Source organism: Lagenorhynchus albirostris, chromosome 17, assembly GCF_949774975.1.
Source record: "Lagenorhynchus albirostris chromosome 17, mLagAlb1.1, whole genome shotgun sequence".
Classification (NCBI taxonomy): Eukaryota; Metazoa; Chordata; class Mammalia; order Artiodactyla; family Delphinidae; genus Lagenorhynchus; species Lagenorhynchus albirostris.
In genome coordinates, this window is record NC_083111.1 from 53,975,833 (window position 1) to 54,097,728 (window position 121,896).

General features: G+C 36.6%; 2 protein-coding genes across 4 annotated transcripts; one reads left to right on the forward strand and one right to left on the reverse strand.

Annotated features, from left to right (window-relative positions):
- Positions 1 to 17,701: 17,701 nt before the first annotated feature.
- NUDCD1 (NudC domain containing 1) lies at positions 17,702 to 105,381 on the reverse strand. 2 transcript variants are annotated; one of them, XM_060128136.1, is made up of 10 exons: positions 105,174 to 105,381; positions 93,467 to 93,621; positions 77,174 to 77,359; positions 72,893 to 73,073; positions 69,284 to 69,466; positions 65,379 to 65,583; positions 62,121 to 62,265; positions 57,413 to 57,538; positions 21,035 to 21,194; positions 17,702 to 19,025 (listed from the first exon to the last, which is right to left on the reverse strand). In XM_060128136.1, the coding sequence occupies exons 1-10, from the start codon at positions 105,289 to 105,291 to the stop codon at positions 18,733 to 18,735; spliced, it is 1,752 nt and encodes a 583-aa protein (XP_059984119.1). In that variant the 5' UTR covers positions 105,292 to 105,381; the 3' UTR covers positions 17,702 to 18,732. The 2 variants fall into 2 exon arrangements, with proteins under 2 accessions (XP_059984119.1, XP_059984120.1); XM_060128137.1 differs by lacking the exon at positions 57,413 to 57,538.
- Positions 105,382 to 105,597: 216 nt separating this feature from the next.
- ENY2 (ENY2 transcription and export complex 2 subunit) lies at positions 105,598 to 116,390 on the forward strand. 2 transcript variants are annotated; one of them, XM_060127953.1, is made up of 5 exons: positions 105,598 to 105,683; positions 107,173 to 107,249; positions 111,012 to 111,082; positions 112,393 to 112,467; positions 115,246 to 116,390. In XM_060127953.1, the coding sequence occupies exons 2-5, from the start codon at positions 107,182 to 107,184 to the stop codon at positions 115,320 to 115,322; spliced, it is 291 nt and encodes a 96-aa protein (XP_059983936.1). In that variant the 5' UTR covers positions 105,598 to 105,683; positions 107,173 to 107,181; the 3' UTR covers positions 115,323 to 116,390. The 2 variants fall into 2 exon arrangements, with proteins under 2 accessions (XP_059983936.1, XP_059983935.1); XM_060127952.1 differs by having other exon boundaries at positions 105,610 to 105,755.
- Positions 116,391 to 121,896: the final 5,506 nt, after the last annotated feature.

Below are 121,896 nucleotides of genomic sequence, written 5' to 3' on the forward strand. Positions count from 1 at the left end.
CCCTGCACTTCTGGCCTGTCCAGCTTGCAGGCCAATCCCATCCCAGCAGAGAGAAAGAGACATAGGCGGCCACCAGGTCAGTGTGTGCAGGACCTGGCTGTGGTGGCCTCCAGGGTAGGCTACAGGGATTTGGGTAGGACACCACAGCATCCGTTACATTCTTCCTCCTAAAGTATGCTATTCATGCTTCAATTATTTTTTGATTGTTCTGTTGGTTACCTTGATAATTTAAAATAGACACTCCAGATACTTTTGACATTATCTCTTATGGACTCCCTGCTTTGTGAGATAAGGAGATTAGCACCATGCCCAGCTCAGCCATTTCTCAACTTTTTCTTCCCTCTTTCTCTATCCCACCCTCTTTCAGCTACACATTTTTTTTTTTTTTTTTTTTTTTGCGGTACGCGGGCCTCTCACTGTTGTGGCCTCTCCCGTCACGGAGCACAGGCTCCGGACGCGCAGGCTCAGCGGCCATGGTTCACGGGCCCAGCCGCTCCGCGGCATGTGGGATCTTCCCGGACCAGGGCACGAACCCGTGTCCCCTGCATCGGCAGGCGGACTCTCAACCACTGCGCCACCAGGGAAGCCCTTTCAGCTACACTTCAACAAGGTTGTTAATATTTACGTGTATCTGGCAACCACAGTCAAGCCTTCTTAGTCTTTAGATTGACTCTAAAAATTGAGACCCAATAAACAACATTTCTATACAAACATTGTCATTAAAAACTCAAGTAATGTGTTTGGATTGTGTTTCCTCCATCATGAGTACAATAGCTTGACCTAAGCCACTTGAAGAGGAAATTAAAGTTAACATGCTTAACTTCCTACCACGTATCACTTACCATCACATATGAGCCCTGACTTTCTTCTCCAAATTTTTATTTTGCTCAGGAATTCTATTCATAAGTTTTTCTCTTGCATTATTTGTATTTAGCATACTGTGACTCTGAGCCTTTTCTAAGTTCAAACTGATTTTATTTTAGGAAGCTCTTTCTCTCAGTGCCCTCTGTCTTTTTTTCCCTAAATGGACTATTTGCTCTTACTCTGCGGGACACTGACCTCATGAGACCCTTCTTATTGCTTTATTTGTTGGGCCCCCTGTTTTCAGTGTTTCATATGCTTCCCTCTCTTGGGTTATTCTCTCATCTTGTGGGACTACATTTGTACTAAGCAAATATTCAACTCTCTGAGAACTTACATGCAAGAAAGTATGTGTATATTCAGCCCTCACACTGAATGGATAATTTGTTGGATACAAATTTCTAGATTGAAAATAACTTTATGACAGAATTTTTGATGTTTTGCCATTGTTTTCTATTCTCTAGTATAGTTGGCGGCGGGGAGGAAGTATCTGTATGACTTTTAATTCCTTGTAAGTGATGTGGGTTTTTGTCGTTGAAGTTTTTAGGATCATCATCTAATCTTGGTATTCTGAAAGTTCATGGTACGCTCTAGGTGTGGGTCTGTCTTCACTTATTTTCCTGGATACAGGTGGGTCCTTTCGCCTGAAGACTCTTTTTCGGTTCTGGAAAATTTTTTCCTATAATTGTTCCACGGAGCTTCACCACAGCTTTTGCCACTGCAAGTTGTCCATTTTTCTTTAAAACAGATAGGCAGGTTGCTACTGTGGATGTTCTATATTGGGTGTCTTTGTTCCCTTTTCTGACGAGGTCTTCACTCCTGCAGAAAAGTTTTGACTGGAACTCTAGTGAGGAAATTCAGGGTATGTCAGTTAGTATGATACACCTCATTGTGAGCCATCAGAAAACCAGTTGTTAGGCTACAAATCTGCCCAATTTCTAGAATGAGAAATATTTTTCTTGCAAGGTCCAGAATCTTCACTAGAAGTCTTAGTTGTCTCTAGATAATCAGTTTTTTTTTTCTTCCTTCTTAAAAAAAGGCAACAAATGGTTTGCCTTGGAAAATACCATCTGCTTCTGCTCCATGAGCAGGATAGAGAATAGGGACACCTACAGGTACGGTTGACCCATATAGGGACATGTAATTAATCCCTCAGATTTGTCTCGTTCACTGTCCCACCTGCCCAATCTGATCCCACAGCCTCAGTGCGGTTCTCTTTTGGTAAACTGGCTCCTGTATCTTCAGCAGGATTCTCATGGTGTATTACAATTGTCATCTTCTCTAGCTGTTTCATCATCAACCCACTTCCAATTTCTGTTTTCCAGAAATTGTTTCAAAATGTGCTTAATCCGCTATCTTCCTGTTTATTTGAGGGTGATCTTTAGGTTTTTATTATCCATGTGTATGAGCATTTTATATATGAATTTTTGTTATAATTATAGGAAATATTTTTACCAGTTTTACATTTTTATTTTTTTGTTTATACATTGCCTCATTCAAACAGGATTTTAGAGATTGCTTTATATATGTGTGTGTGTGTGTGTGTGTGTGTGTGTGTGTGTGTGTGTGTGTGTAGATAACAAAAATAAATAATAAAATAAAAATATTGATGTAAAAATCTGTATCTCTAGGTAGGAGACTGTAGACAGCTGTAGGCAGTAGATTAGCGCCCCTCCCACCTCCAAAGATGTCCACATCTTAATCTCCAGAACGTGTGAGTATGTGAGTACAAGGCAAAGACATTATGGCTGCAGATGGAAATAAGGTTATTTAATCAGCTGACTTTAAGATAGGGAGATTATCCTGGATTATCTGGGTAGACCCAGTGTAATCCAAAGGGTACCAAAAAGTGGAAGAGAGAGGCAGAAGAAGGCTCAGTGTCAGAGTAAGGCAGCATGAGAAAATCTGCACCACCATTGCTGGCTCTAAAGATGAGACAGGGTCTGAGTCAAGGAAAGCAGGCAGACTCAACAGGCTGGAAGGGTCAAGGAAACAAATCTTGATTTTAGCCCAGTGAGACCCATTTGGGACTTCTGACCTCCAGAGCTGTTAATGTAAGTTTGTATTGTTTTAAGCTACCAAGTTTGTGATAATTAGTAATTAGTATCCTAATACAACAATAAATATACCAAGTTAAAGAATCTTTTTAGGATTCCTATTGCAATTAAGATTCTGGAGTTCAGAATGGGTAAAACCAGCTTGGCAGTACTAGTCAGAGAATGCTGTCATTTAGCATATTACTTCCTGCTGGGTGAAAAAAGAATAATAGTGTCAATACATAATAGGTTTTTTTTTAAATGTGATTTTCAATACAATTCTTAGAGGAAATTAGGGAATACAATTGCCAAAAGCTTCTCTTCAAACAACTTAAAGTGCTTATGGCAATGTTGAATTCTCCTGTTTATTAAAAGCAACATTTCCTACTCATCCCATTATATTTGGTGTTTGATGATTGCGAACTGACTTTGGTTTCTAATTTCACATCAGTTTGAAAAGTTGGCATACTTGCCTTCATACTGCTGTCAGACCTGGAATCAGTATTTGTTATCACCAAAGTGAGAACATTTGCTGAGGGACAGATGGCCTGTACCACTCCTTTCTTTAATTTTCTATAATGATTCAATTCTTATGAATCATCATTCCAGAGTCTTACTAGGAATGCAGTGGAAACCACTAGTTAAATCCCTACCAGAGGAGTTCTTGCATCTCAAAAATCTGTCACTGCAACTGGCTCCAGAGCAGACACTTGGCAAATAGGTCAACAGGCTTTCCTGCTTTGTTAGAATGACTCATGGACACCGGGTGGATCGGGGAGCTTAGCTGGCTGCTATCTTTGTAAAACAAAGTCTTTGGGTAAGTAAACAAGTACTTTTAGCCCAGGATTCAACACAGGTTGAAGTGATACCTTGAGAGCTAAAACACATCAAGTGACATTAAAAAAAAAAACAAAAAAAAAACCAGGAGCCAAAACTTGGAGAAAAGAAAGTCAAAAAACTATGAAAAACAGCATTGCCTGAAGGAAGGTTGTTCAAATGGATAGCAGTTTTTCTTCTCATTGTACCAAACTGTAATAATCCTTTTAGGCCTAATTTGGAATTATCATACAGCTGGGGTCAGTCACTCATCATCACTGGGGAAGCCATTAAAAAGCATGCATTTGGAAGGAGTTCAAAAGCACTGCTATGGAAACCACAGTGGAAATTCTCTAGACCCACCCCACCAAGCATGGGGTGAAATCACAAGTTTCTAAATGTTCCCATTGATTTGAATATTTTTAATTACTTTCCCAAAGCCTCTGTCTCTGAAGATATTGAATACTGACAACAGCAAGAAAAAAAGCAAAAGAAAAACAATGAGAAATAAATTGTGTCCCAACTCCATCTGCTTAAAATCTGAGAAACTTAAGACATATATGACTTAAGACATCACCAAGAAGTATGCGGACAAGTCACCACCTGTGTGTGCAAAGCAGATTTAACAAGTGGCTGCTAAAAGCTCACTAGAGTTTATACTTCCTTGTTTCAGATCCAGACTCTGCCACTTACTGGCTGAAGAACTAATGTGTAACTAAGGCAGGCTACTTAACTTCTGTCCCCAGTATCCTCTTCTGTGAAATAATAATAGGGTTGTTGTGAGAAAAGAGTTAATATGTAAAGTGCTAGAACAGTGGCTGGTACATAGTAGGTGCTATTTATGTACTAGTTGTAATTGTTAATGCCTTTAAGAAGTAGGATTTTGAAATGCCTGTGGCTCCTATGAACATTAAGGCAAAGATGTCAACCTGTCATTTAGATAAATGTGTAAGTTTAAGACAGTACTATTAATCTATCTTCTATTTCAAGATTCCACAGTTTTGTTTTTTGTTTTTGAAGGGAGAATTCTGTCTTAACTTGTGAAAAAATTCAAAGAAATTTAAAAGGTTGGACTTAAAAAAGTTTTTTTAAGTGTTTTATTGAAGTACAGTTGATTGACAGTGTTGTGTTAATTTCTACTGTACAGCAAAGTGATTGTTATACACATATATACATTCTTTTTCATATTCTTTTCCATTATGGTTTATCACAGGATATTGAATACAGTTCCTTGTGCTGTAGAGTAGGACCTTGTTGTTTATCTATTCTCTATATAATAGTTTGCATCTGCTAATCCCACACTCCCAATCTGTCCCTCCCCTGCCCCCCCCACCTCCTTGGCAACCACAAGTCTGTTCTCTATGTCTGTGAGTCTGTTTCTGTTTTGTAGATATGTTCATTTGTGTTGTATTTTAGAGTCCACATATAAGTGATATCATATGGTATTTGTCTCTTTCTGACTTATTTCACTTAGTATGATAATCTCTAGGTCCATCCATGTTGCTCTGCAGATGGCATTATTTCATTCTTTTTTATGGCTGAGTAGTATTCCATTGTATATATATATGTAACACATCTTCTTTATCCATTCTTCTGTCATTCGACATTTAAATTGTTTCCATGTCTTGGCTATTGTGAATAGTGCTGCAATGAACACTAGGGTGCACGTATCTTTTCAAATTAGAGTTTTCTCTGGATATATGCCCAGGAGTGAGATTGCAGGATCATGTGGCAACTCTATTTTTAGTTTTTTGAGGAACCTCCATACTGTTTTCCATAGTGGCTGCACCAATTTACATTCCCACCAACAGTGTAGGAGAGTTCCAAAAGGTTGGACTTTTAACATGTCCCAAATTAAAGATGGTGTATTCCTTCTACAACTTACTCCTAATCCTGAATGTGTGATAAAAGGAAAATGTGTACTGTTCTTCCTACTTTTTCTTGTCCTCTAATATGGTCTCTCTGTCCTCTCTTCTTGATTGCCACTGTCATTACTCCAGATCAGTTTCTCATGAGCTCTTGCAGTTTAATGGCCCTCATGCTGGTCTCAGGCCTCCAGTTTCTCCGTTGTCTACATACTTTTACAGATGAAGTATGTTAGACATACTTGTAAGCACTGCTTGAATCTCACTACTCTCCAGCCCCAAACTTCCTATAGTTCCCTCTACAATTTCCAGAAGACAGTAGAAGTGCATGGTGGTAACAGAGGTTCTGCTGAACACTGACTCCTCAGCAAGCCCTCCTACTCTCATAGAAGGTGCTCCCCCAGGCCTATCAGGTAGGGTGCTTAGCAAAGCAACCTTTGTTTTCTTTCTGGGAGCTCCTCCATTAGTCAATGACAGGAAAAAAAAATCTCATTAAACATCAGATATCAAGCTGTCAAAGTCATTTCTTATCTCTTGTATATTCTTTAAGATATAAAACCTTTTGAGGAAACTAGCACACATTGAAAACTAGACACTCTGCATAACATATAACCCTCACCACAACTCTCTGGGGAATGTATTGTCTCCATTTTGCATAGTAGGTATTGGGGAAAATCTGATTCTCTAAATCATGTTCGTTTTACCAAACAAAACTCCTTGAAGATCTCTGTTTACATTTTGATCATCCTCAGCACGTAGCAAAATTACCCGAAAACATATAATTGCGACACAAGAAATATTTGAACAATGAACTAATGTACCTGAAGCTTGCTCACACTTGGGAAATGGCTCTCTCTTTGGAGAATATTTAATTATCTCCCACATAGAATAGCTATGATACTGAACACAGCCAGGTTCTAGCCGTTACCACTAACAGATGGATTATAGATATAGATATCTTCATAATTATGCACAACAAAAATCATCTGAAAGCAGTTTCCTCCCATACATAGTGTAAAATAAAGCTGACTAGGTGATTATGAGATCAGGCCCTTTTGTCACCAACCTCTTCTTTCAAACAGTTTTCCAGGTACTCTGCTCAGATGTCAAGCACCTCTCATTATCTAAGACCTTCACCCTCTGCTATAGGAGTGTTAGTTTTTTACAGTGGTTTTGACATAGGATGTTTTAATAAAAAAGAAGTGTCTTTGTTAACAGAGGTATAAACTGGTAAGTCTTTATGTATTAAGGAGATCAACTTAATACACCAGCAGTCAAATGCATTCTCTTAATTTTTTTGTGTTAGTGCTGATAGATTTTGCTATTAGATATTGGGTCTCTCCTGGTAGGTGTACAGCAGATGAGTACGTGAGTGAAGAAGGGAGGAAACTTTGCTGAGGCTGTGGCTGCCATTGGCGGGTGAAGGTTGGGGAGAGACAGAGAGACAGGGACAGAAATGAGAAGGAAGAGGAGAAGCAAAGGAAGGAGGAAGATAGGTAGAGAAAGAGGGGGAGGAAGAAAAGAGAAAGAAAGCCAGAAGTTCTAGATCATGAGAAACTCCAGTGCATGGATGTTTTCACTAATGCTTTTCCCTTATCCAAAGGGCCTTCATAGGTCTCATACCCTTGCATATAATTTGTGATATTTCTTCTAGGCCCCCTGCAATGACTTTCAACTAGACTCTGGACATGTAAGCAATGATTGTTTTCATTATTGGTCTAAGTCATTCATTACCAAAAATATATAAATGATAAACTCAAAGTAAATGGAAATATTATTTTTAAACTATAACATGTTAAGGAAAACTTTACATATCAAAGTTTGCTCTAAGGACAAAACCACTTAGATGGTCCATGGATTTTTGCGGTCTTGAAGTCAGGAGATAGGTTCTGTTTCTAGGATAAAGGGTTAAATACTTGTAATTTTGGAGACTCTGATCCTAAACCAGAAATGTAGTATTCTTTGTGGGTTTTCATAGACTCTATACGTTATCAAGAACAAAAATGCTAATAGGTTTAAATTATTTCTTATAGATCCACTAGTTTTAGATAAAATGTAAATATCAGTAGAATATAACAAAAACACTAAAATAAAGAGGGTGCTTTCATCCAAATAACTCCTCATAATTTTACAGGAAAAGTATTCCAGCTGAGAGCTTTTGGCAAGAGGGGATCACCACTGTATCTAACCAGTTTCCCCCCATAAAATTACATGAACAATTTGATTCTAACAATTTCCCTACCAAAAATCTTTTCAAATTTCTTTAAAAATAAGATACTTCAAGAAGCCAAAGGCAAAAATACCAAAACTGTTTTAAAAATCCATCCATATTTAGCATGGAAGATGACTACAGACTTTCTTTTAGTTCATTTCTCTCATGTTGTTGTTTCTATAATAGCTTTTTATTGAGATGTACTACACAATCCATTTATTTAAAGTATATAAGTCAGTGATTTTTAGTGTACTCACAGAGTTGTGCAGTCACCCCAATCAATTTTAGAACAGTTTCATCATCCCCCGCCCCTGCCCAAAATGTATACCCACTAGTAGCCACTCCCTGTTTCCCCCCAGTCCTTGGCAACCACTAATCTCCTTTATCTCTCTAGATCTGCCTATTCATAGAAATGGAATTATACAATGTATAGCCCATTGTGACTGTTTTTTTTCACTTAGCATAAGGTTCATACATGTTGTAGCATGTATCAGTATTTCATTCTTTTTATGGCTGAATAATATTCTGTTGTTTGGATATATTGCGTATTATTTATCCATCCATCCATCTGGGTTGTTTATGCTTTTTGGATATTATGAATGTTGCTACCATGAACATAAGTGTACAAGTTTTTATTTCTTTTGGGTATATACCTAGGCATGGGATTGCTGGGTCGTATGGTAACTCTATGTTTAACCTTTTGAGGAACTGTCAGACTGTTTTCCAAAGCAGCTTGCGTTGTTCATAGCTCTTGATTTCTCAATTATTTTTTCTCACACCTGATTCTAACTGGTTTCCTGAAGCACCAGTAATTAACCTCCCAGCAGAACATACTATTACCAACATTGTAGAATAATATGCTTCATACTTTTATTACCCTGTTCCTCCACTAAGATAGCCTCACCGTTCTCATTTTTCCTCTTGTAAGGTATATATTTGCAGGCAGAGAGAAACACTGAATACATATTTTCTATTTAGTAAAGGACCTGAGAATGTAGTTTCCTTGAAAGTTCTTCATTTTGTGACTCCAGTGACTCAATTAATGTTGCATGCTGAACTACATTTTTCCTGGAAAAAAATAAACATGGCAGATGAGGGAGCAATATGGGTAAGTGGAAAGTCTGGGTCATATGGTAGATGTAAGTTTAACATTTTAGAAAATGCTATTTGCCGTTTTCCAAAGTGGTTCTACCATTTTACACTCCCACTAGCAGTGTATGAGATTTCAGATGCTCCACATCCTTGCCAAAGCTTGGTATGGTCAGTCTTAAATTTGAGGCATTTCAATAGAAGCGTAGTGACATCTCGTGCCTTCATTTTGCAATTTCCTAATAACTAATAATGATGAGCATATTTCCATGGGCTTACTTACAGTTCATATATCTTCTTTAATGTGATGTCGGGTTTAATACCCGACATAAACTTTAAAAAAGTTTATTCATTTGATTATTTTCTTATGAGTTTTGAGGGTTCTTTATTCTGGATACTAGTCCTTTATTAGATATACGCGTGCAGAAGTTTCTCCCAGCCTGTGGCTTGTTTCTCATTTCCTTAAGACTGTCTTTCCAAGAACATAATTTCTTAATTTTGACAAAGTTCAATTTATCAGCTTTCTCTTCAATGGATCTCACATTTTTTGTTACATGCAAGAAATCTTTGCAAGGAGATCTTTGCAAAGATTTCCTTTTATGTTATCTTCTAGAAGTGTCACAGTTTCAGGCTTTACATTTAGATCTGTGATCCATTTTGAGTTCCTTTGGGTATAAGGCTATTAGTTTCATATGGCTACTCTAATAAATTACCATGATATCTGTGACTTAAAACAACAGAAATATATTATCTCATAGTTCTGAGGACAAAAATCTAAAATCAAGGTGTCAGTGGGGCCATCCTCTCTCTCCATGTTCTGGGAGAGATCCATTCCTTGCTTCTTCTCACTTCCGGTGGCTGTCAGCATATTGGGTTGTGGACCCATCACTCCAGTCTCTGCCTGTGTCTTCACATGGCTTCTTCTGTGTGTTTATAATCTCTTTCTCACTTATAAAGATACTGTAATTGGATTTAGGGTCTACCTAGATAGTCCAGAATAATCTCTCAATGTAGCTAAAGATCCTTAACGTAATCACTTCTGCAAAGACCCTTTTTCTTTATAAGTTAACATTTACAGGTTATAGGGATTAGAACTTAGTATCTTTGGGTAACCATTATTCAGTCTACCCCAGAGGCAAAAATGGATACCCTTTCTCCACTGCATTGTCTTCACATTTTTGTCTAAATTAATTGACCGTGTATGTCCGTATATGCATCTGTATCTCGACTCTATTCTGTTCTGTGGATCATCAATTGGTCTATCTTGATGCCAGTACCACATTGTCCATTGACTTGATTACTGTAGCTTTACAATAAGCCTTAAAGTCAGGTGGTGTAAGACCTGTTCGTTGTTTTTGGTCCCTGCTAGGATTGACTGATCACATTGAATCTATAGATTCTGTTGTTATTGGGTAATGTTTTCTGTAAATGTCAATCAGGTCAACTTTGTTGATAGTGTTATTTGAATTTTCTATATCCTTGCTGACTTTCTGTCTACTTATTTTATCAATAATTGAAAGAAGGGTATTCAAATCTCCAGCTGTAATTGTTGATTTGCCTGTTTATTGCTGCAGTTTTATGTCTTTTTGTATTTGAAACTTTATTTTAGGTGTATAAACAATTAGAATTATGTCCTCTTAAATGACTAATCCCTGTATTATCATGACATAATCTTCTTTATCCCTGGTAGTATTCTTTGGTCTGAAATTGACTTTGTGTGATATTAATATGGCCACTCCAACTAATTTTATACTGGTGGTTTCATATATATGAATATACATACAATGTACATATTATTACAGATGAATACTTTTAAATCAAAATATATATTAAATATATTAAAACTGATCCAATTGTACATGTTAAATGGGCAGTTTATTGTGTGCAAATTATACCTCAATAAAATTTATTTTAAACGTTGATACAGTGATAATATGTACATTTGAAATATTAATAATTATAGATTTTAGATCTAAATGGCCCAGTATATTTTTCTAAATTAAATTTTTTTCAATAATTTTGATTTTTTTTTTTTGAGAATTGAGTACAGCACTTAACTATAATTGGCAGTCTTTTCAATGTATGCACACACCTCTTTATAGACTTTACATCATTGTGCTGCAAATAGGGTACCAGCTGCCTAGATATTTAGGCCCTTGGATAGCCAAGGTCACTTCTGGCCAAGAGCAGCTTCATTTTTTTGCCCCACTCTGCCATATAATTTTCTGTGTGCCATGAAGTCGGGGTGGGGAAAGGTTAGAAATCTATGATATTGCTGGGAAATAGTATGGATATGTGTGGTAGATTTCAAAGATGGTTCCAATTTTTCACCTCGTCCATTTTCATGTCTTTACCACATAACTTTGCAGAGTACTCCACTCTGACTCTGGGATAAACTCTGATTTGCTTTGGCCAATATGATATCAAAAAATGTGACACAAGCAGAAGCTTGAAAAATGCTTGTGCAATTGCTCTTGCCTTCTCGCATTCTGATACATAGCCATAATACATGTTTGGGCTAGTCTGCTGGAGAAAGAGACAGGTGGAACAGAATCTCAGGATGGATGTGGCTAGCATCCATCATAAGTTGCTTCTCTTGAAACATGACTTGCCTGCTTTTAAACCCAAAATACTTGCTGAAAGCAAAGTGAAAGGGTGGCTCCTTTGATTTCCTTCCCACAGCAGAAACTTTGGAACCCAGGTGATATTCAATCTCAATTTTCTTATTTCCTTTGAGACACTAAGGGGTGTTTCCCTCTTATTTTCTAATAGATGCATTAAAGAGCAGAAAAACATGTTTTTATGAACCAAGACTTTTCGCAGGAGTATCTATTTTCTTAGAAAACAGCACACAAATCTTGTTGTAAATTGCCAATATGTTACAATTTAACTCCATCTTTCTTCAGTGAGAAAAGGAAAAAAAATATGACTTACATATGAGTGTCAGGAAGTTTTCAGGCCCATTAAGAGGGATTTAACCTATTCTCCTAAAAAACACTAATACATAGAATTCTAATATAAAAACATACTGCCGGGCTTCCCTGGTGGCGCAGTGGTTGAGAGTCCGCCTGCCGATGCAGGGGACACAGGTTCGTGCCCCGGTCCGGGAAGATCCCACATGCTGCGGAGCGGCTGGGTCCGTGAGCCATGGCCGCTGAGCCTGCGCGTCCGGAGCCTGTGCTTCGCAACGGGAGAGGCCACAACAGTGAGAGGCCCGCGTACAGCAAAACAAAAACAAAAACAAAAACAAAAACATACTGCCAAGTGTCCTTCACATATACCTATTTATACCCGCCCCCCCCTGCAAGAGGGTAGGAGAGTTCCCATTTTCCTATATCCTGGCCAATATTTACTATTATAAAACTTAAGATTTTTTACCTATTTCTCTGATTACCTGGAAGACCAGGCATTTAAAAAAAAACTGTATTGGCCATCTTTATTTCTTTTCCTATTGACTTTTCTTTCTTTTGCATGCTTTTCTATCGTGTGATTTGTTTCCTTTTTTATTATTAATAGTTCTCTTTGATAGTAGTTCCCTCATATACTATGCACTGGCAAAGATCTCGCAGTCTGTTGCTTATCTTTTACCACTGTTAGTAGAAGAGGGCATAAAGAAATTTTACATTTTGTAATGATCAAATTCATTAATCTTTTCCTTAATTTATTTTTGCTTTCTGGGTCTTAAAGAAGCCTTCTCAACCTTGAGATTATAAACATTTCCTTCTAGTAAGTAAATAGAAATTAAATGTGTATTTGTTTACTCATTCAATGATACCACCTCATGTAATTACTGCTTCATAATATATCTTGGTATCTAGTTGGCTTGGCCGTTTTTGCCTATTTTTCTTTCATACTAATTTTAGAAGGGCTTACTTCTCACTCGTTTATTACTCCAACATCCCAACATTAGGCCTAATTTTTACTAGCTCAACTACTATCACTTGTTCAGTAAGACACAGTACTAAGCAATTAAAATATTCTTCATTATCATCAATGACTAGTACAATACCAATTTTATTTATTATTTGCCACACATAAACTTACCATTGTTCTTATCTCTAGATAATCACAAATGTTAGAAATACCTGTGCAATGATAATTTAACCTGTAATTTCCATTCTTTGTAGAAATGTGAGTTGTATATTATTTCAAAGCATTATTTAATATTGTTAACCATTCTTAATATTTTTTTTTAAAAATCAGTTATTTAACACATATATTAAATACTTATTACACATTAAGACCTGTATCAGGCCCTGGATATAAAATGGTGAAAAGGGATCCCTTAATCAACACTTGAAATTTTGGGGGTTATCCGGAAGAACAAGGCAGAACTAGATAGCAGCCTGTGAAGAAAGGCGGGAATATGACCATGAGGAGGTGGGCAGGCGGGAACTAGACCCAAATGCTGCCAGTCCACAGGTAGCTCCCTAAGCACTTTAACTTCCTTTACTTCACACCACCAAGTGCAGTTCTTACGTGTGCTACAGTGCATTGCTGACCTGTCTTCCTAGTGGGCTGGGGCCAGAAAGAAATGGGATCTCTGGATCCCATTTGGAAAAGACCCCTTGGAGAGCCCTGCCCCAGCAGCCATTATCCCTGCCTGCCCTAGGATCATCCCTCAGGCCCTTTTTGTTTTTTTTTTCTTAATGTGGCAACTGAATTGTGACTCAATTAAATATTCTGCAGATTGTTTTCATAATTATTTTTCACGCTCATTTTTTAAATTGACATACACTATATTAGTTTCAGGTGTACAACATAATGATTTGATATTTATATATATTGCAAAATGATCACCATAGTAAGGATAGTTAACATGTTACTATAGTTACAATTTTTTTTTCTTATAATGAGAACTTTTAAGTTCTACTCTTAGCAGATTTCAAATAAGCAGTGTGGTATTAACTATAGTTGCCATGCTGTACATTACATCCCCATGACTTATGTATTTTATAAATGGAATTTTGTACATTTTGACTCCCTTCACCCATTCAAATCCCCCATCCCACCCCATCCCACCCCCACCGCTGGTAACCACCATTCTGTTCTCTTTATCTATGAGTTTGGTTTTGGTTTGTGTGTGTTTTTAAGATTCCACATAAAAGTGAGATCATTTGTCTTTCTCTGTCTGACTTATATTGCTTAGCATGATGCCCTCAAAATCCATACATGTTTTCATAAATGGCAAGATTTCCTTTTTATTGCTGAATTATATATATATGCCATTATTCACCCATCAATGAGCACTTAGGTTGTTTTTATATCTTGGCTGTTGTTAACATGGGGGCACATATACCTTTTTGAGTTAGTGTTTTTGTTTCCTTCAGATAAATACCCACAAGTAGAACTGATGGATCATATGGTAGTTCTGCTTTTAATTGAGGAGCCTCCATACTGTTTTTCATAGTGGCTGCACCAATTTACATTTCCACCAACAGTGCACAAGGGTTCCCTTTTCTCTGCTTCCTTACCAACACTTGTTATTTCCTGTCTTTTTGATAATAGCCATTCTGATAGGTGCGAGGTGATATCTCATTGTGGTCTTGATTTGCATTTCCCTGTTGATTAGTGATGTTGCACTACTTTTCATGTATCTGTTGACCATCTCTGTGTCTTCTTTTGAAAAATATTCAGATCTTCTCATTTTTTAATTGGATTTTTTTTTTTACTTTTGAGTTGTGTAAGTTATTTATTTGGGATATTAACCCTTTATCAGATATGATTTGCAGATATTCTCTCCCATTCAGTAGGTTGCCTTTTCATTGTGTTGATGGTATCTTTTGCTGTGCTTTTTAGTTTTATGCAATCCCACTTGTTTATTTTTGCTTTTGTTGCCTTTGCTTTTGGTGTCAGATCCAAAAAAAAAAAAGAAAAATCATTGCTAAGACTGATGTCAAGGAGCTTACTTGCCTATGTTTTCTTCTAGGAGTTTTATGGTTTCAGGTCTTACATTCAAGACTTTAATCCATTTTGAGTTACTGTGTATAGTGTAAGACAGTGGTCTATTTTCATTCGTTTGTGTGTGGATGTCCAGTTTTGCCAAACCATTTATTGAAGAAATTTTCCTTTCCCCTTGGTATATTATTGACTCTTGTCATAAATTAATTGACCATATATATGGGTGGGTTTATTTCTGGGCTATTTTGTTTCAGTGATCTTTGTGTCTGTTTTTATGCCAATACCATACTGTTTTGATTATCACAGCTCTGTAATACAGTTTGAAATCAGGGAGCATGATGCCTCCACCATTGTTTTTCTTAAGAGACTGCTTTGGATTTTTATAGTCTTTTGTGGTTGCATATAAATTTCAGGTTTGTTCTATTTTTGTGAAAAATCCCATTAGAATTTTAACAGGGATTGCATTAGAGCTGTAGATAGCTTTGAGTAACATTTGCTCCCAATCCGTGAGCATGGGATGCCTTCGTATTTATTTTGTCTTCTTCAGTTTCTTTCACCTCCTTGACTAAATTTATTTGTAAGTATTTTGTTCTTTTTTAATGCAATTGTAAATGGGATTGCTTTATTTCTCTGATGGTTTGTTATTAGTGTATAGGAACTCAACAGATTTTTGTATATTGATTTTTTTATCTGCAACTTTACCTAATTCATTGGATCTAAGTTTTTTTGGTGGAGTCTTTAGTGTTTAATATATATAGTCATGTCATCTGTGAATAGTGAGTTTTACTTCTTCCTTTCCAACTTGGACACCTTTTGTTTCATCTAATTGCTATGGCTGGGACTTCCAATATTATGTTGAATAAAAGTGCCGAGAGTGGGCATCCTTGTCTTGTTCCTGACCTTAGAGGGAAAGATTTCACTTTTCATCATTGAGTATAATGTTAGCTGTAGGCTTGTCATATACGGCCTTTATTATGTTGCGGTATGTTCCCTCTATACTCACTTTGTTGAGACTTTTTATCATAAATGGATGTTGAAATTTGTCAAATGCTTTTTCTGTATCTAAATTAATGTGATGTATCACGTTCATTGATTAGCAAATATTCAATCATCCTTACATCCCTATAATAAATCCCACTTGATCATGGTGTGTAATCCTTTTGATATATTGTGAATTTGGTTTGCTAATATTTTATTGAGAATTTTAATATCTATGTTCATCAGGGATATTGGCCTGTAAGTTTCTTTACTTGTGGCATTCCTGGTATAGTTTTGGTATCAGGGTAATGCTGGCCACCTCAAATGAGTTTGGATGGGTTCCCTCTTCTGTATATTTGGAAGAGTTTGGGAAGAATTGGTATTAATTCTTTAAATGTTTGGTAGAATTCACCAGTCAAGCCATCTGGTCCTGGTCTTTTGTTTGTTGGGAGGTTTTTTATTACTCCTTACTAGTAATCAGTCTATTAAGATTTTCTGTTTCTGCATGATTCAGTCTTGATAGGTTATATTTTTCTAGGAATTTATCCATTTTCTGTGTTACAAAGTTGTTAGCATATAATTGTTCATAGTAGTCCCTTATGATACTTTTCTTTGGTTAATTTTTTGAACTTTATTATCCTCTTCCTGACCCTTCCCACTGGCAACTCTTTTGTTTGTTCTCATATGGGTTCCAGACCTGGTTAAATGTCTTTCTAATAGAGCAACTCCACCTACCCCCCACCTACTTCTTTACTCAAAGAGAAAATTCACCTGGAAACCACTAGAATATCTGTCTTTAACTTAACACTGTATTATCATTAGCCCTGAAAATATGTTATGGTACATAGCTGATGCTTACTAAACGTTGATATAATGAATATTGTTAAATGACTCCATATGAAAAACACAAAATACTATTTATTACTATCATAAATGTTTTATAAATTCCCATTTATAATTTATGATAAAAAATCAACAAAACACAAGGTACTACGTTCATAGCACTTGTATATATCTCTTTAGAACATTATTCAAACTGAGTTAAATATTTGTGGAATCCTTGAAACATTTCAAGAAAACATTACTTGGAATCACTGCTCTAGACCTGTTACTCTCTTAACATAGATCAATATGCAAAAATATTTAGGACTAGTTATCCTGATAGGTTTCAATTCAACATTAATCATGTTAAAAATCACATATACAAAGGAAAGAAATTACCATATGTAAATTTGCATATATATATTGTCATATGGTTAATTAAGCACCACATTAATCTGTATTTTTCTTAAATTCCCTAAGAGGGTATTTATGATCTCTGAGGTAAATTTTAAAGAAAATGTAAATGTACTATCACATAACAAAGGCTTTTAATAGTTCACTGTCAAAATAGTCTAGTTAAAAAGTTCTGCAAATATCACTGTTTTGTTTTTTGGTTCAGCCATACTTTTTTTTTTTTTTCTGTGTTCATGATCTCTTGATGCTTGATAGCTCTCTAGTCCCCTTTCCTAGTACTAACAGAGTTCCATTAGGACTCCACTGTCACTACCAGTTCTCAGGACTTTTCCCAACTTTTTATCTAGCGCCCCAATACTTCTCTCCAGGAAACCGCTTTCTGACATAGTGTTTAGAACATGCATGTAATCCCCATCTTTTTCCTCCTTTTCTGTCTCTCAAACTTATTTTTCCTTCTTTCACTAAAATTTAATTCAGCCAAACCCTTGTCTAGATAGGCAAGAGATATGTTAGGAACAAATGTTTCCTATCTTGTACTCTTTTCTTCATTTTCTGCCTCTTATATTAAAGTCTCAATTCCCCTATTATAATATAAAATTTAACATGAAGTATATATAAGAAGTATACAAAAATGGTATAAAAGTAAACAATTTTCCAGGTAAATGCACACCAAAAGAAATCCAAGGAAATAATATAAGAAGCTAAAATTCATGGCAAAACATATTTAATGTATAAACAAACAGGATTACTTTTTCTTAACTGTAGAAATGTAAGGAGAACTACCAGGATGAATTATAATTTGTATGGTAGACTGCTACATAAATGGCTCCCAGTGAATCATACCACCTGCTATCTGTATCCTTGTGTACTCCACTCTCACACTGACTCTAGAATTGCTTTGTTCAATGGAAGATGAGCAAATATGATGCAAGTGCAGGCTTGATAAACTCTTGTACATTAGGGCTTGCCCTCTTGTAATGTTTTTTTCTGTCATGGGAAGAAACACGGTCTAGCCTACTGGAGGAGGAAACGCCATGCAGACCAGAGACAGTCAAGTCAATGAACCATGAAAAATTATAAAACATCCTGTTTTAAGCCATTGAGTTTTGGAGTGGTTTGTTATATGGCAATGGATAAGAGCTACACTTCGTAGAACCTTATCATCTCTCTTTATTTATGTCTGTGGAAGACCAAATGGATAAAAGTTAAATAAAGTTATATTTAATATGAAAAAACACTTAAGGTCTCTCAGCAAACTTTAACAGTACTAGACCTGCTGTACCTGTTATATTTCTCCCTCTGCCCCAGCTATTCAGTCCATTTAAAAAGTATTTACAAGAATCAACACTTTAACCATTATCCTATACATTCTATAGGTAAAGAAGTAGAAACTGTATCGGTGAACAAAGAATACATGATAAATATTTTTATTTAAACATGAATTGTACATCTTTCATATAAAAGATGAGATTCTAGCCTGTTTTTAAAAAATTAATTATACTTGCTAATACTATCTTTACATTTTTTACAGAAGCTAATTTTCTCTAAATTTGCAGCTTCATTCCATAGCTTTTATAGACTCATAATCTCGAATATATTTCCAATATCCTTTAAAAAATAAATTCATACAAGATAATTTTAACACAATAAAAACTTAACAGATTACAGCACAACTGCCCAGCCTTCCAGCTACCACTGAATACTTTTCCAGTACAGAGAAGCCAACATGTTGGAGTAATTAATTCTCTGTATTTACCTTTATTAAAAAGAGGTTTTTGGTAGTGAGAACAAATAATCTCTCATTTGTTGCTTGAAAGCCTAAAATAGGATCACTGGTTTCTAGGCTTGCTACTTGCTGCTTAGCAACCTGCCCTACTTGCCTGCCTTCCTTCCTATTGTAAAGTACAGTGGACATGGGAGTGGGCTGACGATAGATGAAAACTCGTCGAAGGCACTCGCAAAGGGCTGCGTAAGAGTAATTTGGAGCACAGGCAAAAAATTTTTTGTCTCTCTTTGATGCTTGGACGTAGCCTGCCAAGAAATATGAGACAAAAAAAAGAGAAAAACTATATATTAAACAGAAGGGGAAAAACAGTGACTTAACATTTAATAGTTCATAAATCTTATTATAAATTGAAAGGATTAAATAAAAATATATATCATAGATACTCAACAGTGGTTAAATTCTGAGCCATTAATGACTAGCCACAATCAGTCTCTCCCAAATGGTGCAAAATTAAAGCATTAATTCCTAAGGAACAAAATAGTGTTTCATCCCTTCAAAAAAAAGCACAATATAGTTCCTATATAATTTCCATGAATAATTAAAACATTAAAAATCTAACACACTAAAAACATGCCAAAATATCTTTAAATAATAGAGTACATCAATCAGAGATGTGGCATTACAGCATCTTCTTATCAAATAAATGGGAAAATGTTTATAGGATGTATTATAAAGTTATTTTAGGAGTGTGTTATAATGCAGACCCCATCCCCAAAGGTACTAATATGCACAGTGCATTCCCATTATTTCTGTAATGTTAGTGGTATTTTTATACACAAATACCAACACTGTAACAGGATTTGTACTTCACCTCTCAGAAGAAGCAGAGCCTTGAGACCACTACAAATTCAAAGAAAATTCAAGTATCTATTTTAAAAAATTCCATTGGGATATCCCTTGAAAACTAATTAAACTTTGAAATAATCTTTTTAAAAATTATCTTTATAGTCTAAAAGAGCATTTATGTTCTGAAATAAAAACTAGAATCTTCAGATTGGGACATGATTACTGAACATTATAACATGTGAGAGAGGAAATATAACACTAATGTAAATTGAGACCTCATCAAACAATGAATGAGCAAAGGAACCACTGAGCACAGGCAGATCAATGCTGGTTTTTTAATACTAAGCCAGGGCTTGAGGAGGAAAAATTAGAAAGGACACAGACACCTATTTGAGAGCCTGGATTTAGCTCTCCAGGCTAATCTTGACGAAATAATGTATATAACATCTCAAGACTACACATCTAATGTAATGTTGATTTAACTTAAACTCAAGCATAATAGAATTCCATTATACTAGGGGATTTAGGGATACAAAAGGAATATCTGAAAATTAAGATAAAGCTTTCCCTCTTACTGAAAAAAATAGAATAAAAAATCAGGAATTTTAGTAGAACTAGAAATTATGTGGCTAAATTATTCAATCAAACTTTATTTCAGGTCACAAAAATCCATTTGGAGTCTGAATTACCAGTTTAACAGCCCATATTATTAACTATAAGGGATAATTGAAAAAAATCTCCTCTACAATTAGGGTTGTACATATACAGCAATCACAATGCATAATTTTACTTCCTGCTGGCAGTTTAAAATAACCTTTCAATAAAGCAATAGCTGTGGTCAATTCATATAAAAAATTTCTCCCACACAATACTAATGTATTATTTTATCATTAAATCAATTATTGCGTAAGTCTACAATTATGTAGCTCAAAATGTTTCAAGCTCTAGTTTTAAAACCAGTATTTTCCCTTTTATCCTACAGAATAAATTTCATTTCTGCTTATCATCATCTTCCCTAAGTGTTTTCATTATAATGGCTGTTTTTCACATAAGTTCCATGAAAGATGTCTCATAATGTGCTTTACCTTAGAGCAATTCCATGATTACCGAAGACTACTCTGAAGAAACCTGAATACAAGTTCCATGTAGGGTACTGTCAAGCCCCTTGTTCATATTCTGATATTGTATAGCTTAGTTGGAATAAGCAAATAACTGATTAGAATGATTCATGCAGTTAGATAACCACTTTGATTTCTATTCTGTGATCTTCTGCACAAGCATAAAAACAAATTAGTCCTACTGTTCCAAAAGTACTAACATTCATCAACTATGTGCAAGCAACCAAATTATAGCACAAATCAATCCAAGCATACTTAGGACAGCTCAAATTTAAACAAACCCAAAAACTTAAAAAGAACTGACTAATTTTCAATATAAAGGAAAAAGTTGTCAAAGAGCTTGCTTATACCTAAAGCATTGAAAGTTGCGATATGCTCCCACATATCGTCTTGGTTGCCAGAGTGTGGCTGCCAGAGAAGGGCATCAACATCATGGCGCAGACAGAAGCAGGGCATTTCTTTAGGATCCACTATGACAGAGAAAAGGTACTGGTTGCTTCCAAGATTCACCTGAAATAAAAAGTGACAAAAAATCATTTACTCAACAACAAATTAATAATAATACGGATGACAGCTGACACACAGAACTACATGTCAACAACTGTTCTAAACTTTTTACACACCTAAAACTGATTAATAAATCTTCATAATGCTCCTGGGAGAAATGTGCTATTGTTAGGTCTGTCTTAAAGCTGAGGAAAGTGACGCACAAAGGATTTAAGTAACTTGCCCATGGTCAGCCTGGTAGTAAGTTGTGCCGCTGAGATTTGAATCTGGAGTCTATGTTCTTAACCACTACACTATAGTATTTGTCAACTGTTCGTAACTCGTTTACAACATGCTATAAAGCACCAATTTTATAGGCAGAATATTTTTTAAACCACAGAATACAAATATGAAGTTTACAAATGCTAACTTGTAATAATAACTACCAAGAACGACGATAGCTACTATGATTTATGAGCACAATCTATGTGCCAGACACGTTATAAATATTAACATCAATAACCCACAAGGCTATTATTTTCATAGATGGAAGAATATACTTGAGAGAGCTTGAGTAACTTATTCTAGGCTACACAGAAAAATCACAATGCTAGGATTCAAACGCAGATCTGTTTACAAATTATTGACTTTGTATTGTCTATTTACAATAAAATGTCAAGAATGTTCATTATGTTAATAATTTTATTGCAATATTGATGGCTAAAGGAACTCATTTTACTACAGACTCATTAGGTTGAGGCTCATAACTGGATTCCATCTATAGGAATACTTTTTTTTAATGGAAAGAGGTTGCAGTGACATTCTTCATTACAAATGCTGTTTATCAGAGTTAAAAATGCCTAAAAACCAACAAAAATCATATCAAATATAGAAAACATAAAGTATGCATAGCACTTAATAAACAATGAATTGCTTCCATGAGTTTTAGAGCAGACTGGAGAATAAAATGTTGAGTTGAAATTAAAGGTGGAGACCTGACCTGTGTTCAATAGGGAAAGCTGTGAAGTGGCTCTCCCACACAGGCTACTGGTCACAGGAGCATCCAGAGACAGAGCAACCTAATCTGTGTTGCTGCAGCAATGCCAAGGGATAGGGCTTTTGGGTGGGGCCGGTACTTGTTCTCTGCAGAAGGGGAAGAGGCTGGCACACAGTGCTCACAGACTATTTCTTCTCTCCCTTTGCTCCTGATAAACACTGGCTAAGTGAGGTTTATTTTCAAAATCACTGCCAACTGACTGGCCTTTTATATTACATTTTACAGTAAGTTTTATTGTCAAATTCAGTTTTTCTGTAGTTTCAACTGGGTTCTCATTACTTTCAGTTTTATACTTTCCATTAATGCATGTTTCAGCAAACAGTTTGTGGATCTGCCCCTCAGAAAGTGGACACATTATTCCTCAAATGAGATTGGGATGCTTTAAATATACTCAGAACTAATTATCTGTAAGTTTTACAAATTATAATACACTAGTCTGATGGAACTAACTGCAAATATAATTTACTGTGAGATAAAACACTCCCTTTAAATGAGATAATTTTTTCTTTATGTAGTAAGAGACTGTGTGATATTCATTTAATAAATTCTAGCCTTCCTATTCTTCACTTTAAAATCAAGTATTCCATACAGATAAATAAAAAAGATCACACCACTTAAGATGTATGATACTTATTAGGTTGGTCAGCAGCCATGTTAGGAAAATTTATAATTCCATTCAAAGGTTGCAAGCTAAGAGTAGACAAAGGAACTGCAGATAAACACTGCTTTTAAGATAACACCTAAAAATGGTTTCATCTTTCTCATGGTAGTTACTGAAACCTCTTGATAATTCTTTATACCTTTTACTACTTTTTCTTGCCTCACTGCACTAGCTAGGAGCTCCAGCATGATGCTGACTAGGAGTAATGAGGGCAAACACCCTTGCCTATCTTTTGCACAGGCTCCGGATGCGCAGGCTCAGCGGCCACGGCGCACGGGCCCAGCCGCTCCGCGGCATGTGGGATCCTCCCAGACCGGGCACGAACCCATGTCCCCTGCCATTGGCAGGCGGACTCCCAACCACTGCGCCACCAGGGAAGCCCACCTGTTACCAATCTTAGGGGAAAGCATTCTAGTATTTTTACCATGAAATACGATGTTAACACTAGGTTTTTCAAGGAGGCAGTCACCTTCAACTCCTAGTTTGCTAAGCACTTTTATCATAAACAGATACTAAGTTTTGTCAGTTCTTTTTCTGCATCTACTAGAATGGTCAAATATTTTTCTTCTTTAGTCTGATGATACACTGAATTATGTTGATTGATACTTGAATGTTGATGAATCAGCCTTGAATTCCCTGGGTAAACACTACTTGGTCATGATGTATTATCCTTTTTACTTACTGCTGGATTTCATTTACTAATATTTTACTGAGGACTTTTGATCTATATTCATGAGGGATACTGGTGTGGTTTTTAATTTTTTTCCTGTTTTCCTTTCTGTCATGTCTTTGCTATCAGGGTAATGCTGGCCTTATAAAACAAGGTGGGAGGTATTCCTTCCTCTTCTATTTTCTGGAAGTATAGAATTGGTATTGTTTGTTCATTTGGTAGAGCACACCAGTGAAGCATCCTAGGTCTGGAGATTTGTCAGAAGGTTCCTAACAATAAATTCAGTCTCTTTAACAGATATAAGACTATTAAGGTTATCTGTTTCTTTTTCAGTGAACTGTGGTAATGCTTGTCTTTCAAGGAATTAGCTTCACTTAAATTGTCAAATATATGAAAATAGAGTTGTTTATAACATCCCATTATTACACTTTACTGTCTTTTGGACTTGTCCTGACATGTCCATTTTTATTTCTGATATGGTAATTTGTGTTCTTTTTCCTTGGTTACTCTGCCTAGAGACTTACCAATTTTGATCTTTTCATTGGTTTCATTATTTTCAGTTTCACTCATTTCTGCTCTTTGAAAGTTTCCTTCCTCCTACTTGCTTTAGACTTGGTTTGCTGTTCTTTTCCTGGTTTAAGATGGAAGCTTAAATTATAAAATTGAGACACTTTTTCTATTGTAATATAACATGTAATGCCATAAATTTCCTTCTAAGCACTGCTTTAGCTGCATCCCATATGTGCTGTTTCATTTTCGTTCGATTCAAAATATTTCCTACTTCCTTTGTGAGTTCCACTATGACTCGTAGGTTATTCAGAAATGTATTTAATTTCCAAATACTTGTGGATTTTCCAGATTTTTCTATTATTAATTTCTAATTTAATTCTGTTATGGCCAGAGAACATTCTGTTCATGATTCTTATTCTTTTGAATTTATTGACATTTATTTTATGGCCCAGAATATGGTCTGTTTTGGCAAATGTTCCATGTCCCTTCTGGGATTCCAACTAGATGTATAGTAGACCATCTGATATTGCCCCACAGCTCTTGGATGCTCTGTTTTTTTGTTTGTTTTTAATCCCACCCCACTTCCACCCTCTTAGGTTAGTAAAAATTAGCAGAACTGAAATCAGTCTTCAAGGTTACTGATTTTTTTTTCCCCTCAGATGTACTGAGTATACTGATGAGTTTGTTGAAGGCATTCTTATCTTGTTGCTGTGGGTTTTTTTTTTTAAACTTCAAGCATTTTTAATCGACTCTTTTACAGTTTCTCTCTGCTAAAATTCTGTATTAATTTATTCACCTTTTCTACTAGAGGCTTTAACATATTAACCACAGTTATTTTAAATCCTTTGTCTGGCAGTTCCAAAATAGGGGTCATCTCTGAGTCTGGTTTGTTTCCCCTTGTTTCTTGACAGCAGGATATTTTTTACTTCTTTTTGTGTGTTTTACTTCTTTTTGTGTGTCTTGTAACCTTTGACTGAATACTGGATGTAAAAAACTGTAGAGACTGAGGTAAGCAGTATTTATGCCTGGTGATGGACACATTTCTTCTGCTAGGCCATTCGTGTGGGTGGTCATGACAGAGGGAGGTTGAGAAAGGGCTGATCTGAGCTTGAATTCTGTTGTTGCTATGGTTACCTTCAGTGCATCACCAACTTCAAATTCCTTCAGTGTACTATGCACTCTGGTGGGGACTGAGATGCTGGAGGATTTTCCCCAACTGCACTGTTCCACCCCTAACTTTAGGCCTTCACCATACATCCGCATTTCAGAGTCTCTCTATGCTCTTACTCCTTCCCTAGTGGTAGATTATTATTGCCTGTTACTTGGTGCTTCTCAGCCTTGATGATGGTGGATGGAAGGATATAGGCAGAGGGTTCTCTTGGTTCAGCTTCAGTAGTGGGCCTTGTGTCCTTGGGTTTGGGCCTTTTTAGTGATACTGCCTCATCTCCAGTGGTAGGAGAATTCTGATAATCTACCCTTGATTTCCTGCCCCTGCCCCAGGCATAGCAGTGGTGTTTTAAAGTTATTTTTATTTTCCCCCGGCTGCCGTGGGTCTTCTTCTGAGCCCTTAGGATAAGATCTAATGCTGTTCCCTCAGCAGTTTAAGGCTTTTGCTACTTAAGGAAAATAAACCAGGCAGGACTTCATTCTTCTTTCACGGCAGAAGATACTTCCCTCCTCCAATGCTGCATCACCAGGGTGGCTTTCCCCCTGTCCGGCTCCTCCCCTGCTCCCCGTCTTCCGCATCAGGCCCTGGTCAAGGTCCATAAAGAGGATCTGTAAATCCCATGGGTTCTATACTTTCTTGTTAGCCCCCACTAGGCTTTTAGCAGTTTGTTGGATTTTCCTTACCCACTTATATGGCAATCCTTTCTTCTTCCTATGTTCAGATGAACCAGCTCTCCTATCCAGTCTCTCCTTGGTGGTACCTGTTTTTCCCTTGGATTTCAAGCTAGTTGATTGCACTGTAACCTCAGATCGCTGAAAATTTTTTTTTAAGTAATGATTCTACAGATTATCCAGGCTTCTCTTGTTGTTACACTGGGAGTGACACTCTTTCCAGCTTTCCAGACCCTAGACTGAACTGGAAGTCCCCTGCTCACTGTTTACAAACTTGCCTAAAAAGCAAGCCACTTATAATGAGCAGACTGGTGATAGTTCAGTATCCACAAGAGCTTCCATATACCCAAGTAGGCAAACTGTAGGATCCCACGCCCTGGCTTCTACCAGAGTAGATAACTAACTTAAAGGCAAACATCTTTTATCCATTGATTTATGAAATGGTTAGACTGAAGTGTTTTCTTGAACAGGTGCTTCCCATAGGGGATGGTGGCTGGCCAAAAACAGTAAATCCTCTTCTTAAATGCCAAAAATGAACAATAAACACAAACATACAGCCAATAAGAAAGAGAGGCAAAAGACATACCCAGAGAGACTACAGAAAGCAGAAATCATGAGGTAGGAAGTGAATCACAGAGGTATGAGCAGCAGAAGCAAGTAAAGAAGATGGTGATGTGATGATAATGGCGCAGCACTACAGTAGACAGCAAGGGACACTTGACTGATTCTCAGGAGACAAGGAGATTACCTTGTCATCAGAACTATGTGCTATTTTCTAAACAATGTTTCCCTTCTCTTTTAGGTCGAACTTGCAAATGCATTTGTTTACAGAATGACCTTCTATTTCTCTATGAGATCTAAAGAGATTGTTTCCACTATTCCTTATAGTCTCCACATATGTTCACACTAAATATCTGTGACTTGAGGTAATGAGAGGTCTTCTCTGCTCTTTGCAACCTTTGAAAGTCCAGATGAAAGGATTTTGTCCAAAAAAGAAAATCAGAATTAAGGTTACAAACTGAAGCAAACTAGTTTTGCTAATAAGTTAACTGAATGAAAATAAAGTGCAAAAATTAAAAAGTACAATTCAAATTAAGTGCACTTTTTGTATGATGCTATAGAAACAAAAAAACTCAATATAAGGCAAAGAAAATGTTTGAAGAACAACAAAGACATATCATCATTAATTTGAAGCAGACAAAACAGGGAAATAAGATGTTATTCATTATCTGGCAATTACCTGTAAGAATCAACCTGTGAGAATCAAGAACAAGATGTTCAATTCAAAGTCTTAAAATAGAAAAATCTGCAACCTAGAATACTCTACCCAGCAACATTATCATTTAGAATAGGGGAGATAAAGAATTTCTCAGTCAAGCAAAAACCAAAAGACTAAAGCAATACTAAACCTATCCTAAAAGAAATAGTGAAAGGTCTTCTCTAAATAGAATGGAAGCAAGAAGATATAGGAAAGAGAAGCTCACAATTGGAAACTAAATCACTTAAATAAGCCAGTATACAGATCAAAAAGAAAAAAAAAAGCTATTTGTGAAAGTGATGATAAACACAAGGGACAGCAAAAGGATAAACATAAAGATGTAAAAGAGGACATCAGAATCATAAAATGTGGGGGAGAGTAAGAAAATGTAGATTGTTTTTTTTTTTAGAATGTGTTTGAGCCTATATGACTATCAGTCTAAAGCAAGCAGCTATTGGAAGGTGTTAACATACTGGAAAAAACACGGTAATCACAAATCAATAACAATAGATTCACAAAAACCAAATAAAGGACACAAGCATAAAATAAAAGGAAATCATCAAACCACAAAAAGAACAACAAAAAGAAACAAAGAAGAAACAGAATCAACTGGAAAACAAAGTTTAAATGGCAATAAATATAGTTATCAATAATTACCTGAAATGTCAATGGACTCAATGCTCCAATCAAAAGACACTGTATGGCAGACTGGATAAATAAACAAGAGCCGTACATTGTGCTGCATACATAAGATCCACTTTAGGGCAAAGGACACACATAGATTGAAAGTGAGGGGATGGTAAAAGATATTTCACGCAAACGGAAATGACAGGAAAGCAGGGGTTGCAATACTCGTATGAGACAAAACAGACTTTAAAACAAAGGCCATAAAAACAAAGAAGGACACTATATAATGATAAAAGGATCAATACAAGAAGAGGACAGAGACCTACTAGAGCATGGACTATGTGGAGAGGGAGGGGTAGGCTGTGACGAGGTGAGAGAGTGGCTTGGACATACATACACTGCCAAGCGTAAAGTGGATAGCTAGTAGGAAGCAGCCGCATAGCACAGGGAGATCAGCAAGGTGGTTTGTGACCACCTAGAGGGGTGGGATAGGGAGGGGTGGGAGGGAGGGAGATGCAGGAGGGAAGAGAAATGGGAACGTGTATATGTATAACTGATTCACTTTGTTATAAAGCAGAAACTAACACACCATTGTAAAGCAATTATACGCCAATAAAGATGTTAAAAAAAAAGGATTTTACACTCTTTACACTCGTCAACATATATGTACCTAATATAGGAGCACCCAAGTATATAAAACAAAAACTAACAGACATAAAGGGAGAAACTGATGGGAATACAATGATAGTAGGAGACTTTAACACCCCACTCACATCAATGGACAGATATTCTAGACAGAAAACCAAGAAGGCAAAGATATCCTAAATGATACAACAGAACAGTTAGAGTTAATTGACATTTTCAGGATTACATCCAAGAAACACAGAATACACATTCTTTTCAAGTGGACATGGAACATTCTCTAAGATTGACCAAATAGGGTGCAAAACAAAATCTGGTATAAAAATTATTTCAAGCATCTTTGACAATGGCATGAAACTAGAAATCAACCATGGAAAAAGAAATGAGAAAAAGATTACATGGAGACCAAACAACATACTAAAAAAGCAACGGGTCAATGAGGAAATTAAAAAATATCTGGAGACAAATGACAATGAAAACACAACCATACAAAATCTATGGGATGCAGCAAAAGCAGTTCTTAGAGCAGTTCATAGCAATACAGGCCTTTCTCAAAATACTAGGAAAATCTCAAACCGAACCTACCACCTAAAAGAAAAAGAACAAACAAAACCTAAAGTCAGTAGAAGGAAAGAAATAATAAAGATCAGAGAGGAAATAAGAGATTAAAAAACAATAGAAAAAAAAATCAATAAAACCAAGAGCTGCTTCTTTGAAAGGTAAACAAAATAAGAAATGAAAAAGGAGAAATCTCAACTGATGCCGCAGAAATACAAAAAAACCATAAAAGAATACTATGAACAATTATATGCCAACAAATTCGACAACCTAGAAGAAACGGACAACTTTCTAGAAACATACAGCCCACCAAAACTGAATCAAGAAGAAACAGACAATTTGAACAGACCAATCATTAGAAGTGAAATAGAATCTGTAATTAAAAAAAATTATCTACAAACAAAAGTCTAGGACCAGATGGCTTCACAGGCGAACTCTACCAAACATACAAAGAACTTTTACCCATCCTTCTCAAACTCTCCCAAAAGACTGAAGAGGAGGGAACACTCCCAAAGCCACTATCATTCTGATAGCAAAAGCAAAGACACCACCAAAAAAGAAAATTACAGGCCAATTTCTTTGATGAATATAGATGCAAAAATTCTCAAAAAAATACTAGCAAACCAAATCCAACAACACATAAAAAAGATCTTACACCATGACCAAGTGGGATTCATCCCAAGTTCACAAGGACGTTCAACATATGTAAGTCAATCAATGTGATATACCACATGGACAAAAGAAAAGATAAAAACCACATGATCATCTCAATAGATGTAGGGAAAGCATTTGATTCATTCAACATCCATTCATGATAAAGACTCTTACCAAAGTGGGTACAGAGGGAATATATCTCAACATGATAAAAATTATAACAAACCCACAGTCAAAATAATACTCAACAGTGAAAGCTGAAAGCATTCCACAAAAATATGGAAGACAAGGATGCCCACTCTCACCGTTTCTATTCTACATAGTATTGGAAGTTCTAGCCACAGCAGTCAGACAAGAGAAATAAAAGGTATCCAAATTGGAAGAGGGAAAATTGTCACCATATGTAGATGACATGATACTATATATAGAAAACCCTAAAGACGCCACACAAAAAATTAATAGAACTGATAAATGAATTCAGCAAGGTAGCAGGATACAAGATGAACATACAGAAATCGGTTGCATTTCTTTACACCAACAATGAAATATCAGAAAGGGAAATAAAAGAAAAAAAACCTTTTAAAATAGCAACCCCAAAATAAAATACTTAGGAATAAACCTCACCAAGGAGGTGAAAGACTTATATGCTGAGAACTATAAAACATTAACAAAGGAAACTGCAGATTATTCAAAGAAATGGAAAGATACCCCATGCTCTTGGATTGGAATAATTAGTATTGTTAAAATGGCCATACTACCCAAAGCAATCTACAGATTTAGTGCAATCTCTATCAAATTACCTATGACATTTTTCACACAACTAGAACAAATAATCCTAAAATTTATATGGAACCATAAAATATCCAGAATTGCCAAAGCAATCCTGAAGAAAAAAAACAAAGCGGGAGGCATAAACCACCCCCCAGACTTCAGACAATACTACAAAGCTACAGTAATCAAAACAGTGTGATACTGGCACATAAAACAGACCTATGGATCAATGGAACAGAATAGAGAGCCCAGAAATAAACCCACATACCTATGACCAATTAATCTTCAACAAAGGAGGCAAAAATATAAAATGGGAAGAAGTCTTTTCAGCAAGTGGTGCTGGGAAAGTTCAACAGTTGCATGTAAATCAATGAAGTTATAACAAACCCTTACACCATGCACAAAAGTAAACTCTTAAAGACTTAAATATAAGACAAGGCACCATAAAACTCCTAGAAGAGATCATGGGCAAAACATTCTCTGACATAAATCATACCAATGTTTTCTTAGGTCAGACTCCCAAGGCAATAGAAATAAGAACAAAAATAAACAAATGGGACCTAATCAAACATAAGTTTTTGCACAACAAAGGATACCATAAACAAAACGAAAAGACAGCCTACAGAATGGGAGAAAATATTTGCAAACAATGCAACAGAGAAGCGCTTAATTTCCAAAATATACAAGCAGTTCATACAACTTGACAACAAGATAACAATCCAATTGAAAAACGGGCAGAAGACCTAAAGAGACATTTCTCCAAAGAAGAAATACGGATGGCCAATAGACACATGAAATTATGCACAACATCGCTAATTAGTTAGAGAAATGCAAATCAAAACCACAATGAGGTACCACCACATGCTTCTCAGAATGGCCATCATTAAAAAGTCTACAAATAACAAATGCTGGAGAGGGTGTGGAGAAAAGGGAACCCTCCTACACTGTTGGTGGGAATGTAAGTTGGTGCAGCCACTGTGGAAAACAGTATGAAGGTTCCTCAGGAAACTAAAGTACAATTACCATATGATCCAGCAATCCCACTCCTGGGCATATATCCAGATAAAACTGTAATTCAAAAAGATACATGCACCCCTATGTTCACAGAAGCAATATTCACAATAGCCAAGACATGCAAACAACCTAAATGTCCATCAACAGATGAATGGATAAAGAAGATGTGGTATATATATACAATGGAATGCTACTCAGCTATAAAAAAGAACGAAATAGGGGCTTCCCCGGTGGCGCAGTGGTTGAGAGTCCGCCTGCTGATGCAGGGGACACGGGTTCCTGCCCCGGTCCGGGAGGATCCCACATGCCGCAGAGTGGCTGGCCCAGTGAGCCATGGCCGCTGAGCCTGCGCGTCTGGAGCCTGTGCTCCACAACGGGAGAGGCCACAATAGTGAGAGGCCCACGTACCACAAAAAAAAGATAAAAAAACGAAATAATGTCATTTGCAGCAACATGGATGCATCTAGAAATTATCATATAAGCGGACAAATACCATATCACTTATAGGTGGAATCAAAAAATGGCACAAATGATCCTATTTACGAAAGAGAAACAGACTCACAGACATATAGAACAGACTTGTGGTTGCCAAGAGGGAAGGCAGGTGGGGGAGGGATGGACTGGGAGTTTGGGATTAGTAGATGCAAACTGTTACATATAGAATGGGTAAACAAGAAGGTTCTACTGTATAGCACAGGGAAAATATTCAACATCCTGGGATAAACCACAATAGAAAATAATATAAAAAAATATATATAATTGATTCACTTTGTTGTACAGCAGAAATTAACACAACACTGGAAATCAACTATGCTTCAAAAAAAAAAGAACAGATGCCAAAAATCCGACTGAGTTCACAACTTGGTAGCCAAAAGCAAAATGCGACAGCAAATAAGAAAGAAGGAAAAGGATGACTGTTTAGGGCACACACTGTCAAAGGTAAGCATAATACCCAATAGCTTATTAGCAGTGGAAAGAAAAACAAACCATGCAGAACCAGAGAAGAAATTTTTAAATGGAGTACACTGAGAATACTTAGCGTGGGAGTAAAGAACCCAACTTAACTTCAAATGCTTCTAATGGTTTTACTATAGACATATACAGCATTGTAATTAATATTCACTCTGATGACATTCAACAATCTATAAAATGTTACTTTCTCTTCAGAATGCTCTACATTAGATTTGGGGCAAATAATAAATTTTAGTAAGATTCCATTAAAAAAAAGGTCTAAATATAGTTTTAGCACTTAGAAGAAGTAATTTATACTAGACAATTTATTTGGAAAACTCATTCTTTGTTTATGCCAAATAAATAACCTATTGCCATACGTATCGATAATTACCTTAAATGTAAATGGACTAAATGCTCCCACCAAAAGACAAAGATTGGCTGAATGGATACAAAAACAAGACCCATATATTTGCTGTCTACAAGAGACCCACTTCAGACCTAGAGACACATACAGACTGAGAGTAAGGGGATGGAAAAAGATATTACATGCAAATGGAAACCAAAAGAAAGCTGCAGTAGCAATTCTCCTATCAGACAAAATAGACTTTAAAATAAAGACTATTAGAAGAGACAAAGAAGGACACTACGTAATGATCAAGAGATCGATCCAAGAAGATATAACAATTGTAAATATTTATGCACCCAACACAGGAGCACCTCAATACATAAGGCAAATACTAACAGCCATAAAAGGGGAAATCGACAGTAACACATTCATAGTAGGGGACTTTAACACACCACTTTCACCAATGGACAGATCATCCAAAATGAAAATAAATAAGGAAACACAAGCTTTAAATGATACATTAAACAAGATGGACTTAATTGAACTTTATAGGACACTCCATCCAAAAACAACAGAATACACATTTTTCTCAAGTGCTCATGGAACATTCTCCAGGAGAGATCATATTTTGGGTCACAAATCAAGCCTTGGTAAATTTAAGAAAATTGAAATTGTATCAAGTATCTTTTCCGACAACACCACCATGAGAATAGATATCAATTACAGGAAAAGATCTGTAAAAAATACAAACACATGGAGGCTAAAAGATCTGTAAAAAATACAAACACATGGAGGCTAAACAATACACTACTTAATGACAAAGTGATCACTAAAGAAATCAAAGAGGAAATAAAAAAATACCTAGAAACAAATGACAATGGAGACACGACAACCCAAAACCTATGGGATGCAGCAAAAGCAGTTCTAAGAGGGAAGTTTATAGCGATACAAGCCCACCTTCAGAAACAAGGAAACATCTCGAATAAACAACCTAACCTTGCACCTAAAGCAATTAGAGAAAGAAGAACAAAAAAAACCCAAAGTCAGCAGAAGGAAAGAAATCATAAAAATCAGATCTGAAATAAATGAAAAAGAAATGAAGGAACTGATAGCAAAAGGAGAAGTAACAACTGACACTGCAGAAATACAAAAGATCATGAGAGATTACTACAAGCAACTCTATGCCAATAAAATGGACAACCTGGAAGGAATGGACAAATTCTTAGAAATGCACAACCTGCCAAGACTGAATCAGGATGAAATAGAAAATATGAACAGACCAATCACAAGCACTGTAATTGAAACTGTGATTAAAAATCTTCCAACACTCAAAAGCCCAGGGCCAGATGGCTTCACAGGCGAATTCTATCAAACACTTAGAGAAGAGCTAACACCTATCCTCCTCAAACTCTTCCAAAATATAGCAGAGGGAAGAACACTCCCAAATTCCTTCTACAAGGCCACCATCACCTCGATACCAAAACCAGACAAGGATGTCACAGAGAAAGAAAACTACAGGCCAATACCACTGATGAACATAGATGCAAAAATCCTCAACAAAATACTAGCAAACAGAATTCAACAGCACATTAAAAGGATCATACACCATGATCAAGTGGGGTTTATTCCAGGAATTCAAGGATTCTTCAATATATGCAAATCAATCAACATGATAAACCATATTAACAAATTGAAGGAGAAAAACCATATGATTATCTCAATAGATGCAGAGAAAACTTTTGACAAAATGCAACACCCATTTATGATAAAAACCCTGCAGAAAGTAGGCATAGGGGGAACTTTCCTCAACATAATAAAGGCCATATATGACAAACCCACAGCCAACATCATCCTCAATGGTGAAAAACAAAGCATTTCCACTAAGATCAGGAACAAGACAAGGCTGCCCACTCTCACCACTCTTATTCAATATAGTTTTGGAAGTTTTAGCCACAGCAATCAGAGAAGAAAAGGAAATAAAAGGAATCCAAATCGGAAAAGAAGTAGTAAAGCTGTCACTGTTTGCAGATGACATGATACTATACATAGATGCTACCAGAAAACTAGTAGAGTTAATCAATGAATTTCGTAAAGTTGCAGGATACAAAATTAATGCACAGAAATCTCTTGCATTCCTATACACTAATGATGAAAAATCTGAAAGTGAAATCAAGAAAACACTCCCATTTACCACATTTACCATTGCAACAAAAAGAATAAAATATCTAGGAATAAACCTACCTAAGGAGACAAAAGACCTGTATACAGAAAATTATAAGACACTGATGAAAGAAATTAAAGATGATACAAATAGATGGAGAGATATACCGTGTTCTTGGATTGGAAGAATCAACATTGTGAAAATGACTCTACAACCCAAAGCAATCTACAGATTCAATGCAATCCCTATCAAACTACCACTGGCATTTTTCACAGAACTAGAACAAAAAATTTCACAATTTGTATGGAAACACAAAAGGCCCCGAATAGCCAAAGCAATCTCGAGAACGAAAAACGGAGCTGGAGGAATCAGGCTCCCTGACTTCAGACTATACTACAAAGCTACAGTAATCAAGACAGTATGGTACTGGCACAAAAACAGAAAGATAGATCAATGGAATAGGATAGAAAGCCCAGAGATAAACCCACGCACATATGGTCATCTTATCTTTGATAAAGGAGGCAGGTATGTACAGTGGAGAAAGGACAGCCTCTTCAATAAGTGGTGCTGGGAAAACTGGACAGGTACATGTAAAAGTATGAAATTAGCTCCTAACACCATACACAAAAATAAGCTCAAAATGGATTAAAGACCTAAATGTAAGGCCAGAAATTATCAAACGCTTAGAGGAAAACATAGGCAGAACACTCTATGACATAAATCACAGCAAGATCCTTTTTGACCCACCTCCTAGAGAAATGGAAATAAAAACAAAAATAAACAAATGGGACCTAATGAAACTTCAAAGCTTTTGCACAGCAAAGGAAACCATAAACAAGGCCAAAAGACAACCCTCAGAATGGGAGAAAATATTTGCAAATGAAGCAACTGACAAAGGATTAAACTGACAAAGGATTAATTTCCAAAATTTACAAGCAGCTCATGCAGCTCAATAACAAAAAAACAAACAACCCAATCCAAAAATGGGCAGAAGACCTAAATAGACATTTCTCCAAAGAAGATATACAGATTGCCAACAAACACATGAAAGAATGCTCAACATCATTAAGCATTAGAGAAATGCAAATCAAAACTACAATGAGATATCATCTCACACCAGTCAGAATGGCCATCATCAAAAAATCTAGAAGCAATAAATGCTGGAGAGGGTGTGGAGAAAAGGGAACACTCCTGCACTGCTGGTGGGAATGTGAATTGGTACAGCCACTATGGAGAACAGTATGGAGGTTCCTTAAAAAAACTAAAAATAGAACTACTATATGACCCAGCAATCCCACTACTGGGCATGTATCCTGAGAAAACCATAATTCAAAAAGAGTCATGTACCACAATGTTCACTGCAGCTCTATTTACGATAGCCCGGAGATGGAGACAACCTAAGTGTCCATCATCGGATGAATGGATAAAGAAGATGTATATATATACAATGGAATATTACTCAGCCATAAAAAGAAACAAAATTGAGCTATTTGTAATGAGGTGGATGGACCTAGAGTCTGTCATACAGAGTGAAGTCAGTCAGAAAGAGAAAAACAAATACCGTATGGTAACACATATATATGGAATTTAGGGGAAAAAAATGTCATGAAGAACCTAGGGGTAAGACAGGAATAAAGACACAGACCTACTGGAGAACGGACTTGAGGATATGGGGAGGGGGAAGGGTGAGCTGTGACAAAGCGAGAGAGAGGCCTGGACATATATACACTACCAAACGTAAGGTAGATAGCTAGTGGGAAGCAGCCGCATAGCACAGGGAGACCAGCTCGGTGCTTTGTGACCGCCTGGATAGGGAGGGTGGGAGGGAGGGAGACACAAGAGGGAAGAGATATGGGAACATATGTATATGTATAACCTATTCACTTTGTTACAAAGCAGAAACTAACACACCATTGTAAAGCAATTATACCCCAATAAAGATGTTAAAAAAATAAACGATTATGTATATATTACAAAAAAAATAACCTATTGCCTTAAAAAAAACCTCCTGAATTCATAAACCCTTTGATAAATAAAATATAACCCCACATTTCTTCTATTCTCATGTTTATCTTTGAAGTACCAGTGAAGATCACAATTAGAGTAAAATATTCTCTAGAGAAAACTTTGGAACATGAATTTCAAGTAGTCGATTGTCTTTTTCTTCTCTTTGTAGAACACTTAGCAATTAAAGACTTCTGAAGATTACATGTCAAAGTGAAGACATTTAAACAACCTTTAATCACTGCTATTACCAAACTGAACTGAAAAGTAGTATTAAGAAAAAGGTTTTATCTATTCATAAATAACATATCTGTTGGAGGTCAGATTGAAAAGTTGAAACTTTAACTCCAAATTCATATTCTGTACGTAGAATAAATTACTAAAATTTACTCTGTTCTTACTATGCATGAAGTATTGAGTTGATCTGCATCTACTACTGTATAAGGAAAAACACTCCCTGGAGTTTCTCCTTTACTCACAATACCACCACACTCAAAACATTTCTGACCCCAGATGTGTAGGTTTTCCACACATCCAGCAATTCTGACACCAGGTGGGTGTCCTACAATTAATTCAGTTCTGACACGATCTACCTGGAGATAGCATCAGATTACACAGGTTAAGGGCTCAGTCCCACAAGACTGAGTACCACTCCCCTGCTCTCCCTACCACCCCACTTCAGATGCCAATCACAAATCCCAAGTTGTCACCTGTACTTCCAACTGACTGCTATATATCAAGAATTTCAACGACTCTCCTTGGGTTCAATAATTTGCTAAAATGGCTCACAGAATTCAGGGAAATGCTTATATTTACAAGTTTACCATAAAAGCATATGATAAAGGATAACTATGAACATTCAGATGGAAGAGATGCATAGGGCAAGCTTCTGAGGAAGGGGAACAGAGCTTCCATTCCCTTGCAAGGCACGCCACCCTCCTAGTACCTCCATGTGTTCAGCAACCCAGAAGTTCTACAAACTCTGTCCTTTTGGGATTTTTATGGACATTTCATCACATAGGCATGATCATTAACTCAGTCTCCAGTCCCTCTCCCCTTCCTGGACGTTAGAGGAGAGCTGCTGCTGAAAGTTCCAATCTTGTAATCATGACTTGGTCTTTCTGGTGACCAGCCCCCATCATGAAGCTATCCAGGAGCTCACCAAGAGTACCGCCTCATTAGCATAAAGGACACGCCTATCACCCAGGAAATCCCAAGGGACTTAAGAGCTGTGTCAGGAACTGGGATCAAAGACCAAGCACCAAAATATGCTCCTGGTCTTAGTGCTCTTATCACTTAGGAAATTACAAAGTTTTTAGGACCTCTGTATCAGGAACTGGACAGAGATCAATATATACTTTTTCACAGCTACCTTACTTAATCCTATTGAATCTTCACTACCTGAGAATTCCCATTTTATGGAAGAAGAAACTCAAACTCAAGAGGTTAAGAGATTTAGGTTAAGAAGCTGATAATATGTATATATTCTGTTTGGTCAGTTAAGTTGTGTTGATTAAGTTGTACATGTGTGATATGTCTAAAATTGATGTCTGAAAACTACAGAAAAGTCTTATAAAATCCTGAGTTACATTTTTGTTTGAATATCCATTCATAAAGTTAACCATATAATTAAAGACGTCCTAATACTCACTAGAGACTGTAGCATAGGAAGATGTCAGATCTTAGCTAAGTGGTGTAAAATGAAATGGGGGGAAATGCACTTACATTTTTAAATAAAAGCCGTAGAAAGAAAATATTACTTAGAAATATGAGGAAAAAACGCTGATTTTTTTTTCATTTTGAAAATTATCAAGCTGGATCTTTACCTGTGTGTATCATAATTAATAACAAATTTCACTGACTATTCTAATGGAGGATATATATATATACATATAAATGTAACAGATAACAGAAACACATACCAGAAAATAGAAGGTGCCGTGAGAAAAAAAAAGAGCAAACAGGTGAGTAGATAATCGGGTTGTGGTTCCTATAGGTTAGTAAGGATGGAAGCTAACATGTGAACAGAGGTGTGAATAAAGTATGGGAACAAATGAGAAAAGGAAGAACATTTCAGGTTCAGACAATAACAAATGCAAACACCCTCAGGGAGAAGCATGTTTAGTACAAGGAATAGCATGAAGGCCAGTGTGGTTTAAGAAAAGTAAGCTGGGGAAAACATGGTAAAAAATGAGAGGCAATAAGTACTGGAGGGCAGTGATTTTTAACTATGGGTTTCAACATTGGTAGCAAAATCAATTTAGTAGATCAAGAAAAGAATTTTCTATTTTACTTCACTAACAACAGTATGGAGTAGAGTACTAAAATATGTCTTGTACAATAAGGATAGTACTGTTTTGTGAAATCTTTGCTTCAGATATGTTCATGTTATATGTGTATCCTGACCTCTCAATTTAAAATATACAAAATACAGTGAGTCATAAGGCTGCTTCTAGACCACAGTGAGGATTAAATGCAGCTGTGTCAATGCTAGTGTTACATGAACAGTTTATATTAATAAGTTATACATTAAGATACACCTTTAAGAAAAATTAGCTAGACAGAGGCTGGGTTACATACTCTATTTTGCAGACTAATTTGAAATCTCACCTATTCTAGAGTTTACGATTTAAGGTTAAAGGTTTAAGACTGATGTTTCCATGTGTTAAATGTATACCAAATCTTTCTGCTGCCCATCAGATACTCACTACCTTCAGAGATGTAACATGGACAATCCTATCCTACACAAACAACAAAAATGAAACAAATATTATTTGCCAGTAGGTCTTTTTTCTACTGGTCATTGTTTAACCTCAGAATTCAACGCTGACTACAGGAAGTCACATGTATTGTGGACTCTGTCATCACACACACATACTGTTCTACCTATTAAATTTAAAATTAAGAAATGGCTTCTCTGCAAAGATCACATCCAGGGTACTCTCAGGAAAGCATAATCTAAAGATGAAAGCAAGGGTATAACTGTAAAACTCTTTACTCAAAGAACTCAAAGTGCAAAGAAAGCACCACTCAGTCAGACAAAAGGCTCCCTAAAGACTTAAAGAGTATGCCTCACTAATCCAACAACGGGCTTCTAAATAGCTTAAGGACATTGTTCATCAGCTGAATCTCAACAGAAACTCAAGGTAGAGAAAGGCCTTATCTACAAGATATTGTGGGTGTGGCTTTTGTATAATGGAGTAAATCCTAGCAAGATTAACAGAATCTCCACAAAATTTTAAGAAAATTAAATCAGCAGGAATAACAACAGCTTGGACTGAAATGGACACAGCACAAAATGAAAAGTGGTCCTTAGATTCCCACCCCCACCCCCCACGCTTGCAATTTCTACAAGTTCCAGGAGGTAGGATATTCGTTTGCTAGCATTGCCATAACTATACTTAGTTATAGACTGGATGGCTTAAACAACAGAAATTTATTTTCTCACAGTTGTGGAGGCTAGAAGTCTGAGATCAAGGTGTTAGCATGGTTGGTTTCTTCTGAAGCTTTTCTCCTTGGCTTATAGATGGCGCTCCTCTCCCTTTACCTTCACATGGTCCTTCCTATGTGTATCTGTGACCTTATCTCCTCTACTAACAAAGACACCAACCCGTACTGGATTAGGACCCACCATAATGGCCTCATTTTAACTTAATTATCTTTTAAAGGTCTTATCTCCAAATATAGTCACATTCTCAAGGTTAGGATAGGACTAGGGGCTAGGATTCCAACATATTAATTTGGCTGGTATACAATTCAGCCCATAACACAGGCTGAGAAAACTATTAAAGTGCAAACACGTATAAGCCTACCTTGAAGACACTGCAGGTTCCGTTTCAGACCACTGCAACATAGTGAATATCAAAATAAAGCGAGTTTTTTGGTTTCCCAGTGAATATAAAAGTTATGTCTACACTATACTACAGTCTATTAAGCACACAGTAACACTGTGTCTGAAAAAATAAATGTACCTACTTTAAAAAATATTGGGCTGGCCCAAAACTGACTCTTCCTTTCATGGACGACTGATTTCTCTGTAGCATGCAGTGCTGTTTGACAGCAGTTTACCTACAGAACTTCTTTCAAAATTGGAATCAATCCTCTTAAACCCTGCCACTGCTTTATCAACTAAGTAATATTCTACATCCTTTGTTGCCATTTCAGCAGTCTTGACAGCATCTTCACCAGGAGTACGTGACTTGTCACCCATTAAAGTTTTATCATTAGATTGCAGTAATTCAGTTACATCTTCAGGCTCCAGTTCTCTTGCTATTTCCACCATATCTGCAGTGACTTCCTCCACTGAATTCTTAAACCCCTCAAAGTTATCCATGAGGGTTGGAATCAACTTCTTCCAAACTCCTGTTAATGTTCATATTTTGATCTCTTCCCACAAATAATGATGTTTTTAATGGCATCTAGAATGATGCATTCTTTCTAGAAGGTTTTCAATTTACTTTGCCCAGATCCATCAGAGGAATCACTATCTATGGCAGTTACAGCCTTAAAAAGTGTATTTCTTAAATAAGACTTGAAAGTTGAAACAACTTCTTGATCCACAGGCTACAGAATGGATGTTATGTTAACAGGCATGAAAACAACATAAACCTCATCATGCATCTCAACTGGACCTCTTAAGTGACCAGGTACAATGTCAATGAGCAGTAGGTCTCAACAGTGGGCTTAAAATATTCAGTAAACCAAGCTGTAAACAGACGTGCTGTCATCCAGGCTTTGTTGCTTCATTTACAGCCAGAGGAGATCTAGCATAATTCTCAAGGGCCCTAGAATTTTGGGAATGGTAAATAAACACTGGCTTCAACTTAAAGTCACCATCTGCATTCACCCTAACAAGAGAGTCAGCCTATCCTTTGAAGCCAGGCATTGACTACTCTCTAGCTATCTTCTTCCCATATAAGGCTGTTTCACCTTGAAAATCTGTTGTGTAATGTTTAGCTGGGTAACTTGCTACAGCTTCCACATCAGCACTTGCTTCTTCACCTTGCATTTTTATGTTATGGAGATGGCTTCTTTCCTTAAACCTAATGAACTAATCTCTACTAGTTTCAAACTTTTCTTCTGCAGCTTCCTCATCTTTCTCAGCCTTTATGGAATTGAAGAAAAGTAGGGCCTTGCTTTGGATTAGGTTTTGGTTTAAGGGAATGTTGTCACTGGTCTTATCTTCTATCCAGACCACTAAAACTTTCTCCATGTAATTAGACTGGAGAATTGGACTTCCATTAGACTATAATTAGACATCCATTCATGTGTTCACTGGAGTAGTACTTTTAATTTCCTTCAAGAACATTTTGTTGCGTTTACAACTTGGCTAAATGGCACAAGAGGCCTAGCTTTTAGATTATCTTGGCTTTCGACATGCCTTCCTTACTTAGCTTAATCATTTCGAGCTTTTGATTTAAAGTGATAGACATGCAATTTTTCCTTTCACTTGAACACTTAGATGCTCCTGTAGGGTTATTAATTGGCCTAATTTCAATATTATTGTGTCTCAGAGAATAGGGAGGCCCAAGCAGAGGGAGAGATGGGGGAACAGTAAACACTAATCTGCTAATCAGCAGAGCAATCAGAACACACACCTTTATCTCTTAAGTTTGCCATCTGATATGGGCATGGTTTGTGGGTGCCCCAAAACAGTTGCAATGCTAACGTTAAAGATCACTGATCACACATCACCATAACAAACATAATAATGAAAAATCTGAAATACTGTGAGAATCACCAAAATGTGACAAAGAAAGACAAGGTGAGCAAACGCTGTTGGAAAAAAGTTGCTGATAGACTTGCTTGACACACACTTGTGACAAACCTACAATTTGTAAAAACAAAAACATGCAATATCTGAGAACTACAACAAAGCAAAGCATAATAAAGTGAGGTATGCTTGTATTGACAAATTTAGGCTTTTTGGAACACCAGCCATGGTTAGATTTGTACTATAGTGGTAGCTTGTACAGTGCTTGTTGGAAGCTCCAGGTGCCAGTTTCTATAGCTACCATCTTCTTCCCAACCACCAATCTTCACCCAGGAATAGTTACTGCCCTGGCCAGAAGCATGTGCATATCAAAACTGAGGAATTCAGATGCTGAATCTTAAGTTGTCAGTTCTAAAATACCACCTCAATTAAGCATGTTACTAAAAAAAAGAGCCAAGAGTCAACTAGAGGATACTTCTCAACACAGGGTTGCCATAAACCTTCAATTTGTAAAAACTGCAATATCTGCGAAGTGCAATGAAGTAAAGCACAATAAAACGAGGTATGCCTGTAATCTCTCAGGAATAAGAAAAGATGACCTAAAGGGTGGAATCAAGAGTCCAGAGGGCAGAAGAAAGAACCAAGAGCCAGGGAGAAACACTTCCAAATAAGAGTAGGGTTGAGTCTTACTTGAGAAACTTCCAACATTTTGCCTGGCTAGATTTTGGAATTGCTTTGGACCTGTCACCCCTGTGTACCTTCCATATTCCCCCTTTTGTACAGAAATGTGTACAGTGATAATCCTATGCTTATCCCATCATGTTATATTGGATATACTGGTGCAGATAACTAGTCTTTTAGTTCACAGGGCTACAGATCAAGAGCAACTGTACCCAAGGAGCTGTCCTTAAAGGATCCTCATCTATACCCGGACAAGATTTAGGTGATGATATACTTGCCTTTGAGTGAATGCTATATTAGAATATGACTTTAAGAGACCTTTGCAGGGTACCTATTTTGCATGTGAGAAGGCCATAAATCATTGGCAACAATGGGTATGCCAGTGCCCCCAATGCCCATATCAGTGGCTATGATAGCCAGCTACCAAAGTGGCACCCTTTGATCCCTGCCTTCTTTTATTCACAGCCTTATGTCTTCCCCACTCACAATGTACTAGGGTGGGCCTGTGTGGCCAACAGAATAGAAGAAATAACAGTATATCACTACCAAGATCTAGTTATAGAAAACATTACAATTTCCATCTTGGTCACTTCTGTTCTCCCCACAACCCTCCTCAGATCACTCACTCTAAGGGAAGGCAGTGGCCATGTCATGAGCAACCTTATGAAGGGGCTCACATGGCTAGAAGCTGAGGTTTCCTGCCGACAACCACGTGAGTGAGCTTGTAAGTGGATCCTGAAGCCCCTGTCAAGCTTCAGATGACTACAGCCCAGGCCAACACCTTGAGTACAACCGTAAGAAATATCCTGAACCCAAACCACCAAGCTAAATGCCTTTCAAATTCCCGACCCACAAAAGTATGAGATAATAAATGTTTCTGTTTTAAATCACTAAGTTCTGGGATAACTGGTTATATAGCAACAGATAACTAATAAACATGTTTTAAATATTAAGACGTGTTGCAGGTTAAGGATGGAAAAAATTTAATCCTATAAATACTAATCACAAGAAAGCTGTTGTGGTTACACTAATATCAAACAGAGTATGTTTCATGACAAGGAGTATTAGCCAGAGATAAAAACAGGCATTTCATAATGATAAAAGGGTCAGTTCATCTAGAGAACAAAAAAAAAATCTTAAATGTGTATGCTCCTCATATTATACAGCTTCAAAATACTTGAATTAAGACTGACAAGACTAAAAATTAAAAGGAGAAACTTTAAAATTCACAATTACAGTTGAAGATTGTAACCCTCCTCACCTGGAAACTGTAGTAAGTAGAGAGAAGGACAAAAGGGATATTAAAAGTTCAACTAACTCAGAGGAGGCAGAGCTGCAGCCACAAACTCTGCTGACTCGGCAGCAACCATGAGGACCACCTGCCCCTGTGAATTCAGAGGCTCAAGAGTGTCAAATGTTGGGTGGAGACAAGATGGTGGAGTAGAGGATGTAAGCTCACCTCCTCTCACAAAAACACCAAAATAACTGCTGAACAACCATCAACAAAAAAACCACTGGAACCTACCAGAAATGATATCCTACATCCAAAGACAAAGAAGAAGGCACAACGAGATGGGGGCAGACAGCAGAAGCAAGAAAAACTACAACCCTGCAGCCTACAGAATGGAAACCACAATCACAAGAATTTAGATAAAATGAGACGGCAGAGGAATATGTCCCAGACAAAGGAACAAGATAAAACCCCAGAAGAACAACTAAGTGAAGTGGAGACAGTCAACCCAAAAAAGAATTCAGAATAATGACAGTAAAGATGATCCAAAATATCAGAAAAAGAATGGAGGCACAGACCAAGAAGATACAAGAAATGTTTACCAAAGAGCTAAAAAATATAAAGAACAGAGATGAACAATACAATAACTGAAATTAAAAATACAATAGAAGTAATCTGTAGCAGAATAAATGAGGCAGAAGAACGGATAAGTGAGCTTGAAGACGGAACAGTGGTAATCACTGCCACAGACCAGAATAAAGAAAAACTGAGGACAGTCGAACAGAACTATGGGACAACATTAAACTCACAAACATTCACATTATAGGGGTCTCAAAAGGAGAAGAGAGAAAAAGAACCTGAGAAGATATTTGAAGAGATAATATCTGGAAACTTCACTAACATGGGAAAGGAAACAGTCACCCAAGTCCAGGAAGCACAGAGAGTCCCAGGCAGGATAAACCCAAGAAGGAACTTACTGAGACACATAATAATCAAACTGACAAAAATTAAAAACAAAGAAAAAAAATTAAAAGCAACAAGGGAAAAGCAACAAATAATGTAAAAGAGAAGTCCCATAAGGTTATCAGCTGATTTCTCAGCAGAAACTCTGCAGGCCAGAAGGGAGTGCCACGATAAAGTGATGAAAGGGAAGAACATACAGCCAAGAACACTCTACCCAGCAAGGCTCTCATTCAGACCTGATAGAGATGTCAAAAGCTTTACAAACAAGCAAAAGCTAACAGAAGTCAAGACCACCAGACCAGCTTTGCAACAAATGCTAAAGGAACTTCTCTAGGTGGAAAAGAAAAGGCCACAACTAGAAACAATACATTAATAGGATAATACACCATGACCAAGTGGGATTTATCCCAGGGATGCAAGGAGTTTTCAATATCTGCAAATCAATCAGTGTGATAAACCAAAATAACAAATTGAAGAATAAAAACCATATGATCATCTCTGTAGATGCAGAAAAAGCTTTTGACAAAATTCAACACCCATTTATGATAAAATCTCTCCAGAAAGTGGGCACAGAGGGAACATGCCTCAACATAATAAAGGCCATAAATGACAAATCTACAGTTAATATCAATACCCAATGGTGAAAAGCTGAAAGAATTTCCTCTATGATCAGGAACAAGACAAGGATGTCCACTCTTTCCACTTTTATTCAACATAGTTTTGCAAGTCCTAGCCATGGCAATCAGAAAAGAAAAAGAAATAAAAGAAATCCAAATTGGAAAAGAAGTAAAATTGTCACTGTTTGCAGATGACATGATACTATACATAGAAAATTCTAAAGATGCTACCAGAAAACTACTAGAGCTCATCCATGAATTCAGTAAAGTTGCAGGATACAAAATTAATACACAGAAATCTGTTGCATTTCTACACACTAACAAAGAAAGATCGGAAAGAGAAATTAAAGAAACAATGCCACTTACCTTTGCATCAAAAAGAATAAAATACCTAGGAATATACCTACCTAAGGAGATAAAAGACCTGTACTCAGAAAACTATGACACTGATGAAAGAAACTGAAGATGACACAAACAGATGGAAAGATATACCAAAGCCCAGAAATAAACCCACGCACCTATGGTCAATTAATCCACAACAAAGGAGACAAGAATATACAATGGAGAAAAGACAGTCTCTTCAAAAAGTGGTGCTGGGAAAACTGGACAGCTACATGTAAAAGAATGAAATCAGAACATTCCTTAACACCATACACAAAAATAAACTCAAAATGGATTGAAGACCTAAATGTAAGACTGGATACTGTAAAACTCTCAGAGGAAAACATAGGCAGAACACTCTTTGACATAAATTGCAGCAATATCTTTTTTGATACATCTCCTAGAGTAATGGAAATAAAAACAAAAATAAACAAACGGGACCTAATTAAACTCAAAAACTTTTTCACAGCAAAGGAAACCATAAACAAAACGAAAAGACAGCTCAGAGAATGGGAGAAAATATTTGCAAACGATGCAACCGACAAGGGATTAATCTCCAAAATTTACAAACAGCTCATGTGGCTCAATATCAAAAAAACAACCCAATCAAAAAATGGGCAGAAGATCTAAATAGACATTTCTCCAAAGAAGACATACAGAGAATTCCCTGGTGGTACAGTGGTTAGGACTTGGCACTTCCACTGCTGGGGGCCTGGGTTCAATCTGTGGTCAGGAAACTAAGGTCCCACAAGCCATGCGGTACAGCCAAAAAAGAAAAAAAAAAAAAAAAAAGACATCCAGATGGCTAAGAGGCACATGAAAAGATGCTCAATATTGCTAGTTATTAGAGAAATACAAATCAAACTACAATGAGGTGTCAACCTCACACCAGTCAGAATGGCCATCATCAAAAAGTCTACAAATAATAAATGCTGTAGAGGGTGTGGAGAAACGGGAGCCCTCCTACACTGTTGGTGGGAATGTAAGTTGGTATAGCCACTATGAAGAACAGTATGGAAGTTCCTTAAAAAACTAAAAATAGAGCTATCGTATGATCCAGCAATCCCACTTTCCTGGGTATATCCAGAGAAAACCATGGTTCGAAAGGATACGTGCACCCTAATGTTCATTGCACTGTTGTTTACAATAGCCAATATATGGAAGCAACCTAAATGTCCACTGACAGATGAATGGATAAAGAAAATGTGGTACATATATACAATGGAATATTACTCACCCATTAAAAAGAATGAAATGCCATTTGCAGCAACATGGATGGACCTGGGGATTATCATACTAAGTGAAGTAGGTCAGACACAGAAAGACAAATATCATATGATATCACTTATATGTGGAATCTAAAAAAATGATACAAGTCAACTTATTTACAAAACAGAAACAGACTCACAAACTTATGTTTACCAAAGGGGAAAGGTTGGGGGGGGAGGGATAAATTGCAAGTTTGGGATTAACATATACACACTACTATATTTAAAACAGATAACCAACAAGGACCTACTGTATAGCACAGGGAACTGTACTCAATATTCTATAATAACCTAAATGGGAAAAGAATTTGAAAAATAGACACATGTATATGTGTAACTGAATCACTTTGCTGTACACCTGAAACTAACACAAAACACTGAAAATCAATTATACACCAATATAAAATAAAAATTTTTTTAAAAAAAACCTCAGCTATTGAACCTAATACAACTTGACCAAACAGAAATTGAGGTCACCCAACCACATCATATACATATTTTCAAGTATATATGGAAAAAATACCTACAGAGACCGTGTATGTACCCGGCTATAAACAAGTGTGCATAAATTTTAAAAGACTGGTTATCCCTAACCACAATGAAGTTAAAGGAGAAATCAGTTTAAAAAAAAAAACCTGTATACACACACACACATCACAAAAATCCCTACATAGTTGGAAATTAAAACACCACCTTATAAATAAGCATGGGTCAAAGAAGAAATCTCAAAGGATATTAGAAAATATGTTAAGCTGAAATAAAATGACATATATGGAATGAAGGTTAAGTGATACTTTGATGGAAATCTATAGCTCTAGATGCATTTATCAGAGGAGAGGTGCTACAAATCAATTACCTATGTTTCCACCTAAGAAACTAGAAAAAGAGGAGTAAATTAAACCCATAATTGGTAAATAGAGGGGCCATTACTACAATCCTACAAACATTAAAAAGACAATGAGAGAGTATTCTGGAGGACTTCTGCAATAATTCAACAACTTGGATGGAATGGATTAATATCCTGAAGGACAACAACGATCAACACAAGCTAAAGAAGAAAGAGAAAATCGGAATGGCTCTGTATCTACTAACAAAGCTAAATTCGTAACTAAAACCCTTCCCACAAAAAATCTCCAGGCACAGGTAATTTCAGTGATAAATTTTACCAAACATTTAAGGAGCAAATAATATCTACCCTATACAAACTCTTTCAGAAAATAAACCTCTCAATTCATAGTATGAGGACAGCATTACTGTTATCTAAAGAAGAAGTTACAGGAAAACCATAGATTAATATCCCTTATGAATATAGAAATAAAAATCCTTAAAATAATGCTCATGTTACAATTTTGTAATTAAATGATAAAACTGAACATATTAACAGAAAGAAGAAAATCCATATAATCAAGCAAATGCCCCAAAAAGCATTTAAATTCAACACACATTCACGATTAAAAAGATAAAAATCTCAGCAAACTAGACTATAAGTGAGTTCCTCAACCTAACATACACGTAAGCCCTAGAACTAACGTCGTATTTGATGGTAAACCACTCAATCCTTCTTCCTAAGACTAGGAATAAGACAAGGATTTCTGCTCCCATCAATGAAATTCAATGCTGCATCTGATGTCCTACCTAGTACAATAAGACAAGACAAAGAAATAAAAGGTGTACTGACTGAAAAGAAATGTTAACTATCTTAATTCACAGGCATTATCCTGTACATAAACATACTGACGTATCTACAAAAAAGCACTGGAACAAGAATTTATAAGTTACAATATAAAGTCACTCAACCTTATTTCTGTGTAAAAGACAAAACAAATTGGGAATTAAAAAAATATACTAATTACAACAGCTTCCAAAATATGAAATACTGGTGTTAAACTTAACACTAAAAGCTTCAAAATATTGCTAGGAAACATTAAGGGAAACCTAAATAAACAGAGGCATACAATGTTCATGAGTGACACAACTCAGTATTATTAAGATATCAATTCTCCTCAAGTTGACCTACAAATTAAACACAATCCCAATGACAATCCCAGCAGATGTTTTTGTACAAATTGAAAAGCCGATTGTAAAGTTTTTACAAAAACAAAACCAATTTAGGAAAATAAAAAAAAGATCAAGACTAACCCTATCTGAAATCAAGACTCGCTACATAGCTACAGAATCAAGCCAGTATAGTACTGTCTAAAGAAGGGATCAGCAAACTTTTACTCAAAGGGCCAGATGGCAAATATTTCAGGCCTAAAGGCCATATGGTCTCTGTTAAAACTATTCAACTCTCTTGATGTAGTATATTAGAAGCCACAGACAATATACAAATAAATGTCTATGGTTGTGTTCCAATAAAACTTTTTTACCAATCAGGTGGCTGTAGGTAACCAGTACGGTTACTGACCCTGTTCCAGATATGAACCATTTGTCAAACACGTGTATTACAAATATCTTCTCATTGCAAGAGTTTCCTTTTTCACTCTCATAATGGCATCTTTTGATAAACAGATGTTTTTAATGTTTTTAATTTTGATCCAACTGAACATCTTTTTTTTACAGTTAGTGTTTTACATGTCCTGTTCAAATGATCTCTACCTGCGTCGCAAAAATGTGTTTTCCTCTATATGTTTTATTAAATTACTGTTTCATGTTTAGACATGCAATCCATCTGTAATTGATTTTTGCATATGGTGTGATGTAAATGTCAATAAATTATTTTTCCTATGGATATCTAACAGACTAAGAGCCATTTATTTTGACCATCTTTTTCCCCACTATATTGTAGTATTATTCTTGTCACAAATCAGGCTAATTGTATTCCTGTGTTAGGCTTATTGTCCATAATAACAAACAAACAAACTACATTTATTGTCAAGTATCTATAAATTGACAATAATAAATTATTGTCAAGTATCTATAAATTCCCAGATAAGGGAATTTCCCTTATCTGGTGTGTGAGGGGCAATCATCCTGGGGAAAAGGCTGCTGAATAAAGAAAGAAAAGAGCCCTAGGTTGTCTGATAAAAGGTCTTCCAACTGGGATTGTCACTTAGGATAGTTTCTGAAAATATCCTTGTCCTTTAAGATTCTAGATGAAAGTTTATTAAATATTCTATCTAAAACAAAAACTTCTGGGCCTTCCCTGGTGGCGCAGTGGTTGAGAATGTGCCTGCTAATGCAGGGGACACGGGTTCGAGCCCTGGTCTGGGAGGATCCCACATGCCGCGGAGCAACTAGGCCCGTGAGCCACAACTACTGAGCCTGTGCATCTGAAGCCTGTGCTCCGCAACAGAAGAGGCCGTGACAGTGAGAGGCCCGCGCACCGCGATGAAGAGTGGCCCCCACTTGCCACAACTAGAGAAAGCCCTCGCACGGAAACGAAGACCCAACACAGCAAAAATTAATTAATTAATTAATAAACTCCTACCTCCAAAAAAAAAAAAAAGCCTTTAAAAAAAAAAAAAAACAAACTTCTAGGAAGAGTTTCTTCCTGTAGAGATGCTCAGTATATATGAACTCATATTCTAAGAAAAAATTCTGTCAGTCAAGTAACAATCTCATTGATATCTCAAGGGAAAGGCTAAATTCTAGTGGATTGAGGGCTTGATAACTGTGTAGAAACTTTAAGAATCAAGAAATATGTGATATGCAACTAAAATTATCTTTCCTTTCAGAGAACAGAAGGTAAAAATGGAATTGAAGACTACTTCAAATAGGTCCGTCACAGGTAATGTCAATAATAACCACTGGCAACAAATAATTGACATTATCCATTATATTCTCATAACCCTGAAAGAAACTGAAGTGCTTTCAGTTGAATCACACTCATTATGACACCAGTATTACTGTGATACCTGAACATTAACTTGCAGGGAGACAATTATCTTAAGGACTCTTTCATTTCTGCACATCTTTCTAGCAGAAGCACTAATGTGTTCTAGACTACTACTTCAAGGTGTTTTTAAAGCAAACAACTGTGGAAGGTAAACTGTCTCCCTCCAGAGCAAAAGGCAGGCTTTTTTTACTGTCCAGTGGCATGAACATAAGCTCTCTCTCCTGAGCAAGGTCAGCCAAGCTTTCTGGTCATCTCCATATTACACTGTGGGAACTGGGGCACTGGGAATTGGTCCAAATGTTGATACTCTAGCTAATATTACTGCTGTAATAAACTGTCCTTTGTTTCTGACCCAAGAGTCTCATGTCTTTTACCAGCATCTATGAAACTATGGCAGGCTAACTTGCTAGTTTATGGGAAAGTTAAAAATCTCAAATGCACTGCGATTTTGGAGAGAAAGATGGGATGCTGATAGAGACATGGCTCTCTTAAAGAAAAAATATGAGGGCCTTATGGTTCAATTTATACAATTTGAGGTAAGTCTGTGGGTACTGGTAGCAAATTCTCTGACCAAATTGTATGGCCAATCAGGCAACAAATGGTCCTCTATTTTACTGCCTGGTAATTAGGAAGACTTGGGGAGAGGGGTGCAGACTGCTTCCAGGGAAGATGGTTCATAGACAGCTGCCTGAATGGTGCTCTGGTTGTTTCTAACTCTTCCAGAAGAGAATACCTCCTCACCAACTTAATGGTGAGCCTCAGGTCCATCCCATAGTAACAACTAGCACTAGGATTTGTCTCCTCCCACTTTCAGGCACTGTAACAGAGATATATACCTACCCTGAGCATGAAGGCAGGGAAATTATTATATAGCTTCATTTCTAATATAGTCAAGTTTGATATAATCAAGTAAATTATAAATTCAGTACCTCAAGGAGCTTAAAAGCTTGAGAACCACTGATTTAGATACTTTCTAAATGTACTTCCTTCCTCTATAAACTCTGATCCTTGATATTAATTCTTAATATCTTTTTGAAGGAATTAGTATACTGAATACACGCCATTTCTACTACCTTTCTTAGTGACATTAATCTAAAAGAATTATTTCCTGTTTGTACTTCCTCTGCTTACTGTCTCAGTGAGTTTATAAGTTACAAATATTCTTTTCAACTGTTTCATTCTCATGTTTTAAGCAGTAAATGATGAATACCACCTGATATGCAAAATTCACTGTAATTTTTTAAAAACATCCTATCATCTTTTGATTGTTCAAGGCTATATTTAATTTGATCTCTATAAATCAGTGTTGTCTGGCAGTAATAAAATGCAAGGCAAATATATAATTTTAAGTATTGCAGCTCTATTTACAATAGCCCGGAGATGGAAACAACCTAAGTGCCCATCATCGGATGAATGGATAAAGAAGATGTGGCACATATATACAATGGAGTATTACTCAGCCATAAAAAGAAACGAAATTGAGCTATTTTTAATGAGGTGGATAGACCTAGAGTCTGTCATACAGAGTGAAGTAAGTCAGAAAGAAAAAGACAAATACCGTATGCTAACACATATATATGAAATTTAAGAAGAAAAAAAAATGTCATGAAGAACCTAGGGGTAAGACAGGAATAAAGACACAGACCTACTGGAGAACAGACTTGTGGATATGGGGAGGGGGAAGGGTGAGCTGTGACAGGGCGAGAGAGAGTCATGGACATATACACACTAACAAACGTAAGGTAGATAGCTAGTGGGAAGCAGCCGCATGGCACAGGGATATCGGCTCGGTGCTTTGTGACCGCCTGGAGGGGTGGGATAGGGAGGGTGGGAGGGAGGGAGACGCAAGAGGGAAGAGATATGGGAACATATGTATATGTATAACTGATTCACTTTGTTATAAAGCAGAAACTAACACACCATTGTAAAGCAATTATACCCCAATAAAGATGTTAAAAGAAAAAAAAAAAGTAAAGAGAAATGGGATATATTCATTTTAATAAATGTATTTTACTTAACCAAACATAACCAACTATCATTTCAACATGAACATTCATATAAAAGTCATTATTAATAATATATTTCACATTCTTTTTTTTCATGCTAAGTTTTCAAAATCTGGTTGTGTATTTTACACTTACAGCACATCTCAAACAAACTAGCCACATTTCAAGTGCTCAAAAGCTGTGTGGCTAGTGACTAATATTTTGGATAACACAGCTCTAGAAAAAAGCAAAAATAATTCATCTTCAACTGTATCTAAATTCTGATTTGAGCTTTACACCCCAGTGATCATATCTTATTACTTTTCTCCTTCGCTTCTGAAATTTAATATTTCTCTTTTATTCTGCTGCTACATATATTCATTTAACATTTTACTTTCCAAATGCCAAATTCTAACCCTAATTTACATTTCTTTCAGGGAATTTTATATTTTGGAAAATCTGTCATTTACAATATAAAGTTCTGACCTTTTTGTTACAGTATTTTTTTTTCTTCTAAATTAAGGACATATACTGACCTTTCCATGTACAGGTAATTTCAAATTGTCCAACGTCATGACAAATGAAATCAAGAAGATAAATCTGAAGTAAACATTGCAGAAAGGAGTACGAATTACCCATATAGTACTATCTGATGCCTAAAATGGATGTACCACTGAATATCCACAATATTGGAGCCTCCTTCATTCCCTTCCCCAATGACATGCCAACTGGTATCCTCTTAGGTACACCAAGAAACTATTTTTGAACAAGCTACATTTGACCAGACAGACCTTGACTTTCATACAATACACTGACCTACCAAATCTGTCTTTATTTTTTATTTTTATTTTTTTAATTATTATTATTTTTTTGGCCACACCGCACAGCACGTGGGATCTTAGTTCCCCGACCAGGGATCGAACCTGCACCCCCTTCACTGGACCTCCAGGGAAGTCCCCAGATCTGTCTTCAGAAAGAAGATGGAGTTAGTACTTAATTGTTGTTCCAGTTATTACCATTCCACTTATTCCCAAACATCAATGTTTATGCATTTTTACTTCACTGAATCTTTGCCTTATATTCATAAAAAATGACTAATGATAGAAAAAGTGCTTACCATTATAAAAAGAAACTTTGGCCTCAAATTTAACTCAGTTGAGATACTGGTTCAAGACAGAAAGATACTAACTCACCTCCTCCCAAGAAGGAGGGGCAAGCATCTAGTTCAACACACATCTGAAATATACTTCAGGGAGAGGAAGTAAGTGCCATCGTTTGCACTCTTCCTCTGCCTCACTTCAGAGCACCAGTAATCTCCCAGAGGGAACCTTGTACACACATCTGGTGCTCTGATTTTTGTGGTTTCTGCCCAGGGGATGCTCACTGATTGCCTGGTTCTGGTAGCCAGTAAGGCTCGCATTCCTGGTGCCATGGGACTATAGCAATTAGAGACAGTTCCTGGCTGACTACCACTACAGGGCTCAACGGAGATGGCAGACCGAAACACACCCCCAGTCTTTCTGTGAAAAAACCCTCTCTGCTTGTCCTAAAGCTTCAGAGTAGTGGTAGGTTTCTGGTGTGACACACACCTAGAGGCTTACTGAGGTGCTGCTGCTCTGTGTGGACAGAGGCCAGTGACTGCCATCTTCGCACATTCCCTCTGCCTTACTCTAAGTCACTGGTATCTCCAGGAAAGGAGCTTGCATACTCATCTGGTGCCTCAATTTTTGCGACTGTCACCCAGGGTATACCTCTAGACCACCTGGCTCTGGTGGACAGTGGGGCTGACTTACGTTTGTGATCCCACAGGACTGTACACATTTGTGTACTTCAAACCCTGATGCCTGAGGGTCTGGCTTCCAACCAGCCTGAATTCAGGTGCTGACCGAGATCGTCCGTTTTGGGACACTAACAGGTCTTGGCACACCCTCAATTACTGGGAGCCAAAAAAAAAAAAAAGCTGCTCAGACAATCACAAAGTCTGAGAGGCAACTAAGAACTAGGGGCAGAGTTGAACAATAAGGTTCATCTCCTATATAAGACCACGTCTTTAACTGGGAGAGATGGCTATTTTATTTAACGGATAGAAACCAACACAGCAAGTCAAGGAAAATGAAGAAACAGAAGAATATCTTTCAAAGGAAGCAGTAAGATAAAACCTCAGAAAGAGACCTTAATGAAACAGAGATAAGTGATTTAACTGATAAAGAGTTCAAAATAATGGTCATAAAGATGCCCACTGAGCTTGGGAGAAGAATGAACAAAGTGAGAACTTCAACAAAGCTTAGAAAAATAGAAGAGAGTATATATTTATATAAGTATATAAGTAGTAGTATCAACTTCTTCCTCTAAGGAGCTAGAGGCCTCAGGGAATAAGATGTTTACACCGCTCCACCAGGGTCAGCCAGATCTGGTTTGGCACTGCCTGTGACTAAGGTTATTGCTAAATTCTAGGATTTAGTCAGCAGATGGGGCTTTTGTACCCTAATTTGTAAATAATAAATGTTTTATTTTGGTCCCCTTCTGTTACTCCTTGGTTTTAATTTTTAGTATGCTTAAACATAGCAAATAAAGAGAGGTATCATTAACTAGATGCCTCTCAATGACCAACATTAAACTACTTGATCAGTACTACTTAGTAGTGCTATACTAAAATGAAATGAAATTCTTGGAGGAGCTAAGCTTAAACAATAACATTTTACGACATCTAAGATCAGGTGTCTTCTCTATAAAAGTTAGGCAGGAAACAGTACCTAAAAGTTATAGCTCCTAAGACTATAACTTTAGGAAGAAAGGCCAGATTCTTCAAGAATAAATAATCTACAGTTAGTCAGATTGAAGAGTCTTTCATCAGTCACACTTAAGAATGATTTTCTAAAATCTAACCCAAGGAAGTAAGAGTAATTGTGTAATGGCTCTTCACTCACCATTAATGGAGTTATCTATGGGATTATGTCAGAACTAAACAATATCTAAGAAGCAAAACGCCTAAAAAAATCTAACGACTTTGATCATCTGGGCTTTGGATCAATGCCCAGATTGCATAAAATAATATGACCAAGAACTTTGTTTACTCTTCAGTTAGAGGAGTGATTGACAAAGAAGGGAAATATAAAAGTGTATGCAAATTTCTTGAGATCCAAGATGCACCTGAAACAATTTCTATTTCTATGACTCTCACCAAGAGATCAGTCTAAAAATGTTTTTAAGCAGTTATCAGAATCAGAACCTTTGGTGGGTGTTAGGTATACTGTGGTAAGCAAAATGTCATCTCTGTGCTTTTTAGAAATTATTGGAGTTAGTTAGTTATAGGAGAGCAAAGCAGATGCAGAAATTAATCAGAAGAGTAAGTAATTTTGGTACAAGCTTGAATGATACCTCTTTCTACCCACTGGTCTTATGCCATTCCACCTCATTTGTCTACATAGGTATAATCAAAAAAATGCTCATTTTTATAACACCTTTGAGTATTGTAATACCCAGCCATTAGTTAAAAAAATGTTAAGTATCCAAAAAAAGTTAGGAAAGGACAGTGAGAGGAAAGTCAGATATTAAGTTGTTATATATTACAGGCACAACTACACATAGAAAAACTGCACAGAAAAAAAGCCCACTGAAAGATATCAATATGCAATAGTGCCAAACATACAACATTGTTTAATTAGGGATGACAATATAAAATGATGGCTACTTTAGGGAGTGAAGAAATTTACGTCACAGCCAGTAACTGACAATCAACCTGTCTTTACAAAATAGTATTTAGTCAATCAATTATCATCTCATCTGAATAACTTTTATTTATTCACAAATTTTTAGAAATATCATTATCAAGAACTTACCACATGAGTAGTTTTTAATGTACTGCCATCAAATCTGCATAAACTGGAGCTCTCTTCAAAGAAAATATCACATTCTTCTAACTCTTGAGCATTACAAGGAGGTTTACCTTTATCTGGATTTGGATTCTTAGACCATAAAAGAAAATAAATAACAACAAGAGAATGAATTTCTTCATACTCAACAATGTTAAGATTACAGCAATAATTAAATATTAAATTTCAGACTCATGACCAATAAAAACTTAAAAACAGACACAAAAAAGAGAATGATGGAATCAGCAGAGAAAGATATGAAAACAGCTATTATAAACTTGTTCTATATACTCAGAGATGTAAAGAAAAACAAACACATTGAGAAATATGGAAGATATAAAAAAGAACTAAACTGAAATTCTAGATATGAAAATACAATATCTGAAATGGAAAACACAATATTAGATGGGATTGACAGCCGATTAGACATTGCAGAAGAAAAGACAACCAGTGAGTTGGAGTCTATCTAAAATGTAACAGTCTATCTAAAATAGTAATAGAGTCTATCTAAAAATGAAGCAGAGAAGACAAAAATAAAACACACACAAAAGATGAGAACCCTAGTGACCTGTGGAACAATATCAAATGGTCTAACATATGAGTATTTGGAAGAATGCAAGAAGAATGGAAAAAATTTTTAAGAAATGATGGCAATTTTTTTCAAATTTGATGAAAACTATAATCCTACAGATTAAAGAAGGTCAAAGAACCCCAAGCATAACAAACATTAAGAAAAAAAAAAACACAGAGCAAGTCACATTACAATGAAATTGCTAAAAATGAGAAAAATGAAATTATTCTCCAAGTAATAAAGAGAAAATCTTAAAAGTGGTTACAGGAGGGAAAAATCACATTACTGACAGAGGAACAAAATTACAAATGACAGCTGACTTCTCATCAGAAACTACACAAGCCAGAAAACAATGGAGTATATTTGAAAACCGTCAGCACTGACTTACACCCTTAACAAAAATAGCTTTAAAAGAAGGAACTCAAGTATTTTTGCAGACAAGGAAGACATGTATTTCTGCAGACAAACAAAAGCTGAAAGAATTTATCCAGCAGAACTACATTGCAAGAAATGACAAAAGAAGTTCTTCAGCCAGGAAAAAAATGACACCAGATGGCAATCTGAATCAACACAAAGGAATGTAAAAAAGAGGAAATGACAAATATTTGGATCAATATAAGGCTTTTTCACCCTGCATTTTTAATCTCTTTAAAAGAAAACTGACCGACTAAAGTTAAAATAGTAACATATCATGAAGTTTATAACATAGAAATAAAATGACAAAAATAATACAAAGGATGGAATGGAAATATACTGTAAAGTTTTTAAGTTATGAGTTAAGTGATATATTTTGAGGATAGATGGTGATAAGATGAAGATGTTATACTATAAACTCTAGAACAACCACTAAACACACACACAAATATCCACCCAAACAAAAACACAGAGGTATCATGAAAAATATGCCCAAAGTAGAGATAAATGGAATCATTAAAGTAATTTTAATATGTTCACTGTTTGAATGCAAAAATCACTGTTTGGTCTTATATCCCTCAAAGAGTAAAAAAGGATCACTTAAAAGATAAGTTATACATTCACATGCATATAACAGAAATACAATTCTATAACAACTGATAAAATGTCCACACAACTAGTTTGCCAAAATGCAGTCATGTTACTGAGAACCTAATGTGAAAGGACCAGAGAGTCTGTGAAACTAAATGTCTAGAAGTTACAGACATTATCAAATCTGTCCATTTTCCAGCTGGGACATGGAGCCAGCTAGCTGTGGTTGTCTTCTCCTTTCTAAGTATCAATGGAAACAATTCTGGTTGCAGTGGCTGGCTGAGAAGGTAATTCCAGCAATTAGCTGGGGCCATTTTGTCACAGTATCTCAAGAAGATACACACATCCAGCAGAAAAGAAAGCCCCCAGGTAGCTGTGGCTGTCTTCTCCTTTCTAAGTACCAATGAAACAATTCTGGTTGCAGTGGCTGGCTGAGAAGGTAATTCCAGCAATTAGCTGGGGCCATTTTGTCACAGTGTCTCAAGAAGATATATACATCCAGCAGAAAAGAAAGCACCCTCCCCACTCCTCCCTCCCTTCTCCTTTCAATTACCCATATGTTAGAGATGGGAGGGCAAAAATTAAAAGCTAAGGACTATCAAAGCAGCCAGTATTTAACAGGACAAGATTATAGAGAAAAGGGAATAGCAAGGAGAACCCAAGACTATGCTGCTTTCCTAGAGTTATCTGTTATTTCAAGCTGAGCTGAAAAAGACAAGTGGAAAGCAGAGGATAAGGGGCTAAAAAGCTGAGTTCTGATAATTATCAAAGTGCTTGGGAGACAAAAATTAGAGATCAGGGCCCACACAGGAGGAGAAACCCTGGTAAACATTCCAGACTTTCAGTTGAGATTCATGAAAAGTTCCACCCTAGGACTAAGAACAAACAAAGAATAAACCAGCCATGCAAAAAACTGAAATCCAGCATCAAATCAAATCAATCAGTAACAGGATTAAGAAAACAGGCAGAAAATGTTGGGGATGCAGCTAATGTAGTATTTAGACGGAAGTGTAGAGCATTACATGCTTTCATTAGAAAAGGAGAAAGGTCAAAAATCAATCATCTAAGCTTTCACCTTCAAAAAAGAGCAAAATAAATCTAAAGCAAGCAAAAGAGAGAAATAAATGTAATAACAGTCTGGATGAAATTGGAAACTGAAAAAAAAAAGGAAAAATAAAGTCAATAGAAATAGATGCCCCAAATAATCCTATAACTATTAAAGAAATTAAATTCATGGTTTAAAACCTTCAAAAAAGAAAACTCCAGTCCAGATAGTTTCACTGGCAACATCTATTAAACATTAAAGAACATATAATGCCAAGTCTACACAATCTCTTCCAGAAATAGAAGATAGCAACACTTCGCTACTCATTTTATGAACTCAGCATTACCCAGATACCAAAAGTAGATAAAGACAGTAAAAAGTCAAAACAAAACAAAAACCATAGGCCCCAATATTCCTCACAAACATAAATGTAAAACTCTTCAATAACATATTAGTAAACCAAACCAGTGATATGTAAAAAAGAATAATAATACATCATGACCATCATGATAAATACTCTTAGCATACTAGGAATAGAAGAAATTTCCTCAAAGTGATAAAAAGAATCCATCATACTTAATAGTGAAAATTCAGTCTTCTCCCCAAGATCATGAATAAGGCAAGAATATCTGCTTTCACTATTCACCATTCCTATTTTACGGTGCATTAGAGGTTCTAATCAATGCAGTAAGGCAAGAAAAAGTATAAAGATTTGAAAAACACAAAACTGCCTTCAGTTAGAGATGACAAGATTCTGTTTTTTATTTTAAAAGTAACAACCACACTAGTGTTTAGGCATAAATAACTTACTCATATATATGAATATTCATTTGAAATCTTCAAGTTTAAAAGACAGTTAGTAGCAATTATCTACAATCTCAAAACAAACCCCCACTACTGTCACTATAATTATATCCCCAGAGCCCTATCACAATAAATACTTGCTGAATATTGAATGAACACAGAGCAATGCAGTCTGCATGGCTTGTAACAAGAGGGCTATGAAATCAAAGTTCTAGAGTCATACATATGAATTCCAGGGATTCTTGAAATTTTCCATTATGCTAGAAAATGTGAAACTTGGTTTCTCCATTTTGGTCATGTTTTTTTTTGTCAGAGACATTGACCTTCAATATTCTAATCTTTCCTTTCTACCTTAGGATGCAACTAACCTACAGTACAAATACTTCTTTATATAATCTTCCTCATTGCTATAATTCCAGATGGCAATAAATCAGACATTTTAAATTTGCTGATATGTTTTGGTAAAGGAACATAACTGAAGTTCTGGTGTATTGCTGAATTTGTTCAAATTCTTAACATTATCTTAAATGTTATCGGAGTAGGAACATACTCAACAAAAATCTCACAGCTGTATGTTTTATATGTATATACACACACATACACACAAACACCCCTTGTGATATTCTAAGAGCACCCAGAAAATTTCAATGACTACACGTAGATTATTAGCAAGGTAGGGGGTAAAATCATAATTTTTGTCCCTGTCAGCTTTGGTCAGTCAATTCTTCTAAAAGAGAATATAGATATACACAGAGATAGAGTTGACACTTGAACAACATGGGTCTGAACTGGAAAGGTCCACTTAAAATACATACTACAGAAATATATAATACCCAACTGGTTGAATCTGAGGATGTGAGCAGGAGATACAGAGGACCGACTGTAAAGTTATACTTGGATTTTTGAGTGCACAAGGGTTGGTCCCCTAACCACTGCATTGTTCAAGTGTCAACTATATATCTCTTTTTTTCTCTCTGTACATATATTGAGAGAGCGAAAGATACATATATACATACAACCATACATGCACACCCACCCTATATGTACAACATGCCCACACACATATATATATTCACACAGTATAAGGAATATATATTAGAATTTTAAGCCATAGTCAAACACTAGTCAGTGATACCTAATCTGTCTCTTACATTAGGAAAAGCAAAATAATGTTTGAAAAACATGGTGTAATCCTCACATAACATACTTCTGGATCCTTGGGAAGTCACACTGCTATTGCAATTGCTTACCAGTTCATCAGAGGTCAAATGCATCAAACGTTCAGCTATTGCAGCACACTGGGCTGAGTCTCTAATAAATTCCCCCTGTTTATCACCGACCACTAGCTCTGGCCATGTCAGTCCTTCATTCTTCTTAATCAAGGAAATCTCCAAGCTAGAAGTTTAAGATGAGAAAAGTAATGTTACATTAAGCAACTATACAAATTATACAACCAATACCAAACAGAAGAATCTTCCACAGAAATTACCCCTCTGATGTCCAGAGGATGTTTTACCAAAAATCATGTTCATTTTCATTCTGCATATGATGGAAAACCTATCATCCAAGGGTAAACAATATAGATCTAATAGACAAGAAGGCACCACTGGAGTGATTGGAAAGAGTAACACCACTCAGAAAGTACTGCTGCAGTTCAGGTGTGCTGTGTGTTACCAATCTTCAGTAATAGAAAAATGCAAGCAGCATGAATCTATGAGCTACTTCACTGGGGAATGGTCGGGGGGGCACATAAAGTTAACTGGAAAGGGCCTATAATTAAAGGTACCTCTTTGTGTGTGGAGCCAACAATTACCTTCATTATCACAAACTAGTAGCCATAATATATTATTAACCTAAATATCAGGAAGGTTAGTTAAATCAATAAAAAAGGACCCATCGGGGAACACTAAGATTAAGGACTGATGCAGCAGAAAAGGGAGAGAGAGCTGAGTCAGGGCAGACTGTGGACATGGGATAGGGAGTTGCCCATGTGCCTCTTGAATAGGAAAGGAAATCCAGGTAAGCTGGCTGTTGCTATAATACAGAGAAAAGTGATGTCGGTGGTAGCTGTTTCACAGCAAAGCAACCTTTTCCATGTGCCATCTCTGGTAAACATGGGCCATACTAACCCATGCCCTGGAACACAATTGCAAGGAAACAATTGCAAGAACACGATAGTAACTATTATCGTAATTATCAAATAGAACATGCAAACTTATCAGATATTCTTTTTCAAGGCTATTATCACTACCTCATGAATTAATTACAGTACTTTAAAATTTTCTAAAACTTCTTGTATTTTAAGAGACTATACAAAATAATATCTTTCTTATGTAATGAGTTCCTATCATTAGCATTAAAAACTACCACCATGGTCAATAATGCCCAGATTTAGTTACATTTTCTAAGGAGAAAGCTAATCTTGAATGATGATGATGATGGTGATAATGATGATAATAAAAATAATGACAGCAGCTTATACTTACCTAATGCTTACCGTAAGCTAGGTGCTATCTTAAGTACTTTACATGTTTTAACTCATTTACTGCTCACCACAAACAAATAAAGTAAGCACTATTATCATCTCCATTTTACAAGTAAGAAAAGAAAGCACTGAGAGGTTAAGTAACTTGCCAAGGTCACAAGCTAGTAAAGCAGTCTGGCTCCAAGTCCATGTTCTTCACTACTGCACTATTCTGCCTCTCTGAAAAAATATATGTAAATAACTATTAAAGAACTTGTACCTAGTGACCAGAATGCATAAATACTGTTCTTAGTCAGTTGCTAGCTAAAGAAGTTAGAATTCGTACAGTTTTAGTTATAAAGAATTTATGAACCATCATTAAATTGGCATATCTAGTCAATGTTACTCTTTTAGCACAAATGCATTTCTACATTTTAAAACTAGAATCACATCCTATCATCCAAGCAAAAAGGAACACACAGCCCCATACATAATAAACTACAGATTAGTTAACAAATCCTTCCAAAACTACAAGGAACATTAACTACTGAAAATGAGACGAATAATATAATCAAGTACAAAAAGATCATGTGTTTTTAAACCAATGATACCACCAACACAGCACTGTAATTATCTTTTGTAACATAAAATAGTAATCAAGCACCTCAAATTTAATGAAAAAAGAATACTGGTCTATATTCATGTGTTAAATGCTGAAACTATTTGCATAAGGTCCAGCTCTTCTCCTAAACCTTGGCTGGGTTACTGCTTGATGACTTATATTTAGCAGTATGTTCCAGCTGGTTTGCCAATTTAAAAATGCTATCCTCATCTCTCACACACACTAGTAAGATATGTTTAAATAGAATATATGGAAATATAAAATATTTTTGAAAGAACCTTTCAGATATTGAGTTTTTAAGATAATACATTAAAAAGTATAACGAAGTCACCAAATCTCTCCATTAATAAAATGATTTCAGGGTATCTGCTTAATTTAAAAACAATTTTGAACTAGATATATATTTCTTAGACTAGCAGAATTCAGAGTCACATCAAGACTCACATGGATGGGTAAAATACCACTAACCAAGAATTATATTTAATAAAAATATTTAATTTTAACCCACTTCTGACAAAATTTGACCATTTTAAAAATTAAGTGCCTAACACCATTCATTAACCATCACTGAATTCAATAATTACTAAGACTTGATCTAAAATGAAAGAGACTAATTTTATTAATCCAAATGATTAGGGAATGAAGTATCTGGAACAATAGATTTACAAAGAGGAACGGTAGTTGGGACAGAGGATTATAGTCTTACAAGACACAACCTTTGTTTACCTTTTATTTACATATTCTTTTTACTGAGGTGTAATTTATAGATGCAATTCATGGATTTTAAGTGTAGAATTCATTGTTTGACAAATGCATACGCCCGTATAACCCAATAAAGATAGTGAAACATCCAGGAAGTTCCCTTGTGCATTTTTCCAGTCAATCCTCCTGCACCCTAGAGGTAACCACGGTTCTAATTTGTATCACCATAGATTAGTTCTGCCAGTTCTAGAACTTCACTTATGTGGAATTGCACAGGGCATACTTTTTGTCTCTGGCTTCTTTCAGTCCACGTAACGTTTTTGAGGTTCATATTGCAGAGTAGCATTCCACTAATTAGCAAATTAAAGTTAATAGAAAAAAATTATTTCTATTAAAAAGTTTAAAAAGCACAAATTTAAATAAATGACCACTTTCACCTATTTATTATTATTATTGTTTCTGTTATTATTATTATTGTATCCAGAGCTGGTAATGAAAAGCACGCAGTATAATGTAAACAATAACTATAATAGTATTTTTAATCTTAACTACAGTAATTTCATTTTTAATCTATCTTAAGAAAAATAATCAGCAATACTGATGGACCTATTGTAGTATTCCCCTATGATGTAACCACTGCAAAAAGTATAAAAAGAAAACAAGGAAAAAGTGAAATAATAAAAAATAAAATTTTAAATATAAATAAAACTATAAAAATACCTATTATTCTCTTTAATTATCCATGTACTGCTTTCATGATCAATAGATGAATAGAGATTTCCTTCCAAAAACCTCTGACCCTTCAGCACAACGTTGACATGATCAGGCAAAAACTGTATTTGAATGTCTTCCTTAGTACAGTCTTCTGGAAGCGATATTGTTACTGTCAAATCATCTTCAGTCTGTTGCCAGTAATACAGAGGTTCTTTTAGGAAAAGAAAAATGCATTATGTAATTAAAAAGCTGAGACTAGGTCATACAAAAGAAAACCTATCTTAGCATATTTTCTAGTGATCGTCTCACAAAAAAATAATTATGAACAAACACACAGAGATGTCCATGGGGAATTTTCACTTAAAGAGTTGTAGCAATTTACTTGACATTTTCCTGTTCCAGGATTACCTCATGCTCCAAGAGATACACATTCATAAAGTACAAATCATAGCAACTCTTTCATCCCCATTCCTTCTCTCCCTGCCTCTCAGTATCCCTACTTCCCTACTTCTCCCTCTTCCTCTTATACACGCACATGCACACACACACACAGTGGATTCCGATTTCAGAAGAATACCAAATATGTCATAAACTCCTGTCTGAAACTTTCACCACAGCCTTGATTTGCCAATGCTGGAGCAATATAGTAACTCTGTGATACAGGAGACTACTGTTATTTGGTGGGATACATGTCCACACAAAAATAAAAGATATTTTCCTTATAAAGGTATTGGCTATTCTACCTCATTCACAACATGAAAGCAATTTCATAGCAAATTCAAGGGCTGTCAGTATATTTTGTCTAAGTTCCCAATAAAAGAATCCTGCCTTCATCACCTTCTCTTAACTCCTCAGCTTGTCTCCTAAAAAGCTATCTACTAAAGAGACACTTTGAGACCCATCATACTATCACCACGGAAGTAGGAAAATAGGGCTTAAATGCAAAATGAATAAATATTTGCTTAATGGCATCCATAAACATTAATCTGTCTATCCACTCATCAGAAAGGAATATAACAGGGCTGTTAGGAACTAGTGCTCCAGAGTTGGCTAGTCCACGGTCTGAATCCTGGTTCAACCATTTAATAATTCTGATACACAACTATACCTCTAATCCTCATTTTTCTAATCTGTAAAACAGTGTAACAGAATATTACACACCTCTTAGGACTGACTGGTGACATTTAAATGAGTTAATGCATGTAAAACATTTAATATCAATTCTGTTAGCTAAATATAAACTCTCACTAAATGTGGGTTATTACTCTTTTTATTTTTGTGTGGTTTTATGTTAAAACTTGGGGGGGTACTTGATATGCTGAAAGATATAGCATAAGCATGGTGTGTCTCCTGGAAGGGTCGCTTTTATCTGAAATTAAAATTTTTCTTTTAACAAATATGATAATATAGAAATAAATATAAAACATGCAGGCTTCCCTGGTGGTGCAGCAGTTAAGAATCTGCCTGCCAATGCAGGGGACACAAGTTTGAGCCCTGGTCTGGGAGGATACCCCATGCTGCGGAGCAACTGGGCCCAGGCACCGCAACTGCTGAGCCTGCACTCTGGAGGCCTGCGAGCCACAACGGCTGAAGCTCACGCGCCTGGAGCCCGTGCTCTGCATCAGGAGAAGGCACCGCAATGAGAAGCCCGCACACCGCAAAGACAAGAGGCCCCTGCTCGCCACTAGAGAAAAGCCCACACGCAGCAACAGAAGACCCAAAGCAGCCAAAAATAAAATAAATTAAAAAAAAATGCATGGGGGGCTTCCCTGGTGGCGCAGTGGTTGAGAGTCCGCCTGCCAATGCAGGGGACACAGGTTCATGCCCCGGTCCGGGAAGATCCCACATGCCGCGGAGCAGCTGGGCCCGTGAGCCATGGCCGCTGAGCCTGTGCGTCCGGAGCCTGTGCTCCACAAGGAGAAAGGCCACAACAGTGAGAGGCCCGCGTACCGCAAAAAAAAAAAAAAAAAAAGCATGAATTTTTAGGATAAAATTGTTACTTCGGGGTAATATCTAACTTGCATCACATTCCTTTAAGTCTCAGATCCTCTATCTTTTGCCTTTCGAAGTACTTTTAATAAAAACTTACTGAAAATGCTTGAAATATAGCTTAAAAGACATACTATAAGCTCTCTAAGAAATGTTTTACTCATCCCTCGTCTCGCACAAACATTAACAAGGCAGTTTATACATAATAATCATGCAATATAGAATTTCTGCCAGATATGGGGATGGGAGGAACCTGCAAAATCACATGAGCTTTTAGTATAAATTAAGGCCATGGACACAGACTAAAGAGAAAGCCAGAATTTTCTTACTCTCCTCTCCATCAAAACTATACAGACACCTAAATAATTTTTTCCATTGTTGGTTGCTTTGAGTACCTTTCTATATCTCTACAGACTGTATTAGGTCTTCAAAGAAAATATCATTATTTATAATATCATGACAATACCAAATGGGTAATAGATAATATCAGTCTTCTTGAAGTTTATAGAAAATGAAACCGGTATACATACTCAAAAGAGTGCTTAAAAGAAAGCATACTAATTAACAAACTATGCATAATTTTTAAAAATTAGAACAATTTTCCTTTCTTATTGTGAAAGTCCAATGATAAAATAAATACAGAAGAAATTTCCCAAGAGAAAGTGGGTACAAGAAAGGGCTATTTATTAGAAAAGAAACAGAAAAATGGAAGGGACTTGTGGTTTACACTAAAAGGGAAAAACGAATTCAGGAGGAACGCAAAATATAGTGTGAGATGTCAACAAAAGAAACACTGGACTAGTGGCTAGTGATTTAAACACATGATGTGTCCCAACTAGCCTGCAAATCTATCTTGGAACCACATGGTCCTAGCTACTAGGCAGACTGGTTCTAAGGATTAAGGCAGTCTTTCATCCTTCCACAATCGCTCACCAAAGGAGTTCTAAAGCGCATGTGGTCTAGAGATATGGATAGCTGCTCTGGCTAAGCTTTAGGAGAGTTTAACATTATAATTAAGACAAAATAGTAGAATTTATTCAGAAAGGGATCTCACATAAAAACATCACAAGACGCTAAATAAAACACTACCAAGCACAACCCTTATAATTGGAGTTGTACATGTTTACAAACCTGGAAAAGTATATAAAAATATACTTATAAAAATAGTGAAACTAATTTTTATTTTAAATAATTAAGTTGTTAAAGTAATAAAAAGGGTAGATTCAAAGAGTAATATATATAATTGTTAAATATTGTGAAAATCTCTGTTAAGTAAAATATACTAGTCCCTGGCTATAAATACCACAAATATAAACAGTAATGATTATAGAAAAATGTTCTCTGGAATACTTTTAAAGAATATGTACTCTTTGTATACAAATATAAATTTCTCCTGAAAGACCTTTTTACTCTTTTCATTCTAAAACATTACCTTCATTCATTCACTCATGCATTCATGAATGAATGCAACACTGAGAAAACTTAGTGATTCTACCCCCAAGGAACCGTCTTTAAGTTTAGTGTGAAAGATAAGAACGTGTAATTAGGACACCTATAATGAACAGAGGTTAGCTTATTTTTAAAAATTATTATTGACAATACTAATATGCTGGATTTTCAAACACCAACAACAAGTAGACATTAGTATTTGTTTATTCATTCATTAAGTATTTATTAAATATCTAATCAGGTAAGATAATATATAGGTTTTAAAAACATTTTTGGTAATTACAAAAGTATTAAATTGAACAGTTCACACTACTTAGGTGGTATATTTTATAAAAGACCATTCTGGGAAATATAAAGGAAAATAAAGAAAAATTAAGCACCTATCTTGACCTGGTAAAACTCATAACCTAGCTGGGAGGACAAATCAGATATATTTTACACAGGAGCTCTATGGATATTTGAAGTAAAATTACCTTTGATTTTCTCTGACATGTCTTCATCCTTACTTTCTTCAAGATTTTGACCAACTTGAACAAATGTAAAGGACTTGTAAGAGACAATCATTAGACCATTCCCATTGGGCTCAATAGCGGCATAATGGGGCACTGACTTTCCACGGAGAATATTACGCTTAGTAATTTCATATTTTTTTTTATCTGTAAGAAAATAAAGCATTTTAGAACAAAAAAATTACAAATAAAAAACTATATAATAAAAATATTTGAATATATTTGTATATTAATTCTAATTTAAACTAAATATTTTAAATGTACTATTAAAAAGCACACTATTAGGTACCTTTTTAAAAAGGATAAAAAAAATTTACAACCTAATATTCTGTAAATAAATCCCTATTTTAAAATACTGGGTCTGCACCTCCTAGAGAAATGGAAATAAAAACAAAAATAAACAAATGGGACCTAATGAAACTTAAAAGCTTTTGCACAGCAAAGGAAACCATCAACAAGATGAAAAGACAACCCTCAGAATGGGAGAAAATATTTGCTAATGAAACAACTGACAAAGGATTAATCTCCAAAATTTACCAGCTCATGCAGCTCAATATTAAAAAAACAAAAAACCCAATCCAAAAATGGGCAGAAGACCTAAACAGACATTTTTCCAAAGAAGATATACAGACTGCCAACAAACATATGAAAGGATGCTCAACGTCACTAATCATTAGAGAAATGCAAATCAAAGCTACAATGAGGTATCACCTCACACCAGTCAGAATGGCCATCATCAAAAAATCTACAAACAATAGATGCTGGAGAGGGTGTGGAGAAAAGGGAACCCTCTTGCACTGCTGGTGGGACTGTAAAATAGATACAGCCACTATGGAGAACAGTATGGAGGTCCCTTAAAAAACTAAAAATAGAACTACCATATGACCCAGCAATGCCACTACTGGGCATATACCCTGAGAAAACCATAATTCAAAAAGAGGCATGTACCACAATGTTCACTGCAGCTCTGTTTACAACAGCCAGGACGTGGAAGCAACCTAAGTGTCCACTGACAGGTGAATGGATAAAGAAGATGTGGCACATATATACAATGGAATATTACTCAGCCATAAAAAGAAACGAAACTGAGTTATTTGTAGTGAGGTGGATGGACCTAAAGTCTGTCATACCGAGTGAAGTAAGTCAGAAAGAGAAAAACAAATATGTATGCTAACACATATATATGGAATAAAAAGTAAGTGGTTCTCATGAACCTAGGGGCAGGACAGGAATAAAGATGCAGACATAGAGACTGGACTTGAGGACATGGGGAGGGCGAAGGGTAAGCTGGGATGAAGTTAGAGAGTCGCATGGACATATATATAATACCAAATGTAAAACTGATAGTTAGTGGGAAGCAGCCGTGTAGCACAGGGAGATCAGCTTGGTGCTTTGTGACCACCTAGAGGGTGGGAGGGAGATGCAAGAGGGAGGAGATATGGGGATATATGTATATGTATAGCTGATTCACTTTGATATAAAGCAGAAATTAACACACCATTGTAAAGCAATTATACTCCAATAAAGATGTTAAAAAAAAAAATACTGGGTCTGATGAAATCTGTTCTAGATTGTGGTGTCCAAGTGGTAGCCACTGGCCAGAGTAGCTATTTAATTAAAATTAAGTAAAATTTGAAATGCAATGCCTCAGTCACACTAGCCACACTTCAAGTGCTCAAAAGCCACACATGGCTACCTGCTATCACACTGAGTGGCTCACATATAAACACGTCCATTTTGGAAAAATTTCTATTGGAGAGCAGTGCTCTAAATCATAAAAGTGACTGCCTTATCTGAAACATCAACCTCTGAAAAAACTACCCGTTCCTTCACTATAGCCAGCCTGTCTACTTTCTCAGCCAGTATATGATAAGTGTCTTCTGAAAAAAGCTACAAACTGATGATACCAGAAAAAGTGTGGTGTGGACTATTTTCTTCCCATTCTAGCTACTGATAAGGGTTTTTTTTTAAATGAAATATGTTTATGGTAGAAATGATTTTTATACATATTCAGATATAGATCTATCTGCCTACTATAACCAAATATAAATAACTGTACTTGGAATTTTTAAGATATAAATAATTAACTGTATTCTGAGTTTCTGGTAAATTAACTGAATTTATTCTATGAAAATAAGGGGTTTTTGTCTTTGTTTTTTGCTTTAAAAAGTACCCAAACATTTCAGTTGAGTCCGTACCTTTACTTATATTGTTACTGTGGGTAACAAATTTTTATTACAGTGGGTAGTGCTTGTAAGCTTCATAATGAAGTCAAAAATCATAACTCAAAGTCATGAGTTACACATAGTAACACATATACATACATAATAATACAATTTGTTCTAAAACATCTGTCAGTGTTTTTTCTCTAAATCCTCACCTACATTCACACATTCACTTCATACATATTTAGGAATAGACTTTTCATTTCATGAATGAAATAAAAACTCCTATTTTTCCTCCACAGGTACATGCACAGCAAAGAGTCCTAGCTTCCTCTAAAGACCCAAGCTTAGACACTGTATATTTTATTGGATGGTTTTTCCCAACATGTGTGGGACAGAAAACAGTAGGTCTCAAGTGAATTATTCCATGGCTAAATGAGTTGGGAAATGCTGGGTCAAAATTAAATTTTTTCTATTCAAAATTTCTAGAAACTTGAATATGCTTAATGTGAAATGGAGATATCGTATGCCCACATTTTCAAACTTACTTGACCATAAAATATAACTTATCAAATGTTCCACTCAAAAGAGTTTAGAAATATAACACTGCTCTGTAATGTTCAGGGAAAATAAAAAGTAACACAATTATGTTAGTAATTCAGGGACAAGAGGAACTGAGATATTAAGAAAAGAAAGTTGTGAGCCAAAGAATGAATTTTATATTTTTAAATCACAAAAAATCAAAAGAATATTTAAAAACATGTAAAAATTATATAAAATTCAAATGTCAGTGTCCATAAACACCAGAATACAGCCTTACTCATTCATTTATGCATTCATCTATGGCTGCTCTTGCACCACAACATCATAGTTGAGTAGTTATGATATAAGTCAAATGGTTACCATCTAGCCCTTTACAGAAACTTTCTAACACGTAATCTAAAGTCTTCAGTTACTGTGTTCCTCCAGAGATAAAACTACAACACTGGAAAGAAAAAACAAATTACATTAAATATTTCGAAGAACAAATCTTGTGTCTATATGTGTGTGTGTGTGTGTGTGTGTGTGTGTATGTGTGTGTGTGTGTGTATATACATACACATACACATATTAACATATACTTTTGTATATATTAAAAATATACACTTAAATTATTCCAAAATTATGTAATAGTGTCTCCTTTTACACAAAAAGGCACATCTGACTATGGAAACACATTATTATTTTTTTATAATCCATACCTAAGGAGAAACTATCTATAAATATTCATTCCACTGGGTGGCAGGTACCAGAATCCTAACACAGTTCCTAAGAAAAAGCAAATAGCATTTACAGGAACTTCTTTGCATTTCAAAACCTACTAAATTACGGCAACCACTACAGAGAGATCAGATTTTTGTTGTTTTACCTTTACTTTTCTTATTAATAGTGACCCACTCCAAGGAAACATAGAAACCACTTCCTTTCATATCCAATTCCTCTTTCTCTATTCGAAGAAGCAGGGTAGCTATCGAATGTTCTTCAGCTTTCAGCAATGAGATACTGTGAATTATGATAAAAGGATTTCCAAGCTCTTCATTAAACATAATCTACAAAAAAGAAAAAAGATGACACTCACAAAAATGTATTAGATGAAATATACAGAATTTCATCATATAGGAAATATACAGAATTCTGACAATCCAACAAATAACTCGGATACTATCCATATTTACTACAAGGATACAAAAATGAAAAAAGCCCTTAAATAAAGCTTACAAGTTTAAATCATATTGCTTGAAGAAAGAACTTTTGGAAAATATCTAATTGTTTAACAGAAAAAACTAATCAGTACTCTTGGCTTAAAAACAAAGAAAACAACAGGGCATCCAAACAGCATCTAAAGGAGAAAGGGAATTAAAAGCAATCTTCTAGAAAAGAATTGTCAAGTTTAAAGAATGTTCTGTACAGGACATGAGCAAGTCAACATGCATTACTGCATCTCTTCCCCTGTCTCATCTCTGATTTATTTCTGCTTTCTTCCTCTTAGTTTCTGAATACAGTTCGTGTGTATTTGTGAGTGGGTGTGTGTATGTTTTTTTCCTTTTGTTTTTGGTTTGGTTTGTTTTTGTTTTCTGGAAATTTACAAAGGTAAGAGTCAAAGGAATTAGAGAACAAATCACAAAAACTTTCTTGTTCTTCAAAAACAAAAGAGCCCACTTACATTTAAAAGGTATAATTCCACCAACTCTATTTAAATACTGAAGCTCCTTTTTAAAAAGCGAATCAAAGCATTATGCAAAGACACACAAAATCTTATCAAATTCTTTTTATAAGACAAACACATAATCTAAAAGACTATTATATTTTTATTAAATACCAAATAGGAGAGGTTTTAAGACTGATTTCTAAACAAGCTTTTCAAATAAATGAAAAAATAAATAGCTGAATACTAATCTGAGACAAAAATTAGCTTTTTTATTCTTTTTAAACCCATTATCTGGAATCCCCTCATATCAGCTCCTACCTGAAAGCCTTGTAAAGAAAAATGTGCTTTACTCCAATGTTCACAGCAGCACTATTTACAATAGCCAAGACATGGAAGCAATCTAAATGTCTACTGACAGATGAATGGATAAAGAAGATGTGGTATACATACAATGGAATACTACTCAGCCATAAAAAAGAATGAAATAATGCCATCTGCAGCAACATGGATGGACCTAGAGAATATCATACTAAGTGAAATAAGTCAGAAAGAGACAAATACCATATGACATCACTTATATGTGGAATCTAAAATATGATACAAATGAACTTACTTACAAAACAGAAACAGACTCAGACACAGAGAACAAATTTACGGCTACCAAAGGGGAAGAGGGATAAATTAGGAGTTTGGGATTAGCAGATTCAAACTACTATATATAAAACAGATAAACAACAAGATCCTACTGTATAGCATAGGGAACATATTCAGTATCTTGTAATAAACTATAATGGAAAAGAATATGAAAAAGAATATATATATGTAAAGCTGAATCACTTTGCTGTATACCAGAAAATAACAAAACATTGTAAGTTAACCATACTTCAATAAAAAATAAAAGGGCTTCCCTGGTGGTGCAGTGGTTGAGAGTCCGCCTGCTGATGCAGGGGACACGGGTTCGTGCCCCAGTCCGGGAGGATCTCACGTGCCTCGGAGCGGCTGGACTCATGAGCCATGGCCACTGGGCCTGCACGTCCGGAGCCTGTGCTCGGCAGCGGGGGAGGCCACAGCAGTGAGAGGCCCACGTACAGCAAAAAAAAAAAAAGTAAAAGAAAATTAAAAAAAAAGAAAAGTGTGCTTTAATGTCATCATTTTCTCTTTGTGTTTGAGCAACTCTGCCAAAATTATTCGAATAGGAGAGCTTTGAAATCCATTCTAAAGTCTTCCATAAGCAGGGATAAAAAACCAAAAATACCTCAAATACTCAAAACAGAGATGACAGACATGGTTTTTTATAGTTGGTTGACTGGGTTCTGCTTTTGTTTGGGGGACAAGAAGAAATAAACCACAGGGAGAAAAAACTGAAAGTTCTGCCAAGCACAAGTAGCCAGTTTACTGTTTCCTTCTCTTCTTTCTCTCTCATGAGACCAGAGGAGTAGATGTCTGGACTCTTAAAAATTCTTAGGCTGAAGTTTCCAGTCTTCTGAACAAACCTAGCAAATCAACTGTGATATTGTTGATATACAGCACCCCCATCACATTAGAGGCCACACATTTGGAAACAGGCAGTCTTCCTTGCCTTCTTTTATTTCTCTTTCTACATTTGAGTCATCACCACCACGCTTGCTTGGCCCCTTTAGGCCCTACCATGCCCCCATTATGCTCACCTTTAGCCTCCTCTCTTACACGAATTCCCCCAAAGTCTCGAAACTCTACTGAGTTATTTCTCTCAAAGCGACCAATATCCCTCAGTATTCCTCCCACCTCAGTAATGCCCAAGTCCCATCCCTTTCCCACTCCCCCAACCTCCCCAGAGAGTGTTGATTTCATTATGATAGTACAAATACTGAAGAGGATGTGGAGTGAATTTAAATTTTTAATTCATTTACAAAATATTATTGAAGGCCTAATATGTGCCAAGGAGATATACACAGCAGAAACCAAATGAAATATAAACCCATATGAATTTCCTTCTGGTGGAATATGTGGTGTTATTTTTAATCTGAAGGTGAACAAGTTCAGTGTGTTTCTTACTACTGAAAACCAACAGAATCCACACGGCTTGATAACAGATAAATTCTCATTCATATCTCTCCTGCCCATCATTCTCCAAATTCCCTCCAACTATTTCAGGTAGCTGTGCTATATACCACATTGCCTCAGCAAGAAAAAAAAAAAAAAAAAAAGTTATTACTGGAGGCCAGAACAGAAAATGTCACCATGTCCAATAACTATTTGAAACTGTGACTACAAAGGCCCCCCCTATAAACAGGTTATTGTTGTTCTGATAATTTACTGTGTTTTTTGTTTAGTTTTTTGAACATACTACAATTTGGAAGTATAGCATTTGGTATAACTTAGTAAGAAAGGTAAACCACTAAGGCCTTCTTGGTTTTTCTCAAATAATTAAAGCCTGGTCTTTGTAGGCATCTATTGGTCTGATAAAAATATTTTATAAGATGTAAAATATTAAATTTATATCGCTTTAGCTACCCAGAACGAAAGGCCACCTGCTGAGATTTAGACAGTAGCAATATCACATTGTACTTATTAGCACAACTCAGTATCATTCTTCTCTACCTTCAAAAACTGTGGCTCTAGAGAAAATAATTTATTTTTTATATATATAATAAATATAAATATAATAAATATTTATTACTATTAAAATCCTAACACCTGCCCCTCAGATTTAAGTCTGTTACATTGTTTTTAAAAAACTGAAGTAAAAATGACATCTTGGGGGCTTCCCTGGTGGTGCAATGGTTGAGAGTCCGCCTGCCGATGCAGGGGACGTGGGTTCGTGCCCCGGTCCGGGGGATCCCACGTGCCGTGGAGCGGCTGGGCCCGTGAGCCGTGGCCACTGGGCCTGCGCGTCTGGAGCCTGTGCTCCGCAGCGGGAGAGGCCGCAGCGGTGAGAGGCCCGCGTACCGCAAAATAAATAAATAAATTAAAAAAAAAAAATGACATCTTGGAGACTGGTACGTAACTATAGTTATTTATTCTACAGTATATTTTTCTAAGTTGGGAATACTCTGGTATAGTTACTATTTGACCAGTTTAAACATACCAGACAGTTAGCAGAGTGGTGCAGCAGTGTGCTGGGCCCTTAAACATACCAGCAAATAAAACAAGAGTAGAGGAGAAAAGACATGACAATGCAATTTTCCGGCCAACTCTTCAAGAAGAAGGAGGTGGCAGCATCATTGCTTAGTGTACTGCTTTACACTTATAAAACACTCAATAGGTATTTGCTGAAAAGCAAATGCAATTCTTGACAACTGCACGCACCCCAGATCAAAACAGGAATAGCTAATATATCAGTTTCATAAAAGGTATACATTTTATAATTTAACTTAAAAATATATCCAAAACATTATATATTATAAAAATCAAGAGGTCACATGTAAACTATCCCTAAAAAAGTGTTATTTCAAAATCATTAAGATCTAATTTGAATATACTTTCCAGACTTTGCTAAGTCTAAAGAAGAAAAAAACTCACCTCCCATTTTTCAGAAGCACTATTTCCACGTTCACCCGTTCCAATGAGATACAATCTTCCAGTTCCATCTGACAAGGTAACCCAAGTAGAAGATGTGAAATGCATGGATGCGCAAAGGCGATTGTCATATGCTATCAAATCTGTAGGAAGTCGAAACACCTCTCGTGGTTTTCCTAAGGCAGTGTCCTAAAAAGAAGCCAAACATAAATGAATCCCGCCCTCTCCGTGACCCATACACACACAGAGTAAATATCTTCAGTGCACTGGTTACGCTCCTCTTCAAGAGTAGGTGCCTAATTCCCCTGCCTTTCAGTGTGAGCTGTCCCACTGACTCACTTCGAAGAAATAAAAGTGATGGTATGTGACTTCTCGGACTCGGTCATAAAAGACTTTACATCTTCTATCTTGCTTTCTCTTGGACTGCACATGGCAGACACACATGAGGAGGAAGTGAGGGCTCCTGACAAAAACCAGCACCCTGTGAGTGAATCATTTTGGGAGTGTACACTTTAGCCCTAGTAAAGCCTTCAGATCACTGCAGTCTTGGCTGACACCTTGGCTACATTCTCTTGAGAAACCCTGGAACAGAACCACCCAGAACTAAGCCACTCTGATTTCTCACTGCAACTGTGAGATGACAAACATTTGTTTCAAGTCACTAAGCTCTGAAGTAAGTTGTTACATAGCAATATGGCAGAAAACTAATACAATGCAGTAATCTAGTCTTCATTCTTCTAAGTTTAAAATTAATGATCAGTATTTTTAACTAATTGGAAATACTGCATCATGTTCTAAATGCCTACACGGACATTCCTGTGGTATGAAAATGCTGTATTATGTTATTAACAGCTTGGGTTTTTGTTGACACATTTTTATCATGTATATGTCCTTACAATATAAAGTTGTAAGATGGATTACACATCATTAAAATGTTTTACAAGAAAATATATAAAAAGGGCTACAACTGAGAAAATAAACTTCCTCTCATACACCAAACTGTATTCAATTCAATTAATTTTTTTTAATTAATTAATTGATTTAGTTTTGGCTGTGCTGGGTCTTCTTTTCTGTGCGAGGGCTTTCTCTAGTTGTGGCAAGCGGGGGCCACTCTTCATCGCGGGGCGCGGGTCTCTCACTATCACGGCCTCTCCCGTTGTGGAGCACAGGTTCCAGACGTGCAGGCTCAGTAGTTGTGGCTCACGGGCCTAGTTGCTCCGCGGCATGTGCCATCTTCCCGCACCAGGGCACGAACCCGTGTCCCCTGCATTGGCAGGCAGATTCTTAACCACTGCGCCACCAGGGAAGCCCTCAATTAATTTTTTATTGTTGTTTTAGTTTTTAGTTAACAGGTTTTCCTGCAGTACAAAAATAATCCTTGATTCATGTATTTCATTCCCTACTCCTAGAACTGTTTAGATCAATATATGTACATATTAAAAAAATTTAAGTAAACTATGTCCTTATTAGCCTCAAGTTTTTTAGTGACCCACTGTTTCTTTCTAAAGCATGCAATTTTCTTTAAAACAGCAACTTTCCTTCTTTCTGTACTCATATTTTACTGATTTACATAATACTGCATTAAATAATGAAAATGCAACGGCAAACACAGCTGGCATAAAGTTTTTAGAATGACAAAATCTGGGTATTAGTGATGTAAAGCTCAACTAACAGAAACAATTGTAACAGCATAGTACTGAGTAGCCTACTGGCAATAAACATTAAGCTTACCGTGGTGTTCAGTCAGTATGTTATTCAAAGAGAATAGAGAATATCAGTTAACCCAGTTAGTTAAGTGAAGGGCAAGTAAGAGAAATTTTACTGCAGGCTGATGTCTACGTAGGCATTTAGAACATGATGTGGTATTTCCAATTACTGTGAAGGAAATGGACTGGTCAACAAATGATAGTGGAACACTAGGGATCTTTAGGGAAAAAATTACACAAAAATATTCCTTACTCCAGATAGATTAATAAAATAAATGTCTTAAGGGAAAAGTAAAATAACTGTGCTAGAAGATTAATAATGTTTTAATAATCTCAAGGTGGAGAAAGCCTTCCTATGTAAATAAAAGACATATAGGAGGTAGGGAGAGAAATACTTGCCACAAATATAAAGCAGTACTAATATCTATAACATACGAAGTACCCTTAAAACTCAACAAGAAAGACAAGGTTATTAAATTTTTTTAATGGGAAAAGAATATGAACAGGAAAACTATGGCTTTAAAAAAAATGAGCAAAATGCTCAAACTCACTAGTAAAAAATATATATGATTAAAATAATAAGATATCTCTATTAGTCAGAAAAAAAAAATCTCAGACTGTTAATGTCTATTCTTGGCTAAGGTGCCCTGTTGGTGGGAACAGAAATAAGTATAGGCTTTCAGCAATGATTATAAATCAAATTTTATGATGCATTATATACCATTTAATATAATTCCACTTCCAGGAATTTATATTATAAGAATACTTGCACATGTACACTAAGATCCATATAACGAGAATGTTTATTTTAACGATGAAAATGAAAAGCTGTGTCAATAAAAACTAAGATACAACCTAGCTGTTTATCAACGGTAAGTAAGAAAATAGCAGCCCTTGGCATCCCAGTGCTAGCCTGGTAGTATCAGCTAGGCCTTGGTTTTGCTATGAGCTAGTGACACTAACAGCTATGTTCTCCTGATGAACATAAACAACTTCACAGAACATCGTCATCAGACAAGGCCGCTGTGTGACCTCTGTCACCATAACAGAACAAGACAAAAACAGCATCACCCTGTAATGGTATCTGAACACAGATAAAACATGTACATTGCCAAAGCTACAAACAGGACCCTAATCCATGCCACTATTACTAACCACATCTTGAGCCTTGGCCCAGTCTTCTTCCCTCCTTCTGGATAAGACTTATTAAGATATCCATCATGGAATTATCCAGCTTCCTAACAGTATCCAATCCAGAGCAAAGCCCCAGTCTCTTAAATTCTCCCCCCAAAAGCTCAGTCCTACAATAAGTCCTTTCTAACATCTTCTGAGATACCCTATGGTTCCGCATGGTATGCATTCTCCTCTGCTGCAAAAAGTAATAAATCCAATGTGTTCAACTATAGATGTGTACCTGGCACCATTGTCTGGAGAGCATTGGCAGAGGAATGGTTAACTGTGGAATAATCATCCTTTGGAATACCAAATAACTGTTAAATATACTGAAGTAGATTTACAATACATCAAAAAGATCACCAAGATAATAACTGGGGAAAAAGATGCAGAATATGTATAAATCCATGTACGTTGAAACAAACACTGCAATATGACAGCACAGAGTAAGCTGTAGACAGACACGTGCTATTCTGTTAATAGCGTTTACTATTAGGAAAATGAGATCAAAGTGCAACTGGTGGTAAGGGAGATTGGGGGTAAAGAAGAATTTTCCATTACTGCTTCAAATACATTGCTTGACTGTTTTTTTTTCCATATTGAATAATTTACGTGTGATATACATAATTAAAGGATGTGAATAAGATAAAATAAAATGGAACTTCTTCCTCAGAATAGTTGTTTCAAAGTAAAAGTTTCTAGTGGTCTCCTCCATTACATGCTCTTCACTATGTCTAATCTAGGGAAGCATTATTAGGAAGCCACTATTCTTCGTTTCATATTCAATTATAAAGGTGGCTTTAAGCCATCTTCTTTTAAATACAAGGTTCCACATAACTGAGATTGTTAGGTACCTAATTATCAGATAAATGAGTGCAATACCTAGTAGAATGATTAAGATATTCAAGTCTATAAATGTAAAGCCAAAATTAAATTAAAATTCAAAAGAAAACATACAGTATCTTAAAGTTATATGATAGTTTATGTGAAAGAACCTAAATGTTCCTGATTTTTGAAACCTAATTCTCAAAGAGTACATTTTAATTTTAAATGGACTGTACCAATAAAATATTTTCTTGTGTAAATTAGAGTACTAAATTATTTCTGAATAACCTTCAATAACAGTTTTACAGTGTCCTAATAATAAAGCTTTATGGAATGTGCATCTATAATGTCCTGGTCCCACCCAATCATTTTCTTCCTCCAGTCAAAAAAAAAATTAACGTAACTATGTGCAAAGCTGTTGAAAATCATTCTAACATTTCACAGGTGAATTGCAAAAGAATTAAAATTTCATTGATAAATGGAGCACTTATTGAATGACTACAATGTACAGTATTGTATTAAATAAGTGCTTTGACTTGTTGCCATCTCATTTAATTATTTCCAAACCCTATGAAGTTGAAATTATTATCCCACTTTAAGAAGATAAAGAACTCTGTTCAAAAAGATTAAAGAATTTGCCTGGAATTCCACTGCTAGAAAATGGCAGGGCCAATATTCAAATCTTGGTTGACCACACTCCAAAAGCTGGTCTTTCCTGTATTCCACACTTTCTTGAGAAGAAACCAATTCTCAAGTTTTTCTAAACAAATGATACCCCAGAACTCAATGCAACTTATAGAATAACTCTCCATCCCACCAAAAAAAAAACCCTAATATGAACGAAACTACCATATTCAGTTTTTCTTTCAGGCTAATATATTACGCAGTATTTTAATTAGATTCCTGAGTCAACAAAACATAATACAAAAATCTCAATGTCCACATATTGTATATAAATGACACTAAACAGTAAATAAGTACTGTTTTCATAAACTGTACATATTTATGAAAACATCTCAAAACTATTTGGGGATCTCTTAGTTACAACTTCAAGGAGACAAGCTCTGAACTAACAAAGCATTTTTCTAATACATGTACATTTACAGAAAACACTACTCAAAAAACTGGTCAAGGTAAATTAAATATGGATGCCATTTACTAGTATTATTAGACATTGACATTTAAAAATTTGCCCTTTTAAAAGGGAGTGATCTTTTTCTGGAGAAAGGCTTTTATCACTAATAACTATTAATTTTATTTGGAAGAAAAAAAAAAGTCTTCCTTTTTCTGCCCCTACCCTTTTTTTTTTTTTTTTTTTTGCTAAAGCTTTAAGGAAGGGTGTTTTAAATTAATTGCAATTTGACTGAGTAACGTCTTTATGTACCACAAAGCTTTCAATAATGCATTAAGCACACACAGTTCCAAGAACTTACTCCACTCGTTTTTCTTTAACCAGGTAAATTACTGGCTCCCTATTAATAAATTCAGCTGTAGAAAATAAGCTAGATTCAGGTCTAGATAAGAACATATTGGCATACAACTGAGCTGGACTAACAAGCAACCTCACAAATGCATGCTTCAAATGGAATCCAGTAACTCTCCTCTCCATCTTTACATGCAATTTAAAGAGGCACCACAAGATGACGCTCTTCTTTAGTAGCAAAAACATGAGTTTTTCAGATAAACGGAAAAATAAATTAGGACAAAATTAATTCCGTAAATATTAAGAAACAGAACACATTACTTTAAAATAAGCCCTAATATCATAATAAAATGACAAAATAATAAAGAACCAAATTTTAAAACACAATTTATTTTTCTTTCCTAAGGAATTTTCTACTTCCTAACTGTACTTCCTCCCAATTGACATTTCTCTAAAATTAACAATTGTAAACCACAAGTTAGACTGACTTAGAAGTGTAATGCCTCTATAAACCTGTGTGTTGAACTGCTGCCACCTGCTGGCTCCTGACAAACCTAACGGTCAAGCAACTTGTGGATTTCCTTTCTTGGGCCCTACAGCCTTCATCTTGACCACAATAGTGTTTAGCCCAGATTAACATGGATGGTCATTTTTGTAAATCAGCCACAAGAAAAGAACCTCTCTGGGATTTGTGCATGTGTGCCTCTGACTCAAAAAAAAAAAAAAATCAGACAATAAAATGTATCTTAGAACTGTTTTCTGCTTTAAAAAAAGTCAATGAGTATCTAGCAGCCAATACTCTCCACCTGCCCCCAGCACAGTTCAAAGAGCAAGTCAATTTCCTTCGCTGCTGATCAGAAAAATAATAACAGATTATTCCAATCTGAAACTATTCCAGTTCCAAAAAGCTCTCCAATTCAAGGAAGCCAGAAAAAAACTTTAATCAAAATCTGACAGATATCAACAAAATCAAAACCAAAAACCAATATAACTTGTGAAAACAAATACAAATATTACAAATGTCAGCAAATAGAAACCAATAATGTATCAAAAGAATAACACACTCTAACCAAAAATAATTTATTCCAGGAACTTAAGGAATTACGAAATTAAAGAATTTTAAAACTACAATATATCAATTTAATTCACTACACTGACAAATTAATAAAAGGCACACAATCATTAATAGGTGGGTTCTGAAAAGGCATGCAATAAAATTCAGCAGGCATAATAAAAACATTAAACAGAAACAGAAACTCAAAGAAGCAACTTTAGAACAATAAAAGCTATTTATCTAAAACTGACAATAAGTATTATCTTAATTTAAAAGCCAATACAATTAAAATCGAAAGCTAAACAGGGATACTTGCAGTCCACATTATTATTCAACATTGTCTCAGAGGTTCTGTCTACTAACCTCAATAAGACAAAAATAAAATGACACAGGAATGTTATTTCTACTTTCATAAATACTGGAAAAGGAGAGATAAAACCATTTCCTTTTGCTAAGGATGGAACTGTCTATGTACTTTGAAAACCTAAATGGGAGTAGGTAAAAATTACTCAATTGTCAAATAAGGTGACTGCTTATACAACAAATTGTCTTTATCAATAAGCATCTAGGAAAGAAAACAGAAAAAACTATATTAATGAGAGGCAGAAACCATAAAATATTCAAGAATAAACTTAATAAGCATAAGATCAAGGGAAAACTATAAAACTCTTACTTAAGGACATAAAAGAAGATCTAAATAAATGAAAGGACATACCATGTTCTTGGGTTAAAAAAACAAAAAAGCCAATTCTCCTCAACAAAAAAAACTACCCACTCTAGCAAAACACTGGAGATTTCTCTAATGAAAGTTTTAACTAGACTGACTCTGGCCATCAGGCCTAGCTAAGTACAGGGGTAAAGGACACCAATGAAAGAAAACAGAGGAATCAGCAAATCCCCACATATTAAAAGATGAGACTACAAGCTCTTTTCTTTCCTTTGGATCCCAGAAAGCCAAAATCAGGCCTTAATACTTCTCAGACAAGAAACCAGAGGACTCCTCTCTGAGGACCCCTGCCAGCCCAGGAGATATAACTTACAAAAACTAACATTCAGGTCAGGGGATTCTCACTCAAACATACAGTTGTCACTTAACAGTTGGGGAAAAAAACAAAAAAGGTATATATAGGTATATGGTAGGTCTTTTTGATAGAGGGTCTAATAAACTATTTTTAGAGTGGGTATTATATCTTTTTGACTAAATAATTCAAGGACTTTGTAATCCAATTGCTAAAAAGAGAATACATATGAAGTGCTAAAAGAATTCAGGGATGAGAATGACAACTGAGAACTAGGAAAGAATGCACCTTGTAGAAACTTTCCCAGAAGTCATGCATTCTAAATTATAGTTTCCTTATTGCTTTCGAAGAGGAAAAAAAAACACAACTTTCCAATTTTACCAGGAAACTAAACAAATTTAAATGTACACTATAATTAGGAAGATGTACATTGCTTTGAACATGTACAAACATACAAAAGAGGTTGTTATTTCAATGTTAAATTCAAATTGGGGAAGAGAGGGAAGGAAGCTGTTCATATTCTACTGTAAATTAATAAACTGGAAGAGACTTTACTTCGTATACTGCAGCATTCCCAGTGCCTACAATAATGCATAACATATAGCAAGTATTCAATAAACATTTTGAATGTTGAATGAATAGTATTAAATTAGACTATGTGACTGAGTTAGGCTCCATAAGTAAATATTCTTAAAGAATATCCAGATTTTAGATTTGTGTTTCTAAACAAAATATAACGGAATCTTAAAAAAAAAGTAAAAGCCCTTAAATTTAAAACACACAATAAAATACTAACTATGCATATGCAGAGTATGGATGTGTATGATCATGTATGGGCAACATAGCACACATGTATGTCTATAGGGCATCTGGCTGTGTGCATACACTATCCAGTATATAGTGTATATAGAGTGTGTGTGTATTTAGTGTCTTTAATGAGTCAACAGACAGGCAAATAGAGACTAAACCAAATAAGGAACTATAACAAATTATTCTAAGGTGTCCACAGAAGCTAGACAATAGGACAGGAAAAGGAATCAAAGACATATTAGTCTTTGCTCTGATTCATGTCAAGTAAGCTATCAAATAAAATTATTTTGAGATAGCCTCACCCACCAGAGGGCAGACAGCAGAAGCAAGAACTATAATCATGCAGCCTGTGGAACAAAAACCACATTCACAGAAAGACAGACAAGATGAAAAGGCAGAGGGCTATGTACCAGATGAAGTAACAAGATAAAACCCCAGAAAAACAACTAAATGAAGTGGAGATAGGCAACCTTCCAGAAAAAGAATTCAGAATAAAGATAGTGAAGATGATCCAGGACCTCAGAAAAGGGCTGGAGGCAAAGATCAAGAACATGCAAGAAATGTTTAACAAAGACCTACAAGAATTAAAGAACAAAGAAACAGAGATGAACAATACAATAACTGAAATGAAAACTACACTAGAAGGAATCAACAGCAGAGTAACTGAGGCAGAAGAACGGATAAGTGACCTGGAAGACAGAAGGGTGGAATACACTGCTGCGGAACAGAATAAAGAAAAAAGAATGAAAAGAAATGAAGACAGCCTAAAAGACCTCTGGGACAACATTAAACGCAACAACATTCGCATTATAGGGGTCCCAGAAGGAGAAGAGAGAGAGAGAGGACCTGAGAAAATATTTGAAGAGATTATAGTCGAAAACTTCCCTAACAGGGGAAAGGAAATAGACACCCAAGTCCAGGAAGCACAGCGAGTCCCATACAGGATAAACCCAAGGAGAAACACACCAAGACACACAGTAATCAAATTGGCAAAAATTAAAGACAAAGAAAAATTACTGAAAGCAGCAAGGGAAAAACGACAAATAACATATAAGGGAACTCCATAAGGTCAACAGCTGATTTTTCAGTAGAAACTCTACAAGCCACAAGGGAGTGGCATGATATACTTAAGGTGATGAAAGGAAAGAACCTACAACCAAGATTACTCTACAAGGATCTCATTCAGATTTGATGGAGAAATCAAAAGCTTTACAGACAAGCAAAAGCTAAGAGAATTCGGCACCACTAAACCAGCTCTACAACAAATGATAAAGGAACTTCTCTAAGTGGGAAACACAAGAGAAGAAAAGGACCTACAAAAACAAACTCAAAACAATTAAGAACATGGTCATAGGAACATACATATCGATAATTACCTTAAACGTAAATGGATTAAATGCTCCAACCAAAAGACACAAGCTTGCTGAATGGATACAAAAACAAGACCCATATAGATGCTGTCTACAAGAGACCCACTTCAGACCTAGGGACACGTACAGACTGAAAGTGAGGGAATGGAAAAAGATATTCCATGCAAATGGAAATCAAAAGAAAGCTGGAGTAGCAATACTCATATCAGATAAAATACACTTTAAAATAAAGAATGTTACAAGAGACAAGGAAGGACACTACATAATGATCAAGGGATCAATCCAAGAAGATGTAACAATTATAAATATATATGCACCCAACATAGGAGCACCTCAATACATAAGGCAACTGCTAACAGCTATAAAAGGAAATCGACAATAACACAATAATAGTGCGGGACTTTAACACCTCACTTACATCAATGAACAGATCATCCAAAATGAAAATAAATAAGAAAACAGAAACTTTAAATGACACAAGAGACCACATAGATTTAATTGATATTTATAGGACATTCCATCCAAAAACAGCAGATTACACTTTCTTCTCAAGTGTGCACGGAACATTCTCCAGGATAGATCACATCTTGGGTCACAAATCAAGCCTCAGTAAATTTAAGAAAATTGAAATCATATCAAGCATCTTTTCTGACCACAACTCTACAAGATTAGAAATGAATTACAGGGAAAAAATGGTAAAAAACACAAAGACGTGGAGGCTAAACAATATGTTACTAAATAACCAACAGGATCACTGAAGAAATCAAAGAGGAAATCAAAACATACCTAGAGACAAATGACAATGAAAACACAACGATCCAAAACCTATGGGATGCAGCAAAAGGAGTTCTAAGAGGGAAGTTTATAGCTATACAAGCCTACCTCAAGAAACAAGAAAAATCTCAGATAAACAATCTAAACTTACACCTAAAGGAACTAGAGAAAGAAGAACAAACAAAACCCAAAGTTAGCAGAAGGAAAGAAATCATAAAGATCAGAGCAGAAATAAATGAAATAGAAACAAAGAAAACAACAGCAAAGATCAATAAAACTAAAAGCTTTATTTTCTCAAAGAACTAAAGTTCTTTGAGAAAATAAACAAAATTGATAAACCATTAGCCAGACTCATCAAGAAAAAGAGGGAGAGGACTCAAATCAGTAAGATTAGAAATGAAAAAGGAGAAGTTACAACAGACACCGTCAAAATACAAGCATCCTAAGAGACTACTACAAGCAACTGTATGCCAATAAAATGGACAACCTGGAAGAAATGGACAAATTCTTAGAAAGGTATAACCTTCCAAGACTGAACCAGGAAGAAATAGAAAATATGAACAGACCAATCACAAGTAATGAAATTAACTGTGATTAAAAATCTTCCAACAAACAATGGCTTCACAGGTGAATTCTATCAAACATTTAGAGAAGAGCTAACACCCATCCTTCTCAAACTCATCAAAAAAATTGCAGAGGAAGGAACACTCCCAAACACATTCTATGAGGCCACCATCACCCTGATACCAAAACCAGACAAATACACTACAAAAAAAGAAATTTACGGACCAGTATCACCAATGAATATAGATGCAAAAATCATCAACAAAAGACTAGCAAACAGAATTCAACAACACATTAAAAGGATCATACAAAAAAAAAAAAAAAAGGATCATACACCATGACAAAATGGGATTTATCCCAGGGATGCAAGGATTCTTCAATATACGCAAATCAATCAATGTGATACACCATATCAACAAATTGAAGAAGAAAAACCATATAATCATCCCAATGAATGCAGAGAAAAGCTTTTGACAAAATTTAACACCCATTTATGATAAAAACTCTCCAGAAAATGGGCACAGAGGGAACGTACCTCAACATAATAAAGGCCATATATGACAAACACACAGCAAACATCATTCTCAATGGTGAAAAACTGAAAGCATTTCCTCTATGATCAGGAACAAGACAAGGATGTCCACTCTCACCACTATTATTCAACATAGTTGTGGAAGTCCTAGCCATGGCAATCAGAGAAGAAAAATAAATAAAAGGAATAAAATTGGAAAAGAAGAAGTAAAACTGTCACTGTTTGCAGATGACATGATACTATATATAGAGAATCCTAAAGATGCCACCAGAAAACTACTAGAGCTAATCAATGAATTTGGTAAAGTAGCAGAATACAAAATTAATGCACAGAAATCTCTTGCATTCCTATACACTAATGATGAAAAATCTGAAAGGGAAATTAAGGAAACACTCCCATTTACCATTGCAACAAAAAAATTAAAATACATAAGAATAAACTTACCTAGGGAGACAGAAGACCTGTATGCAGAAAACTATAAACACTGATGAAAGAAATTAAACATGAGACCAACAGATGGAGAGATATACCATGTTCTTGGATTGGAAGAATCAATACTGTGAAAATGACTATACTACCCAAAGCAATCTACAGATTCAATGCAATCCCTATCAAATTACCAATAGCATTTTTTACGGAACTAGAACAAAAAATCTTAAAATTTGTATGGAGACACAAAAGACCCTGAATAGCCAAAGCATTCTTGAGGGAAAAAAACGGAGCTGGAAGAATCAGACTCCCTGACTTCAGACTATATTACAAAGCTACAGTAATCAAGACAATATGGTACTAGCACAAAAACAGAAACATAGATCAATGGAACAAGATAGAAAGCCCAGAGATAAACCCACACACCTATGGTCAACTAATCTAAGACAAAGGAGGCAAGAATATACAAGGGAGAAAAGACAGTCTCTTCAATAAGTGGTGCTGGGAAAACTGGACAGCTACATGTAAAAGAATGAAATTAGGACAGTCCCTAACACCATACACAAAAATAGACTCAAAATCGATCAGAGGCCTAAATGTAAGACCAACGCTCTAAAACTCTTAGAGGAAAACATAGGAAGAACACTCTTTGACATAAATCACAGCAAGATCTTTTTGGATCCACCTCCTAGAGTAATGGAAATAAAAACAAAAATAAACAAATGGGACCTAATGAAACTTCAAAGCTTTTGCACAGCAAAGGAAACCATAAACAAGACAAAAATACAACCCACAGAATGGGAGAAAATACTTGCAAACGAATCAACGGACAAAGGATTAATCTTCAAAATATATAAACAGCTCATGCAGCTCAATTTTAAAGAAACAAACAACCCAATCCAAAAATTGGCAGAAGACCTAAACAGACATTTCTCCAAAGAAGACATACAGATGGCCAAGAAGCACACGAAAAGCTGCTCAACATCACTAATTATTAGAGAAATGCAAATCAAAACTACAATGAGGTATCACCTCACACCAGTTAGAATGGGCATCATCAGAAAATCTACAAACAACAAATGCTGGAGAGGGTGTGGAGAAAAGGGAACCCTCTTGTAGTGTTGGTGGGAATGTAATTGACACAGCCACTATGGAGAACAGTATGGAGGTTCCTTAAAAAACTAAAAATAGAATTACCATATGATCCAGCAATCCCACTACTAGGCATATACCCTGATAAAACCATAATTCAAAAAGACACATGTACCCCAATGTTCACTGCAGCACTACTTACAATAGCCAGGTCATGGAAGCAACCTAAATGCCCATCGACAGACAAATGGATAAAGAAGATGTGGTATATATATACTATGGAATATTACTCAGCCATAAAAAGGAACAAAATTGGGTCATTTGTTGAGACGTCGATGGATCTAGAGACCGTCATACAGAGTGAAGCACGTCAGAAAGAGAAAAACAAATATCATATATTAATGCATGTATGTGGAACCTAGAAAAATGGTACAGATGAAGTGGTTTGCAGGGCAGAAGTTGAGACACAGATATAGAGAATAAACGTATGGACACCAAGGGGGGAAGCCGCAGGGGGATGGGGGTGGGGTTGGGGGGGGTGATGAATTGGGCGATTGGGACTGACATGTATACACTGATGTGTATAAAACTGATGAGTAATAAGAACCTGCTTTATAAAAAGTAAATAAAATTAAATTTAAAAATTTAAAAAAAACAAAGCTGTAAATAGTCTCCTCAAAATAAATAAATAAATAAAATAATTTTATTTTCTATGGAAACTCTGCAATAGAAGAAAAATATACTGACCAGTCCACACTGCTTATCTACAGTATTGCAAATGCAGTCATGAACTTTAATTCTAGATTTCCAATCTTTTGATTTAAGTTGGAATTAGTATCCCAAATCATGATTATCAATGAGTGAACTGATAAAACCAAGCTTCTGGCTCTAAAATGTGACCCTATCCACATCCCTCTCCTAGCCATGCATAGTAGTAAACTATTTCCTCCTCCATACTACTTCTGCATCTTATCCTTACTTCCTCTGTGACATTATCAGTTTATTTGTGTGTGTGGCTACAAAGCATGCAGCAGTATTCAATACATGTTTGTTGAAGAAAAATAAATCTTTCTTATTCAGTAAAATTATCTCAACAAACCAGACTCATACTTGTACCTGAAGAATAAAAAGATCCTATCAAGAATGTAAAGCTGGGCTTCCTTGGTGGCGCAGTGGTTGAGAGTCCACCTGCCGATGCAGGGGACACAGGTTCGTGCCCCGGTCCGGAAAGATCCCACATGCCGCGGAGCGGCTAGGCCTGTGAGCCATGGCCTCTGAGCATGTGCGTCCGGAGCCTGTGCTCCGCAACGGAAGAGGACACAACAGTGAGAGGCCCGCGTACCACAAAGGGAAAAAAAAAAAAAATGAAAAGCCAACTCCAAAGAGTAAGAACAAGCTTTAAACAACTGTTATCCATTGTATAAACATACTGATTAAGCCTTCTGCTGGCTGCTAGGATTACAGAAATATAAGAAAGACCCACAGCCTAGACCAAGTGTTGGCAAACTATAGCCCATGAGCCAAATTAGCCTGTTGGTTTTGCAAATAAAGTTTTACTGGAACACAGCCACAATCACTGTTTACATATCGTGAACTGCTGTTTTCACATTACTACAGCAAAACTGAGCACCTGTGACATAAGACTGGTCCATAAACCCTGTAACATTTATTATCTGGCCCCGTGCAGAAGTTTGCCAACCCCTGGCCTAGCAGGAATTCAAAGTCCATGCAGATCTGAGAGCCAATGGTTTGAATATCCCTGGGGGAACAAAGGGAGGACGTCATCAAGCCTCCTAGATGAAATAGTTAGCTGAAACTCAAGTGAAGACTGGGAAGCAACCTGACACACACGTAAGAGAGAATGTTTCAGGTAGAGTAAATTATGTGGGAAAAGGGCTGGAGGGAAAAGGATACAGAGCATGTTTCAGTAACTGCAAGAGTTTAGTATTGTTAGAATGTAGTGTACAAAGTGGTGAAAGACAAGGCTGGAGAAAAGGGCATTATAAGCTGCATTTGCCAAGGTGAGGAGTTTGTATTTTTTAAACAAATACATCACTTTATGCTTATACTTGCCAGGAAAATCAAAATCAAACAAACACACACACACAAAAAACCCCACCTCTGGAAGAATATACAAGAAACTAATAAGAAGTTACGGAGGGAAAAGGGGTACTGAACACAGGACAGATAAAACTGGGGTCAGAGAGACTTTACTAAATACCTTTTTAAATTTCTTGTTTTTTAAATCACATGAATGCATTATCTATTCTAAAATCACATATTAATAAGTGTGGATTTTGTCATAAAGGAAATATTTAAGGAATTTAAATGAGAAGTGATAAGATTAAACAAGCAAACTGGATAGATTATTCTGTAGATGCAACACAAAGGAAAGCTGAAAGGAGCAGAGTAGTCAGGAAGCTACTGACAGACCACTGATTACTTAAAGCAAATACATTAACAATGTATTGTGAAGCTTACAACATATGAAGAAGTATAAAATGTATGACAATAGCTCAGAGGATGGAAAAGTAAAAGGAATTATAATATCATAAGATTTTTACATTTTTTTTAAAGTGGAATAACATTAATTGGAGGCAAAGTAGGATAAATTAAGGATGAGTACTACGATCTCTACATTAACCATTAAAAATAATAACAATACAAACAGGTTTAAATAAAAAGCTAAAAGAGAAAATTAAGTGGAATTTTAAGAAAGAAAATTTTTAAAAAGAAAAACTGTGATGAATTAAAAAAACAGACAGGAAGAGAGACACAAAGGAACAAAGAGCAGATGGGACAAAATGGAAAGAATTAGCAAACGGTAACATAAACCCAGCCATATCAGTAATGACATTAAATATAAATGTACTAAGCCAATTAAAGGACAAAGATTGTCATTCTGGATAAAAAACAAGACCCAACTATATGCTCTTTACAAGAGACACACTTTAAAAATAACAACACTGACAAATTCAAAGAAAACGGAAAGAAAAAGACAAATACTAATTAAACAAACAAACAAAAAAAGCCAGGACAGCTATATTAATATCAGAAGACTTCAAGACAAATAATTCCCAGAGCCCAGAGATAAAGAGGGATATTTTATATGTTAAAAGGACGTTGCATAACAGACAAAACAATCCTATTGATAAAATGTCTGCACCCAATTAACATACTTAAAAATACATAAAGCAAAAATTAACTAAAAGGAAAAAACAGATAAATCCACTGTCATAGGATTAACTACTCACATAGAAAAAGCAGTTACATCAATATTGAGATATACAACACATCAGAGTAGTTGCCTGTTGGTAAGAGTGGAGGGGAATAAGTAAATTTAAGTAACAGGAATAAGGGGAAAAATTAAAATTGAATTAAACAAAATGAAGTCTTACATAAACTGATGATAGGATTCCATATATTAAAGGTATGTGTACCTCAATTCTCTAGACATTAGATGAAAAGGGAAAATTAAGTAACAAATTTATTGGAAAATCCTAGTATTACAAATTTTTTTCTTACCAGCATCACTGTTAAATTCATAATTCTTCCAAGGTTATCAACATAGTAGACACTGTCTTGATACCATGAATCGCAGTGTAGGTAATTATACATTCCAAAAGCATGCATGTGTTCCAGTGTATACTGATCATCTCGAAGTTTTACTTCTGCCACAGCTGAAATATAAGAAAAATAAACAAACATCAAGAGTTCTGCCTCAGATTGTTCTTTTCTGCAGAATGCCAACAAGGCAAAAAAAATCACAGAATACTAATTACCAAGGCCTCAGGACAATTCACTACATTTTTCATTTCAAAAACAATTTCTGGGCCCCTACTAGGCACTGTGTGCAGAGGATAAACAGTGAGTAAAACTGACAAGGCCCCTGCCCTTACAGAACTCAGAATACAGTGGCCAGAGGAGATAGAGCTCTTCATACCACACTCTTTTCTTTTAGGTACCTCTTCCTTGTAATTATAAACAAAAAGAACAGAGAAATCATAAAATTGAAAGATTTCCTGTTTTCTGGGCAAATATTAAGTACACTTTATAAAGTGTGTGCTTTTTAAAATGCTCTACCTCTATCACCTCGTTCATTTTTTACCACACATTAAGAAATAAAGAGAATGTTTTTATTATCCCATAAAATAATTATGGAAATAAATGTAAGTGCAAATGGTGACTTCTCTAATGCTATACTACATCTTTCCCAAGAGTACAGAACAAAACAGTGATCATATCTGGAACAGAAACAAGGTTTCTTATTTAAAGAACAGTGTTTTTTCCACTAGGGCACTGGAAGCTTCCATAACTTTATTTTACCTTGTTCTAGCTTTATTGAGATGTAGTTGGCATATGACATTGTATAAGTTTAAGGTACACAACATAGTGATTTGATATATGTATTTATTGTGAAATGATTATCAAAATAAGTTTACTTAACACAGACATCACCTCATAGTTACAACTGTTCTTCTAGTTATAAGAACTTTTAAGATCTACTCTCTTAGCTGCTTCCATAATTTTATGTTTCCTTTTTATTTATTTATTTGCTTATTTATTTTATATTTGGCTGCACTGGGTCTTCGTTGCTGCGCACGGGCTTTCTCTAGTTGTGGTGAGCGGGGGCTACTCTTCGTGGCGGTGCAAGGGCTTCTCACTGCGGTGGCTTCTCTTGTTGCAGAGCACGGGCTCTAGGCGTGCAGGCCTCAGTAGTTGTGGCATGCGGGCTCAGTAGCCGTGGCGCACGGGCTTAGTAGTCTTGGCGCACGGGCTTAGTTGCTCTGTGGCATGTGGGATCTTCCTGGACCAGGGCTCAAACCCTGGCAGATTCTTAACCACTGCGCCACCAGGGAAGTCCTGCTTCCGTAATTTTAAATCTGCCAAGCCTGAGCTCTGCCTCCCACTCCTCCTTCCCTTCTATGTAGAGAGAAACTTATAGTTCAGGGCTACCAGTGACCTAGAATTAATTTCTGCTCCAACAGGAGATACATAAGTAGACTATGCTGGGCCAATATTTTACCTTAATTATGAAGCTCACCTTACTGTATTCTGATTGCAAGTATTTTCATCTTTTTTCCCCAAATGCTCACCTGTTCGTACTTCTATTACCTGCCTTGAGGCCTGGCTGACTTACATTTATTCATTCATTTATTTAGCAAATATTTTAATAGGCACAAATGATACAATGATGAGAAAAGAGCACAGAATCTACCTTCTTAACACTTATGATCCAGTGGGGAAATGGACGTTAGTCAAATAAATAAATATATAATTAAACTGTAATAAATGTTATAAAGGAAAATTATTGGATACTGTGAGAACAAATAACACTGGAAGCTGATCTACTTGGGGAGATTAAAGAAGGCTTTAAAAAATTTGAGCCAAGCTACAAAGGACAAGGTAGAGTTAACTTAAGAAACATCCCTACACACACACACACACACACACACACACACACACACACACACACACTACTTATCACAGGCAAAATGAGAGCAGGCGAAAGTAAAAGGAAACACTTGTGTTCAAAAAACTAAAAGTCAGCCAGACTGGCTGAAATACAGAGCAACATGGAGAACTGCACAAGGAAAGGCAACAGATGAATAAAGCTAGAGAACTGGGCAGAAGCTGGATCACAAAATGCCTTGCCTTTATTTATCATTGTTGATAAACTCAATGTAATAAGAGCTCATTTAAGAACTTTTAAGCGGGAGAGTAAAGTCCAGATTCGAATGTATAAAAGGTTGCTTATAGGGACACCCCTGGTGGCACAGTGGTTAAGAATCCACCTGCCAGTGCAGGGGACACGGGTTCGAGCCCTGGTCCAGGAAGATCCCACATGCCGCGGAGCAACTAAGCCCACACGCCACAACTACTGAGCCTGTGCTCTACAGCCCGCGAGCCACAACTACTGAGCCTGCATGCCACAACTACTGAAGCCCGCGCGCCTAGAGCCCATGCTCTGCAACAAGAGAAGCCACTGCAATTAGAAGCCCACGCGCCGCAATGAAGAGTAGTCCCCACTTGCCGCAACTAGAGAAAGCCCACACGCAGCAACGAAGACCCAACGCAGCCAAAAATAAAAAAATTAAAAAAAGGTTACTTATAACTACCTATGGAAAACAGACCAGAGCAAAGCAAAGTAAGCCCAGGAAGATCCACCAGGAAGCTACTGCAGTCATCCAGGTAAAGGATGGTTGAAATTTGGAGACCTATCAGAGGTTAAATCATTATAACTTTGTGATGGATTTGATAGAGGCTGAGGAAATTATTACATGACTCAAGGAAGTGTTTATTTTATAAGGAAGTTAAAAATACATATTCACTGATTAGAAGGGAAACAATCATTAATTCTTGTTTTTCTAGCACCACTGTGTGGATTCAACTCGACGCTGCAGGAAGTGTACGTGGTAACAGAATGTTCCAAAGCAGTAATATTAGGCAATGATACAACAAATACATTTTCTTCATATTTGTACCAAAGACCCCTGACCAAACCTGAACAAGCCAGAGACTTCTTAGCCCTTTGCCTTGGTACAACACCTCATCTGTAACTGTATTGATTCTGGAAAACCATTATTAGGAAACCATGAAATAGTCTAAGTCTTAGGTTGCTGCATTCTGACAAGATTAATTTATGTAGGTTATTAGGACACAAATGAAGGGCACATTACATACTTGCTATTTTGCAAAAGCTGACAGTGCTCAGAAAAAGGCCACCTCCCTGGCCCCAAATGAGAAAGGAAAAGTTATTGCATTTACCCTGTCAATCAACTTGAGTATAAAAGGGCAGGCAGAGAAAAATGAAAGGAGAAAAGCAATGTCCAGAATGTGACAGAGCTTAACCACTGATGGGGCTCTTTTGTAAAGACTAAGGGAGGGGTGGACAGCAGGGAGTCTCCAATCCAGCTCGATCTTTGATATGACTGAAGAAGAGGAACCTCTTTAACAGAGGGCTAAAAAGCCACTGTAGTAAAATATTTTATTAACATTATCTTACATTAGAAATAAAACAGTTTGCTGAAAAAGCCTTCTCTCTTATTCTATGAAAAAGAACTTAGGGCCTAACAAGAAGGGAATCTCCCTTAATCTTTACCTATATTTCTTATAAAACATGCATGGAATCTCAAAAACCTATAGTTTTTCATTCACAAATTATTTATTGAATGTCTACTACGTGCCAGACATGGTGCTTGGCATTGGGCAAATACTGGTAAATAAAACAGACATGATCCGTGTCCTAATCATGCTAACAATGGTCACAATTACTGCTTCTTGTCCTTTCAAAATACACAGTTAGGTTGAACCACATGAAATTGTCAATATTCAACTCTTTTGACACCAACTGAATATCATTCAATCTAATACTTACATAAGCAAAGTACAGTATTTTTTTTAAAGGAGGGGAAGGGCCAAAGAACGTTAACTCACAAAGGTCACTTCTTAGACCATTTATCTTCTAAAAATGATCAGTTAAGTCTTCTGTTCACCTAGTTACTGTGTTTGCTCTTTGCATATAAAGATGTAAAAAAGCAAGAGTACAGGTGTGTATTAGTTCTGAAGCAAAATGTACAGAACAAGGCAGGGCTAGAATTAGCAGCATTGCTCCCACTACTCTTCTATACAATGCTTCTGCACCATAACACAGTGATCTGCTTCTCTTCCCCAAATTTTCCTCCAGAAGAGTAGGCATGAATTTTATAGTAAACTTACATAAATAAGTTACATGGCTCTTCTATCCCTTTATTCCAATTATAGCCTAAACCTTCGCCAGCTTTTATTCTCCCTGCCCTGAAGAAACAGCCCAGAGACCACAAAGTGCATTAGAAAAAGCACGAGCTGTAGGGTCAGGTTAGCCACTGATGGCTAAGGTTAAGTTACCTAACTTTCTACCCTGATTCCTCACCTGTAATAAAAGTTAATAATACTTATCCTGTGAAATTATTGACAAGTTTAAATTATGTGAAGTATTTGCTATGTGACACCTAAGAAAAAGAGTAAGTGTTAATCTCCCGGTTCCTCTTCTCCCTTCCAAGGCTAATTCTCACAGCTGTTTATGATTCCATTCTCTCCTGCCTCTTCTAGGCCTCTCCTCAGGTTATCTCCTCTCCACTGGCCCCTTCTCCTCCACTTAAATATGCTGAAAACTTCCCCACTCTCAAACACATGAAAAAGATTTCCTCTTCTTCGCTCTGCACTCAAAGCAGAGCTCTCTCCCACCCTGTACTTCTCAAACTTCTCTAGAAAAGAGTCTACACTCCCATTTTCTCATTACCCTCATTAACCCATTTTAATTTTGTTTCTAGCTCTACTACTCTATAAAATTATTTTTCCCTTAAAAATATGCATTGAGCAGCCAAGATGGAATAATAGTAATCAGATTTATCCCTCCCTCAGAAACAACCAGTAAGACAAAATAAAATGAACCAGACAAAATTACATGAAACAATAATTTTCAAGACACAAGACAACAGGCAACAAAGGATAGTGATCGTTAAGAGAAACAAATGAGGTGAGCTCTACTACTGCCCCAGCTTAGTGCCATGAGTGGGTTTCCAGCCCACAGCACAAAGAGGGGAAAGTGAGGTAGAACCTGACCAGCTCCCTGGGTTGAGGAATCTGAGCTGAGGAATCTGGGGAGACCAAGACAGCTACAGTTCATCGGACAGAGTACCAGAGAAGAGAGAGCCATAGAGAGAGAACTCCAGAGATCTGAAGAGAGTCTCTCTCAAATATTCAGCAGAGAACTAATGGCATACGTCTGAGCAAACTACCCCAGACTAGGGAAAGAACCACCTGAACGGATTAGAGGGAACACTGTTGGGTACTCACACAAGGCTAGGAGCTGTCACTGTTCCCACTAGGCAGACCAGAGAAAACTCCGAATTCATAGGCAGAGTACACAGAAAAGTCTTGTCTCAGTGGTGAGGAATAATCAGCCATAGACTGAGCATTGCTCCAGACAAGGCTAAAAAAGCATAAACGCAAGACCTAGTGGAATTAATCTAATTAATCCAAGTAACTCAACTGCATCACAGAACAAAGTTCAAGAAGATTTATAAGGATACAAAAATGTCTTACACTCAATAGGGTAAAATCCACAACTTTTTGCATCCAAAGATTACCAGGCATGCAAAGAGGAAAGAAAACAAAACCCACAATGAGAATACCCAATCGACAGAAGCCAACACATAACTGACACAGAAGTTATAATTAGCAGAACAAAACATTAAAATGTTTTAAAACATTAAAATGTTTAATGAAACATTAAATTAAAAAAATTAAAATATTTATTAAAGTACATTCCAAATGTTCAAAATGACAACCAGAGACATGAAAGTTATTAAAAATCATTTAAGTCAAACTTCTAGAGATGAAAACTACAATAGCTAAGATGAAAAATACACTAGATGGGATTAATGACAGAATAGACATTGCAAAAAAAAGATTAGTGAAATTAAAGGCATGAAAATAGAAACTATCCAAAATAAAACAGATTTAAGGGACTCCCCTGGTGGTCCAGTGATTAAAACTCCCATGCTTTCACTGCAGGGGGCACAGGTTCAATCTCTGGTCAGGGAACTAAGATCCTGCATGCTGTGCAGCAGGGCCAAAAAAACAAACAAAAAAACCCAAAGAAAGATTTTAAAAAAAAACAGAAAAAAATAAAAAGAACATTGATGAGCTGGGGTTAACTTCCAGTAATCCAAAAATGGGTAACTAGATTCCTCAAAGGAGAAAACAGAGGAAAAAAAAAAAACTGGAAGAAATAATGGCTGAAAACTTTCCAAACTTGATGAAAACTATAAACCCATGGATCTAGGAAGTTCAACAAACCCCAAGCACAAGTATCATGAGGAAAACCACATCAACACACAACATAATCAAACCGCTCTAAACCAATATGAAAGAGAAAAGTCTTAAAAGCAGCCAGAGAAGAAAAAGATATTATGCATAAAAGAACAAAGGCTAACATACAATTTCTCACCAGAAACAATACAAGTAATAAGACAAGGGGTAACATCTTTAAAGTACTGAAAGCAAAAAGCTGTTAACCTAGAATTCCGCACATAGCAAAAGTATCTTTTGAAAATCAAGGCAAAATAAAAATGTTTTCAGACATACAAAAGCTGAAATATCACCAGAAGACCCACACTGCAAGAAATATTAAAAGTCCTTCAGGGCTTCCCTGGTGGCGCAGTGGGCTTCCCTGGTGGCGCAGTGGTTGAGAGTCTGCCTGCCGATGCAGGGGACGCGGGTTCGTGCCCCGGTCCGGGAAGATCCCACATGCCACGGAGCGGCTGGGCCCGTGAGCCATGGCCGCTGGGCCTGCGCGTCCGGAGCCTGTGCTCTGCGGTAGGAGAGGCCACAGCAGTGAGAGGCCCGCGTACCGCAAAAAAAAAAAAAAAAAAGTCCTTCAGGCGGAGGAAAATTGTACAGATAAACATATGGATCTACATAAAGGAATGAAGAGCACCAGAAATGTAAATATATAAGATTTTTTTCTCTACTTTTTACTTCTCTTTAAGAGATAATTAACTATTTAAACAAAAATAATAACAATGTGTTACAAGTTTATAGTAATATGTAAAAGTAAAATGCACAACAATAGCATTAAGGAAATGGAAGTATACTTTTGTAAAGTTCTTATACTACACATGAAACAGTACAATACCATTTGAATGCACCATGTAATAATTTAAAGATGTATACTATAAACCCTAAAATAACAAAACAAAGAGCTATAGCTAATAAGCCAACAAATGTGATAAAAATGGATTCATTTAAAAATACTCAATCCAAAAGAAGGCAGAAAAGCAGGAAACTTCCATTCTCCCAAAGACTAAATGGGACCAACAGACTACCAACAGCAAGATGAAAGACCCAAACCTAACAAAATCAATGAACACATTAAATGTAAAGTCTTATCACAAGATAAAGACTATCAGTTTGAATAAAAAAGACCTAACTATTTTTGCCAAAAAGAAATGTATGTTATCAACACAACATTGTAATCAACTATACCTCAATAAAATAAATTTTAAAAAAAGAAAGAAATGCATGTTAAATACTAAGACACAAATAGGTTAAAAGTAAAAGAATGGAAGATATATATGTATACACTATGGTAACATTAATTAGAAGAAAGCTGAAGTGACTATTTTACTATCAAACAGGAGAATTCAGGGCAGACTATCGCCAAGGATATAAAGGTTCTTTCATAATGATAAAGTGGTCAATTTATCAAGAGAACATAATAATCAATAATGTTTATGCAACATAAAATATATGAAGCAAAAACTGACAGAACTGCAAGGAAGAAGAGAAAAATCCACAATTATAGCCAGGGATTTCAAAATCTCTCTCTCATGCAACAAGAATAAATTCAAAGTAATTATGCTGAGTAAGAGAAGCCAGACAAAAAAGTATATACTGTGTAATTCTATGTATATAATACTTTAGAAAATACAAACGAATCTACAGTGACAGAGCAGTTGTGGCTTAGGGACTGAGGGGGAGAGGGAGGAACAGAGGGCCAGCTACAGAAAGGCACAAGGGAACTTTTGGGGATGGTAGCTGAGTTTAATATCTTTTTTTTTTTTTTTGCGGTAGGTGGGCCTCTCACTGTTATGGCCTCTCCCTTTGTGGAGCCGAGGCTCCGGACGCGCAGGCTCAGCAGCCATGGCTCACGGGCCCAGCCGCTCCACGGCCTGTGGAATCTTCCTTCCCGGACCGGGGCATGAACCCGTGTCCCCTGCATCGGCAGGCGGACTCTCAACCACTGCGCCACCAGGGAAGCCCTAAGTTTAATATCTTGATTGTGGGGATGACTTCATGAGTGTATATGAACACATGTCAAAACTTATCAACCTATACACTTAGATATGTGTAGATTATTGTTATAGCTCAATAAAGCTGTTTAGGTTGTGATATAAAATCTTCTATTATTCATCAGTCATGCTGCAGCTCCAGAGATGAAACACTGAAAAAGACGGACACAGGACCCTCAATACAGAACTAGCAGTCTTAGCAGAGAAATGGATATAGCAGAGAAACACCAAATGCTAAAGTGTGATAAAGTCTATGAAGAATCAGGTACTGTGGAAAAGTACAGATTGTAATTTGTATAGATTTTTACTAGATAGTCAAGAAAGGAATCTGAGTAACATGTAAACCAAGATGAAAGAACAGAGTATGAGTTAGCTAGGTGAAATATAGGAGGAAAATATATACATTTACTTAATGAAGAGTCTAGGGAAAAAATATAAGATAAATGTCCAGAAGTGGAACTGCTGGCTCAAAGGGCAGTTACAATTTTATACAAAAGGTTTTTTTGCTTAGTTCTTTGGAAAAGAAAAAGACAAAGTGACATTTACTGTTTATGTAGCATAGGGGGTTTCAGAACAACTTAATAACATTTAAGACAAGAGAATAAAACTCAAAGCTCCAAGCAATTTGAGACCAGACACCACATCTTCATTCTCACATCCCAATTGGGAAGCTTCACACACCACAGGTGCCCACCAACAGTCTGCTGAATTAACATGAACCCCTTAGGTTGGTTATAAAAGAAATCAAACTGTCAGGAGAAGTAGCTCAATCACACCTCACAATATCTCTAGAAATGGCAGTTTTGAAAAGAATTAACCTCTTCTTCATCCTCCTCCTCAAGTAATTAATTCTTAATGAAAGCTCCTCATGTGAACTGTTGCAAAGCCTCCAAGCTGGTCTCCCCATCTCCATTCCCCTCATCTTCCAAACTCAATCTCCACAGAGCCTAGAAGTGAACCATTCAATCCCCAAACCTGCCACTTCCCTTCCACACTTAAAACCCTAAATGGCACCTCATCACCTCCACCTGTGCATCCCAAACAGAATCTAAGACCAACACTGGTGAAATGAGGGGCGAAAAAGAACAACTCAGTTTTTCATAAAGTTAATGTATTCGATTAAGAGGACTATTTATTGTGAGATTTTGCTTCCTGCTTTTTTGGTGTCAAAATATCCTTTTGTTTATGAAAAGGTGGGTGAGTACGTGACAGTTCTTAAGAAACATCTGCACTTAGCAAATTAAAAAGTTGGTAAATCAATGACAGCTGAGCTTTATTTTTTATTGTAATTGCCCATAGAAAAGTCTGGGAAACACTGACTCACAGGATAAAGTCCAAAAGACAAAACGTGCTCTCACCTAAGTCCTCTCATTTTCCCAGATTTTTTGCTCACGCAATACAGCAATAGTGCCCTGCACACAATCTAATTTTTTCCCTTTGCGCATGCTTCCCATGAATGGAATGACCTCAACAACCTCTCTTCTTCATTCACTCAATGTATTGAGTACCCACTATGCCAAGCACAAGAGAAACACCACGGTATCCATGGAGCTCACAGTCCAGTGGAGGAAACAGATATCAAACAAATGTAGAGTTATCGATAAAAACTATAAGTACTGCCTTCCAAAGAATGGAATGAAGGAGCCCAAAATCGAAGGCAGGAAGCCTAGTCAGGAAGGTACTATAGTTCAGGTAAGAGATAACAAGGATTTGCACAACGGTAGAGGCATGGAGAAGTCAAGATTTTGAGCTGACTAGATTTGCTGAGAAACAATAGGGGATAAAAGAGAAGAAATACACCAAAGGTGACTCTCGCATGAGCAATTATGTCAACCTGCACTAGTAGTCCCAATTTTTTATGCTTCCCTGGACCTATTATGCCCTTTGGTTTGAGCTTCCCACATTGACTCTAAGCTTGATTATACGACTTGCTTTGGCCAACGGGACAATAGCACACTTACTGCAATCAGAGCTTGAAAAACTCTTCAAGACAAGACTCTTGGAATAACCCTGTGCCAGCATGCTGAAGGATAAAGACCATCTGAAATCATCTTAAACCAGCCTACAGCCAGAGAAACCCCAAACATATGAGAAAGTACTAGAACATGACTAGTCATGTTAGAACCTAGTCATGACTAGAACCACCTAGCTGACCTGTAGACTTGTAAGCAATAATAACTGCTTACTGTTTTGAGCCACTGAGTTTTGGGGTGGTTTTTTAATGCAAGGCTAACTAACATGGTGGTATCATTCATTTATATGGGGTGGGAGAGAGAAAGGAAGGGAATGAAAAGAAACATCAAGCTCATTTTCTCTTACCCTGATCAACTACCTATTCTTTAAAGCTCAACTTAGATATCAACTTCTTTTGGAAGCTTTCCCAGATGTCCCAGGCTGGTTTGGGAAAGATACTGAAACGTTATCAATATGTTTTGTACATATCCCTATCACTGCCTTACTGTCTTATAATTATTTGCTTACACTTTTCTTCCTAACTAGACAACAGCATTTTTATGTTACTGGCTGTGTCATATTCATCTTGATTGTATCAACATGTAACATAAAACAGGCTCTCAACAGAGATTTCTGAACTTATATAATTTATATATTAAATGAATAAACACGTATTTGATTCTATAAAACTTATTAACTCTAGATTATTTCTCAAAGTGTGATCCACTGACAACATGCATCAGAATCAGCAGGGCTGTGTATTAAAAATGCAATCTTTGAGCTCTTTATCATTAACAAAAATGCCATTCTTTACCTTGTAAAAACAAGGATGAATATTCCCGCCACCTACAGATAAACAAAACAAGTAGTAGAAGTGTGGGTACTAAACCAACTTTTCCTCAAATATTTCTCGAGATGTAATCTACGATAGAGTCCTTAATCTGACGGCCCGTAGGTAACTGAAAACGCTCCTAACTGCAATGGAGTTTCTCTTCTAAGAACTGGGTCTCGGCCAGAGGAAACAGAAGCAGAAGGTCCTCCAAAGAGGTGTGACTTCTCAACGCACACGTTTACAGGGAATGCTCCAGGAGGAAAGCCTGCCCTGAGCTCTCTCCGCAGCAGGGGCCAGGCCAGGACCGACAGGCGGGCGGAGCCCAGAAAGCACCCGCATGCAGGACCTCGGAGCACGGGCAGCGGAGCCTAGAGCCGGCCCAGGGTCCCGCTACGGCAGAGCCACTCGAAGGCGACTCCCTTGGGGGCCGGGGATGGGCATCATTCTCCAGAACCAGCCACTCTGGTCCACCCCTGCCCGGCAGGCCGTGAGGAAGGCCACGGTCGCCTGGCTACCCGGAGTCAGAAAAGAAGAAAATGCGGGAAGCGTCGAGTTTCGGAAGCCAAAAGGAGAAAGGAACAGAGTGCTAGGGGGCACCGCCGCTACCCACCTGCGTCAAGCTCCAGCTGATAACAGGGCAGTGGCTCGAGGGAAAGCTTATAACCCTCGAAGCGGGGATCCAACAGAGGTCTCTTCACCCGCAGGGAGCAATTAGCGGCCACCTCCATCGCCTTCCGGGGGCCTAGCGTGAGAATTAATAAAGTTCGGGTTGAAAGGTCCGCGCTTCACGCATATTACCGTGGCTGCGAGGCGGCGTGCTTCCCATCCCAGAAAACACTGCGGCGTAACATCCCTTCTGGGTAATGTAGTGCCCACGGGGAAGTTGGCTCTGTTGCATATTGGGATATGTAGTTTTTAGGGAACTTAATGCCCGTGTGACAGCAGGATCTGGACTCTCTTACCCAGAGGGCTGAGCGACCAGGAGGCGGCCCGCGCTGGTTAAATTCTCACATTATAGGCAGGGTGGCGAGACCCCGCCCCGGAAATGCGTGTGCTAGCTTTCTGTGTGCTTAGGTGCCCGAGCTACTGAGGGTCTAGGTCCGGGCAGCCGAAGAGTGTGGTAGGTAACGGTCGTCAGCGCAAGGGTCATTTCGTCGCTGGGAAGGGACGGCCCTCGCCCGCGGTGATGGTGGTGAGCTATGCCCGTGGTCCTCAGGGCCGGGACCCGGGCCCAGCCCAGGCTCCTTTCGATGTGCTGTCTTTCGTTAGCTTCCCCGACCCGCGCTCGCGGGCCTGTAGGGCTCTCCGACAGGGCGTGCTACCGGAGTTGGCCTGAAGCCAGTCCTCGCTTTGTTTTCTGGCTCCTCCCCTCCCGCCTCTCCCGCTGTCTCCGCCCTATTCTGTTTTCCCAAAGACTGTCTGAACTGGGAGGGATCCCCTAGCGCCCTTGTTTTACCAGTGAGAAAACTGAGGCCTTTAAGAACTGACTTGTCCAAGGTCACTCTCCGTATTTTGGGGGCCAAGGCAAGATCAAGTTCAGTATTCTGCTAATGGTACGGACTAGACCTTAGTATTATTTTGAAAATGTTAGCCTCCAACTGCAAAAGCAAACATATCCTAGTCACTTCTCAACCTCTCCTTTTTCCTGTTCCATTAAAAAAAAAAAAAAAAAAAACTCTGAAAACTCACTGCCAGTCTTGAGTCTTCATAGAGGCGGCGAGCGAGGTTGGGGACAACAAAAGTAGTCTCAAGTTGGTGACAGATAAGTGGAGTAACGTTACCTTATTCCAAGTTTTACAGTTTATCCTCCCTGTCCTTTTTACACCGTTTTGGTTGTCCGTTTTTACTGAAAACTGAGAATTTTCTAAGTTAGGAATTAATTTGGTATTTGTTTTCTCCTTAACCCAACCAGCAAGCTTTGATAAAGAGCATATACACACACACATACTTAAAGCTAGTTTGGCAGTTGTAATTCTGGGTACATACTAGTGGAAAGTAAAGTAAAGCACTTCAGATCCTTACCCAGGAATTTCATTTTTCACAAACTGTGCTTACTCGTCTATTGATATTTAGGTTATATAGCTTCCCCCAAATTTTGAATACAGTTAATTAAGATGCAGAAATGATTAGCAGTCAGTTATTATGTGTGGTTAAAGTATTTTGCGGCTTCTGGGGTCACAGACCTGAGTTCAAGTCCTGCCTTCACCACTTTTCTATCTCGGTGCCTCAGTTTCCTCATCTGTAAAATACAAACTATGTTAATAGTACTTGCATAAAAGAATAAGATCTGGGAATTAAATGAGATTAAAAACTCAGTGTGTTAGCTCAGTTCCAGGTACATAAGTGTTTAATAAATGTTACAGTAATTGTCATTATCTAGAGACTTATTAATAAAGGGTACATGGGGGAAGAAAATTGTAAAGTCATGATCATGACTTCTTGGGATGCAGTAAATAATATTAGGAGTAAGGACCTTGTTAACACATTGTTGAAATTTATCACCCCTTCAGTTGATAGACAGAATGTTAAATGTGTTGAGGTGCTTGAGAGGATTTAGAAGAAAATGCTTTGTAAGTGTTCTATATCTGAAAATACATGTTGATGTTCAGGTTAGCAAGATGAACAAAGATGCGCAGATGAGAGCAGCAATTAACCAAAAGTTGATAGAAACTGGAGAAAGAGAACGGTAAGTAATCGATTGTGTTAATTAATTACATTTAACATCTTTAAATTACAGTTATAAGAATCTAAAAAGTAACCAAACTGATGTCAGTGGAAATAATTACAGAAAATTGAGATTATCAAAAGCAATTCCTAACATCTGTTAAAAATGCTTAGGTCTGTTCAATATTGCAAGACTTGGAGGGAAGTGGATCATGTAAAAAGATGAACAGGAAGTGACTCTCTCTCAAAAAATGTCTAATCTAATGGAGAAGAAAAATACATACCCAGATAACTACAATTGAAGATAAAATGTTACCCACTTTTTAACAGGGAGACAACATGATGGACCAGTTTCAGTTACCAAGCTCTCTTAACCTCAGAGCAATGTGTGCTATTCCTACTCTCTGAAACATTCTTCTTCCTTCCCCCATCTTTAACTAATTCTAGCTCATTATCAGGTCTTAATTTAAGTATCATCTCTTCTAGAAATCTGTTAACTCCCAAATACCTTGTTCCATCATAGTATTTAATCACTTTGTATTATAATCACCTCCTTTGCTAGTTTGTATCAATAGAATCTGAGTTCCTTGACAGCAGAAATACTACTGTATACCGAGCATCGTGCCTAGCACATAATTGGCCAGGTAAATATTTGAAGAATGAACAGGTTTGGAAGTACAGAGGAGAATCTAAGGAATCAAAAAAGGCTTCCAGGAGCAGGGTGATAAATTGTATGAGAGAAATATATATAAGGAACAAGAGGGATCTCTCAGTTCTACCTGGGGATTAAGGTAATCAGTAAAGCTCTCACAGAATAGTAGAAGTGGTACTTCAGCTGGATAAGAAGGATCCGCAGTTCCCCAACCCGGTAAAGGAGAAAGGACAGTCTAGGCAAATGGAACCGAATATGCAAAGTCAAAGAGATTTGTTACAATATGATAATATTCTGGGGGACTGTGCAGTTAAAATGTGAAAGACAGTGGACAGGAGAAATGTGGCTTTTTGTATGAAATCTTTCCATTCATAATGATAAGAAACTGAACTCAGTAACTGGCTCAGCCAATTTCTATATAAGATCGTGTGACTAAAAGTCTAGGGCTTGAAGGTGCTTCAGGCACTCAAAAATTGTTGCCAAGAACATGTCTGTCTTTCCGTCTCTCATCTCTGCTTTCCTCTCTGTTGGCTTTATTCTCAAGAAGGCACTACCCACAAGGTGGCAGAAATTAGCGGTTCAAAATTTACATCTCTCCACCTGAGACTACCGTTCTCCTAGTAGTTTCAGCAAAGGACCTAGCTAGATTACCATCCTACTTAAGGTAATAGGCCATTCATAATCAGCGTTGCCTAGGTCACATTTCCATTGCTAGAGCCCTACCCGGATTTCTTACACCAAGAGTTGTGGAGTGTTTTTACTGTCAAAGAAATGGCAGGAAAATAGGTGGTAGTTTGCAAAAACATCTGTTGTTGACTTTATCCTTGGGTGGTGGGAGTCATTAAAAAATTCTAAGAAAGGGACTGACTAGATCATATTTGCACTTTAGGAATGTTATTTTGGCAGTATGGAGGATAGACTTGAAGGGCTAGAGATAAATTGCAGAAGATAATAGGTTAAAAGTGGAAAACAGCAAAAATGGAAAGGAGAACTTACAGGTTTTTTTTTTTTAAGTAAAATCAACAACCCTTGACATGAGGAATGAGGAAGAAGAAAGCCTCTAGAACAGTGCGTTGGGAAACTGAGAGGATAGTATTGCCAATAATGGGTGTAGGGTATTATGTATTACTGGTTTTTTATCTGTTTTCATTCATGCAGCTTAAAGTTACTGAGTTTCTACCATATGCCATGTCCTGTTAGGTGCTGGAGATATAGTAGTGAACAAAATGAAGCCTGTTCTTTTACACAGCTTACATTCTAATGGGAGGAGACAGAAAATAATATGTAATATGTCAGATGGTGATGAGTTCTAGAGGAAAAATAAAGCAGAGAATAATCAGGTGTGTTATTTTGGATAAGAAAAAAAAAGTAGTCTTCACTGAGATCAAAAGGATATGAGGGAGTGAGGGGACTCTTAGGAGCCATGGTCCTGACACAGTAGCTTTCCTGGCATTTTTTTTTCCTTGTGTGCCTTGTGGGACCTTAGTTCCTGGACCAGGGATGGAACCGAGGCTCCAGCAGTGAAAGCGCCAAGTCCTAACCACTGGACAGCCAGGGACTTCCCTTGCCTGGCATTTTGAGGAACCCATGGAAACTAATAAGACTGAGTCAGCTGGGTGTAGGAAACAGTAAAGTCAGAGGCATTGCTTCGGAGGGGGCAGACCATGCAGGGTCATTTAGGTTGTAGTAAGGACTTGAAATTGTATTCTGAGTAAATTGGGAAGCCACTGGAGGGTTTTGAGCAGTGAGAGGAGAAGGACGTGTACAAGGGAAGTAGCAGGGGGACGAGTTAGGAGGCTTTGGCAACAGTCCAGTCAAGAGAAGATGGTGGCTTCAACTAGGTAGTAATGGCAGAGGTGGTGAGAAACATTTGGATTTCAGGTATATATTTTAAAACTGGAACCAATAGGATGTGCTTATGGGTTGGACGTTAGTGTTATCAAAATTGCTGAGTGGGGCTTCCCTGGTGGCGCAGTGGTTGAGAGTCCGCCTGCCGATGCAGGGGACGCAGGTTCGTGCCCCGGTCCAGGAGGATCCCACATGCCACAGAGCGGCTGGGCCCGTGAGCCATGGCCGCTGAGCCTGCGTGTCCGGAGCCTGTGCTCCGCAATAGGAGAGGCCACAACAGTGAGAGGCCCGCGTACCGCGAAAAATAATAATAATAAATAAATAAAAATTGCTGAGTGAAGGATGCTGCCAAGGTTTCTAGCCTGAGGATCCGGAAGAATGGAGTGGCCAGTCTGACAAGGAGAACAGCTTGAGATGGAAGAGAAGCAAGAGTTGGGTTTTGTCCCTGTTACGATTAAATGACTTAAACATCTAGATGGAAATGTCACATAGTGGATGTTAGGAATACGGAAAAAAGAGCAGTTTGGTTTGGGACTTGACATGTTTAAGCTGAGAAATGAGGTGATTTAGGCTGAAGATTGAGGTTTTATAAGACTAGGTATTGCAGAAGGATAAAATATTTTATTGCACCCATGATGCCATTAGTTGTAATACCCACCAATATTTTTTTAACCTTTAAGAATAAAGAAAATACTGCCAATTAAATTATGATAGGCATGCCAATTCCTGACTTGTTAAAATGTGGGAAAACACGGTCTTAGAATTAATGAAATACCATAGTTAATGTGTAATTTAGAAGGACAATGAGAAAAAGGGAGGGGCAAGTCTGAGATTAGATATATAACGGGGCAATAAGAGAGCTAATGGGTAAGAATTTGTAGTTAAAGAATGGATTTTGGAGTTTGAAGATTTCAAAAGTACAGCTGCTTCAAACTCAACTAATACCCTTCTGAAGTTGTACAAAACCCACAATATTCCTGTTGGTGGAGGGAAGTAGAAAGTGTGTAAGAAGGCCAGAGTAGGGTTTCTTAAGAAGAATTGTACCCCATCCACTTCATTGAATTTTACTGATGACAAAAATGAGGCCCAGCATTTAAATGACTTGCATAAGACCAAAGAACTTTTTAGTGGTAGAACCAAGATTAGGCCGTGGTTAAAGTTTTATAACTGGAAGGTGGGATTTTTAATTGAACAGTTGAAGCTTTGCTTCAAGCATTCCTATCTAAGATATTGTACACTTGAACACTATTGTAGTTTAATTTGGAAACACTTCTTTTTCAACAGCCTCAAAGAGTTGCTGAGAGCTAAATTAATTGAATGTGGCTGGAAGGATCAGCTGAAGGCACACTGTAAAGGTAATCTGTTTCATTTAGAAGATAAGCTAATTCCATAGCTCTCAACTGTGTTGGTTTGGAATTCATTAGAAAAATTATAGTCAGTATTTTAAGATATATTGAGTGCTCAAGCATAATTTTAAACAAATAGAAAATTGAAGCTTGTGGTAATAGATTACCTTCTCTCAGTGATAATATGTAGACCTATTCCTTAATTTTTAGAAATTTTCTTTGTGTTTCTCTTAAAACAAGTGAGGCAAGATTTCCTCTGGCATGGAATATGGAATCCCACCTTTTTTGCTGTGCCTACTCAAAGTGAAACATTAATTATTCCTAGTCTGTTTTTCTTAACACATTGAGCACTTTACGGTTGGCAGACTTACAGGAATTATATCTCCTATCTTTAACAGTGTTATTTTTTAAAAAATCATCTATAAAAGCTCTTAGAAAATTACATGTATTTTTAAAATTATAAAATGGGAGCTTGTTAAATTGCAATTAGGTATTGATGATTATGCCATTAGATACAATTACAAATGTCACTAAGATGAGCCTCCTTCCTTTCTGGCTCAGCTTTTGGTATGCTGGAATTCTGGATATTTATAATGAATTCTCGTATTGGTTTCTACAAATGATAATAGAAACTATATCATTAACCGGAAGAAGGCAATGTGCCAAATTAATAAAAGCATAGACTTTGAGGTCATACAGACCTTCACTGGTAAGACTAGAGCTGGATTTCAAGTCGTGTTTGAATGAGTTATTTAATCTTTAAGCCTCACTTGCCTCACCTCTGAAGTGGGAAAAATGCCCAGCCTGTCAGCTTATCGTGAATATTAAATGATGCAAAGCACCCAGCACATAATAGGGGTCCAATAAGTGTAAACTCCTTTCTCCTTCTTTTGGCCCAGCCTAGAGAAGAGAAAGGAGCGAAGGAGTTGTTCTATATTTTAATTTGGGGCTGTGAAATTACAAGTTAGACTTAAATTACAGTTTTTTCCCCTCCATACATTCAAGAGCTGATATGATTATCGTGAAATAAGATCTGTGCAGTTGTAAGTTTCCAGTTTTTTACAAATATTAGATTTGAATTTGCAGTTCAGATTCATTCTAAGTGTTATAATTATTTTATGTTTTTGATCTGGTGAATACATACTGTGTTTAAGGTTGAAATAAACCTTCATTAGAAAAGAAAAAAAGAAGTGTCCTCTTTTTTTTTTTTAAAGACCAGTCTGTACTCTAAAAACATGATCTTAACCCTTCCTCTATGAAAATCTTTCTTACAGATAATGATTTTAAATGATATGATTTGTTTTTTGCTTTTGCATAAGAGGTAATTAAAGAAAAAGGACTAGAACACGTTACTGTTGATGACTTGGTGGCTGAAATCACACCAAAAGGCAGAGGTAAGGAATGAATACAAATTGTGTGAAAGGAATTGTGGGCTAAGACATGATTTTTTTTTCTCTCTTTTGCTGGTGCAGCTTTTCTTTCGTTTTACAAGGAAAAGCACCCTTTCCAAAATTATGTGGGTACTTGCATCTCCTCTTTGGGAAGAGTTATAGTTGCCTCACCAACTTTTGTGCATGGTCTTGAGTAACAAACAAGTAAGAGGTGTAAAACGTTTTTGCACTGTTAAAACAGTACACAAATGTAAGTTGATGTGGTTGTTAGAACAGATCATTTTTATAATACAGGATTTTGTAGAGGCAAATATTACCTGAAGCTAGGATTTGTAAACTTTAGCCTGATATTTAATAATTCAGAGCTTTACACCAGCCCCTGAGTCATTGCTCTCTTTCCTTACTAAAAATAAACAAAAATGTCTTCTTGAATGTCTAATTACGAATTTGGTAGCTCCATAACTTCATGGTCAGGGTAATTCATATTTAAGACTCATACTTCAACTACCTTCTTAATTTCTCCCTTTAATACCTTGTTTAGAGAAGCCAAAGGAAAGAGAGGAAGTAGTATATTAACAAACTATTAACAAAATATTTATATGTAATAAGTATTAAGTCAGGAATTACATCATATAATTAAGTGTAATGAGATTATTTTCATCATTTCATTTGAGGAAGTCAGTGGGGGGAGGGAGAGTTGTATTGTAAGTGGAAGCAGGTAAATTAGATGACCCGTTAGTTATTTCCTCACACAGAAATAGTAAAAAGAATTTAAGTGTGAAAAGTAAATGATTTTAAAATTATTACTAAGGAATACTAGTCCCCTGAACTGCTACCATGTGGAAAGAGCGACAACATCTCATGGTCCTTTCCAGCCATCTTCCCCCCCCCCCCCCCCCATACGCGAGCCTCCCACTGTTGTGGCCTCTCCCGCCGCGGAGCACAGGCTCCGGACGCGCAGGCCCAGCGGCCATGGCCCACGGGCCCAGCTACTCCGCGGCATGCGGGATCCTCCCAGACCGGGGCACGAACCCGTGTCCCCCGCATCAGCAGGCGGACTCCCAACCACTGCGCCACCAGGGAAGCCCTCCAGCCATCTTTTTAGGGCTGTTTACAGCTAAACAACATGACTTTTTTGCTCAATCATGTCTCAGGAAAAGGAGGGGGAAAAAGCAGTATTTATTGTTCTCCCCATGGATTTATGTTTTAAAATAAATTTCTGTAATTTCTTTTTCTACTTTTCTTCTGTAATTTATGCTTAATCTGTTAACATTTAAGAACTTAATCTGTTAACAGGGTAGAAATCATCCTTTGCTTCTCCTTCAATACTTGTGTGTTGGACATTTCAATCCTTTGTAGCTCCCTTGCTAGAGAATGAGCAAAAAAGAAAAGAGAAGTAAAAATAAATCTTTTCTTTTATTTTCATAGTGTTCTTTTTATTGTCAAGAGAGGTATTTGTTTTTATTTTTTAAATTAACATACAGTAAAATTGACCCTTTTTTAGTGTCAGTTCTATGAACTTTATACACATGTATAGATTCACTCTAAAAAACTCCCTCAAGCTGTTCCTTCATAGTCACACCACATCTCTAACCCCAAGGCAGCTGATCTGTTCTCCATCACCATAATTTTGATTAAAAGTATATTTAACGTACATAGTGATCACATTTGCAGTGGACTTGAATTAATTATGTAGTCTTTATTTCTAGGCAGGCTTACAGTAAATTTATAAAGAGGAGTATCTGTATAGTTAATTCCCTATTGTCCTTATTTTTAGTAGCCAAAAAGGGGGAAAATAGTGTAGATTTATTTATTGACATTTAATATTAATTTAAATTTCAAAGAGCAGGACTTTTTTCCCTTTTTTTTTTTTTTTCCATGCTACACGGCTTGCAGGATCTCCATTTCCCAACCAGGGTTTGAACTCGGGCCACACAACAGTGAAAGCCTGGGATCCTAGCCACTAGGCCACCAGAGAACTCCCATTTTCCCATTTTTAGTTTAATATTCTGAGTAGATAATACAGTTACATGGTTGAAAATTTTAAAAATAAGCCTATAACAAATACAGCTACTGTTGAAGCTTTTGCATCTTTGCTCATTCAAGTATATGCATTTATTTCAATACAGTATTGCCAAATTACCTTCCCCAAAATGTTTTGTCAGTTTATTCTCCCACCAGCTAATATGAGAGGGCCAGTTTTCCCTCAGTCTTGCCAATATATACATTACTGACCTTTGGATTTTAGCCAGTCTCATTGGTAAAACATGCTATCTGAATGTGGTTTTAATTTTCATTTCTGTTGTGAGGTTAAACTTTTACATTCAAGAACTATATGCCTCTCCTTTTCTTCATCTCCTTTGCTCATTTTTCTGTAAGCCTGCTGATCTTTTTCATATCAAATTGAAGAAATTGTGTAGTAGAGAGATTAGCAGTGTTTTCTCAGTTTTTGTTTATGGTAATTTTGACCAAGCTTATTAAGTTGTTGCATTTGAATCAAATTCATTAATCTTTTACAGCCTCTGTTTAAAAAAGGCCTTTTCTATTCCTAGTTTAAAGAATTTTCACATGTGCAATATATTTTTAGGTATTGGATAATTCATTCAAATAATGAATTGCAAATATACTTTATTTTCTCAAATGTCTTTATTTTTTTATTGAAGCATAAGGGTTACTTTTGAAATTATTTTGTTGGTAGTCCTGAATAAAATACCAAATCTCAAATTGACGTATATTAATTGGGATCTTCTTTACTCTTATGTTTTTATTTTTATATTTCAGCCCTGGTACCTGACAGTGTAAAGAAGGAGCTCCTACAAAGAATAAGAACATTCCTTGCTCAGCATGCCAGCCTTTAAGATTGAATTAGATTGTGTTGTTTTGTGGTTTTATTTCTGAAAGTAAAACTTGCCATAAATTAGGAATTGATTTCCCAAAATAAAATCCTTTTTTGTATGATGGTATACAGTTTTCAGTAATGATGTATACAATTGTATTGATTTTTTTCCCTAAATGTGTTATTTTAATAAATATCTCATGAATGAGTTTGAAGTTTCCTTGGATTTTGGAATAAATGGGACTTTATTAATAATTCATCAGATTTGTTAAGAGAAAAAGTCAAGCAGTGAATATAGTTTAAGTGTTCAGTATGTAAATGTTAAGTAAGCAAATCTCTGTAATAACAGTTGAGGAGAGGTAAGCAGCCTCTTCTGATTGTTTGGATGTAGTGTATGCCTCTTTTGAATTCCTATAATATTTTATAATATATGTCCCACCTTGTACTACAGATATCTTATTTCTTATTTGTTATAAACGCTGAGGGTTAGGACCGGGTCTTACTCATCTTTATGTGCCTTCCTTATTCCTCAAAGAATTTACCATCTTATTGGAAGAGAGAACATTTGCAAACTGGCTCCATACCAAGCTCCTCTCACATACTCTACTCATCTGAACTTTGAAAGCAGAAACTAAATTGCATCCCCACTTACTAAGGTCAAGAAAGAACTTAATGGGAAATAATCTCCACCCATAGCTTTACTCTGACATCAAGATTGGCAAATCCATGGACTTTTGTCTATTCTTATGTGACCTCTGCTGGAAAACAAGAATGTTGACCATCCGGCCACTTGGAACTCTTCCCACTGCTCACGTTGTTTATACCTACCACTGGAAGCTCCTTCTGTTTCTTGTGGATACCTTTTGCTGTATGGAACTTTAAATAATGGTGTTTCTTAGTGCTCCCTCTGGGCCCTCTGCCTAATGATATAATTTCCTGGGCAGATACCAGGAAAGTTGGGTCGGACCATGGCTTCAAATACTAACAGGTTGATAAATGTTAAATTGCATCTCCAGCCCAGCCTCCAGATCCATATACTCAACTGCTATGGATCAGCTTCCTTGAATGTTCCATAAACACCTCAAACTGACCCCACCTGAGAGTGATTTTCTTTTTCCTCCAGTACTGCCCCTACTGTGTGGTGCCTCCCAGACATACAGATTACCTGAGGAGCTTGTTAAAATACTGATTCTGAAGGTAAGGGATACGGCACAAGATTGTGTATTTCAGGCAAGCTTCTCAAACATGCTCGTGCTGCTGATCAAGACCATTTTGAGTGTAGCAAGACTAAATTGTCCCCCTGCCTGCTTAACTTAGGCCCTCTTAGTTCAAGCCCAGATTACTTCAGTCGGCTCTTAATATTTCCGCACTCCAGTTGCTCCGTGTTTCCTCCAATATATCTTCCATATTATTGCCTAAGTGACCTTACTAAAATTCAAGCCTGGTCATTTTATTTCCCTACTTGAAATTTCTCAATAACTTCTTAGTTTGCAAGGTAAAATTCAAGCTCTGCCGTACCACCTAGGCCCTTCTTGATCTGCCATTTACTTATTTCTCTGGGTAAAGAGGCCCCAAAAGTACCAAGTTGTTACATCTGTAATACATTGGAAAATCCACGAAAATGGAAAGCCTTTCTACTTACGGCATTCCTACTTGCCCTTCAAAATTCAGCTTGAGTCATTGCCGAAATATTCTGACGTTTCTTGCTCTGGTTTAGATTCCCCACCACTGTTTTTCGGTAAGAAGCACCTGTGCCTAATTTCAACACTGGTTTTCCAACTTCAACATGCATCTCCTGGAGGGAAGGAAACATGACTAATTTTTACTTTGTATGATACTCATTTGTGGGTGAATGGACAAAGGAATATATGAATGCACTAGTGAATGAACATTATAGGAGCACCAAAGAAGGTAACAATTGAGTGTAGCTGAGGAAAGCCTTTATGTTAATTTTTGTTTCATGTTCTAGAGATACAACTTTATATTTCTGATGAATTTATAGTTTAAGTGTAGTCATTGAACCAACTAGACTTAATTATGTAAATTTTGAGTCCAAGATACACACAAAAAAAATCATAAAACTACCCCAAAGAATTTTTTGTTTCGCCTCATCTCTTGTAAAGCAATGATCCAAAGTAATGATAGTTATATTCACCATTCTGCTACCGATTATCAAAAAGGAAACAATGTTAAATGGTACATAAATGTTAAAAATGAGTAGTTTTTATTTCAGACTACTGTATATGAAAGCGAATCAAAAATTGCTCATAGAAATAACTTTTAATAGCTCAAAAGCAAATATGAGAAAATGGAAAACAAGTTATTATGAAAATATTTTGAAATGGAACAAAAATAGCTGAATCAAAAATATGTAATAGCAATTCAAAATACTAAAGAGCCTAGATTTAAAATAATAATGCTGAGAACTCCCCCACCACCTCTAGGGGTTTTTTTTGACATCTTAGAAATTATAGTTTGCATCTAGAACACTGATACCTTTTAAATAAACCGACTTTGTGTATATTTTGACTCACATCACTGATTTATGTAAACTAGGAACACATTCTTTAAAAATCTTGCACCCTTTCGTGCTCAATGTTGGAAATTCAATAGAAGATTACTGTTACATGACTGTGCTGGGTGAGTAAAATACTAATTAAGATTACCATAAGCTTCTCTTGTATAGGATTAAAGAAGACCTAAGTAAATTATTTATGTAATCGCTTTGCTCTGGCATCACAAGTGTATCATTTGGTTGCACAGTGCAAAGCCAGGGCCTGGGTTTTCTGGGGATTGGTAATTGGATATGGGACATTTCATAACTTGAAAAAAGACTCCATCCAACTCAAGAGAATTGTGACAGCTGCTCAGTAGCTGACGTTGGAAATGATCCAATGTGTGTGTGTGTGTGTGTGTGTTGTGTGTGTGTTAACCCTTCTTGTAAATGGCTATCTCATGTTACTCAGTGACTCCATAAAAACCCCTCATATTTACCATTAGAAACCACACAAAAGTCATTGGATGAATCTTCCAAGAAAACTAAGAGGTGCAATCAGACAATTTGAACTGTGGTCTCATCTATTACACTGAATTATCAGGTAAGGCTGACTCTTCTGCCTCAGTTTCCTCGTCTGCTCAACAGATCTGATAATGCTGACCTGGAAAGAATGAAAATAATTTTTAAAACTGTAAATATTATTAGGATAATTATAAAAAGCAATCTGGGTAATCAGAAAAAGCAATATGGATTCACATTACTCCTAGGAAAAACTAAAAATATTTATTTACTATGTGTCTTCTAGATTTATTTAGATACATGAATTACACTTGTGTGGAAAATAGCTGCTTTTATTTTTCAGGAATTTATAAATAATATTAATTGCCATGAGAATACCTACAAAAATAAAGACCAGCATAACTTGATCAGAATAGAAAAAAAATCACTATAATGGCACTTAGCAGGGTGAGTTGAAATTATCTTTTTACCCTCGTTTTACTATGACACAAACTGTATCCCACTTCTCTTTTGATCTTCGGTGTGAAACAGTAAATTCTTGACGTGTTCTTTTGAATGAATTAAAAAACCTGTTTATTCCAGACTTCGAATTTATTTGGTTATTCTGCTTATCAACCACCAGGGGGCATTTGAAACCTGTATGTTGATCCTCTCTGGGGCTCACTGAAATGTGTTCTCATTTCAACAGGCCCAAAAGCAGGCCAGTCAGCTTTTTCAAGATGAAAGTGTAATTGAATTAAAGCTTAATATGAGGACCTCAGAATGTGCTTCTAGTATAAATTAAGATGAAGCTACACTGAGATGTTATTTTACTGGGATAAGAATAATAATAATGTAGATATTATTTTACTGGGATCATTTTCTGAAGCCAATTTAGTAATTCAGGCAGCAAATTGATTTAAATAGCATACACCACAACTGAAATGATTCTATTTCAGCTATTTTATCAAAAAAGAAGCACAGTATGTACATTAATAAATAAAATAATTTCCAGTATATTTTCCGTCATGCTCCTCTCTCAGAACGCCCTTTTAAAAGGTAATAATATTCATATTTTCCTTTTTCTTACTATGTAACTTTGTTAAAAAATATACATATGTGCATAAATAGAGCATTATATAGTTCCAAACCCTGTGGACATTCAGTGAACGTTGGCTTATGATGACAGTGGTGAAGAAAGCCAACAAATGAAGGCAGGCAGAATCTGCACTCGTGGTGCACTGTTGCTCATAAAATAGTTTCAAGTACAGCAGCTGGTACTTACCACATCTATAAATGCTTTGGCTTTGTGCCTGGGATCACCAGAATTAAGTGATAATAAATGCCTTTCATTTACTTTATACCTTCGTATTCTAAAATTACTTGTGGAGGGCACAGCTTTGAGAATTTATCCTTCTTAGGCAGCTAGTTACATCAAAGTTGGGCTTTGGCAGGGTAAGAGGCACTAAATAGAGTAATTGAAATAGAGATGTCCATTAAACCACAGCCTGTGTGACTGGGTAATTTAGGTAGTGATACACATCGTGTCATTTGGGGAGTGTTCAGTGTGGCTAGTACAGTATGTAAGTGAGTGCTCTGGTCTTCTCAGTTCTACCACTATTGTGCTTAAAGACTTCATTAGTCACTTAAATGTTCTACGTGCAGTTGCCTATCAATAACACATCTCCTTTCCGCTAGGGATGCTGGGAGTATAATAAAGTATGGGAATTATGGGCACTCCTCTTCGGAGGTGTGACATAAAGTCAAAGTTATGGTAAAGGACTTCACAAGTCCTTATATATATGCTGTACTTTTCTCCTTGTAACGGTGCTCATAAAACAGTTCTGTGTATGGAGTCTATCTCCCATATTTTACCCCATCCATAAACGTCGGGCTTTCAGCAGACTATTTCATGAAAAAGCACTGAGGCTTTCACTGATCAGCTGCATTTCCTATGTTCCTGATACAATTCTTTCACTTTACAGAGACTTTGTAGAGACCTCGTCAGTTAATGACCCCTTTATCATTATTATCCATCACTCCCTTCATGTTCTCTCTTCCCTCCCTACCCGCTTAGATTTGATGGTTTATCATTAGAACTCCTCTACAATTACCCTGAACTTCTCTCTTCTTTTTTTCTAATCTCACACACAGTCGTGCTTAAACCTAGTTACCCTGAGCGCTTCCTCGCTGCGTGCACCTGATCACCTGAACTCTGTTGAGGAAAATCACACAACCCTTCTGTAAGTTCCGCTCTAAAATAACGACATTCTCAAAAACAACTGGCATGAACTTTTCAAAAATGTTAATGTCAAGAAAGAATGAAAGACTAAAAAAAAAAAAGACACAAAGGTCAGGAACCATTCTATGTTAAAAGAGAATGAAGATACATTAGTATTTAAAGCAATGTGTAAATAAAGAAATAAAACAACCATTAAGAACATTATTAGGGTAATTGGAGAACTTTAAACATGAACTGTGGCACTTAAAATTCCTGAATATTACATTTGTATTCAAGTAGAATGACCTTGTTCCACGGTGAAGCATTTAGGGGTGAAGTGTCACATTGTAACTAACCCTCCAATGGGTTCAACAACAGAAATGTATATATATTTAATATGGAGAGAGAGAGAAAGAACATGTGAATCTAACAGAAGAGGATGTAAATGCTTATTTCAGATAGGTTTGAAATTTTTCAAAGTAAAATTTTGAAAAGAAGAAATGATCACAAATCTCAATGAACACTTTTCACTGCTTAAGAACTCTCCTACGCTTTTCTAGTATTGAATATATACATTTTCCCACCCCCCTGAAATGCTTATTTCACACTCCTCCCCTGTACTAACAACACTGCCTTATGCTTTATCAAGGGACAGCTGCAATCAGACAAGAACCCAGCATCACCAAAACTACCAGCCTTCCTGAATCTGCACCCACACATCCAGCCTTTCCTCTGCCTGTGCTCTGTGCTTCTCTCTCTTTCTCAATGATTGCCCTCCTGTGGTTGTCCCCCTCTTCCGTCAGAAGTTTCTCTCTAGCAGCACAGTCACTTAGCGCAGTAGTGTCCCTCTTTTATAAAAACCATGCCTTGATCGCAGATCTCCCTCAAGGAACCGCCCCATTTCTCTGCTCCCATTCAAAGCAAGGAAGGCGGCATCACTGAGTTGTCTCTAGGTACTGTCTCCACTTCTTCACCTGCCACTCATTCACTCATGGAAATTACATTCCAGTGAAACTATTCATGTCAAGGTCAAGAGAGACTTACTACCTTAATCAACCTCTTGGCAGCACCGTAACAAGTGACCACTCTCCTTCCTCAGACACATTCTTTCCTTGATTTCTGAGCTACAAAACTATCTGACTTTCCGCCTAACTCACAGCTGCTTTCTGTCTTGTTTGCTGACTTCGGCTAGACCTCTAATTGTTAAGAGTTTCTCAAATCCTAATCACGTGATTTAGTTTTTTCTCTATCTGCACTCTCCCTAAATCAAGGGTTCTTAGCTGTTTTTGTGTTACTTTAGCAGTAAAGTGAAGCCTATGAATTCTCTCCCAGAATAATATATTTAAATGCACAAAATAAAATTCTTAGAATTATGCAGGA

Coding starts and splice junctions, on each gene's coding strand:
- NUDCD1 (XM_060128136.1), bottom strand. CDS start 105,291: ATGGAGGTGGCCGCTAATTGCTCCCTGCGGGTGAAGAGACCTCTGTTG. Junction 93,622..105,173: donor TCAGCTGGAGCTTGACGCAG/GTGGGTAGCGGC, acceptor CTTATATTTCAG/CTGTGGCAGAAGTAAAACTT. Junction 69,467..72,892: donor TATTAATAAGAAAAGTAAAG/GTAAAACAACAA, acceptor ATTTTCTTACAG/ATAAAAAAAAATATGAAATT.
- ENY2 (XM_060127952.1), top strand. Junction 107,250..111,011: donor GAAACTGGAGAAAGAGAACG/GTAAGTAATCGA, acceptor CTTTTTCAACAG/CCTCAAAGAGTTGCTGAGAG. Junction 111,083..112,392: donor GCTGAAGGCACACTGTAAAG/GTAATCTGTTTC, acceptor CTTTTGCATAAG/AGGTAATTAAAGAAAAAGGA.